This window comes from Python bivittatus, unplaced genomic scaffold (assembly GCF_059951505.1).
Source record: "Python bivittatus isolate LINGU-HERP-01145 unplaced genomic scaffold, Pbiv_v1 ctg000330_np1212, whole genome shotgun sequence".
NCBI lineage: Eukaryota > Metazoa > Chordata > Lepidosauria > Squamata > Pythonidae > Python > Python bivittatus.
The window spans coordinates 7,512,307-7,656,485 of record NW_028277058.1 but is presented as its reverse complement, the minus strand read 5'-3'; the positions used below and the strand labels follow the sequence as shown (position 1 = coordinate 7,656,485).

At 37.6% G+C, this 144,179-nt stretch overlaps 2 protein-coding genes, 1 long non-coding RNA gene and 1 pseudogene across 4 annotated transcripts; 1 reads left to right on the top strand and 3 right to left on the bottom strand.

Annotated features, from left to right (window-relative positions):
• Positions 1–14,019: 14,019 nt before the first annotated feature.
• Positions 14,020–28,210, bottom strand: GPR37 (G protein-coupled receptor 37). Its single transcript, XM_007430269.4, has 2 exons — positions 27,163–28,210; positions 14,020–16,009 (listed from the first exon to the last, which is right to left on the bottom strand). The coding sequence occupies exons 1-2, from the start codon at positions 28,186–28,188 to the stop codon at positions 15,191–15,193; spliced, it is 1,845 nt and encodes a 614-aa protein (XP_007430331.3). The 5' UTR covers positions 28,189–28,210; the 3' UTR covers positions 14,020–15,190.
• A 24,139-nt stretch (positions 28,211–52,349) lies between these two features.
• POT1 (protection of telomeres 1) lies at positions 52,350–110,750 on the bottom strand. Of its 2 annotated transcripts, XM_007430268.3 has the most exons (19): positions 110,514–110,750; positions 103,843–103,915; positions 103,214–103,305; positions 95,447–95,551; positions 94,393–94,443; positions 93,513–93,627; positions 83,261–83,391; positions 79,291–79,581; positions 74,165–74,320; positions 69,452–69,597; positions 68,116–68,195; positions 67,383–67,424; positions 66,398–66,554; positions 64,852–65,057; positions 61,222–61,357; positions 58,700–58,794; positions 56,467–56,558; positions 55,902–56,007; positions 52,350–52,771 (listed from the first exon to the last, which is right to left on the bottom strand). In XM_007430268.3, exons 1-19 carry the CDS (start codon positions 110,634–110,636, stop codon positions 52,662–52,664), a joined length of 2,307 nt encoding a protein of 768 aa, XP_007430330.1. In that variant the 5' UTR covers positions 110,637–110,750; the 3' UTR covers positions 52,350–52,661. The 2 variants fall into 2 exon arrangements, with proteins under 2 accessions (XP_007430330.1, XP_025023719.1); XM_025167951.2 differs by lacking the exons at positions 103,214–103,305; positions 103,843–103,915.
• Positions 84,461–88,850, bottom strand: LOC148215889 (uncharacterized; annotated as a pseudogene).
• Positions 110,751–110,841: 91 nt separating the features above from the next.
• LOC112540881 (uncharacterized) lies at positions 110,842–129,097 on the top strand. Its single transcript, XR_003084925.2, has 3 exons — positions 110,842–110,935; positions 128,224–128,362; positions 128,927–129,097. It is a non-coding gene; the product is annotated as an uncharacterized LOC112540881 (long non-coding RNA).
• Positions 129,098–144,179: the final 15,082 nt, after the last annotated feature.

Here is a 144,179-nt window from a genome sequence, read left to right as displayed (position 1 = left end):
TGACTGAGTATAGTAGTAGTGTTAATATAATTAGATGGCAATAATTCACAGTTTGTTATATTTATTACACAAAATCAGCTGTCTGGGGCAACCATCTCACTCTTCCTAAAGGAAAAGCACCCCTGTGAGTTATGTATAAGCACCTGCATTTTTCTTCCAACTTTTATATGAATATTTATCCCTCTTGTCTTGATGTCTTATGCATACGGTTATCAATAAGCACACGGAGAATTTCTGAGTTCAGTGATCTCATAAAAACATGAATGCATCTGAGAATTTTCTAATCCCTTTTTTTAAGTCCAGAAATTTGTCAACTTGCCAAGTAATGCAATTTTCTCAAGAGGAATTTGGTAAGGTCAATTCAAGAACAAGTTTTCCCCCAATTATGTAGTGGCTACCCCTTATACTGTATATAAAATGTGCCACTGAATTGGTTTTAGCAACCAGATAGATAGATTTTCTCCAGGACAATCTGTCCCCAACCTGGTTCTTTAGATCTTCCAACAGTGCATCCATTGCCATTGTAATTGAATCCATCCACCTTGCTGCTGGTGATTCTCTTCTTCTTTTTCCTCCCACTTTTCCTAGCATTATAGAAAGTAGGTCTTTGTATAATGTGTCCAGAATATGATAATTGAATAATATGTATACACCCCTATACACAGAAGTAAACTATTAACTTTGCTGTCATTCACAGCCCAAATTTTAACTAATTTTTGCTGTTCAGCAAACACGTACAACTCAGTAAATGTATCTCTTGAGCCATGCAAGAACAGTGTTGAATTCTGCATCACCTTCTCTTCTCCAGGATCTCTTTTCAAATGTTAGACAGACAGAACCCAGGGGCACAAAATATTCCATTAGGAAAGAAGCAGGCAAGCAAATATTCTTTGGGGCAAATTTAGGTTTAGCCTTCAGAATTCCAAATGGCAAGGACAGGTTTGTTCCTGAGATATATAGCTACTTTTATTCTAGGTATTTAAACAATAGGTCAAATAAATAAGGAATCTAGCAATAAAATGCAAAAAATACAATGATAGTAATCTCTTTAAAATTCATTGAAGAGCCTGCTTAGGTAAGGATATTTCGGGCAATCCCGCTACAGAAACCATTGCTTTTATTCAACTTGGAAATTCATAACAAGCTCTCTAGGGAAAACAGGAATACCTCCAATACATATACAGAAGCTTTGTTTCCAATTCTGTGTTCTTGCCTCCTGGAATACCCTATTAAAGATGCAGAAGCCCTTTTTTGATCCTTAGCATCTTAGCAAAGGATCTTTATAAAGCGTTACAGCAATTACATAACATGGCACCATTGACCAAGACTTTTTGGAACCGCTGAATGCAGGGTCAGAGCGAAGTTCTGTGTAGTGCAACCAGCAGCTTTTATGCTGATCTCAGGCAGGCATCTGACAGTAATGCTTTTTCTATCCAGCACAGAGGGAGAAGAATCTACCCTTTTAGTTTTCTACATTGTAATTCTGTTCCAATATTGCTCTTTCTTTCCAAGGACGAAAAAGATTGCCAAAGTTGTTGAATGAAACCCAGAGACGATACTTACTTTCTTGTACAATACAATACAGTATCTTTAGTTTGGTATTTGACCTGAATCTACTTTTTCTGTTTTGTTTTGTCTCCTCTTCTTTATCCTCATACATTTTAAAAAAATCATAATACGCTTGTGGATAATTCTCAATATGAAATTATAGCTTCAGGCCATGGCTAAACTGACAGACTGTTTTAATTAGCTCATGTAAATGGGCTGACTTTGTAATTTATTAAGTTTACACGCACACACACACACACTTATTCCTGGGTTGTGAAGATACAAGCAACTTTGTCAGAACAACTTCAGCACTTTCTGAATTATTTCACCTCGCGGAGCCCTCACTATCTTTGCACTGAACTCTCATTTCATTTGTTTTAATTGGGAAAAAAACTGGCAAAAACTGTACACTTACAGGAGGGCCTTTTGATTGGTTTTGACAAGGTGCTTTACACTGGAATGGCAACAGAAGTGGCCCTGTTGAGACTAGAATCCAATTAGATATGTCAGAGAGTAGATGCTGAGTTGCCCCACAGCCTTCTCTCCCTCCCACTCTAGCCCCTGCAAACCGCCTTTGAATGTATTAATTTCTAATGGAAGGGTAGCAATTATCTCATTTTCATGTGTATGGATAAATAGGCACATGCCAATTTTAGCAAATTTGAGCAATGCATTTCTTCCTCTTGCTCTCTACAATGGACTATCCATGTATAGTGATATGTTACAGGAATCAGCTCTGGGTTCAATATGGGAGAGCAACTGGATTATGTGTGATATACATTGCCAAGGCATGACTTGAATGAATGACACAGATATAGGCACAAGTGCATACAGCATATATGCCTTTGCCTTCTGTCCCGCTACTCTGGGAATGTCTCATAACCCATCTTATTTCACTGTGACAATCAGTAATAACGATGTATCTTATGTTAAGGTATTTTACAAGAACAAAATGACATAGGTGTCACCAGATTTAGTGTGACTCTTGGTTCAAAGTGCTCAAGAAAACAGGTTTGTGTTAGGATTTTGTGATTTAAGATCTGAAGTATGAGCTTTGTTACTCTGTTAACTGCTGTGTAGCCACAATTTCTCTGATCACTCCTGCTCACATCTGTCACATCCACCGACAGATTTACTTCAAAAGTGTATATAGCAACATTTGAGAAATCTCACCTCCTTTCCTTTCGCATGCCTATACATATTTTAAATTACACAGATTCTATTGATGCAAGGATAGGCAGTACAGTCGCTGAAAGACTCTCAAGGAAAACAATTCCATAAGAACTTGCATGCCTGTTAAAATCTTTGATGGAAACTCTGTGAAGTACACCTAATTTGAATCAAGAAAGCTGTTCAGTGGCTCCACCCAGTCCTGCTATTCCTTCTCTGGGACACGCATTCTCCTTCTCTTGAACAATTTCAACAGATAATCTTCCGAGCTATTATCTTAAATCTGGCTGTTTTAAGGTCTTGTCATTTCCACATAAACCTGGGCAGACTTAGGGACCATCAAAGGCCATTTCCCAAGTCCCTTCACTTTTTAAAGTTAAAGAAGGATTGAAGAGAGAGATATCTGAGGGTTCTACCTGTTGTGTGAGATGTACTCCCCATGAAAATGTTACCTGATGAAAAAACAACAAAAACACAAAACTGTCCCAGTATTGCTGCCTGAGGCAAAGAAGAAATTGCAACAGCAGCTATTTCATGCAGAAAAGATGACTTGACTGCTAGTTGAATCTTACTTTAATAGCAGGAAGGCACAGTATATTTCAGCAGTCCTGAAAACAGTAGGTTTTAAGCCACATGGTTCACAGTTCTCTCCCCTAAAAGCTAGTGCTGCGTAGTGTAATTGTCTGCATCTGCCTAGTGATAGGGCCGGCTGTAAAGAAATAAAATATCTTTTTGGTGCTCCTGAAGATTTCTCTTTGCCCAGGCTCATCAGCAATTTGCTTCAGCCAGCTTGTATTCCTGGCTTTGCATTTAATTCTGCTCGCTGTTCATTCAGTTCTACTGAATTCCTTGATGGAAGAGTTGTGTTTTATTGTACCTAGATATTCTTTACTATTTTATGGAGTTATTTTAAAAACCAAAAGGCAGCATAGAAAGATTTTAAGTTGATAAACAAATATAGCTAATGTCAACTTAGATAGGCATAAGCCCATTAAAATCAGTGGCTTCAGATGCATTTAAGGATATCAGTTTGGGACCTAGCCAAGCACAAAAACAGTTAATAATTATTTTGAGCTGACTTGTGCTTGTCTTTTCCCCACTGGTGTGAAAAATGTTTTTTTCCTTGTTTTTCTACCCATTTAGCATCTTTTAGAGCAGTGTTTCTCAACCTTGGCAGCTTGAAGATGTGTGGACTTCAACTCCCAGGATTCCCCAGCCAGCATGCTGGCTGGGGAATCCTGGGAGTTGAAGTCCACACATCTTCAAGTTGCCAAGGTTGAGAAACACTGTTTTAGAGGAAGAAGTCACGTGAACTCAGCCATTCATATGAAATGCCACTTTCCTGCACAAACATTGTACCTACTCCTTTCTCCTTATGAAACTTTCCAGCACTTCAAAAGATCATAGGACAGAAGCCTTGCCAATTCTGGGACCCAACATTCTTGAGAGATTAAGCTTTCTAACCTTTAGGCAACTGTAACTGAAAAAATAGATGCACATCCGTTTTCCTCAGGTTTTAATTTCATTCCCTGTTTGTCAACATCTGCTGGGATGGGATTTCCTCAGACTTACTCTTGATTTGGAATTTGGATTTGTGACCTTTAGTGTTATACAAATTGTCTTGCTTCACCCATTTGTTGTACTATCTGGGTGCACTTGTGTGGCATGTCAATCCATAACATTACATTACACAATATTTTATTCAGTGGTTTATCTAATACTAGTATCACTATTTGAAAATAGCAAAATCCAGAAGGTTCATATTACTGCAAATAACATTACCTGTAGGCATCATATAACTGAGATATAACTTTCTTATCTTTCTGAATCAAAAGGACCCTATGTTAAAGTATGAGTAAAATTTGATTTTTCTTGAATGAGGAATGACTTTTAAATTGATTTCCTCATAATGTCTGACCAAATTATTGGATATAACTCCAATTTTCTATGGGCATTTAAGCCCAATCAACTGCCTGTTGTCAGAAATCAAAATCCAAGCTCGGCATTTTCCAGTGCATGTAAAATAAAGGAGAAATATGAGGAGCAACATATGGAACAAGGGTACTTATTTTTATTTATACGACCAAAAGGTAGACTTGGCAGCAGCATAGAATGTTTGTCTAGCCTTCCTTTATATGGGATGAATTATCAACAAAAATAATCTGCGTGATCCCCCATCTGTCATTCATGAAGTTTATCAGAGGAGGTTTCCCTACAATTTTAAGGTTCATTTTGTTACATATCAGACCAATCCTTCTTTATACCTGCCCTACATTTTGGAAATTCATTCCAAATTATATTGAGGAGACTGGCCTCTTTGTCATCTCTTTGGAATATATTTCATAAATATTTACTGTAAACCATAAACAGCCTTTGTTTTTCAACACTATTATAAGTTAACACGAAACATTTATAGATATAGGAAAACAATAGATGGATTATGAAATAAATACAATTAATTTCTTCTTAGTTTTATCCAAAGTCAGCATTACCACAAAATTCAGGATTACTAAATTCTGTAACTGAAGCAACCATAGGTGTGCAAACATTTCATTATGAGAATTCTACTAGCAAAATGGTGAGTGGAACAATTGAGTATGTTAGTGCTACAAGCAGCCTCTTCACCCATTTTAATTCATTTCAGGGCAATCCCATTTAGCATCTGTCTATTTATCTGTCTGTCATCTATGTCAACCCCAAAGAGCTATATCAATTCTGAGATTTTTTTTAAATCTATTTTTTAAAATAGCTGCTTTTAAATGTGGTTTATGGATTTAAGTTTTAATGACAAAATATAATCATATAATTTTGGAATGTTTACATTATTTCATTATCATTTTGTAAGTTTTATATATAAGATCATTCACAACTTAAATGATGTACTGTTTTTATAAAACCCAAATTCACATTTTTCCTCCTTTTCTTCTTTTTTTAGTGTCTTGGAGTCCCCATTTGTTGTATTTCATAATAGGATTGCAAATTTGATTACTTCTTTAAGAAATATATACTTTAAAAAGCATTCAAAAAATCACTGCATTAATTCACAGACACACACATACACACATTTTCAGATGCAATATATGCAACTATGACAAATACATCATACCTATCCAATCACACAAGCTTGTTTTTTAATTGCATTTATAAGTTTCAAAAATAGCTTGAAAAGAAAGCTTTGAACCTCTTGTTCAGAAGAGATGTTAAATAATAGTAATTACAACAAACTCATGTCTATGTAAAGTCATTAGCATTTTATTCTGAGGTTGATATTCAAGACAGTAATCTTCTTAGCTTCTAAATTAGCATAGTTCTTCTGTGAGAAATAAAATTGAATGTTCAGAAAAGACTGGAAAATATTTACAGTGACTGATTTTATCTTTCTCATTAGGAACATTGACTTTTTTTTTTCTTCTGATAAATATTACATCTAGCATTAATTATGTTTAGAATAAGTCCATTGAAATAAAGAGATAGCCTAGTCATGAAACTAAAATAGTCATGACAAATTTGTACCACTGATTCTTATGGGCTTACTCTAATTATCATTAAAGTTGGGAAAAAATACATGGATCAGAGTTGGGGAACTTATATTGCTTCAAATATTGTTGGCCTACAACTCATAGCAGCCCCACTCAGCATGACCAGTGATGAGGCTGCCTGGGAATTATAGTTCAACAATGTTTGCAAGACCATAGACTTCCTACATCTCATGTAATTAATTCCCAGGCAGTCATTTTAAAGCTACCTTCAGTAAACCTTATATAGTTTTGACATATCTGTACATTTTATATAATTTGCTTCTATGACCAGTCACTTGAGTAACCTGACTTCTCTCTCAAGTAATGGGTAACAAAAGCCATGAGGCTGCCCTTGGAGAGTGACAGAATAAAGTAAAAAATACTATTTTAGAATACGTACTACAGTTTAGAACACTTCACGTCTGTCTCACTCATTGGTTGGGGACAAGATGAAAACAATGTTATAAGGTCACAGGAAAAGGAGATCTTACTGGAACATGTATCTGCCATGGTTAGGTGCAAGTGGGGATCCACCCACAGTTTTCTTAATGTTATCCTACTGTTTGAGACATTCGTTACAGCCTAGCTGTATAGTTTGCATAAAATGAGAAAGCATTGATACATGATACTATAGTTTTCCTTCCATGTCATTTGCATGGGACACTATTTTATATTCAGTGACTCAGATCCAAAATTCTTTTGTAGGGATAGAAACTTGCACAATTTTTAATGATGCCTTTTTCCTGTTACATAGACTGTGCCTACACCACAGTTTCTGCTATACCAGAAGAACATTCAAGGTCATTTCTCAGGAGGCAAAAACGTCTGACATGAGAAATACAAATAGGCAGTTCCATAGGTGGAAGTGAAGTTCCATGCTTATTTTAACAACTTGAAAAGCTCATAGCATAAATCCATTGACTTGATTAAGGAAGCAATGCAAATCTATACATACATACCTACATACATATCAATTCATTCATTTCTTAGGCTAGCTAAATTGTACAATAAAACCTTGATCTGCACTTAATAGCATCAAGGGCGGCGGGTGTTGAAGTAGGAACAATAAATGTTATACTGTACTTCTGTACTTTTCTGCTGACTTAATGATGTGTGGAGAGTACTATAGCTTGAGAGTAAGAAAATGCCCTTTCTGAGAAACCAGAATAGTAACATTTTTTTTATTTGGAATAATACAGTTGAGAAGATTCAAAAAAATGTTTTCAAAACACATAGTTAAGGAAAATCTTACTTTAAGGACAGTTACTTTAAGTTAAGGAAAATCTCACTTTCTCATGAGATGGGTGGTATCCAAATTTGAAATATAAATTAGAGAGAGAGAGAGAGAGAGAGAGAGGATATATCAGCAAAAGTTGGGAGGGATTGAAACCTAAGAAGGGAAAGAGGTAATATTTTGAAACTGGCAGATGTACATGTAGATCTTTTATTACAATTCAAATGTGAAGGAAACAGAATTTTCTGTCATACCACAGAAATCAAAGGCTAGGAGAAGAAGTAAAACAAACAAACAAACACTCAGAACTATGGGTTTCATTCCTTCTATATGAATAATAAATAAATTCCTCGAGTGTAGAATCACTCAAGGTGCTTTATGGTGCTGAATCCTGTATCCTTTGACTGTGACTATCACTCATCCACAAACTCAAGATAATGAATTGGAAAATTGGAAAAGGCCATTTAGGCCCCTGGGTCCAACTCTTTCCTCAATGCAGGAAGCCAAATTAAAGCATCCCAGTCAGATGGTTGTTTAATTTCTGCTTGAACACATTCAGTGAAGAACATTTTTTTTTTCTCTAACATTCAATCAAAACCTACCTTTCTGTACTTTAATCTATTATTTCAAGTCCTGAACCCTGGAATGAGGGATAACAGGTCATGATGTTCTTCTGTGTGATATCTTTTCAGATACCTAAAGAAAGCTGTAATATTTTGCCTTAGTCTTCTTTTCTCAAAGCTAAACATTTCCATTCCCTTCAACTTCTCTTCATACAACTTAGTTTCTTGTCCTCTGACCATCCTTCTCAAACTGTTCCACCAAGGTGCCCAGAACTGGGGACAATTCTTAAGGAGGCATCTGACCAATAAGGAATAACATAAAATTATTAATACCCAATATTTGGGAATAATATTTTTGTTTTGCGGACTAAAATTGCATTTGACTTTTTTTGCAGCCACATGACTCAGCACATACTAAATTTCTAATCCACTATCCAAAAGTGTTTCTCATAAATACTATGGCTAAGCCAAATACAATTTGATTGTTTTACTTATATTTGTACACTTGTAAACATTGCTAGCTGAGGATACATCGCTGGATTTTGGGGGATTTTTTGCTCAGCAAAGCATTTGTCATTGTTTATACGACATTTTAAAAATTAAGCTGTTTTAGGATGTGATAAATCACAATGAGACCACCTAGGTCTGTGTGTAGGGGAAATGCTGATAAATCCATTGTAGTAAAGTTTATACTTTTGCAATTTTAATTTCTGCAACATTTTGTGAACTATTTTAGTGATAATATTTTCAAGAACTGATCAATCCATGTTTTCTTGAGAATTTTCCTGTATGTTTAGTTGATGGGGCTTGAGGTCTCAAGCTCTACCTAGAGTGAGATGACATGGACTACTGATATAACAGCTCTCAAATATCCTTGACTAAACTGTAATTTTGTCATTGATTAAACTGTGATAAGCTTTTAGATCTAGATAATTTAAATTTTCTAATTACTTGCATTCATTTTGATACAAACTGCAAGTGTTTCAATAGGATTTCTGCAACCACCACCACCACCACCATCACCAACAAAGTGTTGGCTTTCTCCAAGGATTATTTATCATGACAAATATTTACCAACTATTTAAATGAAAGAGTTGGTACTGACAGCTTCTTCTACATTTGCTTTAAAGGCTGCACTTGAAAATTAACTTGGTAAAACTGACATAATCAGATGGTAGAGTATCTCTCACAAGAGTAGAACAACAAAAATGAGCATGTCAGTTGTTTGTTATCTGCACAAATAATCCATTTATATGAATGATAGAATAAATAATAGAACAAACCAAAATAAAGGCAAAGTGACCTTATGCTATCAAAACAAAGAGATGAAAATACCTGCAGTGTACACCCCATAAATCCACTTTGCTAGAGTTGTCTTGACAGCTTTATGTAAAAAAAATCCACAAGTCTTTAATTATTCTAGATTAATAGGTCTCTTACTACAAGATTGTAAATTTATATTGTAAATAGCTTTATCTAAAGGCTAAAATAAAATCATATAGATGATTTTAGGGCAAACAAATAAAAATAAATTACTGTTCCAATATGTTAAATCACCTGGAAAAGAAACCACTTAACACTGGTGTTCATTTATTTTAAAAAAAATATCTCTATCCCACTAAGGGATCTTGCAGGCCATTATAATCCATCAAGGTAAAATAGAGTAGTCAAATAAAATAGTGAGATAATTTAAAATACACAATAAACTGCCAATAAACAAGTTAAATCAAGTACATCACAGATATGTTTCCACTTTAGAATTAACACATTAAACGATACATGGTTGCACTGAAAATGTAATTGGACATTGTCCTATTTGAGAAGGTTTCACTCAGGAGAAGGTAAATTTAGGAGCTGAGTATATTTGGGAGCAATGTAAACTATGTCCTAATGTTTCATGGGATCTGCTGCACACCATATTAAAAGATAGAAGGACTGTTTACATCCATGTAATCCTGCTTTCCAGTAACATAATGACTTCCAGCAACATCAAAGAAATGATAGATGTTTATAGTGAATAAAATCTTCTATCAAATTATCCTGCTTAAACTATGTGACTTGTTTTGGTAAACTTGTTTTGGTTGTTATTTTATTCAGTTTTGTATGGCCATCCATCTTAACAAGTGACTCTGGGTGGTAAACAAAATTAAAAAGAAATAAAAACAATTATAATAATACAAAAATTAAAATACATAGCAACCAAGAAAATATCATATCCTATATTCACTAATACAACCACGAAATGGGTCCCTGCACATACTCGGGGCCCATTTAGGTCTTTAAGGACTTACAAAAAGCCAGCAGGGTTGGGGCCATCCTGATTTCTGGAGGGAAAATGTTCCATAAGGTAAGTGCTATGGCGGAAAAGGCACGTCTTCTAGGCCTTGCCAACTGGCATTCCTTAGCTAATGGGACCCAACGCATGCCCTTCCTGCCTGATCAGATTGGATGGGTAGAAACAACTGGGAAGAGATGGTCCCTCAATTAACCAAGTCCCAGGCCATGAAAGGCCTTAAAGGGGACAACCAGCACCTTGAATTGCACCTGGAAGCACACTGGCAACCAGTGCAGCTCATGAAATAGAGGTGTTACATGCGCCAAATAACTGGCGCCGTTTACTACCCGTGCTGCCGCATTCTGCACCAGTTGAAGCTTCTGCATGCTCTTCAGGGGCAGCCCCATGTAGAGCTGATTGCAGTGGCCCAGACGGGAGGTCATGAGAGCATGAGTAACAGTGAGCAGGGCCTCCCAGTCCAGGAACAGGCACAACTGGTGCACAACCTGAAGGTGTGCAAAGGCCCTCCTAGCCATGGCTGCCACCTGCTCTTGGAGCAGGAGCTGAGAATCCAGGAGGACCCCAGATTGCACACTGATTCTGTCTGAAGCAGTGCCACTTCATCCTTCTGTTAAAATGTGGATGTCTTCTAAATCCTTTGTTGTTTCTATTTGGCCTTTTTGGGGGATAAATTTCTAGTCATGTTGCTATTCTAGTTTGTATGTTACTCCAGTGTTTAGCCTATTTTTAATGTTAACTTTTTGTTGGGTATTTTCTTTTTAATAATGTATTTTTATTAGTATTATTGGAAGTTTCTTTGATGCAAATAATCAACTTTATTTTAAAATAAAAATATATATATAATTTTTTTTAATGCAAAAACAAATACACCAGGCCAGCTTTCTCTCTACTTTGTATCCTCCTGATGGGCTGGGATTGGAGAATTCCATGCCTGATTTCCTCTGATTGGAGAATTCCATGGCCAATTTATTCTGAAAGGTTGATAGAATTAGTGAACAACATAAGGGTGATGACAGGCTCCAAATATGGGGCAGACCTTTTTTTTTTGCTGTCTCTTGAAAAAATGAGCATACTTCTACCCACTTTGTTATATGGAAGTAAAAGTTAAATATGTCAGGAGAAACATACAATGGGAACTGATTACTTAAAAACTGTCTGTGTGGTCAAAGAAGAATCAGTTGATCCTGAATTAATGTGAATATGAATGTGAATGAGACAGAAGGATAGTGTGCTAGTCTGGTCATATAAAGGGAATGAATTAGAATCAACTCACAAACTAATACCTGTATATGGAAGTAGAGTGAAGGGATAGAGATGAAGAGGAAGATTATGGTTGGATGGAGCAGATGAGCTCCTAAGAACAGAGCCATGAGAAATCTGAAGAACAAAAAGCAACATATGAATCAGTCAACAGACATGGGTGAGGCAAGGATGGTTGCAAAGACAGAGAAGTAGGATCTGGTATAATTAATGCTTTTGGTGTAAATTAGGGGTAGCTACATTCCATTCTCCTTTTCTCATACTTATAATTTTCTTTTGTTCACAATTTATTGTTTTTGTGTTTTACATAGCACTGCTTACTCCAAAAGAGAATACAGGTAGTCCCCAGTTTAAGAACGAGTTCCTTTCCCAAGGTCTGTTCTTAAGTCGAATTTGCATGAAAGCCAGAACAGTATTATTGCATGATACTGTATAAGCAGTATTGTGTAATAAACTTGAACCATTGTGTATTTAAGTCATTGTGCATTTAACTCAAATTTTGCTACTATAGGCTACATTCTTAACTATGGGTTGTCTATACACCAGGCATTCTTAACCTGGGGCTATCTGTAGCTTATCTGCATTTGATTTCATGTGATTCTGAATAATGAAGGAACCAGTCCAAACTTAATATAAACACACTGTACTTTATTAAGGTAGATTCTTCAAGAGCAGTTTTAAGACCTATAGTTCTCTCCTTATGACACAACCACACGGTCTCTTCCTTATTTCCTGTTCCTACTTCAAAGTTCCCCTTCTTTGCAATGGATGATGCTCTGAGCTCATTATATATTGTTACACACCCAGATGGCATGTACACACAACATGCTAGGCTTAGCTTGGGATAATTCCTAGGTAGCAAATTTACCTACTAGAAGACACTTTTTGCTTTCTTCCTCTCAGATGGTCTCCTAGACCATCTTGCAGTGACTGGCAGATAACATTTCCTTTTTTTTTTTTAATTCCAAGTGACTCAATTAGGGTTAGAGCAATCAAACACAGTAGGAGAAAGCTGAGTCGCCCTGCACTCCATATTCTCTGTGTTTATCCCATACAGAGAGAAGATAAAAGCCAATTCAAGAAAAGGGAAGGCACTGCAGTTGGACAGACCCTATGTCTGGAGACCAGAAGGAAGAATCCTTATTTCCCAGTGCTTCTGTTAGGACATCACAGGGCATTCTTTAAGTAAATTAAAAACAATGTTGGGTCCAAGTTGTGGTTAAGATATTCTACTTGAGTCAAAATTTAATCCACGGTCTGGGTTTTGATGTCAAGCTAAGATTGACAACTTCAGGGCCAAGCACGGCATGCAAAGCAGGTACAGAGGGTAAGGAACATGATCTTGATGGAAATTTACAAGAACTGTTATTAGGTGAAGGGGGCTGAAACATTTTGTTTAAGCCCAGAGAAACAAGACTGTATTGGGAAGTGGCTCAGGCAGACATCTCCTTGATTCACTGGAGTATATGATATGTTGATATGTTCCATTTAAAATTGAACACACACATACAGTACATACATACCTGGTAAAACTAAATAATCCTAGCTGAAAATCAATACAGAACTGGTGACTTAAACAGTTGTAATTCCAAGATTCTCAACTATACTTCTCTAGTACCATGGCAGCCTTCATTCGAGATTAGCCCTTTCTGTATTCCCCAAACTCTTCTCACATAAAACCTTCCATTTTCATCTTGTTCCAAACTAATCTGTTCCAGTTAGAGTGGCCAAACTTTGTTCAATTTTCACTCTCTGGCTGACAGAAACTTTTTCTGGCATAGTTATAACTGGTTAACATATCAATTTAATTTCTGCAAAAATGAAACATGTAAATTCTGAACTTTCTAGCCACTAAATTATGGTGAAAGTGGCAGTGTGATTATTGTATCTGGTTATCAAACTGGTTATAGTACACCAAGAACAGGTGGAAGGCCAAAACTGTGAATAAATACATTGGTGAATAAAGTATTGGGGCGTAGGGAGGAAAATAATGCATAAAACCTGCTTGAATTTCTAATCGAAAATACCATGAACACTTGATTTTTTCCATTGCTTTCACAGATGTTGTTTCAGTCAAGTTTGAAAAAAGAACTCAATGTGTTTTTAAAAAATCCTCTTTTCCTACCTCTCATTATAGAAGCTGTACACAGCCTGTGTTATCTTACACAGCAAAATAAATCTCATTAAATTTTCCGAAATTTGACTTCAACTCTAAATTTATGTGTTTCTAAGAAACAACATCAGGAAATAAAATATGCACTTTGTAATTTGTAAACATTGTAAGCCTTCCAAATCTTTTGTCACTAATTTGGTGGCAATTCTCTACTTCCTGCAATGGCACTGTCACAGCGAGCGTCACACACAGTCTGAAGACATACCTTTATTGTAGAAAATACTGTAAAAAGAAACTAACAGAATCACAAGCGATACACCCAATATGAGTGGGAATCCCCATTGGAACAGACAGAATACATGTCTTTGCATAAAGCAATCTGTTAAAAAGAAACAATCTTCAGCCTGTATATTGTGTGCTGCAGAATTAAGGGATTTGTTTAATGCATTTTTTGAAAGGTATATACTACTGGGAACCTGTTTTGTGTGGATATGTCCTAACTTCCAATTCAATGTGTTAACATACAACTGGATCTCATACTCAGAAGCCACACATACAATTGCATATTCTATGCTGATCTAGAAATGGTTATTGTTGGTCATACTGGCAGAAGGAACAGGCTTTACACCTTTATAGGATGTATCCTTTTGATTCTGGATCAGTATATTATGAAGACCATCTCAGTTATTTTATTATAAGTCAGTGTAAAAAATGATTGATTTCCTTATGGAAATTTTCTTATATTACTTGGTAAAACTTTTTAATTGCTGGTTAACAATACAGGGAAAATAATAAAAATACTATTTTTTTCTGTGTCAAACCATCTCATAATTATTTACATCAAACAAATTTAAAACTATTCTCAAACACTTTAAATCACATAGTTTCATAAAACATTTGGGGGGGGGAGTGAGAAATACAGTGAGCTTGGTTAAGCAATTTAAAACCCCATTAATTTAGTAAAATACATAGGCATGTACTTCACACTCCTATAAGTTGACTTACTAATATCTGTTTCCATATTTTAAAAAGTTCAAACAGACAAATAGTGGAATCCTTTGCATGTTTATGCAGAAGAAGAAGAGAAGACTTACTCTCAAATATGTGTATTTGGGATTGCAGCTTTAGAAATGCTTGTTATAAAGTGAACATTATCAAGGTAGTAATAACTTTCCAAACCAAAATCTGCATTAGTTTAAATAATAGAAGAGAGCAGCAAAAACTACTTTAGCCTTCTCTTAATACAGAAACGCCAGCACCATCAAGGTAATGATTCTAAAATTCCCCGTTAAGTCTGTCTTTTTTAGTAACTAAAATTATTTCCCAAAGCAAACATGTTATATACAAACCAGCGTACTGTAGATTTTACAGAATTTACTTTTCCTTTTGCAACATGGGAAAAGAAAAAAATTAGGGCCTAACTGAAGTTAGCCTAAACTCGAACCAATTTTATTGTAAGTTGGGCAAGAATTCTGATCAAAGGGCAAATCAACAGTGAGTTCCCACAGAGGCAAATGTGGACATTTCACGACGTATTGTACTAAAAGGGGACAGTTCAAGCTCTGTAGTATATTCATTGTCATTATCATCACTTGTTACTGTAGAAGACTTCTGAATGCACTCATCACAACAGCAGCAGCAGCACTCCAAGACAGCTCGGCTGAATGGTTTACAAAGACAGAAGAGGAGAACCGGAGTTACGCATGATTTAAAGAACAAGAGAAACTGACTAATCAGATGGAGAAGGTCCATAGTCTGCTGAGATACCCCTGTGGCCATGTAGGCAGTGACAATATTGCAAATGTTTTCTGGAATGGTGCAAAAACCATACAAAATGGTCAATGCCACCACCGTGCAGTTCATCTGACTTTCCAGCTGAATCTGCCGCTTGTTCCCACGGGTGCAAGCTTTTTCCACCTTTCGGATTTTCCTGGCAGTCACCAATGAGCATGTGATGGTAAAAAGTGTTGGTAAGCAAAAGTAACAGCCAAAGTACCACCAGAGCCTTGCACCGTCATATGTAAGTGCTAGCACATATATTGTGTCAGGCAAGTGGGGAGAGATCTTGACCACACATCGTTCCACAGGGGGGTTCCCGCTGATTTCAGAGTTTTCTTTAGTCAATTGGCGCAGAACCACTTCAGGAAGAGCCAGCAGCAAAGCTCCAATCCATATCACAGCCAGTTTGGCTGTTGTAGATGTACAGTTTTCAATCATTTCATAATACATTTGCACGTTAGTGGCAGCACGGAATCGGTCTATACAGAGGGCACATAATGTGAAGGTTGTTACTCCAAGAGATGCTACCTGGATAAGGAGGAAAAAAATAAATGAGAAATTAGATATGAAGATGGTGGGATATGCAAAATTTGATACAGAACACAAAATATCCAGATTTTCAGAAAACTCCCAGCCTAACTTATAAACCTGTTATTTTTCATTACAGAAATGTCTGTTTATTAGTGGAACACTTCCTTTAAATGACATGCATATTTCCCTTTCCTCTCAAAACCAAAATAAAATACAAATGGTGACTGCTTAAATATATTAGAATTAAACAGAGGAGTGAAAAAAAGTTCAGGGAGAATAAAAGCTTAATAGTATTCTATTAAGATTTATTTTAAAACTGACACCATGATCATTGGGGTATAGAACTAGCATCTAAGGTTGAATAGGGAGCCAACCACTTGTCACAGTTTCTATGGGATGCATCCTGGTCCAGTGAAAAGCCATTACCTGAATTGGAATGAAAGCTGATTCTAGTCTGCCAGCAGCAGAAAATCAATGTAATTGCATTTTTTTTTTTAAAAAAAAATCATGTTATGGTGCTATGCTGCTTTGGTATATTATCCTGTCTCTGTTAAAAGATATCTTAAAACAAACATCTACCATCAGGTGAAAGCAAATTCCAGCCATGAGCTATTTAAGGAATAAAATGCTACCTTTTCCCCAGTCAGACCATTCGTCCATTCGGCAGAATGTCATCTGTTCCCAAAGCGGACCATCTTTTGGAATGCAGGGTCTGAACACAAGAGGAGGGTGGGGTGGGGGAAGGAACTGAGGACTGCAAGGTGAATAGAACCATATCACATATGCAGGTAGGGTGGGTTTGGGGAAAAAAGTTTTTTCTCTGTTTTGTATTTGCTGTTATGTACCTATTTTAGGACAAATACTATAATTTTCATCTCTTTTCCACCAAGAAAGGGCAGGAAATTGTTGTCAGCTTCATGGTCAGATGGTTGTGAAGGATGCAAAATGAGGTTTTGGGAACTCAGGCTGCCACTATGAATCTGCAGTAATTAGCAGATCTCCAGTGTTTATGATCCAGACTTTTTTCCAGCATTGTTTAGAAATACCAGGACTTGAACCCTGAACCCTCTATAGTTAGACCATATGCTGGACCATGAAGCATTAGACCCAATTATTTCCAATTCTTTCAACCTCAGCATTTATGCTGTTTTTCATTGAGACCAGTTGTTCTTCGCAAAGCTTGCTTTTAAACCTGTCTCTATCATGGTATTCTGGAGCTCTGAAGGAAAGGAGTAAAGAACTGGAATAGGGAAAAATATTTCTAATTTTCATGTTTCTTAGTGAAACAGGAAGGAACCTGAAACAGTGTCCCCAGGGTCCAACCCTACCATAGGGTCCAGAAGGATACCATGGCCAATGCTACTGAAAGCCGGCGAGAGAACTAGCAGTGTCATATTTCCTGCATCTAGTTTCTTGTGTAGTCATCCTTCAAAGTGAACAAAGCATTCTCAGGATCATATCCCAGGTGGAGCTCCAGTTGAAATAGGTCAGATGTTTTATCCAGATGTATCTGGCACTTTAAGGCTATCACCTTCTCTAGGAATGAAAGGTTGGAGATTGGCTTATTATAAAGATCTTCCAAGGCTAGGGATAGTGTTTTCAGTAAAAGCCATATGACTGCCTCCTTTAAAGAAGTGGGAACACATCCCTCACTCAAGGAAGCAATAACTACTATCTGCAATTATGGGCACAGCCCAAACCTAGTTAATTTAACCAGCCAGGAACGATAAGAGTTGAGCAAACAGAAGGTGACTCTCACCTCTAATCATACCTTGTCTATGTTCTTAAGATGCACAAGCTGAAAATAGTCCATATGAACAGGACAAACTGTTTCCAAGTTTATCTCCCTATGACCTGTCCCAATACTGGAATCCATGTCAAGGCAAAGCCAATCAACCTTGCCTGCAAAATATCATGAAAATGGCTCACACCAAACTTCTGCCTTTTCTGGCCTTCCTTCAGGTGGGAGAGAAAGTAAACTTAGGTCAGGAGAGAGAAGACTCAAATTCATCTGATCTAGGATTAGTCTTGGCAGTATTAAATTTCAATTAAATTTCAATTTGAGTACAATTTAGATGTCTTGTAGATATAGACTTAACAGCATGGAAGCTATTTTTCCTGGCCAGAGATGGCCTATGATTGAAAGCTATAATAATGCAGGTAAAGTTATCCTTTCCCACTGAAATACAGCAGCCACACAGCAGGAGTGGATCTTAATTTTAGACTGAGGTTTCTGTTGGAATATGAGTTGCATATACACATCTGGATCTGCAAAACTGTTTCAAATGTGCTGTTAATATTATTTGAATGATAAGCTATTGAAGAACAACAGTTTTTTTAATTTGGCACCTTCCATACTTTCTAAATATCAGAAGGAGTTTGGTGGCACCTTTTCAAACTTACAAATTTAATTAAAAGGCATAGCTTTTGTGAGCTACCGCTACAATTCATGAAAGCTTATGCCTTTTAATTAAATTTGTTAGTCTGAAAAGGTGCCACCAAACTCCTTCTGATTTTTGGCTACCATAGACTAACACATCTCTCCTCCTACAATCCATACTTTCTAGGAATCCTAAAACTTAAAAGTTGCAAGACATATGGAAGACATCAGATTAGGGATGAATCAAAATTGTCAGTTCTGTTGCCTTTACTTATTTAACAGTAGTGTGTCTGTCATCATTTATTGTGTAAACTTAGAAGGGAGTTTAATGCCAAGGAAGAACATCCAGAACTAACTTCTACAGCAGCAAGATAACAAATGTAGCTTTTGTTACCCTCAAAACACTGCTGAACTGTTTTCAAATTTCACACTCAGGATTTAAGGCAGATACAAATGTTTGTGGACCATTTTTAGCCAACTCCAATATTACTTTTTCTCACTTGCACGTATAGAGGCAACTGGGAAATGACCAACAAAACAAGCATTTCTAATACAAGGATGACCAGAAACCAGGCTGACCATTTGACTAAAGTCTGATTGGCAAAACATCTGTATGCTTGTTGAGAAACTTACATGGGTGATGAAGCTTTTAAAGGAAAAGAAAAAAAGAGAAATTTAGAATGAGCAAGCTTCATTGGTAGGGGAATTGTCAATGTTATAATTTCATGACTCGCTGAATATATAGACCTACACTGGAAGCTCAACCTGTTTTCAGGTTCACTTTGACATTTCTAAGAAATATTCAAGTCTTTCATAGATTTGTTCCACTAAATAAGAAACTTTCATTGCTGTGATAAAAAAAGGTGAATATAAACAAGGAAATTTTATTGCTTATATTTGTACTTTGTTTGCTCCACAGTGCTGATATACTGCCTCAATCATGAATTTTGGGCAGCTCACAATAATATAAGCAAGAACGATTGTGCTTCAGTTATTTTTTTATTACCGAAATGCCCAAGTTCATAACGGATGAAATCTAAGTGTGTTGAGGAAGGAACTTTCTCTGCAAAATTTTGATCACTCAGGGCTACAAAAATCCTTCTGAGCACAAGTTGGCAGCAAAGAGATACAGGAAAGTCTCACTCTTTGTTGACACTGATTGGTCAATCAGACCTTTGCAGTCACATATGCAAGTATAAGGTAGCCCTTGGTCACCTAAAATCCCTTTCTCCAGACCAGTGTTTCTCAACCTTGGCAACTTTAAGATGTGTGGACTTCAACTCCCAGAATTCCCCATCTAGTATTTATAATGCTAGAATTAAGGTTTAATTCTAGCATTATAAAGGAAAGGAGAGGGTGGGAGGAAGCTATTTGCCCCCATTCCTCTTATTGCTCTTAATCGCCTACGGTTGTCTGCAGTGGCATCTTCTCTGGGATGAATTTATTTATTTATTTAATTTATTAAATTTCTCCCCCGCCCATCTCCCACCAATGGCTGAAGCACTTAATGGTGCTTAATGGTAATGGTTTTTAGACTTCAGTAACAATTTTAACATGAATAGGTTGCTACAGTTACAACTGATAAGAATGTTAATATAACAGTGTACAGATCAATTGGAATCTATTTCATTTTAGGTTTATATGTGCTTGATCATAAATGCATCCCAAGTACTTGCTTCATTAGGCTTTTTTTAAAAAAATACAAAAATGTTTACACTTATTTCTGTATCCAAATGTCTCTTAATACTTGGTTTTTGTTACACAACCTTCTCTGATCAATGCATTTTTATATACTGCTTTTGACTGAAAACGACAGCAAAATCCAGAGAATGGGATCCGAAGCATAGCTGTGCTGATTGACACTGTAGTCTGGATGGAGGTGAGGGATAAAAAGGAGTATCCTTACCACACTGCTGTTTAACACTGCTGAGCCAAAAGTGTGATGTACCTTATACACACAAGAAAAATGTGGTTTAAAAAACTTACACACAGGGCACATTTTTAAGTTATGCCACAAATAACTTTATGAAGTTTTAACATTTCTGGTGTGAAATCTCTGTTACTGATGAGTTGCATGATTTGCTGCACATCAGTTGTATAAGTAGATAAGAAAAATGCAAATCAGTGCCTTAAAAATATTAAACAAGATTAAATTGGATTAATGAAGTTTTAAGCTAAATACATGTTTGTAATGTAATAGGCTGATTAACCTGTGGGCTCATAAACTGACTCTGATTATTAGGTAATATATCTCTAAACAAAAATTGCTGTGTATTTATTGTCAGTAACATATCATACACCATAGATGTGAGCCAATAAATGAACTAACCTGTCATTAAATAACTAACTTGTCACTTTAACACTATTGTTAGTTTAACACACATGCTGCTGGGTGGCTATGGTACCAGCTTAGTAAGAACTTGTCACATTGGACTTTACTTGTTTGAGGCTGTAATCATAATAATGTATATACTGTGGGGATTTCAATGGGTTTATTCTAGAAAAAGCATGGAGTAAAGCACATTGTCTTAAATATCATATATATTGTCTCTATTAAAGTGTCAATCCATGGGAGCAGTTCTATTAAAATCAAGAGCACTAATACAAAGAAAACATATTTCAGAATAAATGAAACAAGGAAATGCAATTTCTTCTAACTTCTTACTAATTTGCAATATATGCTTTCTGAATTACTACATAGTAATATAAATAATATTTCAATCAGGATGTCCATTTTATTATACTGATTAAAAGCCAATTCACAAATGCAGTATCAAAAAAGAGGTTCCAAATTGAAAATAAAGATGCAGCAAATGCATATAATTGTTTTAACAGCAAATTAAAATTCTGCAATGCATATCGAAGGTATGACTGGAAATTAAATAGCTGTTACATAATTCCTTTATGTTTTATAGCAGTTATGTGCAAATTAACACAAAATTGGGTTTAAAGTCTTTAAAGAGACTCAACAAAATGCTTTCTTTCTTCAGTAGAGAAACTTAACAGATTTTAATACAAATATTCCGAACAGATTAACTAAGATGGTGTGAAAAGATTCATACTGAACATAAGCCACAAGCCAAGTGCCTTAATAAATCTTTATAAATTCATGGCATGCAATTAAGATGAAATCCATATTTTTCTCTTAAACTGAGCCTGGACCTTCAAGTTTCTTTGCTTGGATTTACAAGACCATGGTTTCAACATCATGCACAGTGTTGTTTTAGTTCCCTCCTCATGAATTAAGATCTGGTTCAACAGACATGTACATTTGAATGTGTTTCTCATCCTATTACAATTCCACTGAGCACCACTATGGGCGTAAGGTACTAGATTAGGGCTGGAGGAATCCACAGCTCTGAAAATCCATTGGGCCAGTCATCCTCTCTCTGTGAAACTTACCTCACACAGATGTTGTTGTGGGTGATAAAATGAAGGGAGGTTGTGTGATGGAATGGACTTATAAAGGCCATGCTCAGGGAGATAAGCGTGTTCTTAGCCCCCAAGAGGAGCGTGGGAAGTTCAAGAAGATGAGGCTGGCACCTCCCTAAGGAATTCACGGTGTTGTGGCTGGCTGGCTTGGGAACTTGGGTTCAGTCTGGTGAGATTGATGTCAGGTTCAGCCCAAAGAACTCCACGAGACAATGCAAATACAGTTCTGTTGCGTTTATTAGCTTCCACCTCAAGACAGAAAATCTCCCCAGACTGAACCCAAGTTCCCAAGCCAGCCAGCCAGCCACAACACTGTGAACTCCTTGGAGAGGTGCCAGCCTCATCTTCTTGAACTTCCCACGCTCCTGTTGGGGGCTAAGAACACGCTTATCTCCCTGAGCATGGCCTTCATAAGTCCATTCCATCACAGTTTGCCTGGTAAGCTACTTTTACCTCATGGAGGAAAGGCAGGGTATAGATTGAACTAATAAAACAAAACAGAACAGACATAAAATAATTAATGCATTAATGCTTTGATCAGGTAGACAAGAAAAAAGTCATTTGAGAACTTTCCATATCAGCATCCTTCTTGCATGTGGACCACTGATGATGCTCATGGGAAGCATTCATGTTACAATCTTATCCACCTGATAAATACATCCATATATTACTGTGAGTGTAAGAAATGACCAGAAAAGAGCATACATCTACTAAGCAACTAATACTAGGATCATATAATTGTTGTTACTGCCATCTGAAGAGTTAAATATGTTTTGCAAAAAATGCAGATGTTCAAAAAAAAATGCAGGCATTATGTTCAGTTACATAATCTTTTGACATCTAGATATTGGCTGGCAGCCCTACATGCTTCAGAATTCCCTCTAAATTAGAAGGTTATAACAAAAGAATAAATATAATAAACACAAACAACAGAGTACACCTGGGAACTTATAATTGTTATCTATAGAAGATAATTAGAATACACTAAATTAGACATCATTTATTTGACAATATTTCTAGCCCTGTCTTTTCCTTTGGGTGGAAAGTCCAACAAGGACAAAGCAAACAATATTTTTAAAAAATCCATCATGCAATATTAAAATAATAGTATAAAGAGAATTAGCATCATGAGCACCCATAAAACTAAACCAACTGAATTAAGGGCCGAATGCTTTAGCTTCCTTATAAAATGCCATCTTACTTGTAGACCTATGCCCCCATGTATCTCATGAGGAAGGAGGGGCTGCACAGGTCTTCTCCCGATGACTGGGCCAGATAGACAGATTTAGTTCTCATAAGGGACAAGCATTCTACAAAGTGGGAGCTGCTTCTGAGGCCATCTTCCTCAACTCATTAATACATTTATGAAATTTCCCGCAGAAAAGAACGACATCTTCCTTCTGAGTTTCGTCACACAGATTTATCCCTTGTCTTGCCTAACAGGCAGTTAGGGTGAGTTAGAAGTGCTTTAATTTATTCATAATAGGAGGAAATATTAGCCATATGGTGCAGAAGAAGAAAAGAATTTTGTGTTTATAACTACATCCTAAGGCATGGAGTCCACTGATCAGCCCAGATGTGTTTTATATACTAGCCAACATGCCTTTGGCAACCTAAATAAATTTGCCACAGAACAAATTGCCTCTATTCGTTATTGCATTCAAAGTGTAGGTTTTCTTAGTAGACTACAATAATTAATATCTTTATGATCTGTTAAATTCACCAAATTTCTTAGATTAGGCAGCAATTACAGTAATGTTTATGTCAGCTTATAACTTATAATTTGAAAAATACTGGTTATAATTGTTAATAACTGCATCTCAGTTTTAACCTAGCCTTATTTTAATATTGACTTAAATTTTTAAATTGACATAATTTCAATGTACAGATTTATATCAATGTCATTTTGAAATTTTAGATAAGCGCACAATGCTTGTACATTTTATATCTACTTTTTGTTATTTTTATTTTTCTTATTTTTCCTTTGATTGTATGTCTAAATATAATAAATAATAAAGAAAAAAGAAAACAAACCACAAAATTAACTGTGTTATTCTATTCTGCATGTTACTAAAGTCAGGCCACAATGTTATACCTGAAAATAAGTCCCATTGGGCTTACTTCTAAGTTGATTTTAAACTTCTTGGAGCAAAGTACATATTGTAAAATAGCAGATATATTGCTAGCATTATAGCAAGGGAATGGTGAGTTGATGTGATGGCTCCATTGTTTGTAATATCTAATGCTATCTCCTTGCTTTTTAATCACAATATTAATGTTCTTAGATTCTGTAGATTTTTTTTATATTGCTATTTTACAGTTTTTATTGTATACCGCCCAGAGTCACATTTTGTGATATGGGCAGCCATATAAGTATGACAAATAAGTAAATAAATAAAATAAACAGGATTATTTTAATGATGCCTTTACAAAAGACTTGCCATCGGCTTTTTGTATGGGAATGCTCAATTAATAAGCATCTATTTTCAAAGAACTTACATTTAAGTTACAAGGTGGTTCTTTAAGTTGACAGTTCTGCACTATTAGATTTAATAGATTTCTCAACATCATGAGAACATAGTAAGTAATATCTGAAGATGGCAAAAAACATTCATTTTTTTCCTGTAACATGAAAAAAATTTCATGTTTTTACCTGGTTTGAAAAAACAGAAGACTGACAACATTACCATATTTATTCTCAGTTTAAGATAACCCATACACTGAAGAAATCAATGGCAAACCATTCTGGACAGTTGTCAAGAAAAGTCCACCAACATGTCCATAAACTCACTAGGACTCAACTTGAAGAAGACTTCTTCCTTAGAAACTATGTGGCCCTCCAGAGGTTACTGAGCTACAACTCCCAGCAGCTTTCACTATTGCTGATGTAGGTTAAGGCTTCTAATGATTGTAGTTCTAGAAGAGCACTATTATCCTGCTTTACAAGGGATTAGATGAACATATGAAAGATAACTAAGGCTTATTTACCTTCAAAAGTTCAGAGGTAACACACCTCTGAATGGTGGATGCTTGGGATTAAAAACAGAGAAGAATCATTGCTTTCATATAGTGTTGTAGAGCTCTACAAAATGTTTTGATGATGAAATGTTCTGAGCTCAAAATAGCCATTGTCAGTGTTCTGAATGTGAAACAAGACACGTGTTATGAGAGGTTTGTTCCAAGTGTGAAACAAAACATGGTTGTTTTGAGAGGCATAAGTTTGAACAGGAACACATTAAACATTTCTTCTTTGAATTGCTTGGAGTTTCAAACTTGGAACAAGATACTTCTTCTATTTCATACACATCTCTATTCTTTCATTTCTTATAAGTTATTTACTGTACACTACTGAACATGATGCTGCAATTGAAGAACATGATCCAGCAATACTTATTTTAATATATTCTCAATATCATATCTGTACTTTAAAAAGTTATTGACCCAACATTAAGTCACAGAAAAGAATTCTAAGCTTACATGTTAATCTAAGGTGACACTGCAAAGCTCAGTGGTAAGGGATTCTGGGAGCTGTAGTTCAGTGAGAGACAAGTTACCCATCCCTGCTTTAACCCCATTATTGTCTGTTAACGTAGTAAACCTCCAATACAAACTGACAGCTTGTTACACTGACATCTTAAATTTATAATTGGCTCTAGGTCTGTCATGAAAAAGGCCGTGTTTACTCCACGCGCCTGTGTTTTATGGGAAGTTCTACAGTTAAGGGTCATACCTTACAGGCAAGCTTTTAAAGTTACAAATCAAAGTGATTTATTTGGGCAACGTATTTCCATGCTGTTGTACTTTCCATTGTAAGAGGACTGAAAAACAATTCCTTCTTCTTCCTTCCCTGGCATGAATGTAATTTAAATACAATTCAAGAAATAATTTCCTTGCTTGACTAACAGAATGTCCTTTCTAAGGAACTATGAGCATCCCTTTTCCCTTCAATCATCCCTCTGCTGTTAATTAAATGAATATCAGGCATACTGTCACGTGCCCAGAATTACTCCGCACTATCAGATGTAATGATTTCTTTTTTCCAGGAAATAAATAAAACAGACAACCTGAACAGTGTAAAGGGTTCTGTTCAAGCTGGCTGAATCTTTGGGTAGCAAAATATCTGTTCCTTTGCCAAAAGGCAAGGATTTAATCAGAACCTGGGATATTTAAAGCAGTAAAAAAAAAAAAAAAAAGCAAGTGACTCAAAACTAAGTTAATATTAACATTGTTAATATTGCAACAATAAATGTTGATGGATTTCAGGCTATAAGACCACATCTTTCACTCTATCATCTTCCAGCTGTAGAAAGAAATGAGGTATTTTCTTCGGTAGTAAATCTGATAAGACACGTAACATGTCATTTTTCTTCCTTTTCTGTGACATTTATAAAATAAAAAGCTAAGCACCCTGTACTATATGTTATGCATACAAGCTTGGATGCAAACACTTGGATCCAAACAAAGATTTGTTTAACTCCACCAATTAGCCTAGAATACTTGGATGCATGCCAGATGATACATTTTCTAAGCCCCAGTAAGTTGAAAGTTGGAAGCAAATGTTACAGCTTTTAATGCAACTTATTTCATAAAATAAAGGCACAGGGTTTATATCAGTTATGCCTAATTATTTTTCATTTGTAAATCAAAATGCAGTAGGAAATATAAAAACACAATTTTTAACTTCAAATGCATTTCTTCAGTCCTAAAAATGCTACCCTCCTATTGAAGGCTGTACAACCCTTTTGACCCAGTACATAAGGGATAGGCAACCTAGTGCCTCCAGATGTTTGGGATTCCAGCTACCATCAGCTGCAGCCAGCATAGCCAATGGCAAGGGAGAGTAACAGATTGCACGCCCTTGGAATAAACTAATGGAGTTTGTAGAACAAGAATGGACAACGCCTATGCCTGAGATCTATGGAACAGAGCTGAATATCTGAAAGTAAATCTGGCATCTTTCAACTGATTTATATTCACACTGCATACTTCAAGCGGAACTAGTCAGCAGATTGAGAAAGAATTGTATATGTTCTTAACTTGTATCACAATCAAATAAACAAGCTGAAATAGTTCATGTCTTGAACTTAATAAATTCCAGCCATTATCAAGGAGAAGATGGAAAAGGTGAAAGCATACACACCAGATGTAAGGAAACAGAGCACCCCCAACTTCTGAGGATCAGCCAGGGTCAGCAGATCTTAAGTAATTATCTGCAAATATGAAAGCCCAGAGAAGGCAATGGGATTTTGATCCCCATTCATTAAGAAAGCATTGGCCCATGATCCCAATCTTGTGATCCTCTTTAAAACTGCAGCAATGTGACATTTATTATACTTACCTCAATGTAAGGTACAATTTTGCAGGAGAAATCCTCCAATAGCCACTTTTTGGTGAGTTCTTGAAAGATCACCAGAGGCAGGCAGAAAAAAATGATAAGGAAATCCCAAAAGGCTAAGTTGGCTAGCAAAGAGTTGGAGATGCTCCTCATATAGTAGTTATGGCAGACAATGCACATCACTGCCATGTTGCCCATTATGCCAATGCCAAAGATTACTACAGATAAACACATGACTGCGTAGGCACCATAGGACTCCTCAGTCAGTGGGTAAAAAGGGTTCTTTACATGAGGTGGTTGGAATGTCCCATTCCTGAGGATACCAGGTTCCCTTCCTGCCATGTGACTTGCTGAGACATTCAAGGGTAATGCCTGGGGGACAGCATTCCCTACAACTCCATGAAAGGTGGTTGTCTGACTATCCACTGAGTTATTAAAAACACTTAAGTCGTGCCTGTTCTTGAAAGTTTTAGTTTTTCCAGCTCCTCCTGTGTCCTGGGGCTCACCAGCCCCACGCTTGCTTCTTGTATGTTTCCTGCGGCCAATTCGTGCTGTGGTCTTCTCCTGTTCTTCAGCCTTAAGAGCACTTCTGGTCCCCAAGGCTACAGAAAAATCTTTCATCAAACGGCTTTTGCCATTTCTTTCCAAATGACCACCAGCCTGATGTACATCTTCTCCATGCTTGACAGTTTGAGTGACACCCCAGTCTTTGCTGGCACGACTATAATCCTTCAGTGGATGCCAGCCCTCCTGGGCTCCAGCCGTAGCCTGGAATCTGATTAGGCGCTCAGATTTGTGTAAGGAAATCCCAGGGATATCGCCCAAGTCACCCACAACCCAAGCTGCTTCTTGCTTGTGGGCCACTGGCTGGAGTACCGGAGGAGCTGGCTGGCACCACACTTCACACTCCTGACCTTTTCTGCCAACACCATCTCCATTTAATGTCGCTTGGCATAATGTAACCTGGGCAAAGGCAGATAGCATGCCCATAAGCCAAAGCAAGCCAAATATTGTTTTGAGAAGATGCATGGTTAGCGAAGGACCTGGCGCCCTCCAACTGCACCCTTATTGACAGTTTTTGCCCAACCTGGTAGGGCCGCCACTTAAACACATTTCACCAACTTACTCCCAAGTAGAAGGTGAGAAGTGATCCAGAGTTCCTTTTGTTGATAAATAACCCTGCTTATTTCCTCGATAGGCATCAAGTTCGAGTCATGCCCTCAGCATATGGATCCACCGTTTGAAAAAATAAGAAGAATTAATAAGAAATGCCCTTGCCGGGCGTGAGAGTTTTCTTCTGCACCCAAGTTAACCTTTGGGGAGAAATCAGGAAAAGTTGCCTCAATCGCGGTTTCGGGATCGCGCTGTACTTCTGAGGAGGAAGGTGCCGCCGGAGATATCCCCCAGCGGGCGCGCCCCCTTTCCCAGCGCCTGCTGCCTTGGGGTGCCCTGCTTCGCCGTCCTCTCGAGACTGCCGCTAGCCGCTCGCCGGCGGGCGAGGCACGATCCCTTGGGCAAAGGCGGGCAATCGCGCCATCGCCTCGCCTCGCCAAGTCGCCCCGAGGCGCAACGGAGCTCTCGGACGCGCTTTCCCGGAGGCGGGTGCGAAACCGGGCTCGAGGCTCGTCCTTAGCGGCTGGGGTCGCCGGCAGTCCCCGAAAGGGAAAGAAGAGGGTTTTTTTTCTTTTTTAAGGGGCGCCTGCAAAGTTGTTTCCAGGGCCAGCGGCGAGCGGGCTGAGAGCAGCGCCGCCCGAGAGCCGACAACGTGTTGCTCCTCCCGCCCTACCTACGCCCGCCAGCTGGGCACGAAAGAGCAGCTTCTGAGTCTGCGGAGGGAGGCAGCCGGCGAAGCCTCGCACCGGCGCTGAAGTGCGGGGGGACACGAGGCGGCGGCGGCTGTTGTTCGGCCGCGGCTGGGGGAGATTCTGGTCTACTCCTTTTTCTGACTCCCGCTTTCTTTTCCTCGGGCTCCAGAGCTGGCAAGCGGCTTCCCCGGGCAGCGGTCGCTCCGCGAAGCCTCACGCCACATCCACTCGCGCCTGGTAGCGGCTTCGAGTAAAGGCGGGGAAGGGAGGGAACGGGAGAAGAGGCTGGAGGTCTGCGAGCGCGCACGCGCCGTGCTTCCCGGCTTCGGGGCAGTCTAGCGCTGCTTTCACTCCGAGCCTGCTCTGGCTCCGGAACGACAGTAGGGTGGGGGCTGCGGGGACCCTCGTGGCGCCTTTCCTTGCTTCTGAGACAAAAGCAGGACCTTTATCTTTCTTGTTGACATTTGCAGAGGCGGAGACACCCCCCCCCCCCCCGCGGTAGCAGAGGAGCAAAGCGCCGAGCCCGCCCCGGGGCGTAATTGTTCGAGCCAAGACGCATCGGGGCGAAGTCCCCGGCACCGGGTGCGCGCGCTCTCGCCGCCAGGAGCGTGTGAAGCTCTTACATGAATTAAGGCAAGAGTGAAAAGTGGGGCGGGAGAGTCGCCTCGACGTAGAGGGAATTCCTGATCCTTATCTACTCCACACCTGTCATACTCTCTGCCCGGCGCGGAGCGTTACTGGCTAGAGCGAGCGAGTGGAAATCCGCGTGCGTGAGAGAGAAGTACATCGGTGAGGAATTGTAGCAACAGCTGAGTTCACCCGAGCGAATGTTTGCAAGTCTCGCTGCTGCAGGCTCAACTTGGTTAGTGTTAATTTCGCTTAGGGATTTACTTTAGGTCGGGAGGCTGCACCCGCTCCTGACCGAAATCGCGACAGCTGTAATCATACAACACAGTTACCCAGGTCAGATAAGGCGCAGTAGCTCAATGCGTGTGCTAAGCTTGGTCTTTGTTTCTCCACGGAATGAGTGAGTTGAGAGACTGACAGTCATCTAGTCCAACCTCTTGTCTGGTGCATCCAGCTCCTCATTTGAAAACCTCCCGGGAGGGAAACCCATTACTCCCGTCTCATTGCTTAAGAGCGCTCAGTCTCCCTCCTAATCCGATCCTGATCCTGCTCTTATTTTCGACGAAGAAGAGGTTCAACCAGCAGCCCCCACAGGGTCGGGTGGGTGGGGTGATATTAAAATAGGCAAAAGGGTGGTCGGATCATCTCCACCCCTTTTGACTTCTTCATATGACAATCTTTTAGAGACCACTTACATTTTCTTGTAGTCTTTTTTGCAAGCTAAATGAGCCCAGCTCCTTTCATGGTTCTTCACAGGGTTTGGTATTAGCCTAGAAGCTGTCCTCTGAACCTCTCCACACCTTGTTGTGCCTAGAACTTAAACACAGTACGATCTACCCACTGGAATATTTAGTGGAATCACAGTGGAAAATAGTGACCTTCTGTGATTTGATCAGTGTTTTTGTTAATGTAGCCCAATACTGAACTGACCTTTTGAGCTGCTGCATCACTGTTTCCTCTTACTCAGCTAGTGGTTCACTACTACTCCTAGATTCTTCTCACACGCCCTGCTTCCAAGCCACAGCTTCCCAATCCTGTACCTGAACAGCTGATTTTTCCTACTGAGAAGCAGGATATTACATTTGACACAAGTGAACATCAGCCTGTTGAATTGGGTGTGGTGTTCAAGCATATTGAGATCATTTTGAATTGTGATTTTGCCCTGTAAAGGATTAGCCGATCCTCATAGCTTGGTATTGCCGACAAATTGGAAAAAGATCCCTTCCATTCCATCCTGTAAGTTATTTATAAAGAAGTTGAGTAATCCTGGGCTGAGTTTGGAGCCCTTTGGACCCCACCTGGGGCTTCTTTGTAGGATGATGCAGAACCATTTATGAGTACATTTGGGATAAATTTGCTCAAGTTGCAAGTCCAGCTGACTAGCCCACATTGATCCTTCTTGGCCACAATATCATGGGAGGTCTTGCCTCATGCTTCACTGAGGTCAAGGTGCACTAAATCCACAGTATTCCCTTTTCTACCAAACCAATCTCTCTTCCATAACTGGCTCTGATAACCTAAATTTATTTTTTATTTTATTTATTTTTTTATTTGTTTGTTTGCTTATAAATTCCTTTAAGGTTGCAAAGTGGCTCCCTTACTGTACCTTTATCAGTTCTTAGCTGCCTTTCTCTCTTTTTCTCAATTATGTTAATCACACATGGCATGGCATGTTTTGTTTTTGAGTTTAGCATATTGTGTAAACCCTAGCCTGTTTGGTTAGTTTATGATTCAGTGTAGTGTGGGAACTGAAAAAGTTGGTTAAGCATAACTTTCTCATCCCCCTTTTCTTCCATTTTCACATTACAACTGTCATTCTCCAGTGGGTATTCTTCTGGTGTTTGCTATTGATTTTATAATATAACAAACAAGGATATTTAATAAATAATCCAATAAGGGATGAATGACATTTGAAACTATTGTTTCATCTGCTGTTTGCCCTCTTTGCAGCATCATTCCTTTTTTTTCTTTTCTTTTTGGGGTGGATAGCGGGAGAAAATTCTCTGATGTTCCATCAGTTCTTTATAATTTTTTTTAAAACTTATTCTAATGCTTTCCAGTTATACAAAGATTAAGAAGCCTGTGGCCTATCCATTTTATTTATTCCAAAGTAAATCCTATTGATTAAACAGACTTGCTTCTAAGTCGGTATAAAGTTCTTCAGAACTGAACACAGTTCTTAGGGAAACCACAAAGAGTTGAATAAATATATTGAAATTTCCATTTCAAGGGTTTCCAACACCCCCTATCCCCAGCTTGAAAATGCACCTCAGTGAATTTCAATATGAATGTCCTTTAACATATTTTGCTTTTCTTTTCCCAACAACATATTGGGCAGCCCTTCTCCATCTCTACTGGAATGTTCTGGATGTTGAGCATCCCTAAAAAGATAGTTCACCCTGCTGTCAGATGACCCAGAAGTGCCATTTCCATTTCCTCTCATCGGGACCATGTTTTGACTCTGTAGCAAGTTCATGACTTGCCTACAGCAGAGTCCCTGAACTATGCTGTTAGAAGGAAGGGATCAATGATGAAAACTGACTGCATTCTGCCATCATATTACATTCTAATACTCTGTAGTCCTTAGTTATCTCTTGCAAACAGTGGTTTGAATCTGCTGTGGAGCTGATGAAATAGGTGTCGTTCCCCATGTAGTTTGTTTTTTCTCTGAGTACCCCCACACTTTCTTAACACAAACAAACTTGGTGTTTGCATAAGAAAGGCCAGCAAGGGAATGGGGAGACAGAAATACATCCAATATAGCCTCTGCTCAGCTGCTGTGAAAAGAGGTAATGAGCATAATGAGCTTACCCTTGTGAGACTACTCTTCCTTCACTCTCCCAGAGGGGGTTCACAAGTAGATGAGAGAAATGGATATCTCCTAGTCCAGCATCTAACAAGCTTTATGTTGTCAGCGTGCCAGTACAGCTGCACTTCCACTGTGATGTTCAACCCATTGGACTGGGGTATATCTTTGGCAGTGGAAGGAGATGTACCTCTGGGCCTACCAGTTGCTATGCATGGAGGGCTTCCTGCTGCTATGACAGAAATGGAGCTACTGATCAGCAGTTAATGGTGATTCACAACTGCACGGTACATATACAATTGCAGGCTACATCCAACAAAGGGATGTACATCTACTTTCCATTCAATTACATTTGTGCTAGGGTTATTATAACCACAGCTTGTTGAATTTGGCTGAGTTAATACAACATACTGAACCATAAATAATAGTTTAGCTACCAGAGTGGGTTCATACAATATGCTAAACAGTGGGGGCACAATCTCAGTCCCAGGGCCTTAGGTTTCCATCGTATCTTCTCACCATCCTGTATTTAATTAGTTACATTTTAATGAAATTTAACTTTAAATCAAATTGAATTTCTTGACCCTGCCTCATTTTTCCTGGCTCTATCTGCTTTTTGCAGTGTGACCTCTGGGATACTATGCAAAAGCCAGTTGTGGGCCTTAGCCTAAATAAAAGATGGTGTATCCATATGCTACAGCAAAATCAGGCAAAGCAGGACTTTCAGTTCATGCATTCCTATGTTGGTCTCCACCTATTATTATGACTCTCTTTGCAGAACTAATGTGACCTAAGAAATCAGCATTGCAGGGAGAGGAAGGAGGCGAGCAAGGTACTTTCCCATGCTGGTAATTTATTGCACAAATACTAAACCAATATATAGTTTTGCAATCTGCCAGATACTAGTACCAGTTCCATATACCACTAACTTAAACCATCTGAGATAGCTGGAATCTGGATCCAAGCATGGTCAGCACTTGGCTTAAACCTGGAATAATGAGATCACAACTGCTTGCTTGCCTGTCCGTCCATCCATCCATAAATCACATTTACAGACTGATGCATTCTCGACTAATTCCCAGCAGTTTGCAGTATAAAAGCAAAAATGTCCATGAGCCTCTATCCGTATCTCTCAAGACTCTGACAATCTGAATGGCAAAGTTATTGTAAACTGTTGTTCTGCAAACTGATCCTCATTGTGATCACATTTAATCTGCCGCAACAAAGAGCTAGTGTATAACCATCTGCATGTGTTGGGCCAGAGATAACTGGAGACAATACGACTCCCAAGCTTTCCCAGAATCATCCCCTGGTCCATGAAATAAGTCAACCAACACAAAAAGGTGAGAGTACTCCAACAGCATCCCAAAGAACAGATCCAGAACCTCAATAAGGGACCCTGCAAGTCAGGAGGGTAACCAGTACCTCAGCAGGATTTTAGCTTGTTCCTATAGCCCAACATACCAACATAAGCAAGCATGCCCTCTCATGTCAAAGAAAGGATGCCCTTGGTCACAGGAAGGGTGTCTTGTAGGATCAGTGGCACAAATCAGGTACCAGTAAACCATGCCAGATCTGCCTGCTCATCCATTTCAACATCAGTGTTAAACAAACCCAGTATTTACCACCAGCAGCTTGAGACAATAGTCACCAAGGATTTCACCACCAGGACACAGGAATGGAGCAACTGGGCAGGAAAAGAAGATCATCACTAACTTGTTGATCTCCTTTACCATATAATAACACATACTGGAGATTTTACTATTACCTTACCACCACTTACGGGGGAAAAAATCTGGAGTTCAATACAATGCCTACACAGATGTTTAATATTCAATTGATACTAAAAGTCTAAACCTGCAAAGTTTTCTAATCTTCACAGGTGCTTTTCATCAATCATAGACTTGAGTAAAGTCTATGAGCTGCAGAGAGTATTTTCCATGTTTCTGTCTAAGAACTAACTGGCAAGAAGATAAAGGTGGGAAAGGACTTTTGTCTAACATAATCTTTGTTGTACTTTGGTTTCAAATTCTGAGAGGCAGACCTTGCTAGCTCTGTTTATCAGGACCCTTCTTGTTAATGCCACTCACCTATCACGTTTTCCATAATGCATACATCAAATTATTACAGAATTTGTCCTCCTCTCCAGAATAGAAATATTATGCCTTAAGTCCATTAGAGCAATTTCATTCCATAGGGATGATGAACAAATTGCCGTTTATATTGTCAAAAATTGAATTCATGCCATTTACTTAATACAAGTTTGTTGACAAAATAACTTCAAGTGTTTTGAGGTATCTTTTTCAGAGGAAAATGCTTGATACGAGAATCTAAAAAACTTAACTTTTTGTTGCTTCTGTATGGTATGGCCAAAAAGTTATGAGATATTTATTTGAAAGTTATAAAAAAAAAAAATCCTAACCATTAGAAGAGTTTCATAATGGAACAAATTATCCAGAAAATTGATAAGCTCCTCTTCACCAGATGTGTTCAGATGGAGATTGAAGAGCCATCTATCTGGTTTCCTGCACTGAACAAGGAGTTTGGCTGGATGGTCAAAATGACCCCTCTATCTCTGTGATCCTCTGTGTTGAGTAGTACCTGGACTGGAGGCTACCGGGAAATCCCAGGTTTGTCGGCTACATTGAGAAATCCAAAAATATCCCAGAAAAAGGCAATGGCAATCTGTACTATTGCCAAAAAATGTGCATGGATGTGTCCATGAAATCACCAGGAATCAAGCTTGACTGAAATGAGACTTTACTTTTTTGGTCAATGACCATATCTGAACCTAAAAATCACCTTTTGGGATTTTTGGATGAAAGATACTGTATTTTTGGATAAAGGTACTGTATTTAATATTGCATAAAAAAGATGAAAGTTATAGAAAGATGAGAGAAGATGTAAAAAAGATATAGATTGCATGTATTTATTGTATGGCACCTGGCTATTACTGTTGAAAATTCAGATTATTCCAAAAAAACACCATTTTTTGTTTCTTTAATCTAAATTGAGGAATTTGCCATCAATACAGAGTAGATCTTGGTCTCATCCAGAAGGAAAGTCGAACAAGCATGGCTTTTTCTGTTACAGGATTGGCGCACAAACTGGAAATGTCTATAACACTAAAGGCTTATTGTACCAACCCATACAGGAGTCTCTTCAGATAATCAGAGTATCAATGATTTAACACTAAACATAATGAATTTAAGACTGGATAACATAGGAGATAGGGCATGGAGGGAAATATGTTTATGAAAACTAGCTTCATTCACTTTTGAATGAATAAAAGCATATAAAGCTCAAGAAAAAGATTTTTTTTTTTACTATGGACACTCACTTTCTCACTTGATTGTACTCATTTTTCCTCTCTAGTTCTCAGCCCATCAGATATGGATATCCATAAATAATAATTCCAATTCCTGCTGTTGATAATTTGATGTCAGTTTTAAATTTTAAATATTAGGGATTTCTTCTTTTCTGGTTCAAAGTACAAATAAAGTTGCTATATGCCAGTTTACAAATCCTATCCAGCTAATCTAATTTGGTCTTATACAAAACAAAGACATAAAATGATAATCTTTATATATTGCTTTACACTTTGCAGTATCTGTAGGAACCCAATTGGTGTGAGTTCTTTAGAATGATTATTTTCCTTATTTGCCAAATCACACAGATTTAATGCATTAATTTAAACTAATTTCTTTGGTAAACTATACATCAGTCAAGGCAATGGGCCGTCCAATTTATAGGGCCTTCCAATGCCTTTGTTAAATCAATTGGAAGGATTGCATATGATAATGCTGACTTATCATCCCCATTATATTTACATGTCTCCCTACTACTCACTTCTACCTACTCATCCTGAATATCTAGATATATTCTGCAGCTCCTCCATACAAGAAACAACTCTGAAGAACTCATTTCCTGTTGCTCAAGGGACCTCTAAGATAATGCATGTGTGGGCACATTGAAAACATTTCACATTTCCTACAAATGTCCCCCCACTACATTTTAATGATGGGGGGGGGAAGTAGGGATAATTTGAAACTCTCGGATGGCTTTTCATTCAGAATACTTAACAACCAGAGCAGGTCTGCTTATTTACTGAACCGGTGATCCAAATATCGCCCACTTCTTTTCCAATACCTCTGGAAATGCAAAAGCTAGAAAGGAAAAAAGAGCTAAGAAATCAGGCTAAGAAATCAACTACTGCTCCAAAAACAATGCTGGCTGGGAATTATGAGAATTGAAGTGCTACACATCCTGGGACCAGATTGGGAAGACTGATTATAGGTTGTATGGTTACCATGGTATAGAAAATATGGCTCATTTCGATTTATAGTCTTTTAATAGGCATTACACCATGTTTGCACACATGTCAATTCATCTCATGTCAAATCTATTTGGTAGCAGGTTTCCAAGATGTAGATTACTCATTTCCAGCTGTCTTCAATTTTTTTCCCCAGACTACATGGGATATTTTGTTCTCGTTTCCTGTCTGTTACTAATCTGTTACAAGGTGACATTTTAGCACTGTTTTAACAGCCTTTTGAAAGCTTGCTCTCCTTCTTTTCATCCTTTCCCCCCCTTTCTTACAGGTCTGTCTAGGAATCGCAACCATAAACATGTTCTCTAAATTGTTCATATAGCATTCTTATTTATCAACATTTGTTCTGATATTCCTTTTCTGCCTGCACAGCTCTCACGTGCAGTTGGAATTCATTTTGCAAAATGCTGCATTGAACCCACCATTAAAATCACAGTGCTTTTCTCACGTTCCTGAAATTTTACCATTTTTACCATTTTTAAAGCAATCACACATGTCTTCTGTGATGTATACTTGATAAATCCCTGCTGCTGACTGCTAATATTTCCATTGCCCTCTAGATGAATAAAGGCAGTTTCACTGCCTTCCCAGCTTTCCCCATTAATTCCCAAGACAATCAAAACAGATCCTGGTCTTAAAGAAAGAACACCCTGAACCTCTTCAGACACCACACTGATTTCTTCATAGAATTTCTTGCTCCTCAGCTTTTCAAAATCAGCAAATGGTTCAGTATCTCCATATACAACTGAGCAGCGTGTAAGGATGTGTAGCAAAGCACATCCACCAGGAAGATATCCCCACCCTCCAGCCTGCATTTGGCCAGAGGTGTGTTTACTGGGGCAGAACTGGTTCTTGGGCTATTAATCTGTTTGGGGTATAAAGGATCCAGTACAGCAGGGGTTCCCAGGGTTATCAAAATGATTGACATAGTCAGTGCATCCAGGCCTAGAACACCTCTTTTCCAGAACTGTATCCCTCCTTGTTCTCTTCTTTTTTTTGGACAATTGTGCAGAAAGCCAATTAATTATTTTCCAAAATATCTATAAGAAACATTTTTGTAAATAAAAATGATTTAAGAGTCCAGAGATAGGCTAAATGTTTGTATTCACAAATGTTATCACAGCATGGTTGCTAACAGCAAATATGTTGGCATTCTGAGAGCCATCCCTTCATAAAATCTGATTTTGGTGGGAACTAAATATTTTATTTGCTTCCTAATCTGCCATCAAGATTATCCCCTGCATGCTAGATATTTTTCTGCCCTGATATTTAAAGGAGAAAAAAAAATCTCTTCCACCAGATGTTAGGAAAAAAAACATACAATAGCCTCATAAATTGTATATGTGTATTCCATTCATTTTCCCTGTCCATCCTCAACTCATCAACAATTGTGTCTTGCAGGAATGTGAAACATAGTAAGGGGAATAGAATTGCCAGAACACCTTTTTCTGAGGACTGTTGATAGTGAAAGAAAAGCTACAATAAGAACTGAATTTGGAGGGAAAAAGGAGTTCCAAATAAGAAAGGGAGTGAGATAAGACTCTCTTATTGTCCTCATATTTGTTAAATTATATAGCAAATATAAGAATGACAAGACTAGAAGAGATGACTGTTGGAATCAAAGTTGGAGGTTCCAATGTTAAAAATGTGAGACAGGAAAAGAAAATCACTTTGTTAGCCAGAAGGAAAGGAGATTTAGAAGAGCTCATTATGGAAGTAGAAATAGGAATGTTAATGTTAAATATTAAGATAAAAAATAATGTTGATGTGTGTGTTACTGAACTTATAGCTGATGGAAAAGAACTGAAGATAGTAGTTTCTTTTCTTGGGCCCAGGAATAAAGATGCACCATGTTCTGAAAAAGTAAAGAAGAGATTAATTTTAGGGTGAAATATAGTGACAAGCTTAGAAGATATTATGAAGGGCAAGGACAATTCAATGACAATAAAGATCCATTTTTTCCCCCAAATAATAATATATGGCTGTGAAAGTTGGATGCTGAGAAAGAGGGAGAGAAAGAAGATAGATAGATTTGAATTATGGAACTGAAGATGGTTAGTAAGAGTACCATGGACTGCAAGACCATCAGTCCTGGACCAAATAAAGGCTAATGACATCCTTGATGTGATCAGGAAGCAAAGTTTACATACTTTGAACATGTGACATGAGCAGATGATAGACTAAAAAGAAAAAAAAAGATTATGCTTGGCAAGGTTGAGAGAAGAAGGGGAAAACAATGGATAAAGTGGACAGGCAAGATTCACAGGACATCTATGGTCAGAATATTTCAATCTCAGAAGTTCTGGCATTCTCCAAACTCTGCCACTGAGAAACTAAGAGAGCAAACTGTGGAAAAAAGTCCTTCCTTCCATCCCTTCCTTCCTCCATCTAATTATAAGAAATTATCTGCTTTAGGGTTAGATAGGCTTACAGTCCCTCTCCCAGCTGACTCTGGCTTTTCCCAATGTCAGATTTTTCCAGTGTAAAAGTAGGGACCAAGAAGGAGTTCTGGTCACTGAATTTTACATGCTGAAGATACAGCATGTCTGCTTTGAGGTAGGCCAGGCCAGGAAACAGACGCTACAAGGATAACTCTGTTGTTGCAGGATATAATAACAGAATCTTGAAAGCCTGAGAAAGATTCTCTGTCTCCCCTCTTATACCAAGAGAATCAAGATGAGGGCAATCTTGAGTTTCTTCCTCACTCCCTCCTTCCTTTTAGGGCTAAGGTTGTGTTGTTGAATACCTTCTTCAGGGCACCTACCCACTCCTCTACACAAGGAAATCCAAACATACTACGGATATTAGGACACCTAACTAGCAGCAGTAGGACCCCAGACTAATTAATATAATGTTTTCTCTTCAAGAATCTCTTTGACTGAATTCTGAACTCTTCTGATATACAGATTTTAGAATATAGATCTCATCTGGAATTGACAGCTGAACAAATTTCATTTTACTACTCTCTTCTTTCTACTTGTTGATGTTAGGGGTTCCATCTGTTACCTTCATGTCCATCACATCCAAGTACATTTGTGGTCATCATATGCCACTTGTAACAATAACAACCACATAACAACCCTATTAAAAATATATTTAAAAACAGCCTACAAGCCCTTTCATAAGAGTTTTCAAAATAAGAATGGTATGCATTCTAAAAGACACAATTAGTAAAACTACAATTAAAGCAACAACAAACAACGTATGGATGGAGAAAAGGGATAGAGCAGATTTAACAACAATCCTGAAGTAGAGTAATTTATCATTAATTCTGAATGTGCATGTCCCACACATCTGCTTCACAAAGAACATGTAAATTTGTATACTCTGTAGATCTGGTGTGATATAATGACATCAATATACATTTTCATAATTAATTATACTATTTATTTATTTATTTATTGGACTTCTCCCCCACAATAGGGGACTCTGGGTGACTTACAAAAAACATTGAAACTATAAGTATATCTAAAACACATAAAACATCCAAAATTTAAAACAATACTAAAAAAGGAAGGTCCAAGAAGATGGAAAATCAGGCTGCGGAGAGCTGGCCACTATGGGGCTAGCCATCCCCCTGCTTGAAGTATTCCCTCCCCACCCCAGGCCATGTGGCAGAACCAGGTCTTCAAGGCCCTTCGGAAGGCCAGGAGTGAGGGGGCCAATCACACCTCCAGGGGCAGAATGTTCCAAAGAGAAAGTTCTTTCTGTTTCAAATGATCCTGGAAGATGTTGACATTTGGATATGTTATTTCAAGTGCTTCCAACATCCCACAGCTTCTGATGAACATTTAGAACTTTCAAGAAACTGGAGAAGCCAAGAACCTTGAAGCAAAGGACCACTTGCTTGGGGACTGTAGAAATGGATAAAAAGTATAGGCAGGAATTTGTATGAGGTTTTTAACTGCTGTTTTCTGTGTTACGCTAAGTCTCATGTTCTTTAGCTCTCTGTACAACTTCTAGAATTGTGTGTTTAATACCGGCTTTCCTTCATACTCATGTGCCCATGATTTTTTCTTTCTTTAGAATCTTCTTGCAATCTGTAGTATCTTGGGCAGAGAGTTCTTTATTGTAGCAAACTTGTTCTACCTTGTGGTCTGTCCAAACTACTGTATTTATTTTTGGGCTTTTTAAAAAAATCTAATTTGCAAGTTGTTCTATTATTGCAATCTTTGCGGCTCTATCATTTTCTTCTTCCACACTGAATTTTGCATTTTAATATTTAAAGTTCAAAACTATTTTTTGCAGCTCATGCTTTTAAATAAAATTGATTTTGTTTATCCCCAGTGAGATTGATTTTTGAGGGGACTGAAATTTGGGGGAGGGGGAGTGAGAGGAAGGAATTGAATCCTCGATCACAGACCCAGGAGATGGCACTATTTAAATGATTTCATTTCTTTCTTTCTTTCTTTTTTTTTTGCATTTTGATTTTTTAATCACCAGAAAGGCAGCACACTGAGGTTATGGGGTGAATGCCAGGTGAAGCATGCCTTGAAAGATAGTGGTGGCAGGAGGAACTAAGCTGCTACTCCAAAGGAGAGAAGTAGAACTAGGATGTGAAGACCCAAAGGATTCTGGAAAAGGGCATCTGGGACATCCAGCCTTTCACTCTATCGGTCTGAGTATTTAATATACAGTTCCTATAAATGCCTTAGTCTCTTTAGTCCATCTCTGTTATGAGATAATCATAATCAGAGTTTCTAAATAGGTCCCATATAGCCACCCTTTAATATATGATATTTGGAAAGTCATCAGAAGATATATTAGCAGGAACATTAACCTGATCAAATTTAGGTTGTACGTTCTTTTCCATTGAGATATATTTTGCACTTTTTAAAAATATAAATAAAATATGTGGGTTCATTATGGGCTTGGTGGCTGGAGAAACTTCTCTTTATATGGGGAAGGTAAATCAAAATACAAATCCTGCTGGGACCCCCTAGATTTTAACACCAGAAAAACACATTTTCAGTTATGGAGAGAAATAGAGCAATTTGGTTTAATTCTTCATTGCTGTCTCCTGGAGGACACATCAGCAGTCCGTACTAAAACAAAAAATCCAACCCGCCATTAAATACTGAAATAAATAATTAGGGAGTCAGCTATGGAAAACAAAGTCAGTTGGGAAGTTGGCAGGAGGTCACAAATGGTGACCAGGTGACATCACACTTAATGACATTGCAGGATTCACTTAATGGCAAAAAGTGCTGGAACTGCTGTCACTAAGCGGTGCACTCATGTGACATTGCTTTACGACTGTGTTGCCTAATGATGGAAATTCTGTTCCCAATTACCATCGTTAAGGACTACCTGTAATGCATAATGCATTTGTTTAATCAACCATTTGAAAAAATGTGTTTACCTAACCATTTGTCAAGTTTCACGTAGCTGGCAAACTCAAGAAGCAAGATCCACACAAATTTAATCTTCCTTCTTTCTTCCCAGGAAGACTCATAGCAAGTCAAGACACAATTTTTTGAACCTGTTCTTTCCCATGTGCACCCCCACCGCCCAATCTGGACTGTGTTGCTTCTTCCCAGACCACCTGCCTCTCATGGTCTCCCGCACCTTTACATAACTTGCATTTTGAGAAATTGCAAATGTAAGGAACCTCTCAGTAGATGAAATACTAAAATGAAATGAAAGGATGAAGAATCATGCTGTCTATAAATTTTTAAACAGTGATTAAAATAGATTTTGCATGAAAGGCAGTTTGATACTGAAGCAGATTATCCGCAGTTGACCACAAATATATTTTAAATAAACATAACTCAATTTAAAATGGATGATGACACTGATGTTATCTAATGTTTTATGTTATCATATTATATTTACTAGTGTTTAATATGCCTGGTACTTGGATATAATAATGGTTGACGGTTTAAAATAAGGTGGGAAAAATCGATCTTTAGAGAGAATCCTGTAACTGGATCATTGACACCCAAAACACCCTACTCCTAGTCACCACACTAAGAATTAATAAGAGATCATCCTTATATAATACATCCTTATATGGCAATGGATTGTGTATAATCTGCACTGTACACTGGCACAATCAACCCCATGAATCTTAAAATATGGGAATGACCAAGCCAAACACATTGTGTGGTTGGAAAACTAATACCCCATAACATTTATCAGTTAATTACAAAACTTGTTGACTGGAAACATTTATTTGCTTGCTGAGAGATTCCTTAATTCTATGAGCCTCATAGCTTTAGGAACAAATTCTAGGCAATATAACTAAAACAGAAGATTTTTCTCCATGTCTTATAAATTAGTTAATAACCACAGAATGCAATTATGGTAAAATGCACTATGTCTTCAGTTATAGTCATCTTCTTCCTTTCCTGCTCTAACTTTAGTTCCTAGATGAAGTGATAAAGCCTCTCTTGGTGGACCAAACCTTCCAAAAATCTCAAATGTAGCTCCCTGCTGCTTTTTGCCAGCAGGATTATTGATTTGCAACCTCAACAAAAGCCTTTTCAACATTTTCAGTGCCTGCATGGGTCAAATTTTGAAAAGAAAAGCCATCAAGCCTTCCTGTTATCATACATGGCATGCAGAGCGGGGATTCTGCAACATAGTAAGAGCCATACAGTCTTCTGTACAAGGGATATGGGCAAACAAAACTGAGATTTAACAAGGGTTTTGAAGACAGGTGCTCAGATATAATAGGAAAGAATAGGAAGTACAGGTGAAACTCGAAAAATTAGAATATCGTGCAAATGTTCATTTATGTCAGTAAGGCAACTCAAAAGGTGAAACCAATATATGAGATAGACGCATTACATGCAAAGCGAGATATGTCAAGCCTTACTTTGGTATAATTGTGATGATTATGGCATACAGCTTATGAAAACCCCAAATTCACAATCTCAGAAAATTAGAATAGTGTGAAAAGGTTCAATATTCTCAGTTCAAAGTGTCCCACTCTAATCAGCTAATGAATCCATAACACCTGCAAAGGGTTCCTGAGCCTTTAAATGGTCTCTCAGGCTGGTTCAGTAGGAATCACAAGCATGGGAAAGACTGCTGACCTGACAGTTGTGCAGAAAACCATCACTGACACCCTCCATAAGGAGGGAAAGCCCCAAAAGGTAATTGCAAAAGAAGTTGGATGTTCCCAAAGTGCTGTATCAAAGCACATCAATAGAAGGTTATGTGGAAGGGAAAAGTGTGGTAGAAAAAGGTGCACAAGCAGCAGGGATGACTGCAGCCTGGAAAGGATTGTCAGGAAAAGGCCATTCAAAAGTGTTGGGGACTTTCACAAGGAGTGGACTGAGGCTGGAGTTAGTGCATCAAGAGCCACCACACACAGACGGATCCTGGACATGGGCTTCAAATGTCGTATTCCTCTTGTCAAGCCGCTCCTGAACAACAAACAACGTCAGAAGCGTCTTACCTGGGCTACAGAAAAAAAGAACTGGTCTGTTGCCCAGTGGTCCAAAGTCCTCTTTTCTGATGAGAGCAACTTTTGCATCTCATTTGGGAACCAAGGACCCAGAGTCTGGAGGAAGAATGGAGAGGCACACAATGCACGATGCTTGAAGTCCAGTGTGAAGTTTCCACAGTCTGTGTTGATTTGGGGAGCCATGTCACCTGCTGGTGTTGGCCCACTGTGCTTCATTAAGTCCAGGGTCAATGCAGCCGTCTACCAGGAGATTTTGGAGCACTTCATGCTTCCTTCCACAGACAAGCTTTATGGGGATGCTGACTTCATTTTCCAGCAGGACTTGGCACCTGCCCACACTGCCAAAAGTACCAAAACCTGGTTCAATGCCATGGGATTACCGTGCTTGACTGGCCAGCAAACTCGCCTGACCTGAACCCCATAGAGAATCTATGGGGCATTGCCAAGAGAAAGATGAGGGACATGAGACCGAACAATGCAGTGGAGCTGAAGGCCGCTATTGAAGCATCCTGGTCTTCCATAACACCTCAGCAGTGCCACAGGCTGATAGCATCCATGCCACGCCGCATTGCGGCAGTCATTGCTGCAAAAGGGGCCCAAACCAAGTATTGAGTACATATGCACGCTTATACTTTGCAGAGGTCCGATATTGTTCTATTTCCAATCCTTGTGTTATTGATGTCATGTAATATTCTAATTTTCTGAGATTGTGAATTTGGGGTTTTCATAAGCTGTACGCCATAATCATCACAATTATACCAAAGTAAGGCTTGACATATCTCGCTTTGCATGTAATGCGTCTATCTCATATATTGGTTTCACCTTTTGAGTTGCCATACTGACATAAATGAATATTTGCACGATATTCTAATTTTTCGAGTTTCACCTGTATTTTATATATTTTAATCAGTCACATATCCAAGCATTTTCTGTTGCCCCAACAAGCTCATGATTGAAAAACAAATGGGCAACCTGTAAATCCTTTTAAAAATTCATTCTTCTCTTTCCAGAATTGTGCTACTTTGAAGCAAATAATACTTTGGCCCCACTAGTTTCGACTAGAAATTGACTACTGCTGGAAATGGGATCATTTCCCCAAAACAACACACAAAGAAGAACCATTTACAAAACAATATGAAAGAACCACCTCTAGGGAGGAAGGAAGGAAAACATGATCTTAATACTTAAGTGAAATTACATTTTCCTACTCACTTCCCCTTAATTTGCAATTAAATAGTACATTTTTCATTCAGTTGTATGTGCTTCAACATGCAAATGGAACTGATTTCTCAGTTCCAAGTTTGCTCAAAGAGTTAAAATTCAAGCAAGCTATGATTAAATGCTCTTGTACATATATCTGTATCTTCCTCTATATCTATACATCTATGTCTGTCTACATCTATCTCAAAATAGATATAATCTACAGTATATGTCTAGTAAAAATTGCTAAAATTGTCTGTGTTCTATAGCTGATGAAAAGCTTGCATTATTCATTAAGAGAGCATGGGCAATTTTCAACACTGCAGACAAACACAGATACATCTAGGAAATTAGACCTCCACGGGAGGGAAGGATATTTTTCCTTATTCAGGCAATTTAGTTTATAGGAAACTTGCAAGTGATGATCTGAAAAATTTGACAGAATGAGATTTCTGTTTGCTGAAATAGTCATTTGAGCATAGTAGCTGTGAGGAAGTAGGTACTAAGGCAGTTCCTAGTTATTTCATAACAAGGCTGGGCACATGACATAACTTTCAGAGAATTATCCACTTCAAAAACAGAATTTTAAGCAGAAGTATTTGTTTAAATCATTGAAATGGCATAATTTGAAGAATCGTGTCCATTTAGGAAATCAATCATTTCAGTTTTACTTTAATAAGCAATTCATTATGACATCTCTATAATATGGTCCATTGGATTGTAGGAACTTTGTATTCTCACAAAAGCTGTAAAATACTCAGGGAAAGCTATGTGAGATTCAGTGATTCTTTGCCTCTAATACAGGTGGTCCTCGGGTTATGACCACTCATTCAATGACTTTCAAACTTGCAATGGTGCTGAACGAGGGGGACTTTCAGTGGGTCCTTGGAGTTCTGGCTGTCGCAGTGTCCCTGCGGTCATGTGATTCCAATCTGCTTGGTGCCCAGCTTGCAATTACAATGTTGCAGCTTTTTTGCCCCTTTCTCCAACCCAACTCCTCCAAAACCAAAAGCATAATCCAAATGGTGATAGACAACAATTTATTGATACAAACCCAGGATTTCTTCTTCCAGTGTTGAATGATAATTCTTTTAGCCAAATTTCTCTGCTCCAAAACAGTTCTTAAGATTCCAAATACAAGGGATATAGCCCCAATCAGGTGAAATGATATGGAATTATTTAAAGGAATAATATGGCCTTAAGCTTTCAGTAAAATGTAAGGTACTTCAAAACTCATTAAAATATTGTTTAGTTCTGTTGGATGCATTCATAATATACAGTATCTAAGGAGTCAAACTATATAGAATGAGCTTAAGAATTCTATGTCTTGAGAGTCTCTGTAAGTCTCTGGGCTGTAAAAGACTAACTGGGGGATAATAAATGGCAGTTAAATCAGGACCTAATGTAGATGCTACTGATTTGAACAGTTGGATTTCATGATATGGGAGGTACACCTGGTCAGGGTGGGGTTGCACTTCTTAAGGATCAGGTTTGCAGCTTGGGGATCCTCCTAGATCCAGTACTGATGTGGAAAAACACATTACAGTGATGGCAACATAGGAGAATTTTTGAGCTGATAATCAAATCTGTCCAATCCTTGACGGAAAAATAACCAGGTCCACATGCATTATTAACTTTAGGGTAGGATTACTGCAATATGCTTTTCTTGAGAATTATAGGTCAAAGTGGTAGAAGAACTTTATAAGTAAACTGCTCCCCTATTGTCTCTCCCTGAACATCTGTTACTCTTAGGATAAGAAAAGGCTAAAGATATTATGAAGCAGTCAGTTTGGGACAGAGTCTCAGAAAAAAAAAATAGGATGAACCTCAAAGGTTTATTGACCTCTTCTGAATCCCAGAAATATCTATCCCAAGTATCAAGGAGCATTTTCTACAGCTTCTTCCTTTTTTGGAAGATTGACAATGTAACATCTCAAATCCCCAAAGATTATGCCACTGCGAGTTAGGTGAGATTGAGTCAATTGCAGATGTTCTCTTATGCTGAAAATTGTATTCTGACTCTTGTCTAAGTTTAATCTAGACTTTATTTAAAAAAAAAAAAATTCTAGGCTACCCCAATTAACTAGATTCAATACCTATTAGCTGACAGATAAGGCAAATACTAGTGTCTGAAAAATGATCATAACTACAAAAAGTGCTGATGAATCCTTTAATTAAGGATTGCATTTGGAGAGAATAAGGGAAGAGACCTTGACAGAAATATGACAGAACCTAGGCAAAGGGGGCTGAAACCTTCTTTAAGTCCTTGGAAACAAGACAATATTTGGAGGTGACTCAAGCAAACATCTCCCTGATTCACTGGAGAATAAGGAAGGGAAGTACAGCACATTCAGAATTTTAAAATTCTGTTATAGGCTATCTCAGTAAAGTGTAGTTCTAACTACACTTCTTTTTGTTTTCAAATTGTGTTTGTTTTTTTCATTTTCTTTGCATATTTAATGTCTGGTCAGTGTATTGTTAAATCTTTTATTACATTATTTAAAAAAAACCTATACATCGTTAATGTAAATTGTCAGAACTTTATAAGCAAACTTGTCCCAATGGAAATAATACATTTGGTTGAATACTACAGTAATATTTCAGGTTTCAATTGTTTTAATACCCTGCATCTTTCAAAAGACTTGAATTTTAAGATATTTCTCCTTTGTGTGTGTGTGTATATGTATGTGTGTGAGTGCGTGTGTGTGTGTATGCTAAATCTCCCTGATTACTTATATATTTATATTCAAATATTATTTATAAGCAGGAGTACAATAATTTTAATGAAATTGGGAAAATCAGTAGTAAAAGTTTCTCGAAATACTGACTGAGGCTTCAGTGGAAAGCAGGTGCTCTGTGAAAGCTCACCAGGTGTTCTGAAGCCCCGCTTGGCCTTTGAATCCAACTTATTGCACAGCCCCAAATCTCCCAGTTTTAACAGCAACAACAACAACATTCCAATCATTAGATACACAGCTGGAATAGTGGACTGGACTCAAACAGAACTAGAAGCCCTGGATAGGAAGACCAGAAAAATAACTAAAAATGAATCATGCCCTTCATCCATGCAGTAATATTAACAGACTCTACTTACCCAGGAGCATAGGTGGGCATAGAATGTTGCAAGTACACCAGTCAGCTGAAGAAGAAAAAAGGGCATTGGAAGAATATCTGAAGGACAGTGAAGAAGATGCACTGAAGCTAGTACACCATGAAGGCTTACTCAGTACTGAAGAGACCAAACTGGCCTACAAGAAAGACCAAATGAAGAGTAGAAAAGAGACATGGCAAGGCAAAGTATTACATGGCCAATACACAAAAATACTAGCAGGCAAAGCAGATAACAAGACCTGGCAATGGCTAAATGCAAGGAAGTTGAAGAAAGAGACAGAGGGGCTAATTCTGCACAAGACCAAGCCTTAAGAATAAAGCCAGAATTGAGAAGACAGCAACAGACAGCTAATGCCACCTCTGCAAAGAAGCTGAAGAAACAGTGGACCACCTAGTTAGTTGCTGCAAGAAGATTGCACAGACTGACTACAAACAACAGCATGACAAAGTAGCAACAATGGTACATTGGAATATCTGCAAGAAATATCATTTGCCTGCAAGCAAGAATTGGTGGGACCAAAAAACAGACAAAGTAATAGAAAATGAAGATGCTAAAGTGCTCTTTAGAATTCAAACAGACAAACACTTGCAACATAACACCCCAAACTTAACAATTGTTGGTATGAAAGACAAAGAAGTCTGGATAGTGGACATTGCAATACCTGGAGACAGCAGAATAGAAGAGAAAGAACTGGAGAAAATCACAAAATACAAAGAACTGCAAATAGAAATAGAACAGCTGTGGCAAAAGAAAGCAAAAATAATACCAATAGTTATAGGGGCCTTAGATGCAATCCCAAAACATCTGGAGCACCACTTGAACACATCAGCATTGACAAAATCACCATCAGTCAATTGCAAAAGGCAGCTTTACTTGGAACAGCTTATATCCTGTGATGATACCTGTAACACCATCTGACAACTACATCTGCCTATCCCGGGTCCTTGGGAAGGATTCGATAGGTAGATAAAAATGCCAAATCCAGTTTAAAGAACTGGCTGACTGTGCGACCAACACAGTCAACAACTAATCAGTGGCCTGAAAGAAATGTTGTCTACCATTTTAAAAACTGTCCCCTTAGTGGCTACTTGATTTGCCAAAAAATTACAAATAAGTGGTAAAAAATGTGGTCACAAATATACTGGAATAAATAAAAAGATTTTAAAAAGTTTATTGAATATACAATCCTAGCTGTTCCAACATCTCTAACTTTTGCATTGCAGCCATACGCTTACCCTGCTACACACCTTATCATACAGCAGGAAGCCTGTTGTATATATTGAAACTCTAATCCCTTCATGGAGTTCATATAAAACACTGTCCACAGCATTTTTTTCAACTTACAAGAATGGTGAACATAACTTTATTTAGGAGCATCAGGAATAGTCAGCAGGTAATGCAAGGCAATTTGTGGCCCTCAATTAATTCAATCACGGGCAAACATTAAATCCCACTGACATAAGTGAGAATGTCTGGTTGTAACAGTGCCGCATTGTAACCAAGACCTGATATGAATATTAAACGGACTACTTTAATATTTCAATGATCTCAGTATGCTTTAAAAACACATAGCTAAAAATACTAGGCTTCCAAATTACTGTCACAGGCATCTGCTTCTTGCAAGACAATGACCCAATCAATTTCAGAAAATAGTTATATTCGCTCGCAGTTCAACTGACAGATTCTGATGACATTTTGCCCTCATAAATGACAAAGTACAACCACTGGTTTTACAGTGAAGAGCATCTGCAGATCAGAATAATTTAAACTACCAGAAGGAGGCCCACTGATAGTTACAAGAGGCTATACACACACACACACACACACACACACTCCATGTTCTGCAACAAGCACAATATTACACATTTTGATATGCTTTTAATTTTTTCATATATATATAAAAGCACTGAATGGCAAGTCAGTGTGTAACCATCAGTAATTTGTTTCACTCTTGAGAGTCAGTTAGTACTTACTGATCTGAAAATCTTCATATCTGAAACTAGTATCTAAACCAGATTATACAAAAGAGGAAAGTGGATTAGCAGGAATGTAACCCAAGACCAAATTTAGCTGCTTAAATTACATGCGACCTGAGCTCTTAGGAAATGCATTAAAACACAACCACATGCATCACTTAATGAAAGGATTTAGCATTAAATTCTTTCATAATTTAATCATTCCCTAACATATGCCCATATGACATATTTGATTCAAATACTATTACTTTAGTGCATGTGTTTTATATGCACAATCAGGAGCATTCTAGTAAAGTGGACATTACAGATTTAGCTCCTGATTTTTTTTTCCTTTGCATAAAAGAGATTACTTCATTGCTATGGAAACATAAAATACAGTGGTACCTCGGGATACGAAAACCTCTACTAACGAACTTTTTGGGTTACGACCAGCTCCGGCCGCAAAAATTTACCTCGATGTGCGAACTCCGCCTCAGGGTACGGTCATTTTTCCGCCCTGACACGTGGTCCGCGGCCATTTTTCCGCCCTGACACGTGGTCCGTGGCCATTTTTCCGCCCGACACGTGGTCCGCGGCCGTTCTGCCATGCCGCGCCACGCCCAGCTGTCCTCCTGCCGCACTGCGCGGCGCCCGGCCATTCTTGCGCGGCGCCTGGCCATTCTCGCGCTGCGCCGCGCCTGGCCGTCCTCCTGCCGCACCGCGCCCGGCCGCTCTCCCGCCGCGCCGTGTGGCGCCTGGCTGTTCTCGCGCGGTGCCCGGCCGTTCTCCCGCCGCACCATGCCCGGCCGTTCTCGCGCGGCACCCGGCCGTTCTCCCGCCGCGCCGTGCGGCGCCTGGCTGTTCTCGCGCGGTGCCCGGCCGTTCTCCCGCCGCACACCGCGCCCGGCCGTTCTCGCGCGGCACCCGGCCATTCTCCCGCCGTGCCACGCCCAGCTGTTCTCCCGCCACTGACGCGTGGTCCGCGGATGCCAGAACGGATTAACAGTAATTACATTGAACCTTATGGGAAAATTTGCTTCGGGGTGCGACCAAATTCGGAGGGCGGAACAGATTAACCGGATTTACATTGAACCCTATGGGGAAATTTGCATCAGGTTACGACCAACTCGGGATACGCCCAGAGTCACGGAACGTATTAAGTTCGTATCCTGAGGTACCCCTGTATAAAGCTAACTGTATTTTGCACACCCCAAATTAATTTGTAAATGGAGCTACTGCACTGCAACAACTAAAGCAATTATAGGGAAACCATTTAAGTTACTAGTACTGATGCAGAACCCAAGGATCCAGCTCCTTGGAGTACAAAAGTTGCACCTTTTTTAAGAATAGGTCTGCTTCAATGAACTTCAATTTATACTTCATAGTTCTTGCCCTTTTTATATCATAGTTCTTGCCCTTCTTATATCAAAGTCCTCTGAGATGACAGCAGTTAAGCTCGGCTCAGAATCAGCTGGTTTATGAACCAAATACAGGTGGTCCTGGTTTAACGACCACTCATTCAGTGACTGTTTGAACTTACGACTGAATGAGTGGTAGTCACAGCCAGTCCTTGTACTTACTGCCATTGCAGCCTCCCCACGGTCACGTGATTATGATTTGTGATCTTCCCTGCTGGCTTCTGACAAGCAAAATCAATGGGGAAACTGGCAGGAAGTTGCAAGTCATGGTCACATGAGGTCCTCACTTAACAACCCATGTGGTCCTTGCTTAACATGGCAACTGGGACTGCCAGAACTGCCACCGCTAAGTGGCGGGTTCACGGAGTTTTTCGACTTACGATCATGTTGCTTAACATGTAGTTTCCAGTCCCAATTAGCCTCATTAAGTGAGGATTACCTGCAGATATGTTGTGCTTACTTCATGCACAAGAAAAAAGTTAGATGACTGTTTGTTTAAAGAGTTTTGTTCAGCTCTGAAACATTCAATATACTCTCTTTATTAGCTGCATTTTGTGTGGTTAAGAATTTTGAATACAGTAGTAGTTAGTGATTTAATGCTCTTTAAATTATCCTGAAGAAATAAAAAGAACTTTCAATGAACGGATGGATTTTCTGTAAAGAAAAACAGAACATACCCCATTTAAATTGTATGATATTCTGAGATAAGTTCCTTATTTATGCACATGGTAGAACTGGTATAAAAGTACATTACCAAAAAAACCATCTACTGCTTATTTATTCAAATGAAAGTTTTTAAAAATTATAATCTTTGAATCTTCTCAGCAGTTAGATATCAGACATCTTCAGCAACTGTAGTATCAAAAATTTGATAGCAAAGTAGTTTTTCTGTTCCATCTCTGACATAGTAAGATTTGATGAAGCATTCAAGCCATGGTAAGTCATCTATAAATGAAAAGCAAAAATGATATTTTTTTTGGTATACTTTTGTATTTCATAGGAATGAACTATTTGAAAAAGGTTTTACAGGGCTAGAAGGATTAATTTAATGGTCAGACTACTTCATTTGATGGTCACTTTGTGAAATAAATATAAAAAATAATTAGCCAAGAAAACTCAGCATAAAACTCATAAATCTCAAAAGGTGGTTGTGATTCTATCAGACATTTGTACTTTTTAAGAGGAAAATCTATTTCTTACAATTCTATTACAAAGGCATGATTTCAATTTTTGTCCTTGCTCTTACAAAAATAACTTGTATAGACAAAATTATATAGAAGCTAGCTTTTGCCCCTAATTCTCTATCCTCTTCTTCAAAAAGCAAAAACATTAAACATCTTTAATTCAAAAATACCAAGTATACAGTGAGGCACACAAACTACTTTTGCAACAAACATGACTAATCCAGCTGGCAAATGCACAGATGCACTTAGGTTTATAGATCTTTTTGTGAGGCTTATGGGAAGATAAGCATTTATAAAGATTAAAAAGGACAACAACTTACACCATCTGTGACTTGGTTTGAAGGGACAGCAAATCACATATGTGTGATTTTGTCTGACATGGTTAATTGTTGGATACCTATATAAGAATATCTCACAATACAATGTGGCTCTTAGATTAAACATAATGGAAGTAAGTGTCTTGTAAAAAAAGAACTGGACTGCACTATTGAGAATACTCTTCTCCAATGCAACGTACAGTATATCTTCTCTTGCATGTTATGCTTTTCTACATATTCACTCTTCAAGAGTGTGTACAAATTCAACAACTTCACTACAAATGAAAGCATATCTTTTGCTGTCCTAAAGGCCTCTTCTATCCAATTAGACTTAATTCCCAATGTCTTAATCTAGTTTCAAGCACAGCAGTTCTTTTCAATAATCAGTTTTATGGAATTAAGTCCATCAGCCATCACATTCCACTGTTATCTCTAACAGTACTTTCCAGACTATAGGTCAATGATCTCATATACATAGTGAATACCACATCTTCAGATATGATGAAGAAATGACAATTTGAAGGAGAGCTCTCATACAGCTGTGAACAGGGACTTCAAGAAAAAAAAAATAGCTAAATTGTCCTAATATTTTGGGAAGGGGGCATGTGGAAAAAGAGGGCTCTATTATCTTTTCCGAGCACAGAGTGACAATTATTGTCTTCAAAATATTCTACATCTTTGAAGGCAATTCCTTCCAGGAATTCAGTTGCTTGATATGCCCCAAACATTTTTGTTAGGCACTCTGAACTGGATGCACTGGAAGACAAATTAACAAACCAACACAAAAGCATAGCTTTTGCAAATATTTTGTTTCAGTGAGAAAGAGAGAAATTAAGACTTGACTTCCTGTCAAAGAAAGTTTACTAAATAGCAAAATATTTCAGGCAGAACATTTCAGTAAGCTGGTTTTCCTGTTAGTACTTGGCAAGATGATTCCAAAATATGTTAATAGGCATCCTTTGTTATACTTGATAGCAGCTGTTTTATGACATGCTGTAATGGCTTCTCTTTTCCTTATCATGACTGGAAAAGAGTGAGTTATGCAAGTGAAAATATCACCAGGATATCAATAATGACGCTTTTCAACTGATACTTTCTCTTTCAGATATAAATGCCTATAACTAAAGAGAGGCTAAAGATGTTGTCATATTTTTTATTCATTCCAAATGTTTGACAGGTAATACCTACATTTATACATTTGTTGTAGCTTCCAATTACTTTTTAGATGCAATTCAACATCCTTGCTATGATCTTTGCTCGAGTAGCTGAAGGACTGCTTTCATATTATGATTCTATGTTCTCATTCTTGAGAATTTAGAAGCAGTACCTCCCTAGTGTAGAAATGAGGTTACATTGACTCCTTTGCTTATCTTGTCAGAGAGAGGCAAGATCTGTTCTCTATATGGAGCTCCTTGTGCTTCCATTACTCTAGATTAGAGAATTCTAGCTATTGCTGCTGTATTTTGCTTACTCAGAAATAATACCTAAGAATATGATTCCAACATATCTGGTGCTGGGTTGTTTTCTTCAATTTTTCCCCTGATTTCTTACTTCATACAAGCACGTTTTTCTTTATTCACTTCATGTTTCCCCATTCCAAACATCCCATTAGAATACTTCACCATTTTGTGGCTGTTTCTTCTCCTGCAACTACTAATAGCCAAGCTATTATTATTATTATTATTATTATTATTATTATTATTATTATTATTATTATTATTATTAAATTAAATTTATATGCTGCCTGACTCCCAGTGACTTTGGATGGTTTACAAATGATTTAAAACATGAAAAACTTGACAATGAGAACCACAAAGGGTACAGATGGCAGAATAACAAACCAGGTAGAAACAAAAGAAAATAACCTAAGTTAACAGGAAGCTTCAGTCATCTTCACCAAAGGCCTAGGCCAAGAGCCAGGTCTTCAGAGCCCTTCAAATCAGCAGGGTGGGGGCTGTTTGGATCTTGGGGAAACCTTATTCAAGAGGGCAGGCGCTGCAACAGAGAAGGCATGCTCCCGGGGTACTGATAGATGGCATTGCTTAACTGAAAGAACCTGGAGCACGCCAACTCTGCCAGATCGAATTGGCCAGAAAGTTACTGTGAAAGGTAGTTCAGCACCTTCCTTGTTTTGTCCCTCAGCGTACAACTTTCAAGCCTCTCTTGCAGTTCTAGTAGACACCTAGAACCCCATTTAACCTGCATTCCGACCAAAAGCATAAACATGTGACCAGAGCCCTTTCAGGATGTTGTTAATTGGAAAGATGTCAATTATATTCTCATGGATTAAATGCAACTACTCTAATGATTAGATATGAGCCTAACAAGTGAGTTATCCTCAATGAAATGATTAGTACTGGAAGAATCTAATACAAATGTCTGTCTTTACAGAAGGTAACTAAGGGGACTTATTGTGCAGTTAGAAATAGGTAAATTAATTCATTTTCCTATCCTTAGGGTTAGGACAAATTGCAGTATAAAAGATAGATGTAACAAATATAACAGATACATGAATAATAAAATATGCATAATATGAGTAATATCTGCACAGCTTCATCAATATAAATTCCTTACTTAGGGTTTTGCCTGCAGGGCAAAGTTTATTCATGATCCTCTCCATATTCTCTTGAAATATATTATTGATTAAGACCTCAGAAGCTGGAATTTGGAAGAATTTTTTCTGGAAGAAACAAGAAAAATAATGTAGATATTATTAAATTGCCCGTTTTTTCCCCACAATGATTTCATTTTGGAATGAGAACTGAAAGTAACAAAATAGACATTAATTTAATGTTTTAATAAAGACCTTTTATTAAAGAAATCGTTTATTTACAAAAGCGTCCCAGTGCTTTAAGGATACATTTAAAATAGAAAAAAATATCCAGAAGGATGTTCCAGAAGTATTGCAAAATAAGTAAAAAGGCTGATGCCAACTCCAATGCACGTACCCTTCCTGCCATATATACAAAGGCATTTGGATATGATTATTTTTCAACCAATTGTATATGAATTCACCAATACTTTTTAAAATTACTATATAGTCCTTGCTATGCTCACTTTGCTATGAAAATAGCTTTGGCCAAATATAAGTTTAGATTTAATCTAATTAAGTCAAGAGTACAATAATCTACTCTCTTACATGGTCCAGGAGAAATACGTCCAATGTTCCTGTTCCATCATCCAATGTAAACTTCATCACAAAGACGTATTGCAGAGGTACAATTCCTAACACTAAACAGAAGCAGAGCGAAAACTCTATTTAAAATTACTCAAGGCAAGAATAGCAGTAATAATAGTAGTATTTATTAATTAAATCTTAATTATTTTTAAAAGGTCCCATGCAATCTAGGGCTATTGGTTGAAATTTCCTATAGAAAGGCTGAACAAGATCTCAGCTACAAGGCTCTTGTGGACAAACACACACACGTACACTGGGTGTCTAGAATACAAACATAGCATAACTGATCTCAATATTTCTGCTTGCCCACTGAAACAGAGCTAACTCATTCCTTTACCAAACATGATCAATGCTGCAGTGAAAGGTGATCAAAAGCCATTAGAAGGTACCTAACATAGTGATTTTGAATTTGGTGTAAGGTTAAAGAAATACTTCAATAGCTTTTTTAATTAGGCATATTAAACCTTGTTGCCATTGTTGTAGAATCATTTTGTTACCCAGCATTATTCCTAATCAAGGCAGTGGTGAAAATGCTATATATTCTTCAGAACAAGAAAGACTTCCTGCAGAAATCCCCTGCAAGATATATTCTATTAAAAATAATTATTTTGCATGACCAATTCCTATATTGCAGTTGAATTTCCTATATATTGGAGTGGGGAAGTTAGATAAAAATACACCACTAAATAATCTTCAGTGCATAGGCTATTTTTAAATCCCCTTCTTAAAGGGCTGATTTCATCTTGGGGTGGCTTTATGCATAGAAATAGGTGCAGGATATCTCAGAGAATTCCCTTCTTTTGTCAGCCCTTCAAGACAGTCCAGACCAGGAAACAAAAGTTCTAATACTACTTTTATTATAATATTACAGTAAAAGAATCTTGCAAGTCTGAATGCACTTCTCCTGTCCTTGCCTTTATGTTCAAGAGAACTAGGAGGGTCAAGTCTGAGACGCTTTCTCAAATTACATTCCTGCTTTGGATTTATATTTCTCTTATCTGACCATTGTCTTAGTTGCAGCTCTTCTTTCTGTTTCTTGGGGTTATTCTCACAGCCCATTACAGCTCCATTTCTACCCTTGATTTTGAAAATAAGATAAAGTAGCACACTACCAAATTTTTCCCATTTTGTTGTAATTACCAGTGGGATTATAAAGTGCTGGGTCCTGCATATCAGTTGTGGGTCAGCCATGGCAGTCTTATTGTTAATTGTGGAAGAAAGAGGAAATGAAAAGAAAAAAAGAAAAAAAAAACCCTACTTCTATGGAAAAGTAAATTTCTGAGATTACTCATCCAATAAATAACTGCATCAACAGACTTTCATGGACAATGAATATTGCCTAAGGAAGTAAGATTACTCATCTTTGCTTACATTTCTACTTCACTTTTATTGTCTATGCAAAAATTACAAATGATAGCAGAAAAACTGACAGATGCAAACTTGTAATACATTCCTTGCCAGGACACAATGCCTACAAGTGATAAAAGCAAATGCATAGTTAGGCAAGGGTTGTTTTGTTGGTTAAAGCTCACACTTGTTGAGGTATCTGGAAGGGTCAGTATTCTGTGCTATCATTTCTGCATCCACATTTCCACCCTTTGGGATTTAAAATCTTTCCATCAGCAATGTAATCAAGAATAACTATTTCTGCTTTCCAGAATGGAAGGTGTGATATATGTTGCACAAAACATGGCATTTTAAAGTCTAGCAAGTATACTGTGCACTGGAATATAATGCACAAAAGCTTGTGCTATAAAGACTTAGCCTATAAGCTTTCACAAGGCTATTCACTGATTTTGATGGAATAATGTAATTATTTGCAAATCACTAACTCTGCTTTGGGTTATACCTATTTTCTATTTCTCTCTGGACTACATATGCCTCATTTAAATAATACTGGAATAAACATTTAGGAAGATAAAAGGCTGCATGTTTGTATTTTCTGTCCTATGTATGAAGTACTTTATTTATTCCTATTGTATTATTTAGTTTAGCTAAAGATGTCTTCTCCTTTTTTCACCTGTGGATGTTCTATATGTTCAACATGACCACCTTATGGAATTTATCATATAATTCATCTTATGAGCAAGACAGATTTAGGTACTTTCTTCCACATTTAAATAATTTGGCTACTTTAAGTTAAGTGCTGAACGAAAGTACAATGTTATCGAATAGCAGAAGAACGTCACATCACCTTGTGCTATAGAAGTGTGTTCCCATGACGGATTTTCCTGTGCAGCAAGACAGCTCAGACTTGCTAAGACCTTAGGATCTGAACAGTGCTTGCACCTAGCATTTGGAACAAAATACTGGTTAAAAGAGTCATCTTAAATCATAGAGATTCATCTGGTCTCAACATCATAGTAGTTGATAGGAAATTTCCTGCTGCTTTATAGATTTTTTTTTTTTTTTAACAAAGTACTGGAAACTAATCTTTAATGTCTTTTATAAATCATTGTCCACAAAAATAAATCATTTGGCCACACAACTTGAAGGAACATGTAGAGAATTGGACGCCAGGTATTCCTAAAAAATCCATTTGCTAATCACTAGTTTTATTGCTTAATTATAAAACTGTATTAAGGTAATAACTCTTGTACTATACCATGTAAAAATGTGATAGAAAGGATAAAGAAATGATTCTTCCCATATATTCTGATATGTTCCTTATGATCATCTTCAGAGGATCTTCCAGGTGCCTCATGTTGAGGTGCAAAGTTGCTAGCTGGCTGTGGGCCTTTTCTGTCAAAGCCCCTCCCACTTTGAAATGCCCTCCCCAGCAAGATATATATTTTTATTTTATTTTATTTTATTTTATTTTAATTTTATGCTTTCGGATCAGTGTTGACTCCTGGTGATTGCCTGGACTAGTCCCTATAGTTTTCCTGGCAAGGTTTTTTGGAAGTGGTTTGCCATTGTTTCCTTCTTCCTAGGGCTAAGAGGGAGTGACTGGCCCGGGGTCACCCAGCTGGCTTTGTGCCTAAGGCAGGACAAGAATTCACAGTCTTCCGGTTTCTAGCTTGATGCCATAACCACTACACCATGGCTCTCAGATATATCTGGCACCAACCTTATTGTCTTTTCAGCACCAGGCAAAGACACTTGTACTCTTCCAGGCCTTTTAATGTATTAATTCTGCTGTGATTTTTAAACTTTTTGTTGCTTTTACTTTCTGTTACTGTGTTAATGTTTGTCTTGCTGATTTTATTTTGTATTTTTTGTACTGTATGTTTATAAATGCGGTTAATGAAATTTATTAATTGTTTACATCTATTACTTGTAATTATAATTTTTAATTGTAAACTACTGGGGTCATTTTTAATGGGAAACAGTAAAAAAAAAAAAAAAGGAAAAATACATACATACATACATACAGGTTGGTCCCTTTACCTGTGTTCCAAAGAGATACCGATAAGGACCAGCACTGTGCAAAGCATGGGAACAGTGGAGTAGCTATGCCACTTGTAAGACTTGGCCACTTGATTTGGAAGTGGCTGCCAGCTCACTCCACAGGAAACCACTCTGACAGGCCCATATATGTAGGCACAGTTGGCAGTAGTTTCCAAAGCAGCCACACAACCCTTGTGAATTATATTGACGCTTTAACAAATCTGTTGAAAGCTTTGCACAGTTCTATGGCCATACTACCTTGAAACGTCCGATCTTGTGTGATCTTAGAAGGTAAGGAGGGTCAGACCTGGTTAGCACTTGGATGGGAGACCGCCTGGCAATACTGGGTGCTGTAGGGAGAGCCACTTTGGTGTAGTGGTTAAGGCACCAGGCTAGAAACGGGGAGACCATGAGTTCTTGTCCTGCCTTAGACACAAAGCCAGCTGGGTGACCTTGAGCCAGTCACTCTCTCTCAGTCTTAGGAAGGAGGCAACGGCAAATCACTTCCAAAAAACCCTGCCAAAAAAACTGCAGAGACTAGTCCAGGCGGTCGCCAGGAGTCAGCAGTGACTTGAAGCATGAATAAATCTTTCAGACTAACCTTACCTCATGTTTTAATAGAATAATTTTCTCAGTAGATTGCTAGAATGCTGGGATCAATATATCTTGATTTTAGCAAAGTAAAGCCACCCATGATATTCATATTTAGGAAAGACAACATTATTGAAAAGAAACAAATATATAATACAGTGGTAAAGACTAGATTGGGTTAGGGATACTGACTAGTGTACACTCAGTGAATGACACTGGGACAGTCAATTCCTCTTGAAAGTCTACCAACCTGGTGGAGATAAAATTGATTTGACTACCATGAGGATCACACTAAGCCACTTGGAAAAACTATAGCCCCAAATGGGTAAATCACTGTTTTTATTTTTTTTAATGTTTTCCTAAATTATTATATAACCTTTTCTATGGCTAACATAAATTGGATGACAAAACTGTAGTAGGTGGAACACCATGATGCATACAGTTTAAGCTATAGTTTTTGATTTGCTCATTATGTGTCATCAAATCATTGTCAACTCTTAGTGACCACACAGATAGATTTTCTCCATGATTGATTTGTTCAACTACAGGATAAATTAAACTGAACCACATAGCCTAAGCTATTTGTTATAGTTAACAATTTGCTCAATTTATTCTTAATATAACTTCCCAAAGATTTTGTACTTAAAAGATCAGAGGTTGAACCATCAGCATTTGAATAAGGAACAAAGCTGCATATGCATGAACATATTAATTTACACTTATGTTTGCATTTACCCATAATACTGCATGTTTCCTTGCCAAAAATATGGAACTGAAAGATCCAATAGCACAAGACAGTCTTCTTTGGATGTCACTGGTATAATTCCTTTAAATGTTTTAGAGAACTTCAAGATTTCATTCAGAGTCCCTCCTATTAAAAAAAAAAAATGAAAGAAAATCTTGATTATTTAAATAAAAGTATTGTATTAGCTAGACTATCACATTAATCCCTGACCATCAATGCATGTGTAGTTTGTGGAAACAAACGTATATTTCACGTGATAAGTAGAAAATAAGGCCAGATATGCAAGCATTTCATAGTTAAAAGTATTGTCAAATGTTAAAATATAGGTCGGCTTTTTAGAACTCAATTCAGATTATTGTTTTGATTTTTTTTTAATAAAAAATCTCAGCATACCATGCAAAATGTTCCTAACCATAACCATCACCAATTATCCTCCACTATGGAATAATTCAAAGCTTCCATATATTGGAAAAGGAAACTGCACTACATGCAATTGACTTAAACCAACAAATTCCAAATGATTTCTCCCAGAAGTTCATGAAATATGGAACACTGTAGGAACTGAATGAGAATGGCTATAGGTGATATGTTCTTGCTGAGAATTCTGGGAATTAATTAATATGGCTGGAGAGTGTCCAGCCTGGGGATGGCTGCATTAGAAATTCCAGCAGAACTCAAATGGGCATATTCCCCTGTCTAGCTTCCAGTATATAATAATGTGTCCCCATCAAATTCTGTTTAGATCACAACACACTTGAATTTTCCACAAATGTTAGTCACTTCTGTTAATGCTAAATATGACATATAAAAAGCTGCCATGAACGACACATTTCAGCAGGAAATTCTCTTGCATCAGCATACTTAATGACTGGGAACTTGGATAATTGCCTTTCTTTTTAATGATCATCATCTTATTTATATTTGTTTATTTACTCCAGTTTATATGCTGGAGACTCTGAGCAGATTACAGAGAAACCAATGCCAAATAGGATTATAAACAATAAAAAACCAAATGCAAAAGCAACTAAATGCCATCCAAGCCAATACATCTACGTCTCAGAGGTGGTATGACCTTCCAGACTGTCCCTAAATGCCCTCCAGAAGTGCCAGGTTTTATATGCTTCTATAAAAAAGAAATATATTGCAAGACCTTTCCTTTTAAGTATGAATACAATTGTATCTATGGGAAAATACTGACATCCAGAGGATGGTTAAGTTAAAAGTATGCTTGCAGTAAGATAGGCATTCCATCCCACATTTTAACCAGCTAGAAGACTTTTTTGAAAAGAGGAGAAAATGCAGATTCTAATTAAAAATTATATATAAAATAGATTGATACAACTGATATTATATATAATTATATATAATATAGATATAACTAAAAATATTTTAAAAGTTTCTGATTGTATTTGCGATATGGTGAATCCCTCCTAAGATCCTTATTCTTCTTGTTATGGTTAATCTTCCTACTCCTGGAGGAACAGAAAGAACTACATCTGAGTACATCTTTCATTTTCCTCTTCTTTCTTTTTGTATTTTAATCTTATTTACAGCACAAATAATTTTACAGGAAGATGTGAAAGGATGGCTTCTGGAGGAAGAAATGGAGGACTGAAGATGCCTCCATAAAAAGTGAAGCTGACGACCATGGTGGAATGAAGAGCCTCTTCAATAACTCCCCTTCAGACAAGGAGAGAACTTAAGATTTTAAAAACTGGACACTAGAGGAAACTAAAGATTACAATTAAAGGGGAAGAACACATCAACTGGACCTACAATTACAGAATGAACCATTGGACATACTGAAGGATATTTTGAACAATGGACTCAGAAATTAATTTTAACAGTGTCAGCAGAGACATCTGCCTCTATGAAGAGACTATGTCTACCAGATGCTATGGAAAGGAACAAGTTCTACTTAAAAGATCAAGACTGAGTTGAAAGTGGATTTACAAATGACAGGCTACAAGAAGACATGGAAAAAGATGTTACACTGGACATACAAAAAATACTGGCTGATACCTTAATAATTAAAAGGGATATACAAAGAATAAACCAAGAGAGTGACCTGGATAATTTTCCTATATTGGAAAAAAGAGGCTTGTTAAAGTTTTGAAGAATCTTGTGAGAAAGGACAAAGAAAAACTGAAAAGAAATAATGTTCTATGACATTTTTGAATGGACTAAAGATTAAGTTTGTTAGAAGTAAAAGGAAGGAATATAGTTGATTTATTTGATCAAGGGTAAAACAGATACATTGTTACCTTTGGTAACCCTTAGTGGACTTTTGCTGACACCAGGACTGGAATGACAATGTTTTATGGATTTGTTTATATATAAGAGATGGGGTATGGGAAGAAGAGATCATTTGTTGTATTTTAAGAGGAGGTGATAAGTTACTAAAATTGTTTTTATTTGCTGTGATGAAGGTGAGAAGTCACTCTTTATATATTTATTTTATTTTTCTTTACTACATTCTTACTTTTCTTTTTTATTTCTTTTTCTATTTTTTTTCTTTTCTGCACCTTTTACTCTTTCCTTTTATTCTTTTTTTAGTTTGTATTTTCACTGTTGCAGTTATAATCTTTAGTAAAATTACTATTAAAAAAGGGAGATGTGAAAGGATATACAGGTAGTCCTCATTTAGCAACAGCCTCGTTTAGCAACTGTTCACAGTTACGATGGTGACGAAAAAGTAACTTTGTGACCATTCCTCGCATTTACAACTTTCGAAGGTCTGTAAAGCTAAGGAAAGTTGAAGTAAGATCATAAGCACAGTCATGGTTTCACTTAGTGACCACTTCCCTTAACAACCAAGTTGCTGGTCCCAATTGTAGTCACTAAACAAGGTCTACATGTATTGGATAGATTGCAAATACACTGAATTGTAGTTTTAATGAACCATAGGGGAGGAAGGGGATATCCATTATTCCCAAATCTCTGTTAAATATGAAAATACATAATTGCAGCTATTTATATAATTTGCATAATACGATATGCAATCAAAACAAGGCATTGAGTATATACACATTATTTCTATCATTAGATAATGCAAATGATATAAATTATCATGTATGTAATAAAATTAACATAAATTAATCTGCCTCATCTACACTACTTCGGATGCAATGGACTTGTTGGTTATTTTGAGTGTATGTCCACATAGAATATGTCCATTGCATCTGAAATCTGCTAAATAGGGATCCATTATATCAATGTTTCACTATACATCATTAATTTTGGACACAGTTGAAGATGAGAGTTTCTTAAAAATGAGAGAAAGAGACACAGAATAAGGACATAAGCCGATAAGCTTATAGATCTGGCATATTCTATTTTCCATATTTTCAAGGACCTATATAAAGTTTATATCCCAAAAACAACATGGAAAAAAAGATGGGCTCCTGTGTGCTCATGTACTGAAAACTAAAAATGTGTGTGTGTGTGTGTGTGTGTTTGTGTATCTATATCTATATATATCTAATGTATAGAACAATTATCTTGTTAAATTTTGTTGGCTTGTTAGAAGTATATGAGGGTAACAACTGACACACACAAATGTTTTTAGGATTAGAGACTATTACAATGACCAATCAAATATACAGAGTTAATTAACTAACCTTCTAGGAAAACTAAACTGTCCTCTGGGTTTTGAAGTAGCTCGTTGTGTTCCACAAAATGAACAGCTACACGCCGCTGTCCCTGATTTTCAGTATCCCACACAACAGATTTGCAGAACAATATACTTTGCAAGTCTGGATCTGAACATGTAGCTGAAGCTTCTCGTAAAACTGAATCAAGTTCAGTCCCATCTGGAACTTCTTGCCTGAAACAATTATAGCTCCAGGTAAACACCAAAAACCTCCTCAAAACGATTCTCCAAGAAATACAATATGGAAAAACTGTAAATCAGATAACTCAACATTTCCACGTGCATGTTGGACAGGCTGCAGCATTTTAAGGCCTTGATGTGTTACCTTGTACCAAGCAGTATAAAACATAAAAAAGACTAACAGGACTAAACCGCCATAAAGCATACAAGGGTAGTTAAAAGAGAAAAGGCTTCAGACCCACCTAATGTTTGAGACAGTATATTGATACAAGTAGACTGGTAACATCATGCTGGACAAAGAGTTACACAACACTATTTCTACCCATAAGACATCCCCTGATATCTGATAGGGCCATTGCACAGCTGGATTCCTGCCTGGCCATATCACTGCCCTTACACAGCTCCCAGAAACCCTATAAGTATTAGCCACTTCCTTCATCTGGTGGGTTTTCTGAATAGGGATCTGTACAGCTGCTTAACTTGTGGCTGCCATTTCATTTGCCCCCAAATGAAAAGAGAAGAACACATTTAAGTACTTATAGACTTCACCTATCGGATTGTTGAATCTGCAAATACCATCCCTCAGTGATTTTCACAAATGTGTGTATCTGTGAATTTTTAAACAGAAGAATGTTAAAGGTATATTGGCACATATTTAAAGGTAATGTCTCCTTCAAGCAGAACTCAACTCTTCATGACTTCCCTGGATACATCCACGCAGTTTTCTTGGGGACGGTATGATTTTGCAAACAACTAAAGACCTGGATTTTTTTTTATACTTCCCAGTCTAGCCTGAGGTCCTGGTATTCTCTAGTATTATCACATTCAAGTTTTAACTAGGCCTAATCTTCTTAGCTTTTGAGGCTAGACCAGGTCAGCCAGATGCACCTAGAAGTTAGCAATCCCTGGCTAATCTCAAAAAATAAGATGAATCTGGCCAGGTTACTGCCTGGAAGACAGACAGCCTGGACATTTCAGGATTGTAAGGTAGATGAGAAAGTCAAAAAGCATCTAGGAAAAAGGCAGTGGCAAACCTCTTCTCTATCATTCGCTTGATTTTACTGTGTATGTTTTTATTCAAATTGTGCCTTTTAATGTGTGCTTTTATTGTAAACCACCAAGAAAGCTTTGGCTATCGGGTAGTTTAAAATTTTTAATAAATAAATAAATAGATTAAAAATTGAATATAGAATATGAAAATAAAGGCCTAATCTTATTGTATGTTCTAAGTTGCAGGGCATTAAACATATAATTTTACTTCACCCTGTAAACAATAACTCCAAAGGCACCAGCAACTTATATCTGTACCAATATCCAGCCACTTGGACACCTACAATGAATTGCACTGGGGGCAATGAAGTTTAACAGACTGATGGAGTTTCTTAGGTTCGAATTTAAGCATCTTAGCTCTGATGCGATAGTGCTGGGGAATCTTGCTCATTCTGATAGTATTCAGCGTAGTTACATCAAAATGCTGGTGATCCGTTAATACTATAAAACAATGAAACATAAAAAGCATTTGGATTAACATGAACAAATACAAGCACGAAGGACATTATCAGTGATCCATTAAGCAACATTTGATAATTTGTCCTATTTTCCCCAATTTCTCCTTTATTCAATAGCATTTAAATAGCATATTAATTAGTATTTTAAACATTTACGTTTATATTTTGCTCTTTACCTATATAGGCCACTTAAAAGTATGTGCTCTCTTCAACTAGTGGTTAACGTACAATAATAACAACATCTTGGATTACAGGTAGATAAACTTATTTCCAGTCTATTACACATTCACATGTGTTCATAAATTCTCCTATTTAATTTCTGCACTCTTCTGCTTCTTTTAATATATGGATATACCCCACATTTAAATAAACATTTATATTTTCTCCTAAAATATGCATGTGCATTGTTTCTTATATTAGCAGAGTGTCACCGCATCCAAGAATTTTGAAAACTGGTGGATAACTAGGCTTTGTTTCACAATTTTGTTGGTGGAGCAGATCAAGTTTACATTAAGATTTGCAACACATCAAATTATTCAAACATTACGAGCTTTTTTTCTATTTTATTTTTTAAAAATTCAAACGTTATGAGCTTGAATAAAATGCTTTCCTAGCCAAGCAGAAAAGTATTTCTGCTCTTCTAAGGCTCTCCCCCCATTTTCTCCCTTATTATAACACTTCCTGCTGATACATTCCATGTTTTTTTTTAAATATCCCAGAGCCACAGGGAAGAATGGGCAGGAAATCCTATTATAAGAGAAGTGCTCCTCTGAATCCAAAATATGCAGAAAACCAAATGTGAAATTCCTACCTGTAACAGACAACTGCTGACATCTTTCTACACAGGATCTTACTTGGAAAAAAGGAAAGGAGAAATTCATTTTCTTTTTTCCACCACTGTTTTACATGAACAACAACAAAGAAAGAGAAGTATAACACACAGAGATGGAAATGTACTGCAGTAAGGTAACAGAATTCTATTCTAATTAATAATACACATATTATTACTGATCCTGCAGATCTCTTTTCAGATTTGTTTAGCAGCACTGCGTATGCGGAACACCTATTCCAACTTACAGAGAATGTAATGCAGTGTGAAATAAGTGATTCTAAGTTTAAAATTCTACTAATGAAGAGCTTTGCATACTTTCTTGGAATTCTTTTTTTTATTTTTAAGATAGCAGTACTACATATAAATTCAGAATTCATTTAGTCCTTCATATTAATGTACCTATTCATTACATTTATTCTGCTGGGAATAAACTTACAGCACAGTACAGTTCTTACCAAAATGTACTAGCTTTTCTTAATACTTTTACCATGCATTGTGGAAAGAAATAGTAGTGGGTTTAACCACATTACAAAGATATGGATCTGTGATCTTCCAGATGTTGAACTATATTTTTCAGTTATCTTTTACACTGCTGAACATGCTGGCTAGCACTACTAGAAACTCTTGCTCAGGAAAATTTTGAAGGCACAGGCTTCTCATTCTTGCCCTATAAATATATGAAAATGATCTATTTTAATTTTTAAAAACTTACATAAACTATAAGAATTTTCAAGCTCTGGAGAAGTTCTTTCTGAACCCTCACTTTCTGTCAAGTCTATAGTGTCCATAAATCTGAAAATGAAAGAAAAAAAAATGAAATATTTTAAGTAAATAAAGTTTAGCAGATTATTAAAAAAGGAGATTTCAGTTAATCCCAGGGAATGTCATTGCCTGATGATAAGTATAACAACACTTTAATAATAGCAAATGTTGATTGTGCCATAACATTTTTCACATCTCTAAATTTACATGCTATTGTTTCCAGAATGCTAGGCTCAGATCTAAAATATTAAAATACAAGGTATTTTGGAAGTGTGATGTTGTATGAAAATCAATACAATATCGTTTTCACATGTGTTACTTGGCATCTAACAAATTACTCATTTGGATGTGTTTCCTACTAAGTAAATGTTGATATATACTCTACTATATTAATGCAGCAAGCATGGTGCTTAAATTCAAATATAACTACAGATAGGATACCCTTTTATTACAGGTCAACAAATTACAAATGCGTGCACACACACGCATATACACAAATGGGGGGGGAGAGGGAGAGAGAAGCCTGGGGATACTTAAAAGTAATGTACAACAACTTACAACAGAGTAACTATGCTATAACTGCATTTAACAGTGGCATGAGCAGAAAGTAGCTGTGGACTCATCTTCCTCTTTTATCCTCTACAGCCATTGTGCTAAGCAGAAGCCCACCCCAGAGTGGGAGAACTTATCTTATTCTACATGCCCACCTCCCAGAAGTTCTGTCCCAGAAACCCACAGTATATCTATCACTGAAAATTCTGGGAGCGGAAAGTCACACAGAAGCATCCAGATTGGAAAAGGCTAGTGTGGGCTACATCACAAGGAGCTGAGGTAGGAGAGCAGAGCCCCAGGCTGAACAGAAGCCAGTAACTTACATTCTTTCAGGCGTGTTCATGGTTGATATTTTGTACAATCACACAAACTAAAATAATAACATCATCTGCAAAGAGATACCTGGATACTGTTATTTTGTTGTATTATCCTGAACTCTGTGTCATTCCAATTCTTGGGCTAGTGATTTGCTTACAGTATGGCATGGTATAGAAGATTCACACCAGAATTCATAAGCCAGTGTAAGAATCCTGGTCTCTGGTCAAAGCACTATGGGATGTTAAATTGAGAATTTTAAGAATTTGGGGTTGGAATTAAAATTGCAAGGCATGATTCTTAAATTGACCAAGGCTGCTCCATTAATGGGGGATGCCAGGCTGAACAAATTAACATGTTTCATTCCCCACTTCCCCCCCCTCCCCAAGCTGACACACTCTTAAATGTTATTTACTCACGACTTTAGTTCTTTGATGTCTGGGTGGTTTTCTGGCAGGACAGCAATCCCACGACCATGCCCAGTGCCTCCATGGAGAAGAAATTGTACAACATCAGAACTTTGGGTTTTGACATGCAAGCTGTACATTGTAATGAACTCTCCAATCTTAAAATACACCAAAAAAAAAAAAAATTACTGGAGTATTGTTATGTATTAAACATGTAAGTATGACAATGGCATTCCATACATAAAAGTATGTCCAAGATATTCTTAAGTATGCATTTAATTCAACATATACAACTTTCCCCCAGCATGAAATCAACTTTCAACAATTCTTAAAATTCAGTGGTAATTTCTAACTTAATCCTAGAATATAAAATAGTGGTGACTGAATATAGATCTGGATGTAATGATAATCCTTCCTCCCTCCCTGAAATTACACTGGTAAAATAAAGACAAACTGATTAACTAGGTAAGTATGTAGAATAGCTGGGTCTGATGCAATTCTGAATACAAAGAAAGCAAATTCTTGGGCTCAAAATTCTTTAGTTCTAAGTGGGTATCTTTTACACAAGACTCCAGTCGGATTTCAGGAAAGTCTCTCAGTCAGTGAACAAACTGAACGTGAAAGAAGGCTGGATATTTCAGCAAGGTAACAATCCAAAACATACCTTCAAATCAACCATGAAGAATTTACAGGAAAGAAAGATAAAGATTTCGAATGGCCTTCACCATCCCAATTTGAATATTATGGAAACAATATGGGGAGACTTCAGATACACAGAGCGTGCAAAGAAACTCAAGAATATTTCTAGGATAAGTTAAAAAAAAAAACCCTTACAAAACAAAAATAGACTGTTAACTGGCTATAAGAAACAGCTGGAAGCTGTTGCTTCTGCCAAAGAAAGTGTTATAAAGTACTGACTGAAAGGGTATCTAAACTTTTGCACGTGCATATTTCTGATTTTTTAAAACTTTTAATCTACAAACAAGTGTACATAAACAGTGAATATGCATTCCAATTTTCAGAAAGATCTCTAACTTTATACCATGTAGAGGTTGTGTCAGCTGCTGTTCACTTATGAAGCATGCAGTATGACTGGGGTGCCTGAACTTTTGCATACAAGTGTAGTTTAGGAAATTAGCAATGCTTCTCAGTAGTGAGATCATAGGAAATGAGTGCACCATTCTTTGCTCTCATTTACTAGAAAAGGTTTGTGTGCACCATCAATCTTTTCCAATGGGTGGCAGCATTGCACACTTTTACCTTTCTAGCTTATGAACAGGAAATTCTAAGGAACAGTCTACACATACTGGTATCAAAATACTTCCATGTTTAAAAATTCATAATTGCTGTGCACAGCCAAAAAGCCATGAAGAGACCGAAACCCTGCACTGGAAATACCTGTAGGAAGTCAAGTGCACTCAGAATGTTCTTAGAACAAGATGGTATAGTCCGGTGCACTTTTTAGCATTAATGCCCTTATCCAGGCTGCTTCTTCAATTACTCCCCCTCCGTACTGCTACTTAATCCTCATCTGGTTGTTCCCTTTGTTAGAGTTTCCTGTCCTGCTGGTAAAGCAGCTGGCTGTGCAGGGGCAAACATATGCCAGAAGCCTCTGAATAAGCTGTGTGACCTTCTGGAGTTCGTAGCAGCTTTAATGCTTTGAGAAGAGATTCCTCCCATTTGCACAAACACACTCATTGATAAGGGGTGAACTGCCCCATATCAATGCTTTGAACCGTCCTATTATCTATCTCTGCTGGGCGTGGATTTCACACTGCTCGCTCCTGAACAACAGAATTTGACACGGTGAGCACAAGAACAGTTCCCACATTTGCACAAGTGGATCAACGTATTAGGATTTGGTTTCTGTTTTCTCATAAAATGCACCAGCAAAAAGGTGAACTCTACCTTCCATAGGTAAAAGAAGCCATTTTTGCTGCATTTTAATCAGTAAGATGACCACATATTTATAAGAATCCCAAGCAAACTGAGGCAGAATGGAAAATAAGGAGCAGATTTTATAGAGAACCCTAACTTTGATTTGTCTCCACTGACCAAGGGCAAGACAATTATCTCTCTCCCTCAGAAAGTGGCACTGAAGAAAACAAATCCTGATTTAACTTCAGTGTTTATTTAGTGAAAATGGCTTAAAACAAAACAACAAGCCTACAAATGTAAATTCTCAAATAACTAGCTCATTTTCCATATGGCAGGTTAGAATGGGAGACATGGTTGGCATGTCTCCCATTCTAATGATTGCACTGCAGTGTGGTTCACATTCAACAGTGCAAGCGAGAATGTGAATGGCTGAAAACAAACATGTAACTTTGTCCAGCTATATTAGACACATACTATAAATTGTATGTCAGAGAACCCTTTTAACTACGTTGATTTATAGATCTCTACCTGACTGTGGCTGATCTTGAAAAGTTAAGCAGGGTTGGACCTGGCTAGTACTTGAACTGGAGACCACCAGGAAGTCAGAAAAGCATTCTAGAATAAGCAAACGGTAAATGCTTCTGGACTGCTGCCAAGAAGACTACATGGACATCAGAAGTTAAACTCAATTCAAAGGACACACCTTTACTTTCATAAACTCCCTTCAAAAATTCTGTATTTCCTTCAGATACATTGTATATTTTCCCACTGTATGTATGGAGAGAATTTTAGACACTTCTGTATCACACAAGTGAGCTTTTGATAGTCAAATCTTTGCTTTTTCCTACTACAGGAAACAACACCATCATCAGCAAATGTATTTTCTATGTAATCTGAAGCGCAGCTAAGAAAAAGTACAAATAATTATTATTCTGGTTAATGGCACATGCTGAAGTCATTATGACTCCATTACCTGGAATGCAACAGTTGTTTTTTAAAAAATCATACTAAAAACTTTGCTACTGAATTTATTCTACCTTAAGGGGTAGACTTGTACTCTAACCACCATTCCAAAATTCCAATGGTTTCTGTAAGAAGCCATTGAAAAAAGTCACCTGGTTTGATCAGTAATACACATAGCAAAATCATGCTGTAGAAATCTCAGGAAAAAAAAAAGAAAATATGAAAAAAAACAGCGTTTGAATGAAGCCATTGAGTTTTATTTGTCTCCCAAATGCCAAGTTTAATATATTAAATGTATTTATTGGAAAGTGACCACAATGCATGCTGTTTTCACTCTGGCAGGTACTAAATTGTCTAACAGAAACTGGTGCCAATCTAATCCAGTGTTTCTCAACCTTGACAACTTTAAGATCTGTGGACTCCAATTCCCAGAATTCCCCAGCCAGCATGGGGAGTTGTCAAGGTTGAGAAATGCTGATCTAACCTCTCAATAGAAAGACATGGTCCATTTTCTTTTTGTAAACATGTTTTTGCTGGAAGAGCCTAAGCCCAAAACACCATACACAACCTTAGTAATAAAAAGAAAAAAGGCACTTTAAAAAGATAACCAGTGGCTCTTCTTTCATTGTGGGAATAACATTTCTGTTCTTTTCAGCTCTCTCTGCTTGTTGGGGTATGGTGGGGAGGGACAGTACTAAGAGATAGTGCTTGGCGGAAAATAACCATTGGTTAAGGTGTTGCTGTAGGATGAAGGTCAAGTTCACCCTCAACCAAGGAAATCCATTGGTGATTCTCAGCCAAGTGCTATCTCTTACTTCAGGCTAACTCACATGAAGTTTATTGTGGGGATAATTTGTGGGTATAATTTGAGGGGAAATCCTAGTGCAAGCTTTTGGAGAAAAAGCAGGATATAAATCTAACCAGATACAGATCATTTAGAATGTTGTTTATGTTGCTGTATGATGAATATAAGGGGAAGCCAGACTCAAAGGAGTATGTACAAACATTTTAGATAATACAGAAGGTTCTTTGTGGACAGCAAATACTTAAAATAACATAATGCAGGAGGTTCCAGAATACTATGCAGTGAAATACAAATTGATCCGTTTAATTTAATTTAAGCCTGTTTTATTGGGCAAAGACGTTGTTTGTTTTTCACTCCATACTTATTAGCAAGATCTATTTATGTCATACCACCCTCAGCCATGCACTTAACAGCAAAGTGGGATTATACTGTAATCCTGAGAATGTAATACCACCAGTATATCCTTATTTAAGAGCTGTTTGCAGTAATACTTTTTATGTTACAAATAGCCTTCCTGGCAGCAAGATGGCACTCTTCAATAAGGAATAAATATTACTGAAACTGTTTTCTTTCTATTTCTAAAAATGCACATTGCAGAACTCCAACAAAAAGTGTACAGATCACAAAATGAAATATTCAGAAATTAATATTTGTGAACAAATCACAAATGAGTTATTTCTTAGGCTTTCATTAGTGACCATATTCATTTTTTTCTAAATATAAAACTTACAAGACAGGCTGCAATTTAATAAAAGTAGTTTATCTGAAGTATAGGAAAGAAATTTAAGACTTCACCTCTTCTCTGTATGTTAATACTTGTACTCCAAAAGCTGGAATAGAGCTCTTTAATTAAGATATCGGTTTTCATAATAAATTAAATTGAATTGGTCTTTATTTTTTCCCTAGGAGATTTGGTTTCTTGGGCTTAATCATGGACCACTGCACAATTTATATACATTCCACTCATTTAATTTAAATAAATGTATACATAGACTGCTGACTTTTAGCAAAAACATAAATGGACAGTTAAAATAAAACTAGCAAAAAATCAAGTTATAACTGGCAAGGAGTTCCTTTACCTTTAGTAGTTTTGCCACCTGCACATGATTGTCAAAAGCTACAACATCCACTGTCAGATGTTTTAATTGACGGATGCGACAGCCATCTCCCTCTAGGTCGTCTTCTCCAATAAGCACGTTCCAAGATGGGAAACGGCATTTTGTGCCATCCCATACCTGCAGTGAAACAAAATTCACTCTTTTTGGAAACAGACAAAATTGTACAAATAATATTCCAGATTAAGATTGATACTACAATAAAGGATGGAAAACCTGGGCCTTCAAGGTGTCATTAAAACTCTAATTTCCCAAAGCTGCTTCTTCAAATACATTATTTATTAGATTTCTCTGAGACAATATTTCTCTATAAAGAAAACTGTGTTGCAGTCTTCCTGAAGAACAATTTAAGTTTCTAAAAGAACAAGGCATAATACTCCTAAAAATGCTAGCGGCAGTATTTTGGATAATAAGTTTGCTTTATTCATCCTCCTGAACATGCAAGAAGGCCATGCAAAATGTTTCAACCATCTAACGAAGTTGCGAGTTTGGAACTTAAAACAAAATTCAAGTTAGGGATAAAATATTCCATTTTTAATGGCTAAAAAACTCAAAATGTTTTGTCCTTTTATCCAATAGTATTCAGAAACAATGAATCAGGACAATATTCTAATTCTAAACTCATTTAAAAAACACACATTTCTTTTTATGCAAACTCCATTACTCCATTAATCATATCTGCTTGATAGTTATGATAAGTTCTGAATCTGAATTCTCCATGCCTTTCTTCAATTTTCTCCTATCTTTGTGGATCAATAAAACAGCATTGGCACAACAGAAGAAATCAGGGGTTTGTTGATAAACATCTATTTTAAGCATAGGCACAAGAAGGTCTCAGTGTATTTTGTACCAACTCGGTTTTTCTAGACCAAAGCAATGTGATTATTTGGAAGAATACCTCAAAATATTTTTCCAGTTTGGAACAAAACAGTCAACTATAAATGGTTTAATGACTGCATTAAATACATTTCTAAAACACACCAAGATTTTAAAGGTTTTAATATACCTGACTAATATTTTCAGAACAGGCATGAGTATTTTCTAAAGAAAGTGATAGTGTTAATGCAGGTCTGGATTTTATTTATTTATTTATTTATTTATTTATTTATATTTTATTTTATTTTATTTTATTTTATTTTATTTTATTTTATTATTTTTATTTTATTTATTTATTTAATCTTATTTTAGTACATTAATTTATGGCAGTCTCTATCTTCTATACTTAGAAAGATGGTGCAAGAAATAATAAATAATTAGAATAATACAATTAGAATGTCAATCTGAAGATCTGCCAGAATGTAACACCCCTAAAATATGTCCATGCATGTGTGTGAAACATTTTCCTGTTTTCCTTATTAACTATAGGATCCCATAACCAATGTTTCAGATAAATTGCAGATCCAGATAATCAGTGTCCAAATCCAAGATATATCACTACGTATCTGACAGACAAAACACTCAGGCCATCCAGAAAAGGCAACCTACGGCTTCCTGAAAATGAAGCCAAAGAACTAGAATACGGAGAATATTTTTAAGAGGTTAAAATTGTTTACAAACCACTTTGATCATCGTTTTCTATTGAGAAGACTAGTTATAATGGGCTGTATCTCAAAAGAAAAGTTATCTTTGACTTAAGCAGTGTAATTATTCAGTTTATTAACTGAAAATATGATAAAGCTAATGCTTACTGAGGTAAACAAAAAGCAAACTGCTGTTCACACTGTGAATTAAAGACTAGTCATGTTTTGTGGGTTCTTCTTCCCTATTACCTCTTTGAGATAATACTAGTATTCCTTTATTTGCTGCTTGCTCCTGTGGATTTAATTCTTAAAAAAAAAAAAAATTCACAGCAGTTTGCAAACACCTGCCAGCCGCTGCTGCTTTTTCACTCTCCTGCCTAGTTTCACAGATCTCTTTGAATGGCCATTTGTGTATTTCAGGACAGAAAACCATTAACACAAATAGCATAAAAGCTCAGCAGTAAACAGTTTCTTTGTTAATAACAGAATTCCATGGTTCTCCCTGCATTGTAAATGACATTGCATGGCTATAAGAGCACAGTAATTTTTGCTGAAAGTTTTTAAGGGCTTCCTCATGTGCCGAAACTTGTGAGGCTCTCATCTAGCCAACGCTGACCATTCTGTATACATGTCAGAAAGAAGTCTAATGAATGCAGTTAGTCACCTGGATATAAAACTTATTATTATTATGGTTGGTCGCATAGTCAGCCAGATGTTTAGACTGGATTTGGCATTTTTATCCACCTATCGAGTCCTTCCCAAGGACCTGGGATAGGCAGATGTTGTTGTTTGATGGTGTTAAAGATATTGTCACAGGATGTAAACTGCTCCAAGTAAAGCTGCCTTTTGCAATTGACGGATGGTGATTTTGTCAGTGCCAATGGTCTTCAAGTGGGGCTCCAGATGTTTTGGAATTTTATTATTGGGACCTTTTAAAGAATAAGGGTAATACTTAACATTAAATATTTTACTACTCTAAATATGAAATATTTGAAATTGTAAGCCTCCTTGAATGGTCATTCCAAACAGAAAAGTGGCATATAAATTAAGTAAAATACTAATCTGAATATAAGCATATTGGCCCTAAAAAGATTAACTCCTGCCTAGTTTCACAGATCTAATGCCAATGGTCTTCAAGTGGGGCTCCAGATGTTTTGGAATTTTATTATTGGGACCTTTTAAAGAATAAGGGTAATACTAAAAAGATTAAACTAAATTATTGCCTTCTACTACTTATAGTGAACTAGAGAATGTAAGTGATAAATGTCATCATTTTTCAAACATGGGTACTTATATTCTATATATCAAACAGGAATTTCTCTTTCATCCTTCAAAAACTAAATGGATTTAATTCGCCCAGTGATTTTCAGACTTTATTTCAATTGCATGGAGCTTTTATAGGTGGAACTAGACCAGCACAAAGTAAAGCAGAAAGGAACAAGCTCGGAAGAAACGAAGTTAACCACATGTTCTGCTACAGACACTCCTGGTCGTAGTCCCTTTAGTTACAAGACACTATCAATGGGTTTATTTTAAAAATATGTTATCTCTCAAAGCAGAAAGGCCAAACAAATGATACACAGTCTGACTAAGAATGAAAAGCTATCTGTAAATTAATGCTGTTCCTATCTTTTTTTTTTTTTATGTGGGGTAACAAAGAGAAAAGTTCTAGCTTATAGCTGTTGACATACTGATTTTCTGCATGCAGGAACTTTTAAGTACAGATAGTATAAAAGCATCTCCCACTTCAAATGTACAGATCCAACAAAGCCTTTATATATTGTTACATACATACCAGCCCAATTCAGGCATTTACCTGATGAGATAATAGCTTAAAATGAAATTTAATTGAAAATAGGGAAATATATACTAGCTTCAATCTCTGCTCATGGTGATCTTCATTATGGGAAGGTTTGAAAAGAAGCTGTATTTGCATTCGATTGATTACCCTACTTTAGTAAAGACTGTGTGGCAAATGGTATATATATTCTAGGTGATGCAGTGATACTTCCATTTCAGACCTCCGAGCTGATCACATGGAGATTGGTGTGTGGGTGATCCTGTTCTATGCAGTTTCAGGCCCTCAAATATATAATAGACATATAACCTGTGTTATATGTCTTGGGACTCAGACATATAACACAGCACTTAGAAGATGCAATCTTGGTAAAAATAAACAGCAGAAGGAAAAGGTAGACATCCAATGGAGTAGAATGAATTGCTCAAGAGCGGATTGTATGGGATTTCTGTTTGTTATGCATTCATGTCTTGGATCTCCATTTTAATATAAGCAACAGCTATGATGTAGGAAATGGCTTAAATAGATTTCTTTTCATGCAGTACAAACATAAATTGATGCGAGAAACTTCATCCCTGCATCAGGGAAGGAATAAAATTCAATTTTCCCATGTATCTAAACATATGACAATATGTTCTTGTAATAACTCTAAAATGCAAATGCAGAATCTGAAGATAGAAATTTAAATTTCTGTCATTATTTCAAGGCAAGGAATCTCTGGTTGATGAAAAAGCCTCTGAGAAATTTAGGAGCAAAAAAGGAAAGACACAATTACCTTTCCAAGCAAGTCTTTACTAAAGATATTATGTATGTACCTAAACAGATGCAAAAGTAACCTATATCTGTAGGCCAAACATTAAGTCTCTCTTGCACACAGGGTTATCACAATTTCTATATCTATTTTGACATATTTTATACTTCTAAACTTTCAGAATTCCAAACAGTTGCAAAAGAGGTTAAGTGAGAGACTTTTGCATTCCACAAACATATTTCAACCATATTTTCTTAATTTATTTCCAAGGCACATAAACAGCAATCATAGTTCCAGTGGTTCGTGGGAAAAAATCCAAAATCCATAGATGGGTAATACCAAAAGATTCATAAAAGATTTAACAAGACAGCAGAAATATGGATGATGACTAATTTGAATTCAAAAAGGGATATTTACAAGTGCACACCACTGTCTCCTTCCCAAGCTACTATTAATGATTTGAATAACAACCAGGGCCATCAAATAATGAAGTCAGTTTAGATAGATGCCACCCTAAATTGAGCCAAAACATGGCCAGCGAAAAACAGAGATGATCAATTTGCTTGAATGAATCCTCTGGTATCCAACAAGTTCCAAGTTTAAAACCTTTTATACTATTTATTAATGTGGTTTTTAAATATTTTTTCTGCTGTTTTTATACTTGTCTTTTTATCTGATTGTTATATGCTGCCCAGAGTCACTTCAGTGAGATGGGCGGCTATATAAATGTGCTTAATAATAAATAAATAATAAATAAATTCTCCAAGATGGGCCAAAGAAGCATTCAGGAACCATAAAAGGCAGCATTTCTAGCAGAAGATTTAAGATTTATTTTGATTGTGACACTGCTGATCAGAAAAAAAAAATATCATAGGTTAGATTATATTCAGTCTCAGGGCTAATGTGTAATTACTGTTTAATTAAAACAGTTATTATACATTAATGAGGGAAGGGGCGGAAAATAATAATAATAACAACAACAACAACAACAATAATAATAAATAAATAAATAAAAACAGACCTTGAGAAGATAAGAAGATCCATCCACTTTAGCTTTTCCTACTAGTTGGCAGGTGAATTCAAAAAACATTGGTGGCTGGATGTCACATAATTTTTTTGTGGGAGCTGGATTAGGAAGATTACTTGCCACCCAAATACGCAAGTCTTCTACAGTTTTTTTGTCTTCATCTGTAAATGAAAATGTTTTGCTAGATGTTCGGGGAATCACTGGGGCTCCGATGGTACCATCAAATGTAAGTGCAGCAAATCCACTGCCTGAAATCCCATGCATCTGATTATTGAATTCTTTGATCTACAACAGTAAGAACAAAAATGATGTATCATATAGAAAAAAATCATCCTAAAAAGTCAACATAAGACTTGATACAGGCTTGTAATACTAAAAATTATGAAATAAAATAACAAGATTTTTAGAAACTATCAAATTAATAATTGGTTAACCTTGTGGTTTCAGAACATGTATTTGAAAAGTTTTTAACTTTCAACTGGATGGAACTGACGAAGTCCTCCATTCTTCTATGTGTTCTGGGGTCACTATCTGAAATCCATCACATATAAACTCAGTACATACGGCTATTTTATTTGTAGTAAAGCATACTATGATGCCTTCAAGAATCAGAAGCACAAAGAGACTAATAATGTGGAGGACTGCAGATTGCCTTCCTGTTTCGGAGGAAAGACATTAGATTGCAAAAGCGTTGAAGTTCAACGTGTTCCAACTAGAAGCAATGCAAGACTACGCTGCGGATGCTTGATGTAAACAGCTGTACTGCTATAATAAACATTTGATTATAGCATCTTCATTTGCAGTTGGTTGCTAAAAGAATTAACAACATCTGGGAGGCATAACAGTTTTAAAATTAAGTACTTTCCAGATAATAAATCTTCCTAGATAAAAATAAAACCAATCTCTGGTGCCATAAATCAGCTTCTGTAATCAGTACAATGATACTTGAAATGGCTATTTTCTTTATTTAGCTGGTCATCAATATAAGCTATTAGGAGAATATATATTCAAAGAGCATGTCTCATACACTGTCTTGCTCAAATGGCTCATTCTTTCAAATGTTACACCTGGGAGAATTCACAATAACACCTAGGAGAATGCAGTGCTCTTACCCTTCCCTCAAATGTGTCCTCAAAGTCCTTTATTGAGATTAGGAAATTAGCCAAATGATGCCCAGTTTGTCGGTCAGAAGATGCACTACACTACAAATCCCTAGCATAGCCAACCAGGCCAGAACGACAGGTCTGTTTGGGGAAGATCAATCTAGGAATGGACTCTTTCCATAACTGATTGGAGAATTTTACAAAGGACTGTATCAGCTTTAATATATTTATACATATATTAACTGTATAAATGGTTATATATCTCACAGAGTTTAGGTGTATATGCAGGGATCTGGATGGCACTATGATTATTTTCCTCATCACAAATACCACCATTAGCAGTATGGGGTTCAGTGAATTCTTGCAGGACTAGTTCTAGTGTAGTGATTATATGATTATTCTTGAATGGGCTTTAATGGCAGCCTCGTAAATTAAATTCCAAAATATATGAGCATATATTTCTCCACCTGATCCATTCAAATAAACCTGGTATCTAAAGAGTTATGTGGTAATCTCAGAGTATGAGGTAAATTTGTAATTGCACTTATAACTGCTGTAAAGAAGATTGGAAGCCACTTTATATCTTTTTTCTTTCTTTTTTTTTCCTATTTTTCTTTTGCCTTTTTTCCTTTCTTGCACTTTTAGCTTTCTCTTTGATTTCTTTTTCTTTTCTTTTCCTTACTTTATGTTAGTATTAGTTTTTATCTTCCTTTTTAAAAATTGTTAATAAAATTATAATACATAATACATAATATATAATGTATATGTATATATATGATAGCAGTTCTAGGAAGTATATCTCCATTTTGGAGCAAATGTGCTTATGAGACATTGAAGTCCTTACTCATGCATTCCTCTATAAGAGTCTACACTCTGAACTTCAAACTCCCTTTGTATTTAAGAGATCTGGTAGAACAGAGATGGACTATATCCACCTTTTTTTATTGTATACTGCCCAAAGATCACTAGGAGAGTTGCATAATTTCCATCTATCACAATTGCTATTGCACTGCATAAGCCAGCCTATATTATGGCTTATTGATGTATGACATTTTCTTCCCTTGCTTTTTAATCTTTTCTTTTTGACTTCTTTCTATAGTCCAATCTTTCATCAAAATAAACATACAACAAAGGAATCTTGCTTCATCTGTACATTGATTAAAACTCTGTGCATTGCACATATAACTTTAGGCACCTCTATGTAGCTTAATCGAAATGTTACTAGTTTAAACTTGCCTGCATTGAATTTTCAGATAAATGGTTATGAGTTACTTAAGCGCAGGGCCCAGGAGCACCCAACACTTGTGATGTACTTGATGGAATGTGGTTAATTAGCAAATACTTTCATTTTAACAAATATCTAAAAATACACCCGTCTAAATAAAAAGCATGGATTCTACCACCTGGGAAATATTTATTTATTTATATTTCAAATTTAGACACCTCCCATCTCATAAGGAAGTGTGCTTAATCTAAATCAGGTATACAGGTAGTCCTTATTTAGCTACCACAATTGGGACCGGCAACTCGATCATTAAGCAAAGCAGTTGCTAAGTGAAATCACAACTGTGCTTATGATTTTACTTCAGTTTCCTTTGCTTTACAGACCTGTGAAGGTCATAAATGCAAGGACTGGTCACAAAGTTACTTTTTTTTATTACCATTGTAACTGCAAATGGTCACTGTACGAGGCAGTCACTAAATGAGGGCTACCTGAACATTAACAAAAAATTCTAATAGGATCTAATCAATACCCAATGTATATTTGCATATGTTTCATTCTCTGGTGAACAAACATTTTGTGATATTTGAGAATTAAAAAAAAATGCACCAGAATAGCATTCTTGGAGTCAAACAAACATAAATATGTTGTATACCAAATATTTATGTTGTATACCAAATATTTACATTGCTATATATTGTTAACATCCCCTAATCCAAACCCACAGAACAAAGTAAACATTCATATTTTCTCCTGCAAATTGCACTCTGCAACTACTTCACTTGCTAAATTTGCAAAATGATACCAAAAATATCCCCTCTTCCATCAAGATTACAATATGCTGAAAAGTGAGAAAGGAGGAGAGTTACAAGTTCAAGGACAGTAACATTTCTGCTAAAAGAACAGCAAAAAAAAAAAAGAAGAAAGAAGAAAGAAGAAAGAAGAAAGAAGAAAGAGAGAGAGAGAGAGAGAGAGAGTAATGACCATGAAAAGGCAGCAAAAGAGTATCTCTAATCAATGTTTGTGAATGCTTGTGTTTCTTTAATACATAAAAACATTTTTTAAAGTGCAGAAGTAGAATATCTAACAGGAACAAGCATGCTATCTTGGATCATAGTCCAAGACCCACCTACCATCAAGCTGACAGATCATACACAAAAACACACCCTTCTTGTAACATAAAGACAGAATGCACAAAGTATTCTAACAAACCTTCAGTTCTGCTTGTCTACAAGAATGATATGGTTAGTCATATGACTATAGCAGAGAACTCAAGATGTTGTGCAGTCTATTAAAGCCCAGGAAGTGTCTAAGAATTTGTCTCTTGTGGTAGAAAGCAACATTCCTAAATAGTTATCCTATTAACTGTAATCAATGTAATCCAATTGTAATTCAATTAAAATTAAATTCAGATTTTTTTTTTCCTTAGACCCACATCCCCCAGCATGCTACCCAAAGCCCAAGTGCAGGCGTCTAGTGCAGTTTATGGGGTGGGAATGATCAATATGGATCAGCAATCCCATAAATGGATAGGATTCTCTCTGTCAAAGATGAATGCCAAAAAGTATCTGCTCTGTTTCCTTTGAACAGCCTACAGAACAACTTTTTTACCACATGGCAGGAAGTATGTTCAAATTACCTTTATTCTGTGAAATCGAACAATATCACCAATTCTGTAGATGTGTGGAAGGGCATCTCTGACTGCATTAAAAAATGAACACACCAACTTCACACTGGACTGATCTACAATGGTCACCACTGAGCAATAATCTGTAAAGGTTGAAAAAGAGAATTAAAAAGAAGAACAGAAAGATTATCATGCAAAGGAATCCAGGTTTATTTGTTTTTTGTTTCCCTGACAAAAATGACATACATTAGAACATAAGGACAAAATTGTAAGATTCCATATGACTTCACCACTAATTCCTTGTCAATCTTCCACAGTGCCGATACAAATGGATTTACTTTATAAAGTAATGTTTACAAAGTTCATATAACAAATAGCAAAATCTGGTTAATTAGTAGTAGACTGAATATCTTATTTTTTACACAAATTTTTATCTTCCAAAAGTTGTCAATTGCGTTGTTGCTACCATAGCAAACAAACTGTATTCCTTTCCTTTTAGTACAATCAATTAGATCTATCCACTGATTTGAAACCAAGAAGCTACATGAATGAATGAGTGGATCAATAAAATCCAATCTATTTAATAATTATTAGACAAATACTCTGTTCCATGAGTGTTTTTAAATGGATTTTTAAAAATATCTGTAAATACAGGTAATATGTACCTATGCATGCAACTTTTTCTAGCTAGAGCTTTTGTAGGCAGCTAGTTTATATGCATGTAATTCCTTGAGAGTTTTTTTTACAATAAACTAACAAAAAATGAAAATAAATCTTTGCATGCTTATTTTCCCAAAGCAAAGTTTTAAAATATAAAGAGTTCTTGCTCTCTGTCTCAGAAAAACAAAAACGTATCCATCTCTTTTCATACATAACCCTCAGAAACATATGCTCTTTTGAACAGATTTCTCACAAATCAATATCTTCTCATGAAAGTTTTTGAACAGAAAACTATTCTGTAGTGATGCTTGTTTTGGAAAAACCTGCAAATCTACTTATTTAGAAATCAATGGCAGATTTCTATGACATTTCTAACTGCATGAAACTTTTATCACCTTTCCTAGGCAGGAAGTACTCTGTTCCAGCTGTTGTCTCCTGAGACACAGATGAGAAAAAAGCATCCTTGTTTGTCCAATTGTGTAATAATCTAGTGCAGCAGAACATCAAGATGGGCGAATCAGCCTGAGTTCCAGGAAAGTTGCTGTTTACAATTCACCTCTTTGTTCTTTCACTGTCAAACTGACCTTTCTCCTTCACTTTTTGTTCAATCGTTTTCTTTAGCAGTGCTGAATCTTGGTTTGTAACCTTGAAGGTGGGATATAGGGGGTGTGCATGTTTTCCTTTAAGCAACATCTCACCAAACTATAATGCAAATTATTTTCAGTAAACTCTGCATGAATATTAAATAAAATAGTAAATCTGTCACTCACACGACTAAATTAGCAGTTGTGGGTGGTTAAGCCCTCTTCTACTGCAGCACAGCTGCACTGAGAATAATCTTATGGCAGGATGTTAATACCACAGGCCTGTATGGATTTTTGGTTATTTACTGATATGTTCTGACCAATCAGAATGTAAAGATGGTAACTTCACTTCTCTTTAGTGGCATTAGAAAGTGCTGGAATTTATCTGGAATAAATTGGATAAATGTTTTAAGCAAAGAAAATATGTAAATAAGCCTAATTAAATTCAGTGGGAGTAATACCTATGTAGATAAAAACAAAACTAACCTTTAAAGTTAAAACTATCTCTTGAGATATATTTAAAAGTAAAAGAACAATTCCTTTTTGGGACTGTGTGGAAGAAAAATCCAGCAAAAATGTAGAATATAGATTTTATAAATAAATGATTTTAAAAATTGCAGTTTTTCTAAAAGATTATGTGGCAGTTCTCAAACTAAGGGTTATATCAGAAAAAAATATGCCACAAAAATATCTAATTTACATAAAAATCTGCGAATAGCAATGCTCACCTAAATAAATGTATTTAAGGGGAAATGTTTACAAATACTTTTCAAGTAAAAATAATTACTTTAGAGGTACTGTGCTCAGACGAATAGTCTTGAGAAGTATGAGTAGTAAGGCTGAGATGCTTTATATATTGAGAGTTTAACTTTGAAAATTATCTTAAAAAAGCAGAAAATACACGAAGGTGTTATCAAGGAGATGTAAAAGGAAGATAGGAAAAACAAAGTATACCAACAGGATCAAGAACAAACTTCTAATTCTAAGCTTATATATTATATACCTTACTTAAATTTTAAAAAATGGTCAAGACATTTCATGTTGGTAAGATATACAAGATCTAAGGTAACAGCCTGAAAAGGAAGGTTCTTTTCAAACCTGAGCAAATGTTTTGGTTGCTACGATTTAGAGTTCTGTATCTTTATGGGTTACCTCAGTTCAATAAACAACACAGGATATACTGTACAGTGTAAAATTCTTTTTGTGGACAGAAGCTATGTTAGTTACAGTGCAAAAAAATGTCAATGTATCCTTATGGATTTACCAGACTCTGGTCTGTAAGTACAACTAACACTTATAAAAATCTGTTGTACTGTTTTTTTTAATAACACGTTGAATTGCAAGCATCCTATGGAGACTTAATATAGCCTAAAGGTACTTCCTTGGTTCTAATACTGTTTTAAAATACATAGCACAATGGGATTATAGATATATTCTCTTAAAACAAGTTCCTGTGTGACTGCCAGACCTGAAATCAAACAAAAGCTCCACATGGTATTTTAGTATGTCCCAAATTATTACAATCTCCATAGAAAATGGAAACTACTGCCATTAGACTTGGTAACAACTTTATTGGAATGAACCTTCCATATGTATGGCAAACAGCAATAATAACTGATTGCTCTTCTACTCACTACTTGATCTATAATTTTATTTATACATTCTGCATTTCATCAAAAGAAAAACGACACTCAATGTGATATACAGAATTCCCCCACCTGCTTTACAACGTATACTCACAGTAACACTATGAGGTAGGTTACAGTTACATGAATTCTGTAAAAAGATTGACGGAGCAATCTTTGGCTGATTTAAACCCCCCACTGTTTTAGGTAAGACTGAACTGTTAGAAGCACTGAATTAACTGAACTATTTTGTTAAATAAGTCCTTTTACATGATGTTTGCAAAATGTGCCTTAAACAAAGAAACAAACGTGAAGATGAAATCAATGCTGTGCTACCAGACTTTCACTGACAAAACAGGATTTTCTTCACCTATCTTTCTTCTGGAGCATCTCATGTGGCCCCAAAGTGTCCTTTAGGGGACTGGGGGACCCTGTGCATGAATTTTAGGTGATGTAGCTTTTGCAGGGTGGGAGCAAAAAGATCCCTCTGTGGAATCTGCTTCTGCTGCTTGCAATATACCACTGAATACCACTACGAAGATCTTTACAGTAACTGTACATTTCATTTACTTGAAAGCATGCCAGCTTTGCTTTGCAAATATTCGCAGAAAGATAAAGATGAGGAAAAAGCGATCAAAATGATCAGGGAGCGGGCAAATCCTCCAGGAATGGATAGTGGAGAAAGAGAAGCAGATAACAGGCCTTTTATATAAAATATATAGAACAGTGTTTCTCAACCTTAGCAACTTGAAAATGAGTGTCTGGGGAATTCTGGGAGTTGAAGTCCACTCATCTTCAAGTTGTCAAGGTTGAGAAACACTGCTGTAGCAACTGATTTCTTTAGATGGGCATCGTGCATTGGATGGGTGGCGATGGAATACTTTTTTGAAGGAAAAAAAAGGATAGTGATTATTTTAGTTTATCCATTTTAGGGATATTAGATATTCAATATTCTATACCTAATCAGGTTTTTATATTCATAGGAGTGGCACTGAAATTATTGAAATAAATAATTAAAACCACAAAGAATATCTTCAGTTGATCAATCCAGAATTCAGGCAAGAAGAAAGAGTTAATTGTGAAGAACTGCTATGGTCCTGACAAGTCCATGAGTTCAGGGTGGCACACCATTTTATCTTTAGCACCCTATCTTTTGTCAAAGATATCTAAATGTAATTAAAAACCTAAGCCATCACCAATGTGTCTTTCGCACCTCAAGATAAACTATTTATAAGCTACAAAAATTCTGGCTCTTAGTATAAGATTTTTTATCAGTGTCCAAGTGTTAATATCTGATGTCTTCAGAACATAGCCTCCCGTCAGAGATATTTGTCTGGAGTACTTCATAAGTGAAATTAAATTCTAATAACTGCATTGTAATTGCTATTATAATACGAGGTACATTTTACAATATTACAGTACGTGGGAATGATTTTATAATATTTAAAAAATTCAGAAAAAAAAGAAGTGAGGCATCTATAAAAGTCCAAATTAAATTACTGCAAAAAGTAATATTCCATTGGCATAAAAGTGTATAAACACACTATTTCCTAGGATTATTTTCTATACCTCAATGATTTGATTTATTTATTTATTTATTTATTTAATTCGGCTTGTATGTCACCCATCTCCCCCACAGGTGACTCTGGGCGGCTCACAATAAAAAAGAAAAAACACAATTCTCTCCAAGATGGCTAAAAACTATAAATAATTTAAAAACATATTAAAAATGCCCTAAAAAACCTCCTCTAATTTTGGCCCTATAAAAACCTGTAAGATGCTGGGGGGGGCAACCCATCATCCCACCAGCCATCTCCACAGGTGCGGGCCCCCCTCTGGCCCCCAGGCCTTCTGGCAAAGCCAGGATTTAATACCTTTCCTGAAGGCCATGAGGGAGGGGACACACCGGACCTCAGGAGGCAGGATGTTCCATAGGGCAGGCGCTGCAGCAGAAAAGGCTCTCTGCCTAGACCCCACCAATCAAAATTCCCTGACCGATAGGGTCTGCAACCTGCCCCTTCTGCTAGACCGAGTGGGACGGGCTGAAGTGACCAGGGCGAGGCGGTTCCTCAGATAACCTGGTCCCGTGCCATGAAGGGCTTTAAAGGTGATGACCAACACCTTGAATTGGACCCGGAAACAAACTGGTAACCAATGCAGCTCACACAACAGCGGTGTTATATGTGCCCTCCTAGGGGCATTGAGAATTGTCCGCGCCGCCACATTCTGCACCAGCTGTAGCTTCCGGATACTCTTCAAGGGTAGCCCCATGTAGAGCGCATTACAGTAGTCCAACCCAGAGGTGACCAGGGCGTAAGTGACCGTGCGGAGGTCCCCCTGATCCAGGAAGGGGCATAACTGCCGGACGACACGAAGTCGTGCAAAGGCCCTCCTGGCCACGACTGCCACCTGCTCTTCGAGCAGGAGTCATGAGTCCAGGAGAACCCCCAAATTATGCACCGGGTCTGTCTGGGGTAGTGCAACCCCATCAAGAACCAAAGATGACAAAGTCCTAGATCTTGAGGCTCCCCGTATCCACAGCCACTCCGTCTTACCAGGGTTCAGGTGAAGCCTGTTGTCCCCCATCCAGGCCCCCACAGCCTCCAGGCACCATGAAAGGGCAGTCACAGCATCACTTAAGGCACCTGGGATGGAGATGTATAGTTGGGTATCATCAGCATACTGGTGATACCTCACTCCATGGCGCCGGATGATCTCACCCAGTGGCTTCATGTAGATATTAAATAGGAGCGGTGAAAGCACTGACCCCTGTGGCACCCCACACAGTAGGGACCGGGGGCTGGACCTCTCTCTCCCTATCAACACCGATTGGGTTCGGCCTTGGAGAAAGGAGCTGAACCAGCACAACATTGTGCCACCCAACCCCAACTCCTGCAGCCGACCCAAAAGGATACCATGGTCGATGGTATCGAAAGCCGCCGAGAGGTCAAGAAGAGCAAGGATGGATGCACTCCCCCCATCCCGGTCTCGCCAGAGATCATCTAAAAGTGCGACCAATGCTGTTTCTGTCCCATAACTAGGCCTGAATCCTGACTGATAGGGGTCCAGATAATCCGTTTCCTCCAGGATCCTCTGAAGCTGCCATGTGACCATCTTTTCTACCACCTTCCCTAAAAAGGGGAGGTAGGAGACTGGACGAAAGTTGTCCAGGACGGTGGGGTCTAGCGACGGTTTCTTGAGGAGAGGGTGGACCAAAGCCTCTTTAAAAGGCTTTGGGAACACCCACTCCTGCAAGGATGAATTAACCACCACCAGGACCCACCCTAAGGTCACCTCCTTGGTAGATCTAACTAACCAGGAGGGACACGGATCTAAATCACAGGTGGTCGCACTGACAGCCCCGAGGACCCTGTCCACTTCCTCAGGGACAACAGGATCAAACCGTTCCCAGATAACTGGGCAAGAACGCTCCCTGGGCAACTCTTCTGGACCTACTCCACGCTTGGCTTCCAACTGAGAGCGGATCTGAGCAATTTTATCCATCAGGTGTTCAGCAAGTTCCTCTGTACGACCCTGCAAGTAGTCCTCCGCCCCCCCTTTTCCCAGGAGGGTCTGGGTGACCCTAAACAGGGCTGCAGGGCGACACTCTGAGGATGCAATAAGAGCGGAGAAATATTGACGTTTCGCTGCCCTTACCGCCACTAGGTAGGCCTTAATAGCCGCTCTAACCCGTGTTCAGTCTGATTCGTCCCGAGTTTTCCGCCAGCAGCGCTCTAGCCGTCTCTTAGCCCTTTTCAGCTCCCTCAACTCCTCTTTTTATGCTTAAAAGCAATTATTACAGGATATTTCTGGTATGAGCATTCATATTTTATCATTGAAAATTTCCTTATTTAAAAAGTTGAATCCCTTTTAAAATAACAAATCCATTTTATCACAGAGGCTAAGGTCACTGTTAATTTAAGTTTTAGTTATTTCAATGGGCCTATTATAAATATCACCAAATTTGGATTCAACCAATTATTTACAATGACTTTGTTTTACTAGTAGTCCATCACATATAATAACAAAAGCTTTCTTAAGTTTCTCATTGTTGCATAACTCACATTACACACAAACAAACAAAAATGTTTTTATAAATGTTTTACAGGAATAGAGAACTCTATGAATTATACTGTATGGAAAAATTGTACTCCTTCCTCCAAATTATCCAACTTCCAACACTTCCATATGTTTCATTTCTTTTTTTCAAAGCTATATATGATTATGGTTACATTTGCAGTGGAACTACAGTAAATTACAATAACATTACAGTTTTGGGCATATCTGAATAAAGGTTGCGGACCAAAATGGGTTTGTAAATTGTTTGGAAAGGAACCATAATAATCATCCCAATGCACATAAGACTAACTGTGACTAATCTGGAAAGAAAGAGGGAAATTTAAATGAGAAAAGAAGCAGACCAGCTCATAGCCTATCTTTCTTGTCAGGGCATAAGAATTACTACAACTATACTGAGTATCTGTGGAGTCTCACAGCAGCATCGCATTTTTCTGAAAATTCTGTATGATTTTCCATATTTGAACTTTTTTTCTGGTGGTATAATTTAATTTGGGATGTTTTACTCTTGGAAAAACATAATCATACAATTAGTACAGAGAACAGAGCAAATTTCAGATACAATCTTAAATACATTTATGCAGAAACAAATTCAGATGAAATGACACTTGTGTTAGTAATGAAAAGGGTTGGCTGACTACAATACTGCATATTTTACTCCCTCATTCCAAGAACACTCATACCAATGCGGTCACTTAAATAAGTGTTAAATTTACAAAGAGAGAATGCAAATCAACATCTCTTAAAAATTAATGCACAGGAAACTGCCTCATACTAGCAGACTTTTTGCATCTCTGGTTAAACCAAGTTCCACAATGGCTAAACAGCCTGTGGCCAACTTGGTCCCCCAATCCAAAGACTTTTTTGGTGCGGGGAGAGGCCGCTTTGTTTTCCTGTCTCCCTATTGCGTCCTTTCTCATCTCTGTCGCCTTTCTTCTGCAGTTTACCACTGCACTGACAAATGAGAGTACAGTACTCAAAACCAGCAGCAGAGGAGACTGCTGCTGAACTTTTCTTCCTGCTCCACAGTGTGCATAGCACAGCATCCACTTAATTCTACATTCAGAAAGCATTCTACTGTTAGAAAGCCTTAAGTGATAAAGTTGATGTACAAAAAAAGCTGCAGCTGGTAATTTTCCTATCAGATAAAAATTAAACTCAGTAGATTTAAGACCAGATAAAATGAGAGAGAGGGCTGATGGTGAAATCTACTTAAGAAAAAATACAGTATTTAATAGGGCTTAAGAAAAATATGGTGAAAGAGGTGTGGGCACATCCAGGCTTTATTCTGGACCACTGTCTGCTACGATCATCCCTACTTCCCCTTTGACCTGGTCATATGCACATTCCTGTCCATTCTGCAAGACTGCAATTATTTATTTATTTATTTGAATTTATCGGCCGCCCATCTCAGTGGACTCTGGGTGGTGCACAAAACTAAAAAAGACATAAAATCAGCTAAAGATAATTAAATCAAAGGCAGCCTGGATTAAAATGCTCTAATAACAAAATCCACACTAAACAAATAACAAACATCAACCCCAGGCCTGCAACCAAACCCAGGTTTTCAAAGCTTTCCGTAACCCCAGGAGAGAAGGTGCCATCTTTATCTCTGGAGGAGGGGGGGAGACAACTGTTCCAGAGAATGGGGTCTGCAACAGAGAAGGCACACTTTCTCAGTCCCACAAGATGGCACCATTTAATGGAGGGGACCTGGAGCACACCCACTCTGCTGGAACCTACTGGGGGCCAGAAACAATTGAAGACAAGCAAGGTATTGAGGTCCTATGCCATACAGTGCTTTATAGGTCATAACCAGCACCTTGAATTGCACTTGGAAGCCAACTGGCAGCCAATGCAGCTCACATAGCAGTGGTGACACAATGGCACATGGAGAGGGACCCATTACTGCTCACGCTCCTGCATTTTGAAACAGCTGTAGCTTCCAGGTAGTCTTCAAGAGCAGCCCCATGTAAAGTGCATTGCAATAATCCAATTATGAGGTGACCAGGGCACAAGTGACTATCTAAAGGGCCTCCTGATTGAGGAAAGGCATAACTAGTGCATAAGATGAACCATACAAAGGCCCTCCTCTTCAAGCAGTACCTGGGAGTCCAGAAGAACCCCCAAGTTGCGCACCAGCCTGGGGAAGTGCAGCCCCATCCCAGTCCAAAGATGGTGACATCTCTGACCCAGGGGGTCCAAACACCACAGCCACTCAGTCTTGTTAGGATTGAGCCGAAGTCTCTTCTGCCCCATCCATATTCGAACAGTCTCCAGGCACTGGGACAATACATTAACAACTTCACCTGTGCCGCTTGGGGTGGAAATGTAGACCTGGGTATCATCAGCATACTGATGATACTGTACCCCAAACTGGCTGATGACCTCACCCAATGGTTTCATGTAGGGACCACAGATGAGCTTTCCCCATCTGTCAACACCAACTGAAACCAACTGCTGAGGAAGGAGGTGAACCACAGAAGCACAGTGCCTCTCACTCCTAACTTCCGCAGCTAGTCCAGAAGGATACCATGGCTGACAGCATCAAAACCCGCTGAGAGATCAAGAAGTATTAGAATGGATGCACCACCCCCATCCCAGCTCCACAAAAGGTCATCACCAAGTATGACCAATGCCGTCTCTGTACTGTACCCTGGTCTGAAGCCAGACTGAAATCGGTCCAGGTCATTTGTTTCCTCCAAGATCCTCTGTAGCTGTCATCCAACCCCCTGTCCAACACCATTCCCCAGAAAGAGCTGATAATTCTCCAATAGAGAAAGGTCCAGAGAAAGGTCTTGAGGAGGGGCATACCACCACCTCTTTCAAGGCTGGTGGGACTATCCCTCTCTCAAAGAGGCTGAAACCACCGCATGAACCCATCCTATTGTCAACCTCCGGGCTGCTTTAATAACCTAGGCAGGGCCAGGATCTAACAAACAGGTGGCTGTACTAACAGACAAAAGGACTTTGTCTACTTTCTCAAGTGTAACAGAATCCCACTCAATTGAGATAACATCATAAGACTGTTTCCTGGGCAACTCATTAGGACTTGCCCAGTCAGAGTCCAACTCCAAGTAATTAAATCTCTCCTGAAAAATAAAGTTGTATACCATCATTTACCATAACTGGGACACAGTTATGAACTGCTTCTGGTTCTATCCAAAGGCAAAGACGATTGAACGTTTACTTCATTAGCTATGGCGGTTTATCAGACATTGACCATTACTCCACAATCTACTTTGGCACTCATTTGCTTAAAAAAGGCGTATACTCTAGCACATTAGAATTTTAATGTCTATATACAATCATACATACCAGTTCCTTTGCTTAAATATGGAGGCTTGAAGAATTTCACAGCCCCGTACAGGTTGACAACAGTCCCATTTTTAAGGTGATTCAGAGGAGTGTATGTGTATTGGGGAGCAACATGCTAGCAAGACAAAAGACAAAATGATCCTATGAGAAAAAGATCTATGGCAAACTACTCAAAAATTCTCTGACTGATCTATTTTTTCTTGCTGAGCGTTAAAATAGTGGAAACTATTATGAAAAAAAGTGATTTTTCCCATATAAACTAGAGGTCAGTAACTTTTTCAAGTAGTCGATATCATCGTGCAAACTCACATAATGCCATGATTATTTTTCCTTAAATACAGAAGCAGATTTTAAGAGATCTATTCTGTGAATTCTGCCAGTACCAAATAAATAAATAAATAATAAACAAGTACTTCAAAAAAACAACAATATAAAGATCAGTGGATGCCATCTAGCTGGTGGCGTTATGGTGCCCACAGTGCCCACAAAGTAGCTATACTGAATCTTTGAGCAGCTCTTTCACAGCTCTGAGAAGTGGATCCAGAGGGGTTCTTTACTTGCAAGCAAAGTGTCTTTTCAAATTATTTGCACAAGCATAAGAGCTAAATTCTCCTCTCATCTTATGAAAAAAGAAATATACCCTTGGTTTGAGAATCACTCAGAAAGACCACCTATACAACTATTCAGTTTCCTTGGCAACAGTATAGTAGTTACCTTCTTCCAAGATATTTTCTGATGTTAGATTGAGCCCACCAACCTCTTCCCAGTCCGGATAAGGTTGGTCCTAGCCTTGCCACCTAATGAGGCACTATCCATCTTGTGAGTAGAAAAGACTTATTTTAGTTATTGAGGCCACAAGTTTCATTGATTCAAAACATACCATGGCCACTGTTTCTGCCCCAGTCATAGTTCGTGATGATCTAGTACAAATCTGGGGAAAAAAAAAAAAGAATTATAGACGGTTAGCACTATAAAACAAGCTAAACTAATTTCAGACTCTTCATGCCAATATTTCAACAAGACTTTCATTAATTAATTGATTAAACTTAAACAAGAAATTAGGTATTATATCAGAAATAGACATCTCTTTAAGGTGCTATGACTCAGGCTAATCTAAAAGAATAATGATCTCTTGTTCTCTAAAACAAAGCCATTACTTTGCAAATAGATTAATTGGATATTTACTACTTTTAAAACATAATAGTAAGCATACTCTGCCAATTAGGGACATCTTCAACTATTCAAGCCAGTGTTATTATAAACCTACCTAAAGGTCTTATTCCTGTTATAACACTTAATTAAATCAATAAGGGACATTGCAAAATTCAGATTTTTATAACTTGGACAATTAGATTTAAAGATCCAGAAATACATCATTGTCTGATATTTTTAATTGCATTTTCTCTCTCTCTATGTGCGGCAGAGAGATATAGAGAAAAAAGAAGAGAGAACAAGCAATACTTTTTAAAAGTATACAGTAATACTTCCTTTAAAAAAACACACTATCAAATTGATACTGGTTTTATGTTTTTAACTTTTTGTTTAGTTATGTATTTAATTTGTATGTTGCTTCAAAAACTCTCAGCAGCCATCATGAAAAACACCATATAAAACAAACATCATATAAAAATTAAAAATTATTCTTTCTGCATTGTGTATTTTATCTATTATTAATGACCATGAGCGCTCACATTCACTAGAAGGGAAAAATATAAAACAGAGAGGTAACTCTAAAATCCTGTTAAGCATCAAAACTGGTTTTCTACCTGGCGGTTTCTAATGCACAAAAGGGACAGGTGTGTGTATTATTTAAAAAGTTATTAATTGTAATATGTAACCGTCTTTTAAAATTCCCTACAAATTACTCTCTAGTTCATCAACCAATTACGTGAGAATGGGGAGAATGAAAAAAAATAAAAACTTGCTCAACGTACATAAATCGTTGAGCTGGCTTCATCAGATACTTCCACCTGACAGCAATGCCTACTATGTTCACTAGCGGACTTTGACAAACTGAATCCAGTCACCGTGATGATATCCTATTGAAAGCAAAAATATACAACCAATTAGCATGTTATTATTGATGTCATCATTGTTATACTATTTATAGTACATCTTTTTAAGTCAGTTCTTTTAAAAAGGCCCCTTCACCAATATATTTTATAAATCAGAATATACACATGAGCATATATACATATACATATATTCTGTGCCTATGGTATTAACTCAACAGCCAAATAGTCATAAAAGCCAAAAATGTCATTTTATGAAGAGTGACGTTTGTGATGAAGCTTTCCACTGCACTCATTCTAAACAGTATTTTAAATGTCAATAACCTGAAAATTGCACTAGAGCAATAACGCAATAATACTTGCATGAAGTATATGCCGATGAAACGAAGCCAAACCAAACCAGACTATACTGGCTTGTCAGAATAAATAACACAGGAATTTCTTAAATCTCTCTCTTTCTCACCCATACATACACACACACACACACACACAGAGCAGAAAAGAAAAATAGAAAATATTTTCTGGTATCTCCAGGGTAGTGACAGAGCTTATGCCTGTGTAAGTATAAATCATTTTTGATGGTTGACATTAAAAGAGGTTATAGGTCTGATGGAGTTAGAAACAGTTCTCTGAAAAAGTGTTCATTCCCTTTCAGCTTTTCTGTGTACCTCTGCCATTGAATGGGATCAGAAAAGAAGTGTTTTGCAGTTCTTGCGGCCAAAGTTGGTGCAACCAGATATAGAGTCTAATGGGCCAATTACTTTTTCACCATGGCATATCGCTTGCAGGACACTTTGCCTATGAAATCAATGAACCGGGCACCACACTTTGCCGTTATTTGTTCATTCAGACTGACTTTCAGTATCGATGGGGCCCATATGAGGCTCTCATAGCTTTCAGTGGAAAAGATAGGCAAACATTTAGAAAACCCAGCAGGAGTGAATACTTTTTCACCGAATTGCATATGCATATTCCACTGAAACTGATGGACTTATAAAGAGGTATCACTGATTTCAGTATTATTCAGTTAAATTTCATTTTCTCTCAAGTTGTGCCCAGATCAGGAAAAAGAACTGGCAAATCACACAAAAAAATTGTGTGTGTGTGTGTGTGCCTTCAAGCCAGATTTCAAGCAACTTCCTGTAGTGGTCCCCGCAGTTTTCTTGGCAAGATTTCAGAAGTGGCTTGCCATTGCATCCTTCCTAGGGCTGAGAGAGAATGACTGGCCCACGATCACCCAGTTGGCTTTGTGCCTAAGGTGAGACTAGAACTCACCGTCTCCTGGTTTCTAGCCTGCTGCCTTAACCACTACACCAAACTGGCCCTCTTTACAAATACAGAAATGTATAATGGTTTGTAGAGATTTTTATCACTGTGCCATCCAACTCACTTTTTTTCTTTTTTCCTTTATTCCAGAAGCACTACATTCTGAATCAAGAATTGGAATCCACTGTATATGTGAGGAAGATGAAATTAAATATAGATAAGGCAGAGTTAATTGTGCTACTAACATAGCTTGCCCCAGGATCCAGATGGTAGCCTCCCTGATGGCATTTAGGAAAGCAATGAAAACAAAGCTCTTCCATAGAACTTTCAATTTCTTAAATTAAATAGCATTATGGATGTGGGATGATGGACCCCAAGGTGGGTAAATCATTCATGTTTTTAAAGTTTAACTCTTTAAAATCTGCTTTTATATACGTTATTTGCCTATGTTATAAACTTTCTTCAAGCGTACTGCAGCACATTAAAAAAATAAACAAATGAATAATAGGGGTCTGTCAATCCTTTGAAAGAAGTGCTTTGGAAGAGCTGGAAGCACATCTTTTTCCAGAGTTGTACTGCAGCTTCCAAAGCTAAAGCAAGTCTGAAAAAAGGCAAGAGAGCTTTAACAATTAGAAAAGTGATCCTTGGTAAGCATTTCCTACCTGACTAGAATTACATACATGCTCTCTGTTGGACTGCCACTGAAAACTACTACGAGATGTCAATAAATGTGGAATGTGGCTGCTACAATTTTAAAACAGGCAAATGACTTGGATCACCCAACCCATTTATTTTAATCAGTGGAACTGGTTGCCCACTTTTTTTTTTCCTTAGAATAATTCAATGTTCTGGCTATTGGCTTTAAAGCCCTTAATGGCTTTTGGCAAGGTTACTTGAAGAGGTGACTCTTCCCATACGAATCTGTGCAGCCTCTGAAATCACCTATTGGAGCCTCTCACAATAGCTGTTGCTTAGAGAACCATTAGTGACATTCACACTTTCTTATTAGTAGCACTCCATTCCATTCTACACTAAGTCACTTTCTTCTGTATCTATATTCCTTCAAAAACTGCCAATATTTCTTTTCAAACAAGTATTTGCTGTTTCTTAAATTTATTTATGTCAACTTTGTTTTTGTTATAATCTTTTCAACCTATTTTGGGACACTTGTTTGTAGGGGAAAGATTGAGTTTGGATTGGCAAAGTAGATTCCCCACCCCCATTTCATACTTTAAAAATGTAATTTTATTTATAAAATTTATTGAAAATATTTATACCTCACCTACATGTTGCTAGCACCAAATGAATATGTCCAAGAAGTTACCAGGAGGCAAACTCAAGTCAAAATCTTTTTACGTTCTTCGTGCAATAATAGGTTGCACAGAACTTAATACATTCTGTCTTAATTGTACTTAATTGTACTTCTAATTTTGTACAATCAGATTACCTTCTGCTTAGTTAGTAGATGGGGAAATTTGAGGTAGGGCCTTACTGATCCCATAACTTTCCTAAAAGTGCACCTGAACAGCCTAAGTTATTCTGTCAACTGCCTATTCTACAAAAGCAACATATGGTTGGATTTCAGGATATCGAGATGATGATGTTGTTGCTTGGTTGACATACTGTCTTACATCTTTCCTCCAAAATAATAGGCAACTCAAGATAAATTGCGTGAAGAATCTGTCTCGTTATTAGTTGGTTAAGCATATCCCCTGTTTTCTTACAGATGGAAAGAAATGCTGTGAGTTGGACAGCTTCATTACATCTAACATCTTCATTTTTTAACGACAGCCAGTTGCTCACTTAGAGCAAACAGTAGAAGTGGTATTGGAATACTATGGAGTGTCTAAAAAAACATGTCCACAAAGATCATAAATGTGGATAGTTGTACGACCATTACAAGCCAAGTGAAAGAGCAAGAAAGAGTAAATGTTAACTGCAGATGGTCTTGTAAATGTTCATCATACGACCATGCAAAATTTCACAAAAGCAGAAGGAGGGGGAAGAAATAAAATCAGCAAGAAATCTGGGAAAAATGAGAATGAACACAGAGAATCATAGGATAATTTAAAGGCTGCTTTACTTTTCCAGTTAATTCTGGCATTTCCAGAAGTACTATTTCAATTTTCGGGGTTAAAGTGCTATTTCAATTTTGGGGGTGGCATTGAAATATTATCAAATATAACATTTTAGCCTCAAAAGCTGACCCTTTGTATTTAATGGTTGCCAACAATACTCAAATTTGCTTTTAGAGCCATGGCTTTTTCATTTTTATTCAATTAATTGCAAATAAAAACCATTTTTAGCAAAATATAGTTCTTTGAATGTTCTTTTTGCTATTTCAGCAGTTGGCAACAATATTCCTTTAAGTGATTTAAAATCCTAAGTCCTAAATCTTTATATTATTTGTTGTACACTATAGGTAACTGCCATGATCGACAGGTCAAAGAAAGAAAAAGAAAGAAAGAAAGAAAGAAAGAAAGAAAGAAAGAAAGAAAGAAAGAAAGAAAGAAAGAAAGAAAGAAAGAAAGAGAGAGACAGAGAGAGACAGAGACCAATTTTGAAAGAAATTTCCAGGGAATGAAGTGCAAAAATATTAAATATTTTAAGGAGAAAACATATTTTGCATAATCCACTATTTATTTATTTCCCAATACAAAACATCTTAGAATAATGGGAACATGATAAGGAAGCTTCCTTATATGTGAAACACAAGATGGTCCAGCATTTGTCTTCCATCGACTTTTTTATAATAATATCAAAATCAGCCACAATTTCTCCAGCTGTGCTATTTGGAAGATGATTATCAAAATCATCTCCAATTAACATTATATAAATATAATTTCATAAATTCTTTCCCCCTCATAATTCCATGAAGTACTTATACCCATAGTTCTGATTGTTTCAAGTAGTAATTGCTTTTCTTTTTAGAATAACTAATTCATAGAATCATGTTTCTTCTTAACTGAAATGATCTTCCCTTAATCACATTCACAATAAGCATATACTGTACTCTAGTAGCTAGAAACCCAAATCACAAGGGAGGTTTTGGAACAAGCCCCTTCTGCCTGTTTGAAATTTACAATTGTTTCAACCTGATTGCTCAAGAGCTACATTCTACAGTCTCCTACTGAGAGATTGCAGTTTTAACACTTTTTTAAAAATGAAGAATGACAGAAGCACTAATTAAGTTTCTGAGGCTTTGTCCAATGTGATGGAGAAGCTGATTCAGTCATTGTTCTGTTCTGTTCTGTTCCGTTCCATTCCCCTCCATCCCAAGCTCTATTTTTGTGTCCTGATAAAGGAAATAGAAAAGTTGGAAAGAAAAGCTGATCTGCCTTCCAAGGAAAGATAACTGCCAAGTGTGGGGGATATACATGGGTGTGTGTGTGTGTGTGTGGTGTCAATTATTTATAGCATATTTATTATCCTAAGACAGTGTTGTCCAAACTTGGCCACTTTAAGATGAGTGGACTTCAACTCCCAGAATTCCCCAGCCAGCATGGCTGGCTGGGGAATTCTGGGAGTTGAAGTCCACTCATCTTACAGTGGCCAAGTTTGGACAACACTGTCCTAAGATAATGGGGCAATAGTTTTCATCTCCCACATTAACACTGGAAGGGGGATGAAAAAAGAGCAGAGGTACCTGTTACCTTTCTGAGTCTGCCTGGTAGCGTCATCTTAATTATGCTGCGGCAGACCAAAAGATTCAAAATTAAAAATGCTGCAAGTGGAAAGGGAAGTCACAATTCCACAGACTGTGCATTACAATTAATCCTGTATTCTCAGTACTGGCTACAGAGTTATTATCTTATACCAGCAATCAGTGTTTGCTCTGAACATTTATATCTAATGAAGACTTTTTAAAGGTCAGTTACTTGGGCACAATAAAAGTATTGTCTCATTCTTGGATTAGGCATTCATAGAACAAAAAATGAATTTAGATTCTCCCAACTTGGGGAAGGTTGCTATATCTTTACTGAGAAGATGCTCCATTGAACTCAATTAATGTATTCCCAAGGATAAATGTGTAAAAAGGAACAGTTACAATGATTTTGAGAGGTGGCAGAAACACCCTTTGCATGAATTTTTCTGAAGCTCTTAAGGGAAAAAAAAGCTGTGATTCTTCTAAACTTTTATACGTAACAAAAATGATCCATACAAACAAATCTGTGCCTGTACACATTCCTATAATTGCCAGGCCATGGAGGGATAAGTGTGTGTGTAATGTAGCAGTAAAAAGTTACATTTTCCTGTCATGCGGTGCTGATTTGCAACAGACTATGCCATTTGAATAAAACTGTTGAGTTCTAGCACTTGGTTTCTCACTGTTAAGAGACAAGGACTGTAAGCAAAGTACATAAAAAATGGTACAAACATTATATAAACAGTTTGTTTTTATCTGATCTTAATTAAAGTGGTGTACATTAGGGCTCTGCAATACTTTGGATTCTGTTTGGAAGAGGAGTTTCAGAACACGCAGGAGTACAAACGCAGCATCTGCTGAAATTCATAAAGCTGTTGCATCAGTTTCCAGGGTCCAGAAAACTCATGAGTGGAGTTTTGTATGTCAGACACACCTTTTGATATATGGTGGTTCTTCTCTTACTATGAGTTAATTATATTTTTATATTTTTTAAGATTTAAAATGCTGTCGAGCCTTTATAAGCACAATGACCTGAGTACAAATTACTTATTTAATTAACCTCTAGCCTCCTTAGGCGGTCTCAGACTGGTTTGATTTGACAATATACTTTGCATATAGTGGAAATCAAGCATGGCTGGACCATGAACAGGCAAATTAGTGGATAAAACCTGATATATTAAATTACTGGCATATAAAAATGGACTCCCTTCATATGAGAAGAGTTTTTAATTGTACAACAAAACAGTACTGTAATTGACATATTTAGGCTGAAAGTAATTATGTGAAATCAACATGCAGCTGAGTTCATCAACCCATTTGAGAGACAGTTGCTATTAAATAAACCTCTGGGGTGGGAGATGAAATGGTGTGAACTGAAAAAGGACGTCCCCACTAAGAATTCTGTATATTGAATTTATTTTGGGTAGGGAGGTGCACAGTGACAAGCAAAGTCAAACCCTTCCCTTCCCCTTTACTCCCTTCCAGTGTCTCTGATGTACAAAAACTCTTCACTGAATTTTTCTTACCAAGCTGTCATGCAAGAATAGAAAGTATAGGAAGATAGGAATCAGTGGTCTTTCCTTTTATTATTGTGGTTTACACTGATTTTATATCATTTTATGTAAGCTTTTATATATTATATATATATTTTATTATACAGGTAGTCCTCGCTTACCAACTGTAATTGGGATTGGAAATACCGCGGTCGTAAGGCACAATGTCACATTACTATGACAGTTCCAGCAGTCCCAGTTGCCATTGTTGGGCAAGTCCTGTACAGCGTCCCACAGTCACCTGATCATCACTTGTGACCTCCTGCCAGCTTCCCCACTGACTTTGCTTGTCAGAAGCTGGCAGTGAAGGTCACAAATGGCAATTATGTGACTGCGGGATGTTGCAACATCATAATTCAAGACAGTTGCCAAGCACCCAAATAATGATCATGTGACCATGGGGATGCTGCAGTGGCCACCACTATGAGGACCCATTGTAAGTCCCCCCTGTTCAGCACTGTTGTAACTTTGAACAGTCTCTGAATAAGTGGACATTAAGCAAGGACTACCTGTAACCTGAAGTAATGTAATGAATTTTGGATACTGGTCGGAGACCTTTAATAATTTATTAAATACAATACAATACAATACAATACAATACAATACAATACAATACAAATACTTTAATGACCAAGTATAAAATATACACAAGGAATTTGTCTTCGGTGACGAACAGCAAGATCAACAGTGCATTTGGATAGCAACAAAAATTAATAAACAGTAACAATAACACTGCCCAATAAAATAACTTTTCCAAAGAAGAAGCCACTGTCCAGTACATATCAAATCATACAGTGTTTAACAGAGCAATGGCACAAGGGAAAAAACTATTCCAATGTCTAGATGTTTGTTTAGTTACAGGAAGTGACAGGTGGCTACATTTTAATGGACTCTCCTGCATCCATTATAAAACAGCCCTTTTTGGTCAAGTCACAAGGCTGTTCTATCTGTGTTTTTACCTGGCTGTTTAGGTAATGCCCCAGTGATACCTCAGTGAACTGTACTAAATAGAGACATAATACTGAAATATAGGTAATGACAAATCTAACAATGAAAGACACCCAAGCACATCAGTAGTTCCAAGGAATTACAAGTTTAAAGACAAGCTAATTAATAAATCAAAATAAAGCTACATAGGCTGGTCTTGCAATGTCACATGTATCAATTGGGTAAATATAGACCATCTATATTAATTTTAGTAACAAGAAAAATAAAAGCATTTACCCCTTGCTGGACAACTTTGGCACAATCTTCTGCCAGTTTCCCATATATTAAAATGTAGATGCTGCTATTCCTGGAAGATGAGTTTTCTGACTCTAAAAAGATAAATATCATAGCCTCACTGTTTGCAAATATCTGAATACAACAGCAGCAGCTCCTGGTCCTGCATTCTCCAATATTATGACTAAGGGTTATTTCTCATTAGAATGGGAAGAAAACCCTGTGACCAGTTGGGAAAAAAACACGATATACATTAAGTGACTGGGTCACAGAACGTATTTTACAGGTTAGTTTTAAGGCTTAAAGAATCAACTCTCTCCAAGTCACTCTACAAGCAAAATTCCACTCATCTTGTTTCAATTTATGGGTAAGCATGGTGAACCAATACTAAGAAGCAAGGTTCATACTTTGGAAAGATTTTGTTCCCAAATAAATACTATGCAGCATTATTTACATTATATTACACTGCACTCATTCTCTCAGGAACTTTATAAATGTTCTCTCTGTGATAGTTCATTGCTTTTGTATTCTATATTTCTCACCTGCATCATGCACATTGAATACACATCTAGTTTGACAAACCTAACCATGAATATAATCATGAGAATATAGTACACTTTGTGCTGAAATACCTTGAAGTACTATCTTGAAAAAAGATGTCCCATTTCCAAGATTAGTCAGTTGATAGGAAGTAACAATGACTCCCTAAAATAGAGAAAAAGACCCTAATTAATAAATCTGAAACTTTACAAATGAGCAACCACATACAGAAATTAATACTATAACCTTAACCAATATTATCAGCCCATGTCCCTCTGAAATATTTCTACCATACTAACGAAACCATGGGGGTTTTATAGAGGCAGAACAATTAAGAGAATGCTCCTAAAGATATAAATACAAGGCAAATACAACCTGGCAAGACAAGATTATTGCTTTCTTGCCGCAAGCAATTCTGAGAGGAAGCCAATGTTCACAGTTTCTCAGTCCCCTTCAAGCCAACATTTACACAGTGCTATCTTTTAAAGATAGCTGAGATCATTAGTCTGTTGCAGTTAAGCCTACAGGTAGTCCTCGACTTATGATCATTCGTTCAGCGACCATTCAAAGTTACGACGGCACTGAATGAATGGTGGTTACGACTGGTCTGTGGAGTTCTGGCCATCCCAGCACCCCCATGGTCATGTGATTGCGATCTGGGTGCTTGGCAACCGGCTCACACCTATGACCGGTTGCAGCACCCCACATTCATGTGACTGTCATTTGCAAACTTCCCTGCCAGCTTCCCCAGAAAGTCAATGAGGAAGCTGGCAGGGAAGGTTACAAGTTGCTGGGGTAAGTCTCCCTCAGCTGCGCATCCACCCCCCGGCCCCTCTACGCTCGTGCCAGGCCAGCCGCTTGCACACCCCTGCGCACCCTCCCCAAGCCTCGCTGTGCCTCCCTTGCACCCCTGCACACCCTCCCCGATCCCACTGCACCTCCCTCGCACCCTCCCCGACCCTCCCTACACCTTCCTTGCACCCTCATCAACCCTCACCACACTTCCTCCCACCCCCACGCACCCTCCCTTGCACCCTCCCCCATCCAGCAGCAGCCACTTACTTGCCTACCAACCTCCTTGTAAGCCGTCTGGGACTTGCAACTTCCTACTGGCTTCCCCACTGACTTGGTTGTAGGAAGACAGCAGGAAATTACCTTGCCTAACAATGGTGGGACTCGGATAACAACGGCAACCAAGACTGCAGGGATTGCTGATTGCATCACTTAGCAATGGAACTTCCAGTCCCAATTGCCATCGTAGGTTGAGGACTACCTGTATCATATTTGGGTTGTACAAGTTTAAATTACAACCAGATGGCAACAAAAAGATTTTGATGTATTTGTTTGCTACAATCTATTCCTAGGTCTAATCTGTATACAAAAAAAAAAAAGTCTTTCAATGGTGCACCAATTGCCACCGTAACTGAATCCATCCACGTTACTGCTGATCATCCTCTTTTTTACTTTTCTTCCACCTTTCCCAGCATTAGAGCTAAGTCTACGCATAGTGTGTCTGAAGTATGGTAATCTGAATGTGGTCATTTGTGCCTCAAGTGAGAACTCTAGGTTAATTTGTTCAATGCTTTATTGGTTTCTCGGCTGTCCATGGCATTTTCAGGAGTCTTCTCCAATACTCAAGTTCCAAAGCTTCAATACTCTTCCTATTCTGCTTTTTCAAAATCCAAGTTTTGCTTCCACAGAGTGTCACAGGGAATATAATTGCTTGCATTATTCTGATCTTTGTAGGCTTCTGAATATCTTTTCCAAAGCTTTCATGGCCACTCTACCAAGTGCTAATCTGTGCCGTATTTCTTGATTTACTGATCCTGAAAGGCAGAAGCTACCAACCACTTAATTATCTTCATTGTAAATTCTAAGCTGGTTGTTGTACTTGTCATTAGTTTGGTCTTTTATATTTAATTTAGTCCCATATTTTCACTGTTCTCTTTGACTTTTATTACTATAGCTTGACCAACCTTTGCATTTTTGGCTACCAGAGTAGTGTCATAAGCACAGTGCAGGTTATTGATGTTTCTTCTACCACTTTTAAAACCAATCACATCTTTTTCCAACCCAGCTTTTCTTTATATTTAGCATATAGGTTGAATAAATAAGGAGACAGTTTACAACCCTGTCTCCCTCATTTAAAGCAATAGCCTTCCTAATAGTTTATAGTGCTGTGAAAACTGGACATTGAGAAAGAATGATAGGCTCATCTAAATTATGAATTTGGAGATGGTTACAATGAGTACCATGAACTGCACATAGAACCAATAAATTGGTCCTGGAAGAGAAACATAATGACTACTCCTAGTGCAATGACCTCCAAGCAGAACTTATATAACTCACATTCTTTGGGCATATGATAGGTTACAAAAAGGCAACTATGATTGGTTGAAGAAGAGAAGGGGAGAAGTAGATGGACAGATATGAAGAGCTGTGGATAGCCAACATAAACGGTATTTGTCCATACAGGACCCAGGAATCAGGCCCAACTCACTTGTTAGCTTTTAAAACAATGACTGGAGTGAGAGTGATTTAGCTATATTTAAGTCTTTAAGTTGTTTACATAAACTTCCTTGGGATGGTCTGCCCTGGACAGTAGCCTAAATATTGGGAACAAATATAGTGCATAATGTAGAGAATCACCTATGAAAACTACTTTTCTTCCATAGCTTATTACGTAGCACAATATTGAAGCTTCTTAAAAAGAATAAAGCTCAACATTACGCACAGCAGGAGAGATCAGGTATAGTAACAGTCTTGTTAAGCCACCTGAGTTATCATTTGCCTATACTGCTTCGGGATCAATGCCTGTAATCCAAGGATAAATGTCTGTTTTGAACCTACATTATGTACTGTTGCAATTGCAGCTGAACAATAATAAAAATACAGCACAGCCTCTGTGATCATACTAATGTACTCCCAATCTGCCTCTATGTAAAAAGCAGAAATGGATTCTTCAGAGCAATTTCTGTCACCTGCTTTTGTCAAATTAACAAAAAGCATTTCCTCTGTTAACCATGCTTTCTTAGACACCTAGTTTATTTTCTTCAGACAGCAGGTTTAAGTTACTTCAAATTTTCTTCTCACCGTATGGCAAGTTTCCCCTGAGGAAATTATCCTGCAGAATCAAATGGAACAGTAACATATATTTTATATTTGTCAGGGAATGCATGAAATGTCATTTTTACCAGCCTAAATTGGCTTTCTCTCTCTACCTCGATATTTATTTCATGAAAATAAATTGGGAGATTAAATTTCCCTGCCAAATGACTTAATAGTGCTTATATGAATATAAAATACAAGACCATAAAGGAAAAGTGGGCAATCTTATATGGTGTGGGGACTTCCTTTTTATGCCCTGCTGGGGGTCCTAAAAGTAGATTTGTTTATTTATAACAAATTAATATGGTCGCTCAACTCAAACAATGTGACCTTGGGATGCTTACAAAAAACAACCAAGATAAAAACAAGAGTTCAGCAATGAACAATGAAATCAATAATGAGCAGCTTGGCTCACATTCATATCCTCTCCTGATGGGAACTAATTCATTGTGACCCCAGTGCTCTTGCCATCACTGGACTATTTTTTTTTTTCCTGGGGTGGTTAGAGCCTTAAATTTTCTATAGAATGAAAGCATCTGTTTTGTTTTTCAAAACTCTTCCAAACCAGGAAAATCACCTCAATCTGGGGGATGTTAAGGGGTGCTAAAGACATCCGATTTGCCCTTGACCTCCAATATAATGAAACAGAACTGAAAATAGCTATATTTTCCCTGGAAGACTAAGGACCACATGTGGGCTGCCTACCCTTGCACTAAGAAGATAGTGAGAATCTGTTTTTTCATGTTTCAAAAACTGAGCCAATGGCACCACACTACCATGTTGATTGAGGCTGCAATCTGATAACAAGTTTTCTGAGCATCCTATTGACAACAATGAACTTATCTCTGACTAGACAATGGTAAATGACTGAAATACTTCCTCTAGCATTTTACTGATAATTAGTTCACCTTGGGGAAGCTGTAATTGGGGCATATTTGTTATCAAATTAGCCGCAAGGAAAAGAAACCACTCCCATTGGGTTCTAAGGTCCTGTTTTTACACCACACACAGGTAAAGCAGGAGATATAAAGATCCAGCTCCATAGTGAGGGAAGATTTTTATTTTTGGAAAGAGAAGTGACAAGTACTAGTGATAAGGACTAATTCTTGAAAGTATGCATACTATGGGCTGAAATAACTGATGGATTTACTGGGATGGAGGTAAAAATTAGGAAAAGCACCTTATGGTGAATAGAAAGCAAGGAGACAGCAAGGAGAAGAAGTGAGAGATGAAACATTCCAAAATTAAGATTTTCAGCATTGTAAAACCCTCATAAACCCTCATTAATATACTCAGTCCTCAGACTACTACCATATTTTCACATGCTAGAGCCATGAGAAGATTGACTTCTATGACAGCTGATCCTATAACAACAAGAATAGGGATTACCCTATTTCTGAACTATGCGAAGTGCTCTAACAATCTCTTTTTGCTAAAGAGCAAAAAGCAGTAAAAGTGCTGTAAATAAATTGTAAAAACCAATCAGGAATTGATATTACAACATGAAGCCCTCCTGTTAAGCATATTCTGTTCTTACATTACCAGTTCTCCATAGACAGTATTCCAGACTCAATGATCACTACATTAAGATGCATTGTACTATTTTAGGGGAAAGACTAGATAAGATTGTTTAGCTGGACCAGCTGACAAAGAGTAAGTATCATGTTTGGAATGACGATGATGATTCAGGCTACAATCCTAACTTCACTAATCTTGTAATAAATAGCAATGAATTTAGTGGAATTTATTTCTGAGCAGGCACACATAGAACTATGTTGCTAGCCCTTTTAAAAATATTTTGTAATATTGACAAAACTGAGTTAAAATATTTTCCTTACAAACCTTCTATGGTTCTCCCTAATGCTCCTTTTTCCTTTGTAATTCTCAGTTCACACATTATCAGCAAAGAGAAGCACATAATCTTTGGCTTAATGTCATGCACACTATATATGAATACTAATAAAGACTGAATTGCATGCTTTTTCTGTAGAGCTTTTTTTTCAGAACAGAATTAAAATATAATACATAATCTATGAACACTAACTGAAATACTTTTGTTTATCAACATCAAGTAAAACCAAAGATCCTAAGAAAGACTGGCATCTGTACATTAAAAATGTCAACAGCAAGCCTAATATATTGTAGTACCTTGAATCATATAGTATATATTCCAAAGCATAGGTGAAATAACACAATACACATATTCTTTGTACTGGAACCACTATGGGACAACAGAAATTACTGATGTAGAATTCATTTTATATTAAATAAAATAAATATATATTGTGATATGGTTTATCCATTAAAAAAAGTCTAGGAGGCTTTATTAAAATTGCCTAGGATCATATTGTAAGAGTATGGCTATCATGTCTTCAGAAAATAAATAAAAAGCAAAAATTAAATAGTTAAAATTAAAACACGAATGGGTAATATGGATTCCCCTACCTACGGCAAAGGTTCACTTAAAAATCCCTGTTTATCTCTCAATGTCTGTATACCTGGCCACTGGTTCTTAAACCAGGGTTAATTTGGGCATATCCTGGGGATAAGAGAGCAATTTGTAAATCCTTGTTTATGTGTCAAAGATCCAGTTTGGGGCTACCAAGATGTTTGTGTAAAATAGTCTGGGTTTTTTGGGGGGGCGCTGGGGGATATTAACATTTATTCAAGATCAGGAAAAGAAGCACTTGGGTCAAACAGTTTAAGAACCACTAGACTTAAACCGAAGTGATGCAAGACAGACACTGTATGCAGAAACACACAAGACAGAGTAACTTTTACTGAATCTGATGCTTGTTACAAGAGTGTGTGGGCTTTCTAGTCACAAAGACCCTGAGAGAAAGAGAGAGAGAGATAGACAGAGAGAGGGAGGGAAGAAGGAAGGGCAAATTAATTAACTTCCCAGAGTTGCTGGGAATCAGGCGGCATATAAATTTAATTTATTATTATTGTTGGTCACACAGTCATCCAGATGTTTAGACTGGATCTGGCATTTTTATCCACCTATTGAGTCCTTCCCAAGGACCTGGGATAGGCAGATGTTGTTTGATGGTGTTAAAGGTATTGTTGCAGGATATAAGCTGTTCCACATAAAGCTGCCTTTTGCAATTGACCGATGGTGATTTTGTCAATGCTGATGGTCTTCAAGTGGTGCTCCAGATGTTTTGGGATTGCACCCAAGGTGCCTATAACTATTGGTACTATCTTTGCCATAGTCATTCTACTTCTATTTGCAAGTCTTTATATTCTGTGATTTTCTCCAGTTCTTTCCCTTCTATTCTGCTGTCTCCAGGTATTGCAATGTCCACTATCCAGACTTTTTTGTTGTTATTATGTCAGAGCTGCAGAAGGAATCCAAAGAAACATTTCCCAGCCACAATGTGTCAGATACTTAGAGCAACGTTCAAAGGACCACCTTTCCTAGCGAGTGGGCTGTTCCAGGACAGCAAACTGCATCCACTTCTTTGGGAATGCGCCACTGGATGAAATAAATCCACTTTTAAAAAAAAATGAAATATGCCCCATTCTCCTTGCTCACACTTCATGCCGAAAAACGAGCGGCAGAGCAACTTTTCTGCCGTTCGCAACTACGCCCGTATTTCAGTCCTTGCCTTTTGCCAGCCTCTTCCCTCTGAAACGCATGAAGTACCTTTACCTGAATATATTGGTCGGCATAATCGCGCCCCAGCTGCAAATGCTCGAGCCCGACTTTCTCCAGGTGGCTGGGCAGGGAGTTCTTTAGCACCCTCAGGGACCCTCTCAGTAGTTCCAAAGGCATGGCGCCGGATCCAGACCCGCAGTTAACGGGACGGATCCATAAGAGGCACCTTCCCTCGCCGGACCAACGCTCGAACTCGCCAAGGAAACCCCAGCCACTGGCGTTCTCCTACCCAACCGCTCTAGCCCTTCTCACTCTATCATTAGCAACCCGGAAATTACCGTGCAGGAGAGGCGCGCATGCGCTCTTGGCGAACTGAAGGTCTGCGAGCGATCTCTCCAATAGGGACTGTCCAATTCGCTCTTTGGCGAGCTAATGAAGAATGTTAGCAGCGCAGCCTCCCTTAGCCTCGCTGGAAGGTAAATGCAGGCGCTGCGATAGATAAGAACTTAGTAGGGATTGATAGCCCCTGTGCCCTGTTACAAAGCCTCCCAGCCCAATAATTATTATATCTCACCCCTATTTTCTCTTCTTTAAACTTGCACAGCATCTCCTACTGTTTCTCCTTCCAACTTCTTCTTATCTTGGTTGCTTTTCTCTGGATACGTTTGAGCTTACCCGTATCTTTCCTAAATGGGTATAAAATTCCAAGTGTGGTTTGACCAATGCAAAACAGAGAGGAACAGTGGTTTGTATTCTCCACCAGAGGAAACGTCTGGAGGTAACTACATAGACCATAGCCTAGCTATCATTAGCCAGTAACAGACACATCTCCTCTACGGTCCATATAAGCGAGTTAAACATTATTCATGACCATTACCCCTTGCTTTCCCATTGGCATTTCTATATCAAGAGAGATTCTAGAACTGCATTTTTAGCTTTTCAGGAAGATTGCAAAGTCCATCTGCCAATTAGATTATCCCCAAAACTCCTGAGGATTCTGAGAAGGAATGTACAATGGATGAGCCAGGTGAGCGAAGATTGGAAACGAGATCTCAGACACGTAACTCCTATTTCAACACAGAAACTGTTTTGGGGATAAGGAGCTAGCTACCCCAGAGATCCAAGCAGGATCCCTTCCAGCTCCTTGATAATTTACTTTAGAAAAGCTGGCTCCCAAGTGTCCAATTAGCAGGGGCTTTAAGGGGTAATTTCTCTCTCCCGCCTGGAAGATCTGATTTAAAAAATAAAAAATAAACTTTTTACATTCCGTCCATTAACTTAAACATTTGTCTCTTATTCCTTTTATATGCTTAGGCTGCCTCTTTCTAGGGCAGTGTTTCTCAACCTTGGTAACTTTAAGATGTGTGGACTTCAGCTCCTAGAATTCCCTGGCCAGCTTTGCTGGCTGGGGAATTCTAGGAGTTGAAGTCCACACATCTTAGAGTTACTAAGGTTGAGAAACACCGTTCTATGGTAACCTCTTCCTCCCTTTCCCACTTTTTCCTAGCTATATCGCAAGGCTAAACTTCCTTTCTCCACACATCTTAAAGTTACCAAGGTTGAGAAACACTGTTCTATGGTAACCTCTTTCTCCCTTTCCCACAGCTATATCACAAGGCTAAACTTGTGCTATCCCACAGCTATATCACAATTCCCATAGCTATATCACAAGGCTAAACTTTCCTTTCTCCTTCATGATGGGCATGTGTTGCTTTACACTTTTGGATCTTCATTTTGAGTTTCTTGAGTTTCATTCTTGAGTTTCATTTCTTGTGTCTCTACTCTTTGGGATAGGCCCCCTCCCTTCCAGGGGTCCCCAATTCTGATTTCCTTATTGACTTCTAGTTGTCTATCTGCAGCCACTTTATTACTTCCCTTAATCTGTACCTCTATAACACCGGCATGGATTCTGTTTCTTCTGATTCCAATTTCTTCTATTTACAGAACAGGGCAATCATAGCATCTGAGTTAACTTCTTTATTTCTGGCAACCTACTGCCAGTCTGAAGCAGCTTTAACATGGTTACTATTTCTTAACTCTCTTGCAGTCAACCGGATTCCATATAGCTAGAGTTGCAATCTTTTATGAATTGACCCAGAAGTTAATCCTATGAAATATGATATAAGTTTCCTCTGAACAGAAATGCCCAAGCTTCTGTTGTACATTTGAAGAGCTGGCTATACATTCAACAATTTATATAAAGTTCAAGATAGCTTTCTTTCAAATGAGAAAATTTTCAAATAATTTTGCAAGTAGGAGGTTACTTCTCATCAAATCACAACAAATGAACAATGGGCCAAAATGTATGTTGTTAATCAAAACAGGGGCAATGAGGCTAGCAAATTTCTGCAATATAATTCTGTTTCATCTGTGACTACTGCGAAGAACAGTAGATGGCGATGTTTGTAAAGAAAGAGAAACATCGTGAGAAATCAAAGGCAGGATGAGGGAAACATCCCATTAAAGATAACAGAAATAATTAGTATTTTGAGAATTAGGTTTTAATGTTACCACCCTTTATTATAATTTATTCAGTATTAAGACTCTAAGTGAATTTATTATTTGAATTTATGTCTTGTTTTCAGAGTAGCATTTGACTTCGGGCCACCATTTTTATCTTAATATTTTATTAATTGCAGCAAAATCGTTGCTGCAATGTGTTGATGATAATAAGAATTAAGGGAAGCCAGCAGGCAACAAAGGTTTCTTTCAATTTCTGCTACAGTCAGTTATGAGCCATGTGTTTAGCCAAAGCATATTCATGGTTACATTACACTTATTCAAACAACTGGGAAAAGTAAGTCTGGATCCAATCCAAGATGCTCATTAAAATGGTAAAAAGTTGGGATCACTTATTCTTCCCAGTGTGTCTGTATTTATTTGAAGCCTGCTATAAACAATGGGATAGGCAGGCTTTAAACAAACAGAGTCTAATTTCAGAGGAAAAAGTAAAAGCCTCAGTTTTTGCTTTCACTTCAGCTACATGTATTGGGGGGGGGGGGGGGGAGAAGAAATTTGGTGTAGTGGTTAAGGTACCAGGCTAGAAACTGGGAGACTGTGAACTCTAGTGAGCTCTCGTCCTGCACAAAGCCAGCTGTGTGACCTTGGGGCAGTCACTCTTTCTCATCCTAGGAAGAAGGCAATGGCAAACTACTTCCAAAAAACTTCTCCAAGAAAACGGCAGGGACTATTGAGTCAAGACTGACTCAAAGGCAACAAGATCAACAAAAGAGTGAAATAATAATAATAATAATAATAATAATAATAATAATAATAATAATATCAAAAAAGTCTGGATAGTGGACATTGCAAAACCTGGAGCAGCAGAATAGAAGAGAAAGAACAGGAGAAAATAAAATATAAAGACCTGCAAATAGAAGTAGAATGACTATGGCAAAAGAAGCAAAGATAGCACCAATAGTAATAGGTGCCTTGGATGCAATCTCAAAACAACTGGAACACCGCTTGAAGACCATTGGTCTTGACAAAATCACCGTCAGTCAATTGCAAAAGGCAGCTTTACTTGGAACATCTTATATCCTGCAATGATACCTTTAACACCATCAGACAACAACATCTGCTTATCCCAGGTCCTTGGGAAGGAGTTGATAGGTGGATAAAAATGCCAAATCCAGTCTAAACATCTGGCTGATTGTGCAACCAACCACAATAATAATAAGAACAAATGGAACAGTGGAGGAAGAACCACAAGAAAAAGATGCAGAGATGTGTTTGCAAATAACAATTGAACTGTAAATTGCAGCCACTTTTTTTTTTAGGAACATGGCCATTAAATTAATACTTACCATCTTTGACCACATTCCTATAACTACTATACTATGGCTTAATGATGCATTAAAATATTCTAACAGTGCAGAAAACATTAAAGCAACTGACATTTAAGTTAGAAAATGAAAAAAACATTCACCCATATTTTCATCTGCGCATTTCATATGAATGATAACAAATATTAGATATTTTTCAATGAATCATTATTTCTGAGACAAATTTTATTTACACAATTGCAAGGATAAAGTGGAATAACACCATATATTCTATAGTGACAGGCAGGCTGACTACAGAAGTAATTTATAGCATTATCCAGGCATCACTGTGCCGATATAAAGCCTGTCTGCATTAAAAATATATCACTATAATGATGGCTGAATGATGCTATAAATTCGTAGTACGGATAGCCTCTACTTGGAAAAGGGTGGGAAATAGTTCTGACTAATATTCAAAATAGTTTTGGATGATTTTGCTTTAACATTTTATGTCAAATACTCATTTTCTTTACATAGTGACTATATTGAATGTTTTTTATTGTCTAATCCGAAAGGCTGTCAACATTAATAACAGATTATAAATATCTATCCAATATTCATGACAATTGAGAGCCAGTCTGCTGTAGTGGTTAAGACATCAGGCTAGAGACCAGGAGACCATGAGGTCTAGTCCCACCTTCAACATGAAGCCAGCTGGGTGACCTTGGGCCAGTCCTTCTCTCTCAGCCCTAGGAAGAATGTAATGGCAAACCACTTCTGAAAAACCTTGCTAAGAAAACTGCAGGGACTTGTCCGGGCAGTCACCAGGAGTCAACACTGACTTGAAGGCAAAATAGTAATAATAATAATAGCAGCAGCAGCAGCAGCAGCATGACAATGGGCCACAAGCAATGACCCAGAAATCTTATGTTTATTCCCACACTAGTTCCACTTAACCCAATAGTATGTTCTAAGTGAGCAAACTTATGGGTGGGCATCTTAAGTAATATTGCATCAATATGGGCTAATAGTTAGAATCTTGAACTGGGACCGAGAAGATTCCAAGAGCTATGGGTGAGTATCTCTCAGCCCAACCTATCCCACAGTTTGTTGGGATGATAAACCATGAGAAAGATGCCACCTTTAATATCTGATAGATGCTCAAGAACATCTTTTATATGCCACCTTGAAATGGCAGGATATACGTAATTCTAAGCAGTTAATAATATACTTTTTAATTTTCATATGCTGTGTTTGTGTAATCTTTCTTAGGTAAACTGTATGGTAAACAGTATGTTCTTTTTTGGTGTTCTAGGATGTTCTGAAGTGCTTTTCTTTATTCACAAATAAGCCCACAGATGTTCTGCAGAATCTCAATTTTATAAACAATATTTTCTATGACAGCAGCATATAGATTTTGAATCGTGTATTATAAAATGGCAACTACGGGTACAAGCTGAAGGGTATTTATTACAGACTGAGCCTCATTGAACAAAACAAGATTTCCTGTTGGGGAGACAAGCATAGGATTATGCTTTAAGCACTCTTTATTTATACCGTATATAATTATGCTAGAAATAGAAGGAATGTGGAAGATACAAAAACCAGGTGATACATTGTTGGAATTAACTGCAAAGTTTTATAGGGCATAGAATGCCATTTGCTGCATAGAATACATCAAAATGTTGTATGTAACATTCAAGAAGGAATTAATACAATTTGGCTATGCTGGAAAATTGCAAACTGCTAACCTAATACATAAACACAATCCATATTCTTACAAGAATTAGAATCTAGAAAAGTAGAATACATATCTGTGGTCAACCAAGCACACTGCTGCTGAATGTATTTTAGGGTCCTTAAGAAGATAAGTGGAAAGTTTTTAATGTTAAAAAAGATTGTATTTGGGGAGGTATATCAAAAAAAAGAAAGTTAGGACACCAAAGCTTTTTTGTAAATATATAAAATATCTCAGTGAAGGAGGTTAGTTTGAGATGATATTAAGAGTTTGTTCTGGGACATTGTAATTCTGCAGTGAATTTTGTTCTAAATAATCAGTTGTGGAAATATTTTATTCAACAACTTCATTCAAGGATTAACCCAGAATATCCCCAGCCTATCCATTGTTTTCTTCCATTTAAGTGTATATGGCAGAAAATGTTAAGTAGTGAAGGAAACTATTCTTAAGGGCATGTATGCTCTTAATGAAATATAAGCATTGAAAGGCTGGGTCTGCATGAATAACAGTGGAGGTACCATTCCTAGTCAGATATCCTTTTGTATTGTCCACTAAGCCTGAATTAGGAAGTAGTAGTTAATTGAGAAGTGTATTATTTTAGATTTGTTTCCTGTGCAAAACAGAATGATGAACTAGACGGTTTTTACTTGTGAAATTCTTAATGTTCATACGATATTACCACTGTCATAATATTACAACAAATATTCTGCAATATTATTTAACTTTTCAAAAGATACTAAACATGGAATTCCCCCTCCTGTTATATTAACTTCTAGGAAGGTATGGTGTGTAACAGCACAGCAACTCTGGTTGATCCTTATTGTGGTGGTGGTCCATCAAATCAGCCCTGACTTCTGGTGACTGCAAGAACAAGTCCATGTAGTTTTCTTGGAACGCTTTTGGAAGTGGCTTGCCAGGACCTTCTTCCTAGACCTAAGAGAGAGTGATTGGTCCTAAATCACCCAGTGGCTCTTGGGCATAAGGCAAGAACAGAAGTCCCAGTCCCTCGGCTTCCAAACCAGTGCTTTTAACTGCTACACCAAACTGGTTCTCAGCTGATCCTTATGATCATTGATGTTAGGAAGGAGTCTAAACATGGAAATAAAAAGGAAAGCTTTTTACTTGCGAATCTGAGAGGTGTATGCAATTTATAGCTTAGATCAATTAATAAGATCAGATGATAAATTCTTTTTACTTTTTTTTTTTTTATCTGCACTCAATTATGACCGATTCTGTGGCGACTGCCTGGACAAGTCCCTGCAGTTTTCAAGGCAAGGTGTTTCAGAAGTGGTTTGCCAGGGCCTCCTTCCTAGAGCAGAGCCCAGCTGGCGAGCGCAGGAGGCGGGGTTTCCGTTGCCTCATGCCTTTTTCAGGCGTGCGCAGCTTCCACGTTACCGGCAACTGATCCCGTCTCTCGTGCAAGCACTGCCAGCATTTTTCTTCCCACCAGGGTGAGAGTACCCATTTATCTACTCAGGTAAGTTTTCGAGCTGCTGGGTTGGCAGGAGCTGGGGCGGAAGCAGGAGCTCACTCTGCTGTGCGGAGCTGGGCTCGAACCGCTGAAGTGTCGACCATTTCTGGCCAGCAACTTTCAGCGTCTTTAAGCCGCTGTGCATCCCCTTAAGGAGTTGCAATATAGGTATCATTTGCCAAAAAGTGCAGTGTGGCAATTTTTTAAAATTAAAATACCTTTTGACATCTAAATATAGACTGGCTGCCCAACCCCTCTGTAGCACTTGAGGATTTAGCATGCTATTTACAAACTGTTGTTAAAATACATTAAATGATATGTTTAAGAGTATAGGAAGATATGGGATAAGGAACTGGTACATGAACATCAAATGAAGTCCAATTTGATATCTATATGTCAAATTTCTATAGATTTATAATTATTTCAAGAACAAAATAATTTCACCTTTTTAGGAAGGACATAAGACATTCATTTATAGTGATTGTTGGAAATGTAATGCCCAAAACACAGTCCTGGTTCATATGATGTTGTACGTAGCATTCAGAAGGGGTCTTTGCAAAGTATGTAGGGATTGTTACTAAAGCCAAATGGCTGGGCATGTACATGCATGTAAAGGCAACTGGAGAAAATTATCAAAACCCCAGCATCAAATCTTTCAGAGATCACAGCTGATTTAACTCTTCAAGAAAAGATGTTTGCTCAGACCAAAACATATTATATATCCATAGTTGTCAAGTACTGTAGTGGCCTGATTGAACAGAAGTTATGTCTCATATTAAGTTTGTTCCAGAAAAGTTATTCGATCTTGTAGATGTTTATAATATTTTGAATTCTATACTAATGATTTGGAAACTAATAAAAGGTCAAAGAAAAGGATATGGTCCAGTTTGTGAATGCAAAAGAATTGTTAGGTGCCTGTCAATTATACAACAATCTGAAGAATCAAAAAATCTTTCTATATCTGAAGAAGGTCCCCCCCCCCCCCCGGCCAGGAGTCCCATTTCAAGGGATTACTTGGAAATTTGAGTGAATGTACTTATTTATATTTCTCATTCGTTTTTCTGTTATTAAGTGGGCATAAATGCAAATAATTTAATTATATAATATGTATGCATATGTAAAGCTAGTTTTGTTTAGTAGATAAGAGATGTATTGTTTTGTGAACCTTTCTCTCTCTCCCTTTGTTTTTCTGTCACTCTCTGCATATATATATAAAATAAATTGGAGATTAAAAAAAAATCATTGCTCAGAAAACTGTCTAATTATCAAACTGTTGGATTAGTAACATTTTAGGCTATCTCTACCTGAACCCATTGCCTGTCCATGGGTGTAAAAGAGATTTGACTATGATTGATTGATTGCTCTCTCTCTATCTATCTATCTGACATATAAACATTTTCACTGTATTTAAAGTATTCTTGAAACACAAGTGAAAAGATGGAACAGCTTTTTTCCCCCCTTGGAGAAGAGGAAAATAAATTCTGCTTTGATACTGATGTCAGTTTGTTCTATGATCTCGAGTGACACATATCAAAAAAGCAGGTGCACAAATTTATCTATAGACACCTGGACAATAAAACCTGTTTTTCTTTTTTAGATGAATATGCATTACTCATTTGTAAGCATCCCTCAGGCTCAACTGTTTTTTATAAAGCAAGCAATCCAGAGTGTGGATTTAAACATTTTGCTTTGGTCAAAATTTGTAGGAAAGTAGACCTTATGCTTACTCACTGTTTATAAAGATGAGAATTCTAATGGAATTAAATTGACTTCTCTATATAACCCTTAATGATTCATAGTTGGAATAGCTGGGAAAGGCTTCCATTCTTTCTATCCCATTCAAATTATTGACTTTCAGTGTAAGAAAAGCCCTATGGAGTCTGATCAAATGACTTTTTCTTTAGCATTCTTTCTTTCAATGGCCAAGCAGTTGCCTTCAGGAAGCCCACAGGCAGGGCCCAAAGTCAATTCAATGGCCTTTAGTTTCTGAACAATCGGAGCAAATCAAATCCTGATCACCTACCTGCATTCTATAGGAAGCATTGTACAATGTAGTTTAAAAATGTGCAACAAGGCATGTCATGTATCCTGACTAGATAACAGAATGGACTTCAGAATCAGTGTGACATGAGAAAGAGAGAGACATTTCTGCTTCCCAGTATTGTGCTGTCTTAATAAAAAGTGACCTCTCTGCTTAGAGTTGTTTATTGTTTAATTTTAATACAAAGATGATGATGATTGATGATGATGATGATAATAATAATAATACATGGCCAGTACACAAAAAAGTTAGCAGGCAAAGCAGATAACAACAAGAACTGGCAATGGCTAAGAGCAGGAAAGTTGAAGAAAGAGACAGAGGGGCTAATCCTGGCTGCACAAGACCAAGCCTTAAGAACAAATGAATACCAAGCCAGAATTGAGAAGACAGCAACAGACAGCAAATGCCACCTCTGCAAAGAAGCTGAAGGAACGGTGGACCACCTAGTCAGCTGCTGCAAGAAGATCACACAGACTGACTACAAACAATCGCATGACAAAGTATGCCCCCAGGGAACTGGGGAGATTTTATGATGGCTCTCTTACTAATTTTATCCCTTCCTGTTTTGTGTGTTTTTAGTTTTTTATGTGTAATTGTTTTTATGTGTTTATTTTTTAATTGTTGTACGCTGCTCAGAGTCACCTTGTGTGAGATGGGCGGCTGTATAAATATGATAACTAAATAAAATAAAAAAATAAATAAGGAACAGTGTGCACTGGAATATCTGCAAGAAATACCATTTACCTGCAAGCAAGAACTGGTGGGACCACAAAACAGACATAATAATAGAAAATGAAGAAGCTAAAGCACTCTGGGACTTTAGAATTCAAACAGACAAGCACCTGCCACACAACACCCCATACTTAACAACTGTTGTTAAGAAAGACAAAAAGTCTGAGTAGTGGACATTGCAATACTTGGAGACAACAGAAGAGAAGAGAAAGAACTGGAGAAAATCACAAAATACAAACACCTGCAAATAGAAATAGAATCACTATGGCAAAAGAAAGCAAAGATAGTACCTATAGTTATAGGTGCCTTGGGTGCAATCCCAAAACGTCTGGAGCACCACTTGAAGACCATCAGCATTGACAAAATCACCATCAGTCAATTGCAAAAGGCAGCATTACTTGGAACAGCTTACATCCTGCAATATCTTTAACACCATCAAACCATCAAATAACAGCATCTGCCTATCCCAGGTCCTTGGGAAGGACTCAATAGGTGGATAAAAATGCCAAATCCAGTCTAAACAACTGGCTGACTATGCAACCAACCATAATAGTAATAAATAAAATAATGCACTAATTATTAAATTAATTGTTTAATTTAATTATTAAATTAAATTAATTATTACTTATTAAAGTAATAATAAACAATAAAATAGTGTCCAGTTCAGATCCTGAACCTTCAGTTCATTGTTGGATCAATATATATTTGTATGAATTTAAAATCTGAATCGCTCATTTGCCATTAATATATTTAAAAAATTATATCCTGCTATTTATCATATAGGATTAAATCCCAACTTATTCATACTTAGAACTGATTATCAAAATCAATAGGATTTATTGATTAAAAGGGTTGTCTTTGAATTTTTTATCCTATCAACTTTAATCATTCTTGTTTAAGCACGATTATCTGGCATTCAATCCATATTTAGACTGAACTGAATGTTTCTAGTCTAGTTTATTCATACATTTATAACTATATAACCAGAACTGTTGAATAAGTTTAATGCATTTTACTTTTGGGGATAACTTTCTGTCTTTGGCAGACAAGCAAGCTGCAAAGAATAATTTTATACTGTTGATATTTATGATTTGATTTGATGACTCCTCCAGCATAACTACATTGGAATGATTGATTCAAGCTTAAAAGAATTGTGTTAAGATTCTGTTATCTGTGGTATGGAGGGAAGAGTTGACTATATTTGGGAGAATGAAAAAAAAAATTCCTCTATTGCAGGGATTATTTGAATTAATATTGGATATACTTCATTAGAAACTTTTTTTTTTCATGACAGAAAACAGATTAAGGATCTTGTGGAATATTTTATAATCTTCTGGAATATGTGCCTTTTTACACTTTTTACACTAAGTATTACAAGCTTAGTCCACTGGAGGCAATAAAAGGACATCTGCTGGATTTGTTTTGCTATTAAAATCAAGAACTAACCATTTTTTAAAGCTAATAAACTGTGTGGGCAGAAGCACAAAAGCACAGAATTACAAAATTTTGGTGTTTAAGGTAAAATCATATAAAATACTATGTTAAGAATCTGAAGATATGGCTTAATAAAATCTTGGAATTTACCAAATTTTAATTTCACAGCTAACTATATAAGGTGAAACAAAGTTATTCTTCAACAACATTACTCAACATTTTGCTGTACAAGTCCCTCCCCCCGCCAAAAGCTTTAAAGATACATGTATTGAGGGAGTAAGTGCATAATCATTTGTATCTTAGAAAAAAAAATATTCAGAACAGAATTATACAGTAGAAAGGCAAACTTGCATACAAAAATTCACAATATTCATTAAATTTTCATACAGACTTTTAAAAAATCTCACACTGCTGCAAAAGTGGGACCAAAGGAAGGTAAGAAAAATGAGCTAAAAGTAAAAGATTTGTCTAGCATTAATGTTACAATAAATGTCCTGCAATTTGGCTACTTAAATGTTTTACACATCAAATCAAAATTGGGGCTTGTCAGATGGATTATGTAAAACAGCACTGTAGTCACTGAAGGCTGGAGAAAATGTCAAAAGAGCCTAAAGAGCTAGTATTGAAACAACTAGGTGTTCTCACTGGGAACCTATTTCGTTGAATTCCATGAGATTTATTTCTCAGCAAATAAGGATAGGACTGGGTTGCATGTGTTCATTTAAATAAATCAATCACATAATCAACTACATCTTACTTTGCAACCATGTGTAATAGATGGGATGTGTAAACAAACCCTTTTATGTATTCAGTATTTATACGAAGGAGAATATGCATGTTCTGGAAAGGATGAATCAATAGAACATGTCCATCTAGACTGTGTGGATAAACTACAGTGTGTTTATAAAAGACCCAGCAGTCTCTCATTGCCCTGTCTTAAGGTTCTCCCAGTATTAACAAGATGTGTGCAATGCAGTCATTTGCTTGCTAATGTAAACATTATCTAGCCATCCATCCATCTTGCACATGTACATATATACATGTACAATTATTACTACACTGGTACAAAGCAGCTTCCCTGATTTCTTTTAACTGTGAAATTGGGATACAGGTAGTTAACAGGTAGTTAGCAACCACTCATTCAGCAATCATTCAAAGTTACAACGGTGCTGAATGAGGGATATTTACAATCGGTCCTCAAAGTTCCAGCCATCCCCAGTACCCCCACAGTCACGTGATCATGATCCAGGCTCTTGGCAATCAGTCACACTTACGATGATTGCAGCATACCACAGTCACGTGACCACCATTTGTGATCTTCCCTGCTGGCTTCTTACAAGCGAAGTCAATGGGGAAACTGGCAGGAAAGGTCATGTTTGGGTCCAGCCAATCGACCCTAATTACCAGGTTCGGGACTTGGTGCAAGGTGAACAGAACACCAAGACGAAAATCAGACTTTTTATCCACTTTATTTCAGAGCTCTAAATAAGTTGGAGACTCCCAGCGAAAGGAGGGAGTCCTGATTACAGATTTTACATAGCTTATATACTTTTTCTTCACAGGATCCACATGACAGTTTAAACAAAGAAACCAGTTAACTTCTTACAAACATCTGTTTCAGCAGGTCATGGCGACTTCAACCAAAGATGGACATCCTTCCAGCTATATACATTAATTATTACTCATTATCCATCTTAAACTTATCTTAACCCCAACACTCTTCCCCTTACTCTATCAGGATAATAACATTACAGGCATATAGATCTTGTATGTCCTGTCAGTTGCCCCAACCATGGCCCCTTATCAGACTGACCACAACTGGTCTCTCCCATCTCTTCTATAGGATCAAGGAAATCACAAATTATACAACCATTCTTATCTTCAAGGATACAATGAAAGCATTAAAATAGTATAGCTATATTTAAAGCTAAAAGACTACAAAAACAAGCAAGGGGGTTACAAGGAAGTCATAAGGTACATGACTATCTTTAGAAATTGCATGGGCATGTCTTTGGGAAGAAATATATCACTCTCAACAAGAATGTCATTGGGAAGGAATATATCACTCTTGACAAGAATACTGAATGCAGTTTCTGTCACAGATCCACACATTCTCATTGCTAGCCCCCCACCCATGTCTTCATATGCAAGTACAACTTCCACATACTCAGGTCCACTATCAAATTCAGTCCCCATCAGTCACAAGTTGCTTCTATAAGTCACTCCCGCTCCCGCTACTTTCCTGCATGCCCTCTGAAGCACCCATCCCTTACCCAACCATATTCACACTGGGCTGCAGAAGCCACCCCCTGCACCTGGCTGCATTCCGTAGCATTGACCCATCCACTGGCCTGCTTACAAGCCGCCTGGGACTTGCGACTTCCTGCTGACTTCCCCATTAACTTTGCTTGTTGGAAGCTGGCAGGAAGTTGCAAGTTGTGGTCATGTGAGGTCCTCACTTAATGACCCATGATCCTCATTTAATGATGGCAGCGGGGACTGCCGGGATTGCTGTTGCTAAGCAATGCAGTCATGTGATATTACGACTGCATCGCTTAGGAACAGAAATTCTGCTCCCAATTACCGCTGTTAAACAAGGACTACGTGTATGTTTGTTTTAGGTTTCGCAGGTTATTTTATGTCAATTTATTCTGTCTTGTATATGTATTTATGTACGTACATGTATGATCTAGTCACTGACCAAGATTAACTAACTAATCAGATACAAGTGCTTTAGCTCTTGCATGACCTGAGCACGTCTCTGCTGTGTATTACAAGAGCTCAACTTTTTTCAGGCTTCTGCACAAGTCTGAAAAAGAATTGTGGCTGCTTTTAGGGTTTCCTCAGCTTTAATGAGTAGCTTCTTTCAAGTAGCTGAGTCATTCTTTTTCTAGCCTCAGAAGCCAGGAAAAAAAACGAGCTACGTTAATGAGCAGAAGAGAGGAGTTGCTGTAGCATGAGGCCCAAACCATGTAGAAATCTTTTTCAAAGCATGGCCTTGAAAGGGAGGCAGAGCCACATTCACTGACCACACTTCCAAAAATAATGAATCTGATAGTGAGGCCTCTTGAAGTATGTGTTATGCATTAGATTGCAGGAGCCATAAACAAGCTTGGTCTGGTTATGACGTAGCACTATGCATGAGTCCAAAGATTGTGCTTCATCTATCATAGTTGGTATCTGCAGCACTTCAGATCCCAAGCAGAAAAGATACATTGGAGTGAGCATGAGTGTGCCTGCTTGATCTGTTAGCACCGTCTTAAAAATGCTGCATCTTTTCCTGGGCTCGCATGGCCATTGCACAATCCCAGGAAAACAGGCATTAGAAGTGAAGTAAGGAGACACAGCATGCCCCCATGCCTTCCCTGAAGCCCGTTGTCACACCCTGTTGGTGCCTCTTTACCTTAAAGACTTATTTTCCTAGACCCATATGGTTCCTATGTGGGCTCAGGAAAAAAAGGACACATTCCGAAATGCGCACAATGAGCCTAAAAGCTTTCTCTGAAGTATCTTTTCTGCTTCACATCTGCTTACATCCCAACACCATATTTTATGGTTTTGAAGATATTTAAAGAGCCAATTGTGGCTTATGCAATAAACTTGGTAAATGAAACCACAGTTTAGTACAATGAGCGAACCATGCCATTCAGTGAAAATTAAAGAAAATGGAAAATTAAAATCAGGATTTTTTTTAAAAGGCTTTTGCTTCAACTGAATAACTGATCAAATGATCATTTTAGAAAGGTGTCAGAAAGGGGAAATTGTATGAATAATCATTTTAACTGTATTTAAATATAAGTAACATTAAACTGTATATTAAATTACATCAAATTTAGATTTTGTCCTACTTTTCCCAGGACACTATTCAAAGACCATAATTTCTAATAAATAGCAAAGAATGCCCTCCAAATGAAGAGGTACAGATCTGAGGGATCAATTTCTTTCTGCCTGGTATAGCTTTTTTCCTTACGTACAATAAAAATCAAAATGTTGCCAAATAAGCACTTAAGTAGCACAATGTTTGGAACTGTGTATTTCAGCAAAGAATTGCTAGTACAAGCAATTGTTCAGTTTTCCAAATAGTTGTCTCAGAGACAGACCTTCTCTGCCTCAGTCCTATTACTGATCCAATTTTCTTCCATTATGATAAAGATCCCATTCTCCTAAAGCTGACATGATCTGTTACCCATTTAATTCAGGGTACTCTCCAAAAGCCAAGGCAAATGTTTAAGAATGAAGTCAATGGTTATAGGAAAATGTTTAATAATGTTAAGATATTCTCCAAAGATATGCTTCCATGAGGAATGTCCAGTAAATATGCTTTCTGCGTAAATACTAAAATTGGTTTGATGGTGTTTCTAAAATTTGATTTAAAGTTTGCATTTTTACTATGCCTTCTAGAATTTTTAAAGGCTTTATGCTGATAGTTTTTAGAAGTTTTCATATACAGTATATTGTGTGTTTGTTGTATACACTGTCTCAAACATTCATAGGTGATAAGTCACCCAGAGCTGTTTGGGAGTGAATAACATATTTATTTGCTAAATAAATAAATACTGTTTTATAGTGCTTTTCATAAATAGCAATAAGAGAAATAGACTTTTCTGATATTTGCAAAGCTAGAATTGGACTTTACAACTAGAAAGTCCTTGAAGATAACCAGTTGTGAGTTGGGGCGGGGGGAAAAACACCTACCTTAAACTGTATTTTCTCTGCTGAAAGTGGATTTGTATGTACCTGGTAGGAAAATATTCACTGTAGATGATTTATACGTCTAATTCATGCTTCAGAATTCCTTAAACAAGCTGCAAAAAATCTTGTGGGCCTTTAACCAAATTACAACTGTGTGAACTTTTGTGGACCAGCACACACATCTTCAGATGTAGTGGACTGTGATCCGTGAAAGCTTTTGCAATTATAAACTGGTTAGTCTTTAAGGTGTCACAAGATTTAGTATTATTTTTGCTGCAACTAACTCATATGGTATTCCTCTTGAAGGTACAAATGGAGGGCTGCGGTAAATATGGTATTAAAGTGTATCCTGTGATATTATTTGTTCTCTGTACTTTTTGAAGACAATGTTATTAGCAAGCTAGACAACCTGTGACCTGTTGGGTCATCATTTCAGAGATCTTTCCTTACCTAAACAGTGAAACAGAATGACCAAGGGGGCAAAAAGCAGCGGGAGTATGAGCGACTTGCAATTTGCTGCCGGCTTCCCCATTGACTTTGCTTGTAGGAAGCTGCCAGGTAGCATCAGAAATCTCCCTCCCTCCTTCCTCCTTCCTTCCTTCCTTTCCACATATAATACAGGCTTGTGCCATTTGCCCTCCCCTCACAACTCTCAGGAGAACCCCCATGAAGCCTTCTCCTCCTCAACTGACCCATGGAACTGCTGGCCACTTTGCTGGGGAAGTGGAACAAAGGGAGCCATGGACTGTGAGGAAAACTGCACCCCCACTCCCCATTCCCAAGGGCCCGTGTCCCCAAGGATCCCCTCCCTGGAGGGAGGAAGAGGGCTCACCCATTAACTTCAGGTATCCCCAGCCAGCCCTACCTCACCAGCAGGCATCCACGTTGCTCCCTTGCCCTTCCCTCAATGCCCTCATTTCCAAAGCAGCCAATTGCCACTTGCCCATCGGGCCTGGCCACCAACCAACTGGATGCAGGGGACAGAGGGAGGCAGGAAAGAGGTTGGGAATGATGATCATGTGACCTGGGCTGACCAAGGCAGCGCAATGGAACAGCAGTGCTGAAGCAGACACAAATTTCCCAAATTTCAATTCCATCAGAGTAATGGGTCCTGGATTTTAGATGCATTCTGTAAGTTAGCCCATCTGAGATACGTTGGTTCAAAATTGTTGCCCTATGATGCACCATTTCGCCCAGTTGAAGTTTACAGACCTGAAAATTTTAGTAGTATGTAGATGGAGCACACAGTAAAAGCAACCTCAAATATGATGCACTAGTAAAGTAATTCAGTGATTGTTATCGTTGAATTGGGGTTAAAGGTGAGCTTTCTTACACAAATCTAAGCAAACCAACAGAAATACATAGGGATAATCCAAGTTAATAAAATATATTGGCTACATTACATAAAGCAGGATCTGACATGATGGCTTAACATGATGGTCTGGTTTAACATAAGTTTCTAAAAAAATGGCTAGGACCCTACAACGTACTGAATCACAAACAATACTTTTTTAGCCTACCTTATTATGTTGTGTGAACTTAGCCAATATGTGTGAATGTTACTGATGGTGTTAGTAAACCAGTGAGATCAGATGAAAATTAAATGTAAATATTATGGGTAGTAATACTGTCTTGAGAATGGCCATTCTATAAATACATATGACAATTATTTCTAGGCCACCTACTAGAATGATTCTGTTGAACATCAGTCTACATATGAAAATGCAATGATTACATTAAATGTTGGACATAGGTGGTGGATAATCAACCAGTTTGCAAAAGCATTTTGGTTTAAGCTTCCTACATGCATAGCACACACAGAGTTCTATCTAAAAAAACTTCCAATATATATCATCCAGTTAAACACTGTCAAATCCTATTTAAATCAACAGGAATTGGACCTGTGCTTCAACATGTTTAATTGAAGTCAGTGGAATCTGAAGTTGCTTAATGTTGGTTGGCTGATCATGCCAAATATATTTTGGATGTGTTACTGTGCCCGTTAGATCTGGGATCAAGTCCCTCAGGAAGGTAAGGAATCATTCATTTAAAAACTGAAGATGTGTCTCGGGCTGTATGCTAGGGCAGTATCAATGTCTTTGTTTAAAAAGAGATCTCTCCTTTGCTAAATTAATACACTTGCTAATTATTCTCTAGTTGCTGTTCTGTATTTGCCTAATTAGTTTAACTGTGTCATCCTATTGTCAACTTGCAAATGATTCAATTAATCTTATCTTGTCCTCCCAATAGTCTTATGTTAAAATGAACAATGGCCCAGCATTTGTGTGCATCTATCTTTGGGTATAATAACTGGTCTGCATTCTGGTATAATTTTTTCTTATGAAGATATCTCTGTATATCTTTTTGTACTAAAGCTTCAGCTGTCTCAATGTTTAAACTCTTCACTAAAATAAAATAGCCTATATTCTTAAATTGAAGCCATAGCCGAGGGAGGGAGGGAGGGAGGAAGGAAGGAAGGAAGGAAGGTCGGTCTATTTGGATCATTTCCCACTGTGCAAATGTTCTAGCATGATGCATATCCTAGAAGTTCAATAAAAACAGCTTAGAAGAAGTGAATTCTTTATTCCTTTACAGATTCTGGAATAAAATGCAGCTCTGCGGTCTCCAAGATAATGAAGATCAAAATGGTGCCACATATGTAATAATTAAAATGTCTATGTAATCCAATGGTGCATTCATTATTATGAAAGATACTTATGGCATGAGATTTTTAGTAAGAACATTCCAGTAGGAAAATGCAATAAATTAAAGCTTGATAATACTGCATAACTTAATAGTAGTGCTTTATAATTTCAGCCCCACCACTCCCCCAAAGTATATAGTTTGGGTTTTGGGGGGGGGGTGGAGGATTGGCAATGGAATCACTAGAGGTCTAAAACAATGTCTGTATCCTTTTCATAACTAAGATTCTATTTAAATATTAGTTTGGAAAGTCAGATTCCTAGGGATGATAGTTCTAATGTGGGAGAACACAGAAATCCTGCCAAATTTAAGAAATTCAGGCACCATTAAACATGGGTTTAACTCTCCTGTTGAGATCAATAGAACCTAACATATTTTTACCTTGTGCCTGAAGTTTATTTTGTTTTTGGATAGAGATTGCAATTAACTATCTTAATTGCTTTTATGGAACAAAATTCTGTTATGCCAAGCAGGCTAATATCATGGACAAGAACATGACTCAAGGCTGTGATATATAAAAGGTATGTTAATGAAGGGCAATAGATATATTTGTGAAGCCACTGACACTATTGGTTACTGGCATACTCAAGGCATGGAATTATTAAAGTTAACTTTTCCAGCGGGAAAAAAGATCATATGTATTCAGGTATCATCAAACTCATTCACTGCATGAAACAGTGAATATACACAGATATTTCAGTAGCCTTGCAATTAGCTTCTTCAGAATAAGTGTACCAGGGCCAGATTAAGGCCAACTGATGCCCTAACCACAGCCCAACAATGGCGCCCCTCAGCTCTTCCATTGCTTAACTGTCAAAACATTTAGACTGAATAAGTGCTGAAAACTAAAGTTGAGTGTGGCAGTGAAAGAGTTAAGGGCATGACAGCCAGGGGAAAATACTCTGTGATCCCCCCCCCCCCCACACACACACTTCCATTAAGCACAGTGCTTGTTTTACTTAATGTTTAATCCAGGGATGAGGTATACACATATAACTAAGATAACATTTTTAAAATTCCTCCAACTGGGTGGCTGTTTAGCTGTTACAGTCTTCTTGGATTTTGGCAAACATCTTGCATCATTATTTAAAACTTTCATCATTCTTTGTAAGAGAAGATTGTTCCTTAAGAATTAACTGGAGGAGGAGATGTTGGCTGTGACTCTATAGATTTTCTGTCCTCAAACAAATGAAGTCGTCTTATTCAAGGAATGCTCATTAGCTTAGATTTACCTCAGCAAATATGATATCTTTACTAGGTGAACCCTAATACACTTTTCAACCAGTTTTCTGAATATTCAGTCTTTAACAAGGTGCTTGAAAACCACCGGCTAGAAACTGCAAAGCTTGTAGACTTCTTTAAAGTAGATGTCATTTGAAAGTTCTGCTTGTGGTGGAGGGTCTTCCAAGTGGCTTGACAGCCTCATTGATGTGAATTCTGCACAGGTCCCACTTCACTGTGTTGCTTAGGTTGCAGACATATGATTACTACTGACCCTGGCTACAAAGGAGGGTGAGTGAATACTTTCTCATCATCATGAATTTTGCATAATGTAAATTCATTATGTGTGTAATGGAACTACATTATACTGTTACTGTGGAATTATATAACCTTTTGCAAAAATAGTGAACACAAGTACGTATAAGGATGAAAGTACTGTAAACATGTGAATGGGAGATATCACATCAAGTTGACTAACCACTAGCTAGGATTTTGCGTAAGTTAACTAGCACCATAAAGTTGCTTCCCTCCTGTAGATAAAGTGAGAACACTCATCACAAATTACAGAAGGACAATAGTCTTAAGTTAAACCTTCACATCATTCTGCATTTGAAAAAAAATGCAACACTAAAGGCATATTAAGAGAGCCAGTTTAGTGTAGTGGTTAAGGCATCAGGCTAGAAACCAGGAGATTGTGAGTTCTAGCCCTGCCTTAGTCACAACGCCAGTTGGGTGACCTTGGGCCAGTCACTTTCTCTCAGCCCTAGGAAGGAGGCTATGTCAAACCACTTCTGAAAACTTGCCAAAAAACTGCAGGGATTTGTCCAGGCAGTCACTGGGAGTCAAGATTGACTCAAAAGCACCAAAGAAGAAAAAAGGCACATTAGCTTTTAGGCTTGTGAAGTGCTTTATGCTTGATTTGGAAAAGGTGTGGCTGCTTTAATGGGTCAGAGATAGGTGCTGCATTTGTGATCCCTTCTGTTTCAAAGCATCTCATTCAAATGAAGTCGAAAGTATTGCACAGTTCTATTAGTTTTCTTATGCAATCTTATTGCAGAGTTAGGAGATGAATTCAGTCTGAAGCATGGTTACATTCCAAGCAGCATATTAGTATAGGAAGTGCAATTTGGTTACTTTGTTTAAAAATGCAAATCAAATGATATTTTGTAGCATCTCTCTTTCTCTGTATACAATATTCACACATACTAAAAAATGAAACAAAAACATAAATTAGGATGATTTATAACTTCAACAAAAAAGAAATTAACAGTAAGGAATTAGGGACATTGATCATTTAAGAAGCAGAAACCCCACAGTAAACTTTAATATTTTATAAAGCTGGCAGAAAAGCTAAGAAATGTTAACAGCTGGTGGGCTTTGTGAGGCATAAGAACATAGGCCTAGAAGTCTAAGATAATACTTTTCCTTTAAATCAATGTTAAATTAAATTGTCCTTAATTACATTTAAAACATCCTCCAGCAAGACTTAGAGAAAGAAAATGACATCAACTCTAGCCATGAAACAAATGGAAGAGATAAGACAATGGTTTATTTTTAATTACATAGTTTAATATTTTTCTGAAAAGTTGAAGAATAGGAAGTTTGTTGTTCCATAACTATCTAGTAATATTTTGCTGAATTGCAGTGTTGTTTGCAGAGTATGAGCATGTATTGCACATCCATAAACAACTCTGTCTTTTAGCTTTGTATATTTTTGTAAAGATTTTTATCAATTTTTACCACTTCTTACTTGTAAGCTCTCTAGAGTCACTTATACAGTGAGATGGGTGGCATATAAATTGGATGGATGGATGGATGGATGGATGGATGGATGGATGGATGGATGGATAGATAGATAGATAGATAGATAGATAGATAGATAGATAGATAGATAGATAGATAGATAGATAGATAGATAGAAAAATAAATTGCTGGATTCAGGTTGCACAAAGGTTTGTTCATCTTTAGATCACTGTTCAAGGCTATCTCTCTCTCTATCACACACACACACACACACACAACATGCAGAGAAGGTACAATTATATAGAAGATTGCACTGGTACTTCATATATTTGCCATTTGGTGATTATCATAGCTTGTGTATCTGGCTGTTTACACATGCAATAAAAATGTAATGCTTAATTATACTTTCAGAAATATACATTATACATAAACTTGGCCTATATATGTAGTACTGCCAGATTTGGGCTGCAAAAATCCAGATGATAACAAGATGGCAGCAAATATACAAAATACTCTCATTCTTTGCTGCTATCTCGAGTCATCTGAATTTTTGCAGAAGCCTGAATATGTATCACTATATGTTCCTCTGAATAGAGCTTTTGTGAAGTCAGGGGAAAAAAGTAGTTTGTCACATAACCCTGAAGTACAATTTATAGTATGAATAAACTAAAAGGTGAATGTAGAGGCTCTCCTGCTTTTAGTGAGGAAATAATTGTTGAAGATTTCAGTGGTGTCATGATTTCAGTCATACTACACAATAATTTATCTAGTCATTTAGTGACAATTTTTGCTTCTCTGATAGTTCAGGTAGCCTAAAGATTGTAATCAAGAGCTGTTATCTTCATATTAAAGATGTTATGAGGCTGGTTCCTTGACAGGCATGAACTATTTCCTTCTCCCTGGGAGACCTCCATGGCCTCAGTGAGCTTTGGATATATAAAGCTAAAATTGACATTTTGTCCCATTTCCTATAGCAGTTTTCAATGACATTTCATATCTATAGGCGACCCCCTAATGCCAGAAGGCATTATGACTCAGCATTGTCGGATATGGAGTATACTTTGAGGAGTAATGTTAACATAGTGTGTGTGCGTATGCACAGATAGGTACATGCAAATAGAGATTTTAAACCTCGGTTGTTTCCGAATATCCAAGGAACATAAAATAAGGTTTTGTGTCCATGAATAATACATTTCTAAAATGTTTATAAGAGTGCTTAGCATGCCAGGCATCTCCAAGAATGTCTGGCAAATTCTTGGAAACAGAATGAGAATATGTAATCTCCAACGATAAGTAAGAATGATGACTGGCGAGCATCTGCTTAGAAAAATATGTTTTGAATATGTGGTTTAAGACTAAGCTTATCCATGCCAACACATGGCAAAGGAGTGAATATAAATTATAGCATAATGGAGTTGAAGGAGTTCTTACAGGTCTGTAGTCCTACCTCTGCTCGGTCAGAATCCACTGGATCATCTCTGTCAAATGGGCATCCAGCCTGTTTGAAGATGTCAAGTGAAGGAGCACTTACCACTTCATGAAGCAGCTTGTTCCATGGGCTGATAGCTCATATTGACAGGAATTTCCTCCTGAATATACTTCCTTGGCGTTTTACTCATTGGTTGGTCAGTTGGCTGGTTTAACGTATTTATATGGCCACCCATCTACCAAAGCAGTCTAGACGTGAATGAATAAAAACAACAATAACAATCTGTAAGTGTAAAAAATGTCATAAAAAAGAAATAGCAATAGCAATTGAGCCCCCACCCCCATATCACAACAATAAAACAGGCCTGCACCCTCATCAGACCTCCATTAACACCCTAGCCCCACTACCTGGAGGAATAGCCAGGTCTTTATGTGTGGGGGGGGAGGCTGTTCCACAAGAAGTCACCATGACACAGAAGGCACGTTTCTGAGAACTCACTGAGTGGCATTACTTCACTGATGGGGCTTGGAGCACGCCCTCTCTGCTCAGTCTGGTGTGATGGGCAGAAACCATAGGAGAGAGATGGTCCCATAATTAACCTGGTCCCATGCCATGTAAGGCTTTAATGATGTTTATGGTCCTGCTCCCTGTGGTAGTAGAGAATAACTTCACTCTCTCTTCTTCACAATACCCTTCAGATATTTGAAGACTGCTAGCTTATATTCCTCAATCATCTGTTCTGTAGGTTAGATATAAGTACATTCTTTAACCATTCTGGACGTCCTACCATATTGATAGCCCTCCTTTGAACTTGCTCCAATTTGTTACTTTCCTTTTTGAACTGTAGTATCCAGAATTGGTTACAGTATTCCAAGATGGGCCTGAGTAGGACAGAGTAGACTAGAACAATTACTTCCCATGTAGTTGAACTCTATGCCTCTATTACTGTTCTTTTAGGAGCTACATTACACTGTTGGCTTGTGTTTAACTTGTGGTCCACAAGGATACCTGGATCATTTTCATGGGTATTACTACCAAATGAGGTTTTCCCATCCATTTTCAATCCAGATGCAGAATTTTACATTTATCTGTTAAATTTCATACTATTCAATTTAGCCCTCTGTCTAGATCTTTTTAAATCTTCTGTCATCTAAATTATTAGCAGCATTGTGCCATTTGCAGACTTGATAAGCATCCACTGAAATCCTTCATCCAAGTCATGGATAAAAATATTGAGAAGCACAGATCCAGAACAGAGCTGTGTGGCCCCCCACTTAGTATTTCTCTACAAGCTGAAATGGAGTCATTAACAAGCAGTCTTTGGTTAGCAGTTGTTGATGTTGTTTTAAATTTATGGACCACCAGATCTAAAGATTCTATGGGGTGTACCTAGCACAATATATGCAATACACAAATATAGTGCATTGGGGAGAAAAATACAATTAAACGTCGTCATCCACCAGTCAGGATCAAAAACCATCCTGGTCTCAGGTTGTTTCAAAAGCCAGGCTTTTAAAACTTTCTAAAGGATAGCAAGGCCAGGGCCAGATGAACCTCCTGGGGATGATATGATAGAGAAGGCACGGCTCCAGGATCCCCTGAGATGGTACGATTTAGGTATTGAATTATTTGTGAGTGCATCTAACAATAGTTTCATGTATGCTATATTTTAGTGCTGAAAAAAAGTGCTATCATGAGAGAGACTGCTGAAGGCTTTGTTGAAGTCCAGGTACACTATGTGTATGGTGTTCCCCAGGTCCATTAAGCTAGTAATGATATCAAAGAAGGAGATCAGTTTAGTCTGGCAAGATTTGTTTGTGATAGACCCATGCTGACTACTAATTGTGGCATGCTTATCCAGCTGCTCTGAAACAAGCTGTTTAGTAATCTGTTCAAGGACCTTGTTTAGTGTAAATATAAAGCTGATGGGTCTGTAGTTTCTTGTGGCTTCTTCCTTCCCCTTTCTGAAGAGAGTGATGACATTTGCTCTCTGTCTTCTGGGAACTCATCAGAGTTTTTAAGATTACTGAAAGTAGTTACATGACCATCCCCACCAATTCCTTCAGTAACCTGGGACATAATCAGTCTGGTCCTAGAGACCTGAACTGATTCAAATTAGTTATTTTTTACTCTGTTCTTGTATATCCTAGGCTGCAGTTCCCTCTTTTCCCTGTGGCCTAATGATGGCCAGATAGGGTTCTTTTTCCGTTCTGAAAGAAGAAAGAGGCAAAATATGAGTTAAAAGTTCTGTCTTCTCACCAATTCCAGTTACCAATTCATCATTTTCTCCTTTCAATAGACTTACAAACTCTTTGACATACATACATACATACATACATACATACATACATACATACATTTATTTATTTATTTATTTATTTATTTATTTCACTGCCCAACTCTCAGCGACTCTGGGCAGATCACACATAGAACAATAAAATAATACAATTATAAAAACAATAACACATAGATCAATAAAATAATACAGTTATAAAAACAAAGAACAAAAGATGTCAGAAACCAGAGAACAACCAAAGCAAACCCACATTACCCAGAAGGGAACTTTCAATCACTATCACCAAAAGAATTCTGGTGTCTCTTACAAGCTGGAGCTTATTTTGAATATACAAAACGTGCTGGAGCAGTTGCTGAAATTTTTGGAGGCTATCTTGTATTCTTCTTTGGTTAAGTCTTTTCCTTCCTTCCTTCCTTCCTTCCTTCCTTCCTTCCTTCCTTCCTTCCTTCCTTCCTTCCTTCCTTCCTTCCTTCCTTCCTTCCTTCCTTCCTATTTAAAACTATAACCTAATACATTTTTTTAAAAAATCACAAAAAATACCTGCAAATAGAACCAATAAATAAGGGGGCAACATTCATAACCAAAACTAACTCTGTTTTCAGTAATATCCTAAAATGGGAGCTATTCACATTTCAGGAGAAGTATATTCCCCATAGTAGACATGGTAACAGAAAAACAGTACCTATGACCCACCATCTCCCTTATCTCTACTACTGCTACTAAATACTAAGATTCTCTTGGGACCTTCACACTGGGTAGGTGAAACTGGTGGACAAGATGGTCCTATAGATACCTTGGCACCCAGCCACACAGGGCATTAAAGGTCAAAAACAGCACTTTGAGTTGCTCTCGGAAGCCAATAGTAAGCTAGTGTGGGTGCTGGAGTATGCTGGTGTTAACCCAACCATGGAAGGCAGCAGAAAAGATTGGTCTACAATGTTAGAAAGTCAGTGAAAGCTCAGATTTACAATCTTGAATCACTGATACGTATTTGCTCTGTCTTTATGAGCTGGCTCTTTACTGATGTAATGGAAAGACCAACTAATAGTATTTCACGTGGTTGAGGTTTAATGACATGTTTAAAAATTAGTCTGAATGATTTTCTGTTTCCTTTTTTCTCTGCTTTTGTCTTGTTTTGGTTTTGGTTTCTCTTCTTCTTGTCTCTTTTCATCTAATAAGAAATTTTAAAATGGGTTATATACTCTGATTCCTGTTCTCTTCTTTCAGCAGTCTTATTAACTCCAGCTGTTGGGTTGTTTGTTTTCTTTTTTGCATAATTCTTTCAAAATCAATGGCACCTCAGTTGATTAAGTTAATTGAGAGGCAAGTCTTAAGTGTAATTGAGTTGACTTAGAATACAATATACCTGTAGGCTAAAAGAGTACCATGTAAGATACCAACTTAACTTCTACTATTTTGTATGTTATCAGCCTAGCAACCTAGCACAAGCTGACAGAGCTGGTGTTCTCCAGGTCCCTTCAAATAAACAATGTCATCTATTGGGACCCAGGAAATGTGCCTTCTCTGTCACAGTGCCTGCCCCCTGATATACATAAGGCTTCCATCCTGATAGCAATCCAGAAAGCCTTAAAGACCTGGCTGTTCTCTCGGGCTGTGGGTTGGACCAGTTGGGGCCTCTTCAGATTTGTTTGGGGGCATGGGTGTTGTTCACACTGGTTTTTGTTCTTCATTCTTTTCTTATTCCCTTTTTTATAATTATTATATTGTATTTTCAAAATAATAATATAATATAATATAATATAATATAATATAATATAATATAATATAATATAATATAATATAATATAATATAATATAATATAATATAATATAATATAATATATTGCACAACACCCAGAGTCAGTTTGGAGTTGGGTAAATAAAATAAAATAAAATAAAATAAAATAAAATAAAATAAAATAAAATAAAATAAAATAAAATAAAATAAAATAAAATAAAATAAAATAATCATCTTTGAGATCTGCTGGATTTTCAGAAAGGAAGAATTGCATCCAGCAGTAATATTCAGAACTACATTTGAATAACAGAGCTGATGCAAATTCTTTAAAATACACCCACCATTTTATCCTGAAATTGCATCATCTAGTCCATCTCCAAGGAAAGTTTGGTCATCTGACTCTATATGCCAACTCAGCCTTGATAAATGAGACAGTTTTTTCCATGTTTTTAGTAGTCTATCAAATCAATACTACCTTGCAGGAACAGATATTTTTAGAAAGCCCAAAGGGGGGTGGGGAACTGGGTGGTGGTTGTAGTGGCAACACTCATGGCTTATTCAAAAAGACAGTGCATTCAGCTGAATGCTAGTCTCAACCACCATTAGAGGTCCTGAGAACTACAATGAAAGATGTCCTTTTATGCCTAAGTAACACATTTCTTCTAGAGCTAAGATTAGAACTTAAAGGAATTACTATTGAGGAAATCAGTAGATGGCACCTATGAATCAATATTAAATCATGTTTTGGAGGAGTTTACAAATATAAAGAGTTCCCCTTTCCAAATTCCCATCACAGCTGACACAGACTATCAATCCAAGGTTCTGTCTCTGACAGTGAAGAATTTTATAAGATCATGACAGTTACATCGATTACCTGTCACACATGCCATAATAACTTCCCCAATTAATATAATATAAATAAATGTACATCAAGGAAAAGCCTATTTCAAATCAAACTCAACTCCTGGTGACCTCCTAACACATTCATGCAGTTTTTTGGCAGTAGTATGAAGTAGCTTGCCACTGCTTTCTTCTGAATGTTTTTCTACTTCCCAGCCTAGACAACAACTCTTGTAATTTCCTATCCAAGTACTTTGTACTGAAGTATTGAATGAGATAATAATGGACGCAGATTTACCACATCTTCTGACCAGGTAATTAATTATGAAAATGAGGTAAGTTTGTGTGTACTTGCTTAAAACCAGGATTTTGTAACTTCTCAGTATTAAAGGGACAGCAGAGACATACCCACTGGTCTCATCCTAATAAGCCATGGTTTACATTCAACATCCACGTGTTTGGTATGCATATTTGAAAAGTGAGGTGTAATGCACATAGGCTTTCACAGTAAATTGAGTACATGGAAACAGAGGTTGCTAGGAATCTTATATAGGGAGTACTTAACTACAGTACAGATAGTGGCCAGCTTTCCATTCAAAGGAATGCTTGTGAGAATCTATGAAGAAACAGCCACCATGATGTTGCTAGAAACATCCAGCAGCCATAAAGCATTCTGAAAACACTTCTATTCAAATTGCCATTTGACATCCCATTATGGTGCTGCTTAGGGCTATCAGATTTAGATTTCATACAACTATTAGATGGCATCAGAAAAATGCAGGAAGTCTAGCTCTTTGCTCCACCTAGATGTCTGTGCTCCAAGTAGTTATCTGGATTTTTGCACCCAATTCTGGTAGCCCAACCTCTCTTTTCCTTCCTCCTTCCTTTCCTTATCTATCTTTTGACATTTCTTCTATCTCTCTTTAATTCTTCTACTTACTATTCTTACTATTCCTGTTGAAGGAATTTTGTTCTTCCCAACATTCCATTATTTCTCAGAGGCCATATATGCTTGGAACAGTAGGATTAAGGAGTTAAACCCTAGTTCTGCTCTCATCCCCTTCATGGATCACTGCCTTGTCGTGGCGAAGGGGCTTGCGTAACTCAGTGAAGCCATGAGCTATACCGTGCAGGGCCACCCAAGACGGACAGGTCATGACAGAGAGTTCTGACAAAATGTGGTCCACTGGAGAAGGAAATGGCAACCCACTCCAGTATCCTTGCCAAGAAAACCCCATGGACAATGTTAAAAGGCTAAAAGATATGACGCCGGAAGATGAGCCCCTCAGGTCGGAAGGTGTCCAATATGCTACTGGGGAAGAGCGGAGGGCATTTCCAAGTAGCTCCAGAAAGAGTGAAGCGGCTGGGCCAAAGCCGAAAGGACGTTCAGCTGTGGATGTATCTGGAAGCGAAAAGAAGGTCCGATGCTGTAAAGTACAATATTGTATAGGTACCAGGAATGTAAGATCTATGAACCAAGGCAAGCTGGATGTGGTCAAACATGAGATGACAAGATTGAACATCGACATCTTGGGAATCAGCGAACTGAAATGGACGGGAATGGGTGAATTTAATCCGGGTGACCATTATATCTACTACTGTGGGCAAGAAACTCTTAGAAGAAATGGAGTTGCACTCATAGTCAATAAGAGAGTGGGAAAGGCAGTAATGGGGTACAACCTCAAAAACGACAGAATGATCTCAGTGCGTATCCAAGGCAAACCATTCAATATCACAGTCATCCAAGTCTATGCCCCAACCACTGATGCTGAAGAAGCTGAAGTTGACCGCTTCTGTGAAGACCTACAACACCTTCTAGAACTAGCACCAAAAAAAGATGTCCTTTTCATCATAGGGGATTGGAATGCTAAAGTAGGAAGTCAAGGAGTAATCGGAATAACAGGCAAGTTTGGCCTTGGAGTACAAAATGAAGCAGGGCAAAGGCTAATAGAGTTCTGTCAAGAGAACAAGCTAGTCATAGCAAACACTCTTTTCCAACAACACAAGAGACGACTCTACACATGGACATCACCAGATGGTCAATACCGAAACCAGATTGATGATATACTTTGCAGCCAAAGATGGAGAAGCTCTATACAGACAGCAAAAACAAGACCAGGAGCTGACTGTGGCTCAGATCATGAGCTTCTTACTGCAAAATTTAGGCTTAAATTGAAGAATGTAGGGAAAAGCACTAGACCACTCAGGTATGACTTAGATCATATTCCTTGTGAGTACACAGTGAAGGTGATGAATAGATTTAGAGGATTAGATTTGGTAGACAGAGTGCCTGAAGAACTATGGACGGAGGTCCGTAACATTGTACAGGAGGCAGCAACTAAAACCATCCCAAAGAAAAAGAAATGCAAGAAAGCAAAATGGCTGTCTGATGAGGCTTTACAAATAGCTGTGGAAAGAAGGAATGCGAAAAGCAAGGGTGAAAGGGAAAGATATAAGCAACTGAATGCAGATTTCCAGAGAATAGCAAGGAGAGATAAGAAGGCCTTCTTAAATGAACAATGCAAAGAAATCGAGGAAAACAATAGAATGGGGAAGACTAGAGATCTCTACAAGAAAATTGGAGATATGAAAGGAACGTTTAGTGCAAAGATGGGCATGATAAAGGACAAAAAAGGCAGGGACCTAACAGAAGCAGAAGAGATTAAGAAGAGGTGGCAAGAATACACAGAAGAACTATACAAGAAAGATCTTAATGTCCCTGATGTCCACGCTGGTGTGATCACTGACCTTGAGCCAGACATCCTAGAGAGTGAAGTCAAGTGGGCCTTAGGAAGAATTGCTAACAACAAAGCTAGTGGAGATGACAGTATTCCAGCTGAGTTATTTAAAATACTAAAAGATGATGGTGTTAAAGTGCTGCACTCAATATGCCAGCAAGTTTGGAAAACGCAACAGTGGCCACGGGATTGGAAAAGGTCAGTTTATGTTCCAATTCCAAAGAAGGGCAATGCCAAAGAATGCTCAAACTATCGCACAATTGCACTCATTTCACATGCTAGCAAGGTTATGCTCAAAATCCTACAAGCTAGGCTTCAGCAATACATGAACTGAGAACTACCGGATGTACAAGCTGGGTTTCGAAGAGGCAGAGGAACTAGAGATCAAATCGCCAACATTCGTTGGATCATGGAGAAAGCACGAGAGTTCCAGAAAAATATCTACTTCTGTTTCATTGACTATGCAAAAGCCTTTGATTGTGTGGATCACAACAAACTGTGGGAAGTTCTTAAAGAGATGGGGGTACCAGACCACCTTACCTGTCTCCTGAGAAATCTGTATGTGGGCCAAGAAGCAACAGTTAGAACCGATCATGGAACAACCGATTGGTTCAAAATAGGGAAAGGTGTACGACAAGGCTGTATACTGTCACCCTGCTTATTTAACCTATATGCAGAGTACATCATGAGAAATGCCAGGCTGGAAGAATCACAAGCCGGAATTAAGATTGCAGGGAGAATCATCAACAACCTCAGATATGCGGACGATACCACCCTAATGGCAGAAAGTGAAGAAGAACTAAAGAGCCTCTTGATGAGGGTGAAAGAGGAGAGTGCGAAAGCTGGCTTGAAACTCAACATTAAAAAAACTAAGATCATGGCATCTGGACCCATCAATTCCTGGCAAATAGAAGGGGTAGAAATGGAAGCAGTAACAGACTTCATTTATTTGGGCTCCAAGATCACCGCAGACAGAGACTGCAGCCATGAAATTAAAAGACGCTTGCTCCTTGGGAGGAAAGCTATGGCAAGCCTAGATAGCATATTAAAAAGCAGAGATGTCACCTTGCCGACAAAGATCCGCATAGTCAAAGCTATGGTTTTTCCAGTAGTAATGTATGGCTGTGAGAGCTGGACCATAAAGAAGGCTGAGCGCCGAAGAATTGATGCCTTTGAACTGTGGTGCTGGAGAAGACTCTTGAGAGTCCCCTGGACTGCTAGGAGGTCAAACCAGTCAATCTTAAAGGAAATCAACCCTGATTGCTCATTGGAAGGATCGATAATGAAGCTCAAGCTCAGATACTTTGGTCACCTAATGCGAAGAGAGATCTCTTTGGAGAAGACCCTGATGCTGGGAAAGATTGAAGGCAAAAGGAGAAGAGGACGGCAGAGGATGAGATGGTTAGATAGCATCACTGAAGCAATGAGCATGAAACTGAGCAAACTCAGGGAGGCAGTGAAGGACAGGAAGGCCTGGCGCAATATGGTTCATGGGGTCACGAAGAGTCGGACACAACTTAACGACTAAACAACAATCTGCTCTCATACTCATGGATAGTGGTTTATCTGCTCCAGTATTTTAAAATGTTTGTATAAGTTTGATTGCCTTTTAAATTAAGATGTAAATCTGAGGATACATAGCTGGCAAATAGTACAGGAATATTTTAAATGGATAAAGTTATGCCTTCCTTTCAGCATCACTGTGTTTCTCAGAGTTAGTTACAGTCCTTAATATTCCCCATTACGATGTTTCTTCACATATAAGACTGGTCCATATGAACACTAATATAACTCTGTGTTTTAATTCTTGCTGTTGTGCTGAACCCATGTAGCTCGCATGGGTTTTGTTTTGTTATAAAATGCTGCTGCAGTGGTGGCATATTGTCATCTGAGAAAGGAAATTCTTAATCTTTTCCCTTGTGTTGGACTTATTCTAAAACCACAACCCCAAGCTGCTTTTTACCATACAAAAAGAAAGAGTTGAATGTTCACCTATTTGTGCCTATTGTTTTACTTTACTATCTCCACAACAAACCTACATGGGTATCAATTATATAAAGCTGCTTGACCATCAAGCTGCAATGGATCTCTTGTGTGTGGAATGAATGAATGAATGAATGAATGAATGAATGAATGAATGAATCTCTATCACCTTCTTATCTCTATCAAAAGTAGGTAGGAAGATGGCTGGTGTGGGTCTTCCGGGCTGTGTGGCCGTGTTCTTGAAGTTTTGTTTCCTAACGTTTCGCCAGCACCTGTGAAACGTTAGGAAACAAAACTTCAAGAACACGGCCACACAGCCCGGAAGACCCACACCAGCCATCGTATGCCGGCCGTGAAAGCCTTCGACAATACATAGGTAGGAAGAGTTGTCCTAGCTTGCCCTCTTTCCAAAGACATGTTTAATCACATGAGCCCCCTGTATGCAGTTTGAAGTTTTTCATCTTAAGACACAGCTTCATCACCTCAGGGAGAATTAGGCCTAAGACATGACATAGTATAAGCCTTTGTTCCTTAATGAAGACATCATTAAAAGCTACAAGACTGGCTTATACTCTATCAATCTAGGATAACGTCTAGAAGAATAGGCACTATTAATTATACAACCTTATTTATCTAGAGAGAAAGCGTTAGAATGTTACTTTACAGCAGTAGCTACACACACACGTGCGTGCACACACACACTAAAAAATTGTTGCAGGATACCAGCTAACCAGCCATATCTTTTCCTAGAATATTCCTGTTACCATCATTATTCCACCCATTCCATGGGTTTCATATCAAGCCTTCAAGAATCATTTCAGACTTGCTTCAAGCTGCAGATTTCAGATCTGAAGAAAAGGCAATAGAATTTGAGCCACACTGAGACTCATTAAAAAAGAAGAAGAAACAATATAAAACAAAGACCCATCCTTGGTAGGAAGTGTCCTGCATTTATATTTTTTGGGGGAAGGATGGGATGAAAATTAACCCTGCCAAATTTCAGCTCCATGCTTTCAAGAATGTTTAACACAATACATTTTTTAATTATTCTCCCTGCACATCATTTTTTTAAATTTAATATGGCCACCCATTTCAAAAGGCTCTGAAAAGCTTACAAAACCCACAAAAAAGAGGAAAACAGTTAAAATAAAACCCAC

What these genes read in the sequence shown, in the direction of transcription:
- POT1 (XM_007430268.3), bottom strand. Translation starts at nt 110,636, where the DNA reads ATGCCTTTGGAACTACTGAGAGGGTCCCTGAGGGTGCTAAAGAACTCC. An exon ending in GGAAACATGCAGTATTATGG is followed by an intron (nt 58,795 to 61,221) that starts GTAAATGCAAAC and finishes TCCAAATGCTAG; the next exon opens with GTGCAAGCACTGTTCAGATC. An exon ending in CCCTGCAGGCAAAACCCTAA is followed by an intron (nt 52,772 to 55,901) that starts GTAAGGAATTTA and finishes TTTCATTTATAG; the next exon opens with ATGACTTACCATGGCTTGAA.
- GPR37 (XM_007430269.4), bottom strand. Translation starts at nt 28,188, where the DNA reads ATGCATCTTCTCAAAACAATATTTGGCTTGCTTTGGCTTATGGGCATG. An exon ending in AAATTGTACCTTACATTGAG is followed by an intron (nt 16,010 to 27,162) that starts GTAAGTATAATA and finishes CTCCTTATCCAG; the next exon opens with GTAGCATCTCTTGGAGTAAC.